General features: G+C 42.1%; 1 protein-coding gene across 3 annotated transcripts; it reads left to right on the top strand.

The window, feature by feature from the left end:
- The first annotated feature begins 53,666 nt into the window (after window positions 1-53,666).
- On the top strand, window positions 53,667-134,321 carry PKP1 (plakophilin 1). Of its 3 annotated transcripts, none has more exons than XM_021003211.2 (14): window positions 53,667-54,276; window positions 71,915-72,018; window positions 102,245-102,639; window positions 105,938-106,082; window positions 108,873-109,080; window positions 112,225-112,402; window positions 116,556-116,670; window positions 118,076-118,231; window positions 119,465-119,641; window positions 121,825-121,978; window positions 122,677-122,863; window positions 125,739-125,820; window positions 128,038-128,144; window positions 130,330-134,321. In XM_021003211.2, the coding sequence occupies exons 1-13, from the start codon at window positions 54,069-54,071 to the stop codon at window positions 128,110-128,112; spliced, it is 2,184 nt and encodes a 727-aa protein (XP_020858870.1). In that variant the 5' UTR covers window positions 53,667-54,068; the 3' UTR covers window positions 128,113-128,144; window positions 130,330-134,321. The 3 variants fall into 3 exon arrangements, with proteins under 3 accessions (XP_020858870.1, XP_078012561.1, XP_020858871.1); XM_078156435.1 differs by lacking the exon at window positions 53,667-54,276 and adding an exon at window positions 54,590-54,677; XM_021003212.2 differs by lacking the exons at window positions 53,667-54,276; window positions 71,915-72,018 and adding an exon at window positions 95,638-95,898.
- Window positions 134,322-144,179: the final 9,858 nt, after the last annotated feature.

Below are 144,179 nucleotides of genomic sequence, written 5' to 3'. Positions count from 1 at the left end.
CTCTTCTCTTCCTTCCCTGTCCTCCCAATTCTTCAGGTACAGCCCAGTGTAATCAGGCTGTTCAACTTCACAGAACAGCAGCTCCAGGTCCTAAGGCTCAGGATGGATCAAAAGAAGCAAGAGAACTGGAGTCAAACAGTGTAAGAGGCCAAGTCTTCTGCTGTCTTGGGGGCCTGGGAAGAGTGAGTGGGGGAGGTTAAAGTGGCCTCATGCATGGTAGGACATCCTTTGTAATGGGTCCCCCCTCCCAGCTGGGGGAGATTTCCCTGGAACCAAGAGGCTTTGCTATCCCAGAAGTAGCCACCAGAGGGTAATGCAGGCTTTATTGTTTGGCTGGTAATCCAGCCAATTTGCTAGAGGAAAACTTTAGGAACAGGTCTTGAAGCGATATTGCCCCATCTCTGTTGTTTTTGGCTTAGCTATGGTGGAATGGGCAACATACCTCTAAGATTGGGGCTGAATACCAGACTTTTCTTCTCATCCTCCCTGAGGGCTGATTAGCTAAGGAGAGAAGGCAAGAGAGTATTGCTGTCAAGTCTGGGGAAAGATCACATAGCTAAGTCCTGGGACCTCCCTAAGGAACAGCAGTAGCTGAGTGAGGGGCTGGTTTGGCAGAGTACTCACTGTCTCCCCTTTCCTCCCCCTATGTTTATCTGGAGCAGTGAAGGCAGGCTGTGAATAACACTGCCTCTGGTCAGTAGTGGTCTCCTTCACCTGTCAGCTTCTTGCCCCTCCCTTGGTGACCTTGGGCTTGATGGGGAATCAAGGTCAGAAACCTCTGCTTGTTAGGGTCCAGGCAGTAGATATCACTCAATCAGGCTTCAAGCTCAAGATCAGTGGGTAGAGTGAGGTCGTGCCTTCTGAGGTTATGGTCTCCTGGAAGGTATATGTGTAAAGGGTGCTGGGAAGTGGGACAATGGCTTGAAGATGCTCTGGGAAGAGTAGGAAGGGCTGGGGGTGGTTCAGGAAGGAGGAGACTGATCAATATTGCTGGAGAAAACCAGAAAGAATAGGATAAATGTCTAGAGGCATTTTATCTGCATCTCTATTAGTCAGGACTTATCTTAAAGGAACAGGCCCCCTTCCTCCAAAATACTGAGGCTTGATGCCACTTCTCTCTCTCTCTCTCTCTCTCTCTCTTCTCTCTCTCTCTCTCTCTCTCTCTCTCTCTTTCTCTCTCTCTCTCTGTATATGTCTCTCTTTCTCTGTCTCTTTCTAATTACATATGAAGACAAATTTTAACATTCATTTAAAAATTTCGAGTTCCAAATTTTCTCCCTCCTTCTCTCATCCTCCTCCCTAAAACAGTAAGCAATTTGATATAGGTTATATATGTGCAATTATGTAACACATACTTCCATATTAGTCATGTTATTAAAGAAGAAACTGACCCAAAGGGAAAAAACATTTAAAAATACAGTGAAAATAGCAATCTGCATTCAGACTGTGTCAGAACAGCATTTTTCTTCATGAGTCCTTCCGAATTGTCTCTGATTGTTGTGTTGCTGGGAATAGCTAAGTCATAATTGATCATCATTCAATGCTGCTGTTACTATGCACAATGTTCTCCTGGCTGTGCTCACTTCACTTTTGCATGAGTTTATGTAAGTCTTTCCAGATTTTTCAGAAATCTGCCTGCTTCTCATTTCTTATAGCATAGTAGTGTTCTATCACAATCATATACCACAACTTGTTCAACCATTCCCCAATTGATGGACATCCCCTCAATGTATTTTTGTATAAGTAGGTCCTTTTCCCTTTTTAAAAAAAGTCTCTTTAGGATATAGACCTAGTAGTGGTATTGCTAGATCAAAGTGTGCACACAGTCTGATTGCCCTTTGGGCATAGTTCCAAATTACTCTCCATAATGATTGGATCAGTTCACAATTCTACCAGCAGTATATTAGTGTCCCAATTTCCTCACATCTCCTCCAACATGTACCATTTTCCTTTTCTGTCATATTAGCCAATCTGATAGGTGTGAGGTGGTAACTCAGAGTTGTTTTAATTTTTCATTTCTCTAATCAATAGTGATATAGAACATTTTTTATAGGACTATAGATAGCTTTGATTTCTTTGTCTGAAAACTGCCTGTTCATATCCTTTGACCATTTATCAGTTGGGGAATGACTTGTATTCTTATAAATTTGACTCAGTTCTCTATATATTTGAGAATGATGCCTTTTCCAGGGACATTTACTTTAAAAATTGTTCCCTAGCTTTCTGCTTTCCTTCTAATCTTGGTTCTATTAGTTTTGTTTGTACAAAAACTTTTAAAGTTGATGTAATCAAAAATATTCATTTCACATTTTATAATGTTCCTTATCTTTTCTTTGGTCATAAATTCTTTCCTTCTCCATAGATCTGACAGGTAGACCATTCCTTGCTCTCCTAATTTGCTTATGGTATCACCTTTTATGTCTAAATCCCACATATTTCTTGGCCTGACTTATCAAGGAAGGAACAGAATACCTGGAGCTGGAGCCCTTGTTTCTGCACCAATCTTTCCCTTATCTCTCTTGTCCTAAGTTTCTGCCATGCCTTTCCTCTACTTCCAAGAGTGTCAGGTTTAGATGCTCCCTTCTCCCAAAGGCCTATAAGCTGTGTCTCTTGCTGTCCCCTGAAGAAGAGGCATCAAACCTAGGATATTGGATGGAGCAAATTTATGAGCTCAACTCTCCACAGGATGGCAACCTTACTCAGGTCCTGGGCTCAGAGCAGCTTGATCTGAAAATAAAAAGACTACTGGCCAAGTCAAAGACTTGGACATCAGGGTTTTGAAGCACTCTGGGCCTAAGGATGTGATGTCAGGACAGCTAAGTCAATGAAAATTCCATGATGGGAAATGGGAGATGGGAGGGCATGAGGAAGGAGGCTTTTTAGCTCTCAGCCATCATGGGGTCAAAGTCAGGGAACAGTTGGGGAATGAGAGAGAAAAGGACCAGTCTACCTGCACATTTTAAGGATCAACCCAAGGAGCAGGGAAGCTGAGGCAAAAACTCCTTCTAAGTCGCTCATGCCTAGCACCTGCCCGCCTTTGCCCAGGAGTGGGAAATGTAGTCATGAGGCTCTGGTGGCCTCGACATCAGAGGCTTAGCTTGGCACTTGTGGCTTTTGTCCTCTACTAAGAGTTGCCAGGAGTTCTTTACCCATGCCAGTGGTTGTCAGCTGCTTTCTGTGTCAGGTTAGGAAAGCAGTGCAAGAGACAGGTGGGGGAAAGGGTGGCCCCATCCTGGGACACTTTGTCCTGGGTGAGGCTGGGATGCAGAGTATGAGAAGGGTGGAAACTCAGGAAAGGGTGGGGCCCCTCTTTGGGAAGTGGCAGGCAAGCAGGCCCATGGCAGTGGAGGGGGAAAGGAGGAGGTGATAGAGCTGGATTTGCTTCAGTTTCACACACCTCCCCTCCCACAATTTTCCTCTTATGGTTACCTCTGTTCTGCTCCATGGGAAATTTCTTCCCAGGCTGTAAAAGGAATGGCTTCCTGGTACTTTGGGACAACCTGCTTGACAGGCAGATCCTCAGTCTCCACCACCTGGGCCTGGCACTGAGTGAGCCTCAAAAACCCGTAATGGGCTCTTCCCCCTCTCCATCTCCCCCCTCACCTTCCTCCCCTTTCCCTTCTCTAGCTTTCTTGCAGAGGCTGCAGGCTGCTCTATCTACCAAGATGCTAGGGAGCAAAATAGGTGGATGCCATGGAGGCATCTGAGTTTCTGGGGAAGTGCAAAGTTAAGCCTCTGGCAATTGTCCAGGTATGTCCCACCCCTTCCTAGGAGGGATGAGAAGCCTAGGACTGATGAAGTATGACCCACTACCCCCACCATTCCCTCTCAGCCCCTATCAAAGACTTTGGATGACAGGGCATGAATTGAGAATACATCTTGCTATTCAGAACAGGTCATCTCGGTGTGGCATGATTTCTCTCCCATTCTCCATTTCCTCCCCTATCTCTAAAGCAAGTCTACCTCTAAAACTTACTACTACCCCTTACGACCTTTTTGTCACACCCCAGGTTCCCACCCTCCAGGCAATCAATCCAGGCTATTTCGATACATGGAATAGAATTGGAATTTTAGGGGTGTGTGTGTGTGTGTGTGTGTGTGTGTGTGTGTGTGTGTTGATCTCTTGGTGATATGAGAGAAGGCCAGGACAGGGTACATGTGGCTATCAACTGAGGTTGATGACTGAGATGACCTTTGGTGAGCCAATCTTGGGAGTCCCAGAGGTGCTAGACCTCAGAACCCTAGGTAGGCAGCTCCCAACTTGTAGCTCTTCCCAGGAATGAACAAGTAAAGAGGCAGGTCCCCTGCTTCTGCTGAGCTCACACTTTTCAAACCTTTATCCTGGAGAGTTGCTAACAAGCGGCTTTCCAGGGAGTTGTCTCTACCGACTAATCCTGCCCTCCACAAGTGGCTTTTTAGCCTGGAGGGCCTCAGACTACAGCAAAAATCCCTTCTTTAGCACAGTGCCTGGTACATAGTAGTAGCTTAATAAATGTTTATCGATTAATTGATTAATTCTATTGGGATGGGCGGAATGGAACTGGCAGCCAAGAAAATGAAGCTCTGGGTATTGATGCCAATGGTGAAAGTGAAGCTCGCCTCCTTGGTACAGCTAGAAAAAAGCAAAGTTAGTTAGAAGGACAACTAAACACTAGGACCTTATTCTATTTAACTTTTAATAGCTGGGTAGGCCATGGCTTTTTCTCCCACTATACACTCTCTGCCCCTTTCCTACCAGCCCCTACCAATGTTACTGAGAAGAGGATTGGTGAAGGAAAGGGAAGATTCCAGACTCTCTGCCATGCACATGACTACTTCCAAGGTTCATCTCAGACCCCCTTTCCTTGCTCCTCTTCTAGGTCTTATCTTTGGGAAGGTCCACAAATATAAACAATCATACAATTAAGAGGTAGCATAGTGTAGTGGCTAACCTCATCCCCCCACCTTCCTTGGAGTCCAAAAGAGCCAGGTTTGAGTTCTGTGTCATTCTAGCCTGGGTCACCCATGGCAAGTGTTTTAACCCATCAAGGCTCCAGGCAATTCTCTGAGACTGTAAATTGCTGAGGAGTAGCTGATCTGCATTGATGCAACTCTGGGAGTTGTAGATTATATGTAATATAGATGAATGGAATCAATAAATAAAAAAAACCTGCCTCCATTTTTATTGCCTTTTAAAGTTTACAAAGCACTTAGGATGGGAGTTCTAGAGCCAGAAGGCACCTCAGAGGTTGTCTGGTCCAACCTCCTTTGACAGATGAGAAAGAGAGGCCCAAGGTGGTTAAGACAACTTGCCTGAGCTGGTTAGGGTAGCAAGTGTCCAAACAGGGTCTGGTACACAGTAGGTACTTAATAAATGTTCATCGATTGATTAAAAGGTAGGATTTGAACCCAGGTCTCCTGGCTCCAGAGCTACTTTCTTCCTAACACTTCTACATGAGGTAGGTATTATTATCCCCATCATGCATATATTAGGAAAGGGGCACTGGGAAATAAAGTAACAGGACCACCCAAGGTCCCAGTATCCTTATAGGCACCTTTCAAAGGAGGTAGTTACAGATATTATCCTCATTTTATGACTGAGGAATTTGAGGCACAGAGACTTAGCAAAGCCCCACCAAAACTGGGTTCTTACAACTAGTACATTGAAGCAAGCATCCGATGTCCCCCTCCCCCATCCCCTTCTCCCCCCCCCCCGAGGGATTCTCATCCTGGGTGGGGGCTGGTTTGGGAGCCATGCTCTTCCAAGCCCAAGGAGCCCTGCGGTTGCTCTGGCAGCACCCTCCCAGCCTGCGTCAAGGGGAGCTGTCTGTGCTTGTGCCCAGCTTCCCAAGCGATGAGACACAGCTCCCAGCCTCCCTCCCCAAGCCAGTTGTTGGCTCACGCCCTGTCATCAGGAGCAGTTTCAGCTCTTTTCTGGCGTCTGTTCCAAGAGACCCCAGTTTCAGATGCTCCTCCCCTTCCCCCCCCCACAGTCTTACCCTATCCCCCCCAGGCTTGGTGCTTGGATATAAGGGGCTCGTTCCTTTTCCAGGAGCCTGTCTCCTTGGTTTGTAAAGTTTCTACCTGAGATGGAAATAAGCCCCTAGAAGAAGGAAAATTATTAACCAATGGATTAAAGGGAAACAAAGTGGTGATGATTGGGAACAGATTCTCTGTGTCCTCTCACCTGCACCAGGGCTTAGAGTCCCCTAAACACAGATTAGTTAGTGACCCCGGTGAAGTTTAGTGACCCCTTGGTATCTGTCTCAGACTAACAATGCCCTATGTAGAAAAGGGATTTCTCTAGAAATAAGCACATTCTCACCAGTGTGTGCTGGGAGGGCGTCTCCTGGATTAGGTTCCAGGCTGAGAATACATGTATAGTCACTGCAGTGTTTCCCACCATAGACTAAAAACCCACACCGACATGTCTCTCCTGTCCTCTCTGCTCATCATACGTTTGTGTATGTGGCACATACCATTCTCCTGACCCCAGTTCCTGGCCCTCACTTCCTTTTTTCCTTACCTCGATATTCCCTCTCTCTTTATCTCCTCTGAGTCTGTTATGCCTTCTCCACTAGACCCTTCCCATACTATCCTATGCAAGGGGATGGGGAGAGGGGAATCAATTCCCCCAACTTACATCAGGAACAGATTCCTTGGACACCCTCCCCTAGCTCTGGCTATCATGAGGTCAGTGACACTAAGTTTTGGGGAGAGGGCTTCATTTCAGTTTAGACCTTGAGTTCTGCCTCTCTCTCACCCCGAGTGTGGTAACATAAGGAATCACCAATCATCCCCAGAAGCTCCCTTTGGCAAGCATGGTGGTGTGGTGGAAAGACTACTAGAGTTTGGAGCCAAGAGATCAGGGTTTTCAATCTCTGTACCTCAGTTTCCTCATCTGTAAAATAATGACATTAGATCAGATAATCTCTAAGATCACTTTCAGCCTTAAAGTCTAATAGCTCATAAGGTTTAGGGGCTGGACTTAGGCTTTCATTGGTTTAAGGAGCTCCCAGTGAGGAACTTTCTTTACCTAAGCTTTCTGGCACTTTTTCTGTAACCTGCAGTTTTAGAGAGCTGCCTGCACAGCTCTGAGAGAGTTTAAGTGACTTGCCCAAGGTCACAAGACTGTTCTGTGTCAGAAGCAGGACCTGAACCCAGATCTTTCTGTTCACGAGGCAGGCTGGCTCTTTCTCTCTATTACACTTCATTGTGTCTCATAACTAAGAGCTAACATTTAATTTATTATCTCATTCAACTCTGTAAGAGCTAAAATATCATAAGCAGCCTAGAACCTTGGAGGATTGCCCAAGGGCTGGATGGGGCTATCTTCCTTCACCCCTTTTACTATGAGCGATGAAGGGAGGCCAGCCTAAGGCACTTATATAGCAGTAATTACGAGACAGATGAAGGCAGCAGAGAAAATTTACACAGTTGATAATTTTTAGGGGGAAAATGAGGGGAAGAAGCAGTGTCCTGATTCTCTATGTGCTTCTCATGGAGGAAGTGGGCTTATCCTACTCTGACAGTGGAATACTTGAACTAAGAAAAACTTTGAACCCAATATCTTCGTAGTTGTCTATCCTAGAAATGGAAACTGTCGTGCAGAAGTCTGGGAGTCAGAAGATTTGAGTTCTAGTCTCTGCTGACTTTGGGGAAGAGTCTTCTACTCTTTGGGACTCAGTTTCCTCATCTGCACAAGGCAGGATAGTTGGATTAGATCATCCCTAATATCCCTTCCAGATCTGACATCCCTGGAGTCTGTGAAAGAGTAGAGGCATAGGAGGTTGGCTTTCCAGACCTCGATGCACTTCGATAAGCAAAAGGTGCCACACATGGTGGGGGCGGGGGGGGGGACGGCAGTGTGGGGACCGAAGTCTTGGTGGTATGGGACCACCAGGATGGCAGAGAGGACTTCAACCTATGTGCTTGAGAGAATTCTCATCAGAAAGGATCTGCAACGAGGAAACTTGGGTCACCAGGAGAAGTCTCAGCTGCCTTGGAGATATTCTATCAGGATAGGAGGTTCCTGTGACTGGGAATTTATGTCATGTTGGGAAATCACTGATAGAAGATTGAGGTGCTAACTCTTGCCTGGAGACTTAAGTTATCCCAGGAGAGTTATGATCTTCTTAATTAGCCCCTCCTCAATGTTTGACATCCCTCATTCCCAGCCCTTGCCTTTTTTTAAAAAAATTTATTATTGTTCAGCACTTTATCCACTCCCTTAAAAAGGGTACCTGTTGTATCTCACAGATAGGAATGGACTCTCCTGGAATCACATGACATGATGGACAGACCACTGCACTTAGAGTCAAATTCTACCTCAGACACTTACCTAGCTATGTTACCCTGGACAAGTCACTTAACCTCTCTTTGCCTCAGTTTCCTTATATGTGAAATGGAGTTAATAGAAGCACCTACCTCACAGGAGCAAATGAGATAATGTATGTAAAATACTTTGCAAATCTTAAAGTGCTAAATGAATGTGTTATTATTATTATTATTATTATTAATGCAGATTATATACAAACACAATGTTTTCATTAATAAGCTCTGGCAATTATTATGTCTACTTACAATTTGCAGAAGCTGTGGAAGCTATGAATACCTCTATAAGGGCCTTTGGAGAAAAGTGTTAATTCAGATGATGGCCAATGCTTTCATTAAGTATTGACCATTTGATGAGGAGCCTTTACTCCCATCAATGATGTTTCATCAATATGACGGTCACCCTCCACTGGTGCAAGTTACAATCCACCTACACCTTCTCATCCTGGGCAATTCTTGTCCATATCTTTTAAAAAACCCATCATCCCTTCTTTAACATCGTGCAGTAACTTGGTTTCCAGACTCCCTTCCAGTCTCCTAAGAAGAAAGCATTTTGATGAATTGATATTAAAGAATTCTATCTATAAGAGGAGTGGAAGGGAGGAGAACAAAGGAAGAGGGGGAGGGGAAGAGAGGATCACAGACAGGCAGCTAGAAATGACTTAGAGACCATTTAGTACAACCTCTTCATTTTACAGATAAAAAACTGAGGGAGAGAAGAGAGAGTACTATTAGATTTCATTATTCCTTCAGAAGAGGAATTGTATTTTCGTAAAACTAGACTGAGATCCGAAGTACATACATTTGGAAGTTTTCCTTCTCTTCTATCCCAGCTTCCTGGCTCCCCCAAGGCAAAGTAAGATTGCACAAGGGAAGAATTTTCCTTCCTCAGCCTTTTAGGAATCCTGAAACAGTGGAGTCATCCACCCTCCAGCCCTGTCATGGGGAGAGCCTGGGAGGCCTTGTTCTTTGACTCAAGATGCTTCCAGGGTGGGGCAGGTATGAGGGCAAAGGGATTCCAGGACTGGGGTACCGGGTGGGTTGGATTATGGGTTTCTGTATGCTACAAGGGACTGCCCTCGGGGACATAGCGAGAGCATAATCACTGGGCATAAGAAAAGCCCAGAAATAATAGGGAGGGTATGGGTTTATGGACGGGGAATAGTCTTTTCCTCTTTATTATTTTTCTGAAATCCCTGCCTTCTTCCTGGTCCTAAATACTGGTCACATCTCTTCTTCCTCTTTGCTTTTTGAAGTAAGAGAGAAGGTTACCTATGATCTGATTTGAGGGTCCTTGGACCCTTGTACCCAAATATTTACATCCCCATTTGTTCATTTGCTTGATTCCTCACAATTAGAGTTTCATTCCTCAGTTTCCTTAAAGACTCTCCCCTCTGTGTTTAGGCCTTTTAACTCCCAAGGAGAAATGTGACAGAAGGAGAGAATGGGGGCAGTCCTGTGGCCAGAGACAAACTTCATCATTGGGTCCAGGGCCATCCCTAAGACTGAGGAAAACCCAATGGGAAGGGCTGAGGGAAAGTCTGAAAGAAGAGTGTGGGGTGTTGGAGGGTCTACTGTGGAGGCACAGGAAAATGAACAAGGAAGGGAGACGGGCAGCATTGGGTAGGGAAAGAATCCCCATTTTCCAGTTCCTCTATAGGCTCCCAGGCCTTCCAGATGCTTTAATGCCGCAATTTTTCTCACTTTCCACCCTTCCCCGCCCCCCCCAAACTACAGCATGCTTGGCTTCTACTCTTTGCTGGTCAGACCAGATGGACATAGTTCATCTCTCCTTACTCCATCCTCCATTGACTTCCCTACATGCTAGAGTCTTGGGAGTTTCTTCCTAAGTCCAAGCCTCATCCTGACTCCTATAACCTCATAGAATACAGGGTCATTGTGACCAGGGAGCCTGGGACTGAGATCCACCACAGAAGAACAGGGAGGTTAATCGATTTAAAGTCATCTATTTTTAGAGAAGAAGGGGGTCACAGAAATTTTTCAGCCAAATGTCTTCTTTTTACAGAGGAGGAAACTGAGGCCCAGAGAAGTGATTTGCTCAAGACCACACAGTTAACTAACAATGGGCAGCAGTGTCTGCTTGACATAGAGCTTGGGGTCACTGAGTTTGAATAATGTCTCTGCCCCTTATTAACCTGTGTAATAGGAAAATCACATTACCTCCCTGGGACAGTTTCCTCATCTGTAAAATGGGGAAGTTGGGCTATATGACCTCTGAGGTCCTTTTCATAGACCAAGGTCTCTCTAGATTGATAATCCTCTATTCTTATATGAATAAGGAAGCTGATACTGGAATCCAAGTCATCTAAAGCGTCATATAATAACTCCCAGTGGGGGCAGGCCAGGAATTCAAGAGTCCTGACTCCCACTGAGGTGGCAATGATAAAGTAGCTGTCATGATATGTGTGTCTGGGGGTGGAGGGTAGAGCCTCTGAGTCTGTTGGCTTCAGGAAGAGACCTGGGTTCTTTGAGACCCGAAAAGTTAGATGGCTGAGTCAGAGAGTTAGTTAACAGAAAAGCTGGGTCTAGAACAAAGGTCTTCTGAGACATTGTCCTCCTAAAACTAGACCAATGATTTCTCTTTCAAGGACACCATTACTGTTTTTTAGCCACTTTCTATTTTCAACCTGCATTTCTGGGCCTTGGCAGGACAAGATGACAGATGGCATTGGACATGGTTATTGGAAGGTGGGCCTGGTCTCCCAGACCCAAGGGAAGCTCAGGAAAAACAGACTATTTTATTACCACTTCCCTACATGAATTTATTTTATTACCGCTTCCCTATATAATGCAATCCCTATATAATGCAACTAATTAGTGCAACAGTGACTTAATGACCTTTGGGTGACAGATAGAGCAGGCAGGACCATTTATAATCTTTAAGCAGTTGATCCCAATTGAGGTTCAAGTCTCTTTGCCCTCAGGGCTGGGAAAAGAGGATACCACCCTAGGATCTGAACTTAACAGCCAAAGACCCAGGTTTAAATCCCCACCTTGTCACTAATCAACCCTAGACAGGTCACTCAAGCTCCTTGGGCCTCAGTTTTCTCATCTGGGGTGGTTGGATAGACTAATCTCAGAAGCAGGTAGGTAACACAATGGAGAGAACACTGGGCCTGGAGTCAGAAAGACCTGAGTTCAAATCCTACCTCAGACACTTACTAGGTGACCCTGGACAAGACACTTAACCTCTGCCTACCTCAGTTTCCTCATCTGTAAACTGGAGATAATAATAACACTTACCTCCTAGGGTGATTGTGAGAATTAAATGAGATGATAATTTGTAGAGCATTTATCACAGTGCCTGGCACATAGTCGGTGCCATACAAACACGGATTTCCTTCCTCATCTCTAAGGTCCCTTTCAGCTCTAAAGTTTATAATTTTTTTCACCTATTCTTCTTTCAGGGTACATAGAGACTCCCAGAATTCCTCAAATTTGTCCTCATTGAGTTAAGCTATTGGTTCTTCAGTTTGCCTTCCTTCTTCCCTTCCTTCTTCCCTTCCTTCCAGGAATTGGCAAATTACTCTTGTGAGGATCAAAGGATATAATTAAGTATTGTGGTATGATAGAAAGAGAAAGCTCTTAAGTCATAGGACCAAGGTTCAAATCTTGCCTTCGACACCTACTACTGGTATGATCTTGGCCAAGTCATCTGAAGATTTAGGGTTAGAAAGCACTTTAGAGGTCAGTAAGTCCAACCTCATCATTTAAAGATGAAGAAACTGAGGTCCAGAAACTGGCCAGTCCAGGGTCACACAACTAAGAGGTTTCTGAGTCAGAGTTTGAACCCAAGTCTTTATGACTCCAAGGCCAGTGCTCTATCCACTATACCACACTACCACTAGAAACAAAAAAAATGCCAATAGCTCCCAGGCACTCTCCCATTCAGGTATTATCCAGGGCCTCACCTACTTAGCTTGCAAGACGAGATTAAATTGGGCAGCCAGTTCAGGGTGGTACAGCCAGAGATCTAACCCCTTTGGACCTCAGTCTCCTCATCTCGAAAATGAGGGGGTTGGATTAGATGCCCTCTAAAGACCTTTCTAGCACTGAATCTGTGACCCTATGTGTATGAAACACACCATTTCCAATGTGGTGTGTGTATGCATGCATGCATGCATGTATGTATGTATGTATGTGTATATATATGTATGTATGATACATAGAAGGCACTTATAAATTTTTTTGAATTGTTGAATCTACTGAGCAGTGCCAACCATTGCCTGGTCTCACTAATCATCACCCCACATCTCTCTGTGCTTTAGCCTAGCAAAAATGTTCCTTGTTTTCTTCCCAACACTTTGAAATCTTTTAGTCTACACGCAGAGCTTCCTTCCTAGGTCAGTCTTCCAACATTTTCTTGACTAATTCCTGTCCTTCTTATCCTAATTTAGTCAAAGATTCACCTTGTCCATGAAACTCACTCCCCTTAATGCCAGAGATAGCTAGGTGTCACAATGGATAGAGCCCTGGGCCTGGAGTTAGGAAGATCTGAGTTCAAATCCAGCCTTGACCTCTTAATAGTTGTGTGACCCTGGGCAAATCACTTAACCTCTGCTTACCTCAGTGTCTTTATCTGTAAAATGGGGATAATAATAGCACTTTCCTTCTAGGACTGTAAGGATCAAATGAGATACTTGTAAAGTTCTTTGTAAACCTTAAAGAGCTATATAAATACTAGTTATTATGATTCTGCTGCTATTGTTGAACCTTACCCTGCTCCCTGAGCACATTAGCAGTCATCATCAGAAGCCACTTCCAAAGCTAATAGCTTTCTGCTGAAAACATTTGGTACTGGAATAATGTACACATATAGACCTTGAGTTTCTTTTTTATTGTTTTGTCAATATTTGGGCTAAGATGGTGCTTATCCCCGATCTTGGATGTAGGGCATGGTTCTCATGCTCAGCTGTGTTCCCACAGCTCAAGCCTCCCTAATAAGGAAAGACTTCCCGGAAAAATGATAATACTTTACAGTCCTCTAGCAGGTAATAAAGCACTTTCACATGTATTACCTCATTTAATCCTTACAACAAGCCCAAGTAGGCAGGCAGGTATTATGACCTTCAGTTTTGGACAAGTATCAGAGAGGTTGAGTGATATGTCTTCTGTCTCACATAACTAGTGAGTAGCAGATCTCAGATACCAACTGAGATCATCAGAGACCAAGTTTCATTCTCCTCCATAGTGCTGCACTTAGGAAACCAGGTCTTCACAGCACTGCTCATCTGCTTCTTTTTTTTTTTTTTCAAGAAAACACTATTTTTTTATTCTAAATTTAAAAAAAATATTTATTTTTAGTTTTCAACATTTACTTCCACAAGATTTTGAGTTCCGAATTTTCACCCCATCTTGCCCTCCCCCACCCCAAGATGGCATGCATTCCGAATATCCCTTCCCTTAGTCTGCTCTCCCTTTTGTCTCTCCCCCCTTCTCTTATCCCCTTTCCCTTCTATTTTCCCATAGAGCAGAATAGATTTCTGTACCCCATTTCCTGTATTTCTTATTTCCCAGTTGCATTGAAAACAACTTTTTTAAACATGTATTTTTAAAACTTTGGGTTCCAAATTTTCTCCCTTTCTCCCTCCTCACCCACCTTCATTGAAAAGGCAAGCAACTCAATATAGGTTATACATGTGCAGTCATGCAAAACACTTCCGTAGTCGTCATGTTGTGAAAAACTAACTCTATTTCCCTTAATTCTATCCTGCCTCCCCATTTATTCTATTCTTCTTTTTGACACTGTCCCTTCTCAGAAGTGTTTTCTTCTGATTACCCCTTTCCCAATCTGCCCTCCTCTCTATCATCCCTGCTCTCTTGTCCCCTTCTCCCCCTATTTTCCTGTAGGGTAAGACAGATTTCCATACGCAATTGAGTATTTATGTTATTCCCTCCTTAAGACAAATCCTATGAGAATAAGAAGCACTCATTCCCTCTCACCTTCCCCTGTTTCCTCTCCACTGTAAGAGCCTTTTCTTTTCTGTTTTTTTTGTGAGATAATTTACCCCATTCTACCTCTCCCATTTTCCTTCTCCAGTATAATCCTCTCTCACCCCTTAATTTTATTCTCCAGATATGACTCCTTCATCTTCAACTCACCCTGTGCCCTCTCTCTATCTATATCTATCTATCTATATCTATATCTATGTCTATATCTATAGCTATATACACATACATATAATTTTTTCCCTCCAACTACCCTAATACTGACAAAGGTCTCATGAGTTATAAATATCATCTTTCCATGCAGGAATGTAAACAGTTCAACCTTAATAAGTCTCTTATGATTCTATTTCCTGTTTACCTCTTCATGTTCCACTTGAGTCTTGTATTTGAAAGTCAAATTTTCTATTCAGCTCTGGTCTTTTCATCAAGAATGCTTGAAAGTCCTCTATTTCACTGAATGACCATTTTTTCCCCTGAAGGATTATACTCAGTTTTGCTGGGTAGGTGATTCTTGGTTGTAATCCTATCTCCTTTGCCCTCCAGAATATTATATTCCATGCCTTCTGGTCCCTTAATGTAGAAGCTGCTAAATTTTGTTTTATCCTGATTGTGTTTCCACAATACTTGAATTGTTTCTTTCTGGCAGCTTGTAATATTTTCTCCTTGACCTGGGAACTCTGGAATTTGGCTACAATATTCCTAGGAGTTTTCCTTTGGGGATCTCTTTCAGGAGGAGATCGTGGATTCTTTCAATTTCTATTTTGTCCTCTGGTTCTAAAATATCAGGGCAGTTTTCCTTGATAATTTCTTGAAAGATGATGTCTAGGCTCTTTTTTTGATCATGGCTTTCAGATAGTCCAATAATTTTTAAATTCTCTCTCCTGGATCTATTTTCCAGGTCAGTTGTTTTTCCAATGAGATATTTCACATTGTCTTTCTTTTTTTCATTCTTTTGGATTTGTTTTACAGTGTCTTGATATCTCATAAAGTCACTAGCTTTCAATTGCTCTATTCTAATTTTTAAGGAAGTATTTTCTTCAGTAATCTTTTGGACTTCCTTTTCCATTTGGCCAATTTTTCTTTTTAGGGAATTCTTCTCCTCATTGGCTTTTTGGACCTCTTTTGCCATTTGGGTTAGTCTATTTTTTAAGGTGTTATTTTCTTTAGTATTTTTTGGGTCTCCTTTAGCAAGCTGTTGACTTGTTTTTCATGATTTTCTTGCATTACTCTCATTTCTCTTCCCAGTTTTTTCTCTACTTCTCTTACTTGCTTCTCAAAATCCTTTTTGAGCTCTTCCAAGGCCTGGGACTGATTCATATTTTTCTTGGAGGCTTTGGATGTAGGAGCTTTGACTTTGTTGCCTTCTGGTTGTATGTTTTGATCTTCTTTGTTATCAAAAGAAGATTCTATGGTCTGACACTTCTTGTGAGGTTTGCTCATGATCCCAGCCGATTACTTTAGTTATAATCTCTTTATTAAGGTAGAGGTCAGCTTCCAATGTGGAGAATGTACTTTCCCAAGCTTCGAGGGTTTGTAAAGCTGTTTTCAGAGATACTTGCAGTGACCCCGTAAATTTTCAGTTCTTGCAAGTGGTATGATAAGGGGCAAGGTGTTTACTCCTTTCCTGCCTTGTGCTCTGGTCTATAAGTGACTACAAGCACTCTTTTCTGTCTTGGAGCTGTGAGGAGGATTCTCTCTTCATCACCACTACAAGTTCCACCACACCAGCGCTCTTCCTCACCCCAGGACTGCCACCCGAAACTGTGACCCAGATCCAAGCACAGGCAAAGCAAGAGAATCCTGCCTCAGCAAAGAGATCCCTGCAATCCCCTTCTGATCAGCCACTGGATTCCCCCTCAGTCTGTGGGCCAAGCTCTGGAAGCAGCCGAGGCTGGGGCTGTGCCACAGCTGGAGCTGGGATCTAGCTTCTCTCTCACCACAGTCACAGACTTTTACTACTGACCTTCTAAGTTGTCTTTGGCATTTGTGGGTTGAAAAGTCAGGAATCTGCCACAGCTGCCCGTGATTCAGTCCTCTGAGGCCTGCTCCAGGTTTGCTGTGGCCTGCACGCCCACACCAAACTGTGTTCCTCTACCAGCCTGGTGCAATATACCTTTCTGATCAACCATTCAGGTTGTCTTGGGCTGGAAATTTGTTTCACTCTTTTTGTGGGTTCTTCTGCTTTAGAATTTGTTTACAGCCATTTTTATAGGTATTTGGAGGGGTTGGGGGGGAGAGCTCAAGCAAGTCACTGCTTTCACTCCGCCATCTTTGCTCTGACCCCCCTGCTCATCTACTTCTAAACCATGCTGCCTACCTGTTCTTTGGTCATCCTCCTCATCCCCTTTCCACCCTTTTCCAACTCTCCTTTTTTTGTGTTGTCTGTTCTCATTAGAATGTAAACTGATGAGAGTGAACGACTTCCCCTTTCCCTCCTTTAGGCCTCATGCTCCTGAGAAAGAAGCCTGGGGTTTCTGTTCTTTTTCATTCATCTTTCTGAGCTTCAGGTGCAGGAGCTAAGTAGTTGGGGTAGAAGTATGATATAAGGTGAAGAAGTTATAGTACCAGCTGGTGGAAGGCCTTGAATGCTAGATTGAGCAATTTGGATTTTATTTGGTAGACAACAGGGAACCAATGAAGGGTTTTGAACAGAGGAGGGATAAGTGATAAGATACCCAAGGGAGATTAATCTGCATTGGTGTGAAGGGTGGACTGGAGGCAGGATGAAGAGACTGGAGGCAGGAGACAAGTTATAGACTGAATGAATGGAGGCATGTTAACAGAAATAGGAAAATCAGAAAGGAGAAGAAACAGATTTTGAAGGAAGGATGATAAGCTCAGTTTGGGGATGCTAAAGAAATTCTGACGCCGACACTTCAGTAACCATTTGTGGAGATGTTGGAGGAGACAGCCAGTTGTTTTTTACTCTTCCTCCTCTGCCATCAGAGTTTCCCCAACTCCCACTTAAACTCACTGAATCCAAGAACCTTAGAGATAGAAACCCCTCAAGCCATGGACACGTTGAGAGTGAGGTGCAGATAGTACATTCAGAGGGAGGTATCTAATAATCAGTCTAATAATCAATAATCAAGCTACTATTCAGATAGAGGTATCTAATCTTTAATAACCAATCTAATATTTAGATAGAGGTATTTAATAATCAATATTAATCTGGAATTTGGAAGATAGATGAGGGCTAGATAAACAGACATGGCAGTCATACGTAAAGGAAAATTGGAGCCATGGAAGTAGATGAGGGCCTTAAGGTAGTGTAGAGAAGGAAAAGGATGAAGGACAGTATCTCAGGAATGCCTACATTGTAGATATGAAAATAGAAGGACAGTATCTCAGGAATGCCTACATTGTAGATATGAAAATAAGAAAAGAAATCAGAGAAGAAGATGAGATGAGCAGTTAGGCAGGAAAACAAAAAGGGTGTGGTGTCATAAGAGCTATGGAAGGAGTGGTTACCAGAGTAAAGGAGGATGAGGAATGAGAAAAGGCCGTGGGGTTGGCAATTAAGTCACTGTTGACCTTGGAGAGAGATGGTTCAGTGGAATAATGGAGATGGAAACTAGAATCTAGGGAATGGGGGAATGATGGTGGTGAGGAAGTGAAGGCATTGGTATACACTCCAGCATATATTCCTCTGTTTGGAAGTTTGGCAATGAAAAGAAAAAGAAGCTTGTAACTTGAGAGGCATAAAGAATAGAGGGAAGTTCTTCTCTTTTCTCTTTCTTTCTCTCCTTTTCCTTTCCCTTCCCTTCCCTTCATCCTTCTTTTCCTTTCCCTTCATCCTTCCTTTTCTTTTCCTTTCTTTTCATTTTCTTCCCTTACTCCTTCCCTTCCTTTAATCCTTCCCTTCCCTTCATCCTTCTCTTCCTTTCCCTTCATCCTTCCTTTTCTTTTCCTTTCTTTTCATTCTCTTCCCTTACTCCTTCCCTTCCTTTAATCCTTCCCTTCCCTTCTTTTCCCTTAATCCTCCCCTTTCTTTGCATTCCCTTCCATGTTTGTAGGCAGATGGGAAGGAACTAGTGGAAAGGGAGACAATGGGCATGTTAAAGAGAATCTGATACTGACACATTAGCAGCCATTGGTAGAAATGTCAGAGGAAATGGCCAGGTGTTTTTTATTTTTATTTTTTTTAAATTCTGCCTTGTCTGCCATCAAAATCCCACTTACAATCATAGATCAAAGTACCTTAGAGAGGGAAGGAACCTTCAAATAAAACCAAGTCAAATTGACAATCATTTATTAAATGCCTACAATGTTCTAGACACTATGCTAAGTGCTAGGGATACAAAGAAAGGCAAAAGACAGACCCTGACCTTGAGGATGCAAAACAAATATGTCCAAACAAGTCGCATACACCATAAATTGTAGATATATTTATGTGGGAATCATCATCAACAAGCAGTTATTAAGTGGCCACCACGTGCCAGGCACTGTGCTAAGCACTCAGGATACAAAGAAAGTTGAAAACATGGTCTCTGACCTCAGTGAGCTCATATTTTAATGGCAAGAGGCAATATGCAAACAAATATGTAATTTGTATATGCATATACATATATAAATAAAACATACATATATATCACAAATATCCAAAAATTTTGGGCATTATTTCACACTCCCCAGTTTGGAAAATAATTTGGGCCACTTGATCTCCTAGGTGCCTTCCAACTGCAAACATCATGTGATTCTATGACTGAGTCTGCCTAGAAGAGATGTCTACAGCAAAAAGTGACCTTTGACAGCCAGACCCCCAAGGACAGTGGGACTTTTAAGCAGGCTTTGTCTTTGGCTACAACCAAACCTTGCTCTACAACTATCTCTCCTACCTCCATCTCTAATCCTTAGGGAAAAAATAACCCAGTATCTGAACTGTTCAGGCCAGCAGGATCCCATATAAGCAGCTGGTTTCTGAGATCTCCATGGAAAATTCCTACAATTTTTGCCCCGGTTTGAAAAACACTGCTCCTTCTACTGTTTTGGCCTTCTAAACATAAAATGAGAAGGCTCTCACAGTGTGGCCAGAAAACCCCAGGGCTCCCCAGTCTCATGGTGATAGTCTTGCCCTTAACCAGAGAGATGGGATCCAATGGGGCTGGGTTTGGGGAATGTTCAGACCCTATGTCTCCTGGAGCCTCATCACTCTCCCCCCTCCCCATTCTCTCCAATTGGTTCCTGCCTCGTTCAGCCGTAATCTAGCCAGCTCTGGTGAGTAATGCTCATCAGTCACTGCTGTTGGACTAGTGATGATGGTATGATGAACACAAACAACAAATTAATGTATTGTTGTGTTTAGACATAACCAGATCTCACTGCCATGGGTTTGAGAGAGAGAGAAAAGCCAGAGCCCAACTCAAGAGGTCAACTTGGACACACCCTGTCTCTCTTGTCATCTGACTACTCTCTGGTTCATGTTATGGCACCTAGGTGGGGATGGGGGTTGAGGTGGGAAGGGAGATGAACCAGGTTTCAGTTGTTTCATTTGTTCATAGTTTGGGTTAGAAGATGGTACACAATCCTCCCGTTTGATCCTAAAGTGTCAGCACTCTCTTTCAAGTGCTAACAACCCCCCTCCCCAACTCAATCTCTATGGAGAATGAGTGCCCCTCCCTTGCTCTGGAACATCATTCACGCTTTCCAAAGACAAAGCATGAAGTTTTGAACACAGACCCCTTAAAATGAGTTCATTTCTCTCCCCCTAGCACAGTTGATTTAGCTTAATTGTTAGTGTTTGCAGTAAGCCAGTGTTCACCAAATGCCAGCTGGACCTCTCCCTCTGGGATGTCTTGTGGGCATTTCAAACTCAACATGTCCCAGATAGAATTTATGGTCTTCCTTTAGCTGTCTACCTCTACTAGCTTCTCTATTTCTGCTGAGGCCATGGCCATTCTTCCAGTCATCCACATTTATAACACTGGAGTTATCCCTCATTCTTCAATCTCTTTTACTCACCCTATCTAGTCACTTTCCACAACTTGTCAATTCTACTTCTACAACCTCTCCTGCATCCAGCACTTAGCACAGTGCTTGGCACATAGTAGGCACTTAGAAAATATTCATTGAATTGAATCTGGTATCTCCTTTCCACTCACACAGCCCCTGCCTTAAGACCAAGCCCTCATCATCTGCCTCCTGGACTATTGGAACAACCTCCTGATTAGTCTCCCTGCTCCCAATCTATCTCTTTTCTCTTTCTCCATCTTTCTTCTATCTCCTTTCTTCTTTTTCCATCTCCCCCATGGCTGCCAAAATAATCTTTCTGAAGCACAGATCTAATCACAGCACTTGCCTGCTTCAGAAGCTTCCATGACTCTGTTCCCTCTAGCTCAACTGACGAGCTCCTCATCTGGCTGCTTGGAGCTTTTCACAATCTGGTTCCAGCTTACCTTTCCAGATTTACTTCACATATTCTCTTCACACAGTCTACATTGCAGGTAAACTGACCTACCAACTGTTTCCCAATCTTGGGATCCCATCTCTTGTCTCCATTCCTTTACAATTGCTACCTTCATCACCAGGTGTGTCCTCTATCCTCACCTCCATTCCTTAGACTCTCTAACTTCCTTTGAGGCTCCACTCAGCTGCTTTTCCTGATCTTACTTCATTGCTAGCACGTTTCCCTCCTCAGACTAGCTCGCATTTGTTTGTCTCTGTAAAGATCCTGCTCTCTTCTCTCTTCCAAGTGATTCCTTCTTAGCTGGAAGGCTTCCACCCCTAGCTTTCACACCCTTGGATCTCCTGGGTTCTGGGTTGGAATGGTATCTTATAGAAGATGCACAGGCAGGACCAAATTTCCCAAACTAACTTTATATTAGTTCACCCAATAAGTTGATCAAAGACTTTCCACACTTAGTCTGAAGTTTTTGAGACTGTGTTCCCACTGGATTAAGGGGTCAGGGTTTAGCATCTTATCAATTACTTTAAGTGAGGTGAGGTAATTGATTGACCTATTTAGTGAACTTATAATTAATTACTCAATGATCCCCTTATAACAGGATATCCCTCTCGGTAGAATGCAAGCTCCTTGAAGGCTGGAACATTTTTCACCTTATCATTGTATTTCCATCGCTTAGCACTGCACCCCACACATAGTAAGGGTTTAATAAATGCTTATTGAATATAATTGACTTTACACTGGTTGGCAAAAAAACCTGAATATATATAGAAGAGGCTTCATGGATAGTGGAGGGGGAAAATGATGGTATCTCTGGAAAAAAGTAGAGGGTGCATAATAATGGTTAGCATTTATATATTGCTTTAAGGATTGCAAGGAATTTTACACATATCATCTCAATCTTTACAATAGCCTTGGGAGGTAAGTGCCATTATTATCATCCCCATTTTACAGATGAGGAGACTGAGGCAGGATAATAGACTTGCCCAGGGTCACACATTTAGTAAATGTTTAAGACTGAGGTTTTCCTGACTCAGAGGCCAGCATTCTATCCACTGTGGGCACATGGCCATCCATAGCACTTAGATCCAGTGGATTTTATATTATGACTGAGTCAACATGATGTGAAAAGAACATAGGATTTGTAGTCTAAGGACCTGGGCTAAAATCTTGGATAATCCACTTCACTTTCTTTGAGTGTCTGTTTTTTTCTTTTATAAGCTGAAGAATTTGAACTAGATAACCATGAAGACCCCTTTCCGCTCTAAGCCCTACAACCTCTTATGACTGTGCAGTAGTGGTCACGTTCTGAGTTGGCAGGCCCAGGTGGATCCAAGCCTGGGGAGGAGAACTGGGAGAATAGAGGTAATTTTAGATTTCCCTTGCCAGGGGAAGAGAAGGACCACTAATCCAGTAAGCTAAGGGAGAACTTGGTTCCCAGAGAATCATACCCAGATGGTTGTAACTGGAGGACCTGAGAGATCATCTTGTGGCTTCCAGAATGGTTGGTCTTTTCTTGACCAGACAAAAAGTCCTTCTGCTAGAAATAAGGTTGATTTTTATAGAAGAGGAAACTGAGGGAAAACCACTTGCCAATGGGACCCAGATTTCCCCACTTCAGATTTAGGTCTCTTCCTATTATGCCAGTCTATCTGCTACCTTTCTCCTCCATTTGGATGCTTCATCTGTTATCTGCCCTAACTTGGTAGATGTGCATAGAGAACCCCATTATGGACTCCTTTGAGGGATGAAAGCTTCTCTGGGAAAGGGCAAATACCAAGAGGGACCAGGCCTTTTATAGAAGGGATACGGACTCCTTTTGGAGCCTAAGGGACTTATAACACACTGAGGACAGGTTTAGACTTCTGGAATAGAATTTTTGGTCCTAGCCTTGATATGTTCTATATTTCTTCCCCCCTTTCAATGCCTCAGTTTGCCTATCTATAAAATGACTAGAGGCCTCCTGAGCCTCATAAATCCACCCAAACTCTGGAATGAAAGGCCCCATAGAAAGACAAAGTCCCATTATGTTTGCTTGTTGTTATATCTAATTGCGGCTACATTTCCTTTGACTGCCTAAAGACATCACATTAAGTGGGGAAGTATGAAAATGATGACGTGCCTACCAAGGGATGGGAGGCTGGGGTGTTATTAGAGGCTAGGCCTCTCTGACTTCCTTGCAGGGGCGTAACTAGTTCTATAAATTCCTCATCTTGGAGAAGTCACACAACCCAGGGCCTACCTCACTTTTCCCAGAGTCAATCTAGACTTCATTCTTTACTCAGAGTGGAGTAGGTCACAGTAGCAAACCCTGGAGGCAAAACAAGGGGATGGGAAGGCCCCGGCCCTTGTTTGGCTGTTAATGATAACAAAAAGTTTAGGGAGCCCCCTTGGTCTGAATGGCCTTTAGGTTACCTGATACAAAGTCCTTTCTGCCCAACTACTTACTGCTAATAGTCTGTGTGGGAAAGGAGATGTCTCTTGACCTCTCTGATCCAAAGAGAAGTGGACATGGGAAATTGCCACTTGTCCCACACCTCCACTAAGCCAAACACTCTGAGTAGGTTTGGTATGAAAAGCTGATGCCTCATGATAGTTAGGTAACTGACAAAGATTCGGGGTTAGAGTTCCTCTAGAGGAATATGGGAGTTGGTGACTTCTCATTCTCAAAATATTCTCCTGGCAACCTAGGCTGATGCAGGGGAGCAGAGGCATGGGTCATATCCAATGCAGGGAATCTCTAAGATTCCTCTCAACTCTAATTCCTATAATCTTAATAACCTTAGAGCCATTTCTTTTTTTACTTTAGGATGCATCAAACGATTTTATTTATGAATTTTTTGAACAATGCTGAAGAGGAAAGAGTGCTGGATTTGGAGTCAGAAGACATGAGTCTGAATCCTAGCACTGCCGTGACTTCTCGGCAACCTTGGACAGGTCACCTCATCTCTTTAGGCTTCTGTTTCCTCATCCACCCCTGAGGTCCCTTCTCTAAGTCTATGGTTCTGTGATCCTTATTCCCAATTCTTTGCCCTGTCTCTTTTGATTTAGCTTGGACTAGTTGAGAGTGTTAGCATGGAAGCAAGAGAAAGCGAAGTAGAAGGGAGAAGCTAGTCCAAAGATTCAAACTTTGCTACAGAGAATGAGAAGTGGTGAATTCCACATGGACAATGAAGAGTTAACTCTCTGTGTTCACCTCTGGAGGAGGATGGAAGCAGGTGAGGTGCACTAATACCCTTCTCCTCTGTCCTTGCAATCTAGATCATTAGACTAAGAGCTGAGCCTTATGACCTCCTCTTTCTCTTGAACAGACCTCAGCCCTGAAAATATATAAAAGAAGCCATGTGATTTAAACATTCCTAAGAACCAGAGTAGAGAATGACATCACCCCAAGCCATGGCCTTGGGCAGAGGTGCCTTATTTTCAGACTTAGGAGGAAGAACAGGGCCTCTTGTTTGTGACATTCTAAGAAAATAATGACTTTGGACACAGCAATGAGTCTTAGACTCTACCAGGCCCCTTCACACTCATGATCTGCTCCCACTCGACAACATCCTTTGTCAATGAGACTTCACACGGCCCAGGAATAGATTCTTGTTCCTCTATGTTAGAGGATCATTCTTCCCATTTAATAAGGAACAAAATTGGGGATTAGACAAGTGAAGACAACCCAGTCATCTAGCAGGAAGAACTGATGTGTTTGGACTAGTTTCTTTATCTTGAAATATCTAGCCCCTCATCTCCATTTTCTGATCTATTTCCTTGGGCCCTGTTGCCCTTTATCTCTGGTCTCTAATGCAAATAATCCCTTGGAACTGCCAACCCAGGAACCCAAATGTATAGATTTTCAAGCTGGAAGGAAACTTAGAGATATCTATTCCAACACTATTATTTTACATATTGGGAAATTGAGGTCCAAAGAGGTGGTGTGAATAGCCAGAGTTCATACAGATAGCTAGATGAATCTAGAACCTGGGCATTTTGCCATTCAGCTCAATGTTCTTACTATTGTACCATACTCTCTTTTGTAAAGGGGTATTGTATTATATTAAGCATGGAGTGACAGAACATGAGTCAACATACCAACATATTCAACTCAAGGTATTTTAAAGATGGCAGAAAAATGGATGAGCCATTTGCATGAATCCCCAGGCTGTTGCCCCCATCTGTCTCCTACCCTGCATACCATCAATTTGATCCAAGGTAGAATGTTCAAGACATAAAAGGTAATATGGCTGCCACTCAACTCAATGAGGCAATGAGAATGGGTATGGGATAGAAGGAAGAGAGGAACTACCCAGGCACCTAGGTCTTTAAGATGGACACAGATGGACAGAACTTCAACCAATGAGTGGAAATTGCAAAGAAGTAAATTTAGCCTTGGTGTAAGGAAGAAATTTCTTAATAATCAGAGCCATCCAAAATTAGAATGGGTTGCTTCATTGTACTATCACATTGGAAAGAGTACTAGAATTGGTGTCAGAGGGCCTGGGTTCAAATTCTGACTTATAACTTACATGACATTGGGAAAATCACTTAATGATTGGATCTCAGTTTTTCTCATCCGGAAAAAAGAAGGTGAGAGTCACAGGATCATAGATTTAGAGCTGAGGTCAGTCGACAAATTTCTATTAAAATGAAACAGTCCCTAAAAAAGATGCTGGAAGGCATTTAGTCTAACCTCACAATTTTTGAGGGAAGACAATGAGACCCAGAGGCAGAAATGATTTGCCCAGGGACACAGAGGTTGTAAGTGTGAGAGCTGGGTTTTGAACCCAGGCCTTCTGACACTATAGCTAATGTTCTTCCTATTCATCATCCTTGGTAGATTAGATGGCTACTGACATTTAGATCCCTTCATCTCTAAATTATTATCCTTATGAATACCTCATTGTGAGTCTTCAAGTCAAGGCTAGAAAGCTGTTTTCTGGGTTTGATATAGAGAGGATCCTTGTTTGAGTATGAGCTGGACTTGGAGGGTCTTTTGGTGGTCCCTTCTAATTCTTAGATTCTATGATTTCATAATCCGATGTCAAATTTTCAGTAAGTGGAACAGTTTCCCCAAACGGGCTGGGAAAATTGCTGGGGTCTCAGACTTGCAGGCAATGTTTACAGACATCTTTTCTGGAAAGGTGTAAGCAGGCTAAGTTCTCCCACAAAGCTGGTGGGCACATAACCCAGAGCACCCTGGGCATCTAGAAGTGGAGGGGGAGGAGAATCCAACCCTGATTTCCATGTAGATCTCTTCTTACCAATTTGAGGGAGCTCTGCATAGACTCCCACTCCACCCTTCCAGGCAGGGAGAATCATAGACTGCAAGGGCCAATGCTAACTTCATTGATCATGTGATCTAACATTCTCATTTTACAGATGGGGAAATTGAGGCTCAGAGATAGGAGGTGACTAGTCTAAAGTTGTAAAACTAGGTCTTAAACTGAGGTCTCAGGTCCCAGTCCAGAGTTCTATCCACTAGAATACTCTGTCTCTAGGAGAGATGCCCCTTGGCGCCAGAGTTTAACCAGTTCTTTTCCAGGCTGGGCTATCTCAGAGAAGGGTGGGGTAGGTGGACCATTGAGGGGAATGGGCATGAATGTGGATGTCTGCTGCATGTAGTCTGCTGGAGTCAGAATGGGAAAGAGGCCCTTCCTCTCACAGTCTAGTAAGTCTACTTGCTTACTGTTGCTGATATTAATAAGAAGCCCCTGAGCTGGGGCTTTGTGAAGAGGCTGAGTTTGGTGACAGGGCAATGCATTGAGCAGCCTTTGCCACTCACAGGTTTTTAGCCCAGTCCTGGGGCCCCAGAACATCTTGGCTAAGCATCAATACCCTGCTGTGGCCTGGCGGACAGCCCAGCACCTCAGAACAGAAATTCTGTCAAGACTGCCAGTTGCCCTGGGCGTGGCTGCCCTGTCTACAGGGTGCGGGTGGGTGAGTCATTAAATAACCATCAAGGCAGCTTAAGCTGGGGAGTAAGGGTGTGTAAGAACACCAGCAGGGCCCGTTCAGTGTCTTGGGCTGCCGTTCTATGGGTCTGCCCCTCTGTATCCCTCCTGAGCCCCATTAACTAAGTGGACACATCCACCATCCAGACTGCACTTCTGTCAATAGGCGTCTCTTGTTGGCCCATCAGTCTGCCACCCCTCCCCCAGAAGAATCCTGTCCTGAGACTCAGAGAAAGGAGACACAGCCAAGGCCCTTGGGCAGCTGTTAATTGACTGGAAGGCACAGGACAGATAGATGGATATACATAAGACACAGATATGGCAAAATAAATATTGATGAGTACAGTACCAATTGCAGAGGCACAGAAAGTTATACACATTAATGGTAGGAACTGGAAAAGAAGGAATTGTGGGAGTGATTGGATGTGATGAAGAGTACTAAAATCATGGAATACTTCTTCAAAGCTAGGCAAGCCACTTAACTTCTATTTGCCTTAGTTTCCTCATCTGTAAAATAATATAGTAATAATAGCACCTACCTTACTGGGTTGTTGTGAAAGTCAAATGAGATAACAACTGGAAAACACCTAGCACAGTGCCTGACACATAGTAAGCACTATATAAATGTTGGTCATGATGATGATGATGATGATGATGATAAAGGTTTTGAGAATAGGTGGGAAAGAGGTAAGGGAAGAAAGGACAGGAAAATGTTCAAACCTTGAGAAGTGAAAGCTGAGGAGTTCTTTGGAGGGAATGGAGGATGATGTACAGTTTTGTGTGTCTGAAGTGAGACTCTGACCTGGGGAGTCTCAGAAGATGGAGGCTAGGAAAGGAAAGGCATTTGTGGAGGTAACTGGAAGACCTTTCTGGATTTGTATGTAATTTGTACCTAATTCTCCTCCAAAGAGGAGTACACTTCTGGGTTGATGGTCTGGGTTGTTGGGGAGAGCAATTGAAAAGGTGAGAGATGGATTGTGCCAATATCGGGAGGGTGGCATTTTGAGTTGGCAGAGCAACCAGGGTAGAAGGGAGCAGAGCGGATCTCATGTTGACAGCTGCCTGTTAGCACAGGGCAGGATCAGCAGCCCACATTCTTCATCATCTCTCCTCCCCTCCCTAGTAAGACCAGAATCACTGGCTGTCTATGCTCCTGAGCCAGGATGAGGGAGAGGCAATTCCTAGGCCCCAGCCAACCTCCCATGCTCAATGTTCATCTTTCTGCTTTGTCAGGACAAAAAGCACAATTGGCTTTGGTGTTCTCCACCTTCCCTCTCTTTACCTTTCTCCTCTGTCCATGCATACCCTTCCAATCAGTCACCTATTGCCCTCTGTTCTTTTTATCCCCTCACCCCCCCCCATCAAATTCTGTTCTTAGGTAAAAATCTGCCATAAGTCTTCACACAGCATGGTCTAGAGAAACGAGTTTGGGATTAGAATTTGCATTTAGAAGGTCTGAATTTGCACCCCAGCTCTGCTACCATTACTCATGTGATTTGGGGACATCCACTCTCCAGACCTCAGTTTTCTCATCTCTAAAATAGCTTCTCAAGTGATCTCCCTAATCCCCTTGGAATCCCATTGCTCTCTTAGCTCAGTCTTTCCTCCTAGTCTCCATTACCTATCTCTGTCTCCAGGAGGATAGGATGAATGGTTCCACCTGGATGTGGACAGAGAGTCTGGAGGAGGAACCCATGAGCTCAGATCCTGCAACACATCTCAAACTGAAGTGAATGAAGAATGATCACATTTACTATTATTGCTAGTTTCCCATGAACTCACACCTTACCCCCCATATTTGATAGTGGTTGCAGCCTAATCCAGAAGTCTGTCTGAGGCCCCCCTATCCCCCATAGACCATATATGGCTTAGGCACCCGTGTCTGAGTCATGAGATCATGGAATGATCAGATTTAGGGTTGGAGGGGCCTTACAAGATCATCTGGCATAGGGGTTCTTCTTTTGTTTTGATTTTTGGTGAGACAATTGGGGTTAAGTGACTTGCCCAGGGTCACATAGGTAGTAAGTGTTAAGAGTCTGAGGCTGGATTTGAACTCAGGTCCTCCTGACTCCAAAGCCAGAGCTCTATTCATTGAACCACCTACATGCCCCTGGTATAGGGGTTCTTAACCTGGGATCTGTGAACTTATTTAAAAAAAAAAACTTAGATAACTTTTTTTTTTACTACAATTGGTTTCCATTCAAATCCTATGTATTTTATTTTAAAGTCAAGTGAACAACTATTTATTAAGTACAGTTATCCCTTCCACGTGATGACTTTCCTCATGGTGGTTTTGATATATTATGGGTCAGTAAAAGAAATTAAATGGGAATTTTTTAGGAGTTTCGTGGAAGCCACAGATGACACACAAACACCAGCAGATGACACAGAAAAAGTTTAGAAACTCAGAAATGCATAATATATATATGCGTGTGTATATATATATATATATATATATATATATATATATATACATATACACATATATATACATATATATGTATGTATAATATTGCATAATATCAAAATATTTTATCTTTTAATGCCATAATAATTCAAACTTCTTCTCTGGTATAAAGGGAGGGCCAAAAAATGTTATGTGGATTTTCCAGATCATAGAATGGGGTAGGGGTGAGGCTGCCCTCCCCCAAGCCCATGCCCCTAACTACCCCCTCTCCTTCCCCCCCATGAGGAAAGGATAATTCTACTTACTCTGTACCATACCCTGTGCTAAGCACTGGGGATACAAATACAAGCAGAAAGACAGTTCCTGCCCTCAAGGAGCTCACATTCTAATGTCAGGAGACAACACATATAAAGAAGCTGAAGGGGGGTTGGAGTGGTATTAGAAGGAGGAATGAAGACTTGTCTGGCCTGGACACTATCCTTAAAATAGACATTCTGGGAGGATCAAAGGAAGGGGCCTCAGGGATGGAATGTACTCCCAGTGTATGAAGGCCAAAGGGTAGAGTGAATTCCAAGGCTGAAGAGGCTGCAGAGGAGTAAGAGTGAGTTTGCAGAGTAAGAGTGAGTTTGCAGTGTAAGAAGGCTGGTATAGAGAAAAGTCCAGAGTCAGGAGGTAGAGCATTTAAAAACATTATTCCAAGAAGGGTTTCATCACAGTGTCAGAGGTGTCCATAGCACGAAAAGGTTAAGAATCTCTGATTTAGTCTGTCACTCATTTTACCAAACTGAGGCCAAAAGGAATAAAATGACTCTCCCACGACCTAAGCTCTAGGGCTCCAACTTTTTCTAGTGTTCAAGGGTTAGTAGTAGGCAGAGTCAGAACTAGGTGAGGGCAAGTAGGACTTTGTCTCAGTCATCAAAATTTAGAGGGGGCTCCATTTCCTCCCACAACAGGCAATCATAGATGATTAAGCAACCAGCATCAAATGGAAAAACGGACTCCCAACAAGAGATTTAGGAAACATCTGGAGAGGAACCTCCTTTTGCAAATATAGATTAAGACCGGCCCTGCCCCAGTATATGTTGGGGGGCATGATGGGATTAAGTAACTTGGCCAGAGTCACTAAGCCAATATCAGAGGGTCAGAACAAGATCTTCGGGGCTGGCTCTCTAGGCACCAAATCGGTCATTCCCATTTAGGGACTTGAGAATTCCTTGGGTGTTTATACTAAAAATTATTTTATCTAGTGGAACTAAAAATCATAGCTTTGATATAGTGCTTTAAAATTTGCAAAGTGCTTTACATATATTACTCATTTTATCCTCATGACAACCCTGGAAAGTGCCATTATTATGCCCATGAAGATAAGGAAACTGAGGCAGAGTTCAGTCAGTAAAAATATATTCTCCTGTTATGTGCCAGGCACTGGGCTAACTCTGGGGAGGCAAAAGATAGTTTCTGCCCTTGAGGAGTTCACAATGTCAGTGACTTGCCCAGGGTTAGTTAGTGACTGAAGATGAATTTGAACTCAGGTCTTCTATTCTTTGTACCACCTACCTGCCTCTGTAGCACACACACACACACACACACACACACACACATACACACTCCAAACAAAACATGAAGACGAAAGATGAGGAGGAGGAGGAGGAGGAAGAGGAGAAGAAGGAGAATTTAATTTGTGCTGAGCTGAATATTGTCCTGATTTTGGAAACAGGGACAGGTCTTCCCAACATTTCAGGGGTATAAATCATAGTAGTAAAAAACTATTTTCAGTAAATTACATGCTTGAGCAGGGAAAACAAAGACCCCTCAGGAGTTTTCTTCTCTCTCTAACTTGTTCTTCCATTGCCAAGGAGAATAGCCCCCAATTTTGCCCTGAGGGGAGAACAAGAAAGCCTTTAGAGTTTATGAATCTAGAGTCAAAAGAGTTTCCAACTGTCCCTTGGGATTCTATTTATAGATGTTGACCTATGGGGGAAAAGGCTTCAGTTTACTGACATGCCTAAGTATAAATGTAGATGCATGTACACATTCTCTAGTAAGCAATATTAATCCAGTCACATCCATAGAGGAAAGCTGGTACTTGCAGTCACAAAATACAATATTGTCAATACATCCTTGTGTACATTATGATGGGTGGTACAGACCTACAGAGACCCAAGGGTATGGAATGCATTGGAGTTTGGCCCCTGAAGACTAGATGAGCTCCTTTCCCATCTAGCCATGCCCTTCTCTATTCCTAGAAAGGGTCTTTCTTCCTGTGGTCTTTGCTTTGTCCTAAGTGCCAGGATTCCTAGTGGTTTCAAACTTTTGGGGTTCTGTTTGAAATCTGATTTAGACAATAGTTTTCAACCTGATGGGATTGTGGTAGCTTAAGGGATAGAGAGAGTATTTGTAGAGGCTATCAAGGTGTATCCACACTAGGTTGGTTTCTTTAATTTCCAACTCTCTGCTCTTGCTTAGGGAGGAGTCAGTCAGTCAAGTCAAAAAGCATTTATTAAGTACTTACTATGTGTCAGGCACAATTTCTAATCACTGAGGATACAAAGAAAGGCAAAAGCAATGTCAAAGAGTTTGCCTTCTAATGGGAGAGACCAACATGAAAATAACTAGGTACATAATAAAATCTATACAGAGGAGATGGAAGGTAATCTCAGAGGGGAAAGCCCTAGTCACTCAGGACACTGGGAAAAGTGTCTTGTAGAAGAAAGGATTTGGGGAAACAAAATCTGAGAAAGGAGACAGGAGTAAAACCTCTGGTCCTCAAACATATAAGCACAGATGCACAAATTATAGATAACAAACAACAGAAACTAGCAGGTTGGTCTTGATGCGAGGAAGCCACTTGACTCTAAGGGTAGCATTTAGATAAGTATACCTTATTCAAAAAAAAAAAAAACCCCAGACAAACAGAAGTATGAGAAGAGTGAACTTCCAGGATGAAGCATCCTGGTAGAAAAAGTCTAGAGAGTCAGGAGTGGACACTTTCAAAGCCCAGGGTGATCTCTATACCACAGTGAGGAATTAGGGTAGGTTTAACCAATACAATGATCCAAGACAATTCTGAAAGACTTATGATGAAAAATGTTATCCATTTCTGGAGAAATAATTGATGAACTCTGAGTGTAGACTGAAGTCTAATATTTTTACTTTATTTTTCTTGCTTTTTTGCAATATGGGTAACATGAAAATGTTTTGCATGATTTCACATGTATAATTGATATCATATTGCTTGCCTTCTCAATGGGTGAGGGAGGGACTAGAGAGAGAGAGAGAGAATTTGGAAGCCAAAATGCAACCCAAAAAATGAATGCTAAAAATAAATAAATAATAACTAAAAACATTTTTAAAGAGTAGATCTTTGTGGTGGTCAGTCTAGTGAATTAGCTTGGCACAACCAGTTTTGATTCAGCTATGTCCTTAGTGATCACCATTTTCCTTTCTAAATGTTCACAAGGCATCACCTTAATAATATATGATAGAATTATACCAAAGTCAAATTTACTGACAGAGATTTAAGACTATGCCACCGGATTGGCCTCTGGAGGCAATATCAGTAGGAAAGCAAAGTCTAGAAGGGGATGCCGACAGACATCATCAAGATTACAGAGCCCAAAAGAGGGAACAACAGAATCTAGGTATGATTAGGAATTTTGACTCAAATTAATTAATGGCCAGAAAATAATTGGAGAAACAAGATGTGCTGATGAGATGTTTGGTAGAACTCAATATATTTTAACCCCTAAGCTGGAACACGAGTAACTCCAGACAACAGCAATTTTGATCTGAAACCAAGGCAGTGACCATGAAAGCCTAGCAAGGAAGTCACCGTAGAGTTGGGGTTAAAGACTAGCCTGGGAATGAAAGTTAGATTACTAGCCTGATTAATGATTTACACTGTATCATATATTATGTAACTTGAATTCTCAGCACAGAATACTGAAATGGTTTTGTTCTTCAAATAATTGGCTGAGCATGTATTATAATAGACATTTGTAAGGGAAGAATCATTACTGAAAAGTAAGGAAAATCAGTGGTTTCAAGGAGAGACTCTTTAGAGGAAATACCTCCCCACTTCCCGTTTCCCAGGTGGGTGAGGTAGCCTTGAAATCAGGGTGTTGGTGGCAATAGAAAGTTTTCTGGGACCGTCATTGAAGTAGACATTATGAACAGAAAATCTGTGTTCAAAGATGTTCTCTACCTCCTCAAAGTATCTTGTATTTATTTATCTACTTACATGTTGAATTCCCACAGTAGACTGCAAGATTCTTGAAGGCAAGGAATGACTTTGGGTAAGTCACTTAATATTCCTAGGCCTCAGTTTCCTCACCCGTAAAATGGAGAGTTTGAACTTGATGGCCTGTGAGGTCCCTTTCCAGCTGGCTATGACTTTTCATTTTTATCTTCGTATCCCTATTAACCAGCACAATAACTGCACATATTAGGTGTTTAATAAAAACTGCTTGTTGAATTGAATCAGAGAGATACTCACCCTGAGGAGGGGGATATTGTTCAATGATGATTTTCAAAGGCTTAAGTCATTCATATGGGCCATTTCTCTGACTTGAAACACAATTGCTTCTCTGTCCACGAATCCTTTCTCTATAGTCCTAGTTATCACTTGGACAAAAAGTCTGCTGATGCCTTAAGGTGTGGATGTGACCCTGGGTTTAGAAAAGCTGTTCTAGCAAACTACTAACTCTGGTTTCAAGGTCCTTATGACAGGCACTTGGTTGTGCCAGAACTAGTCTTTCTAAGTTTAGACAAGATCATCATCAGAAGAATGACAATTATGTGGTCAGTTTTTTGGCCTTCTTGACCCATGAAACAGATAAAAATATAAAAGGCCTTCCATCCTGGGTAGCCTCTTTCTGCTTTTTCAGTAATTATTATGCAATCCTGGAAAAGGAAACAGAGGTATCTAAGAATCAAACCATTTTTAGCCTACCTACAAACATAGATTTAATTGTTGGTATAGGTAGTACAGTAGCTAGAGCATTGAGCCTTGAGTCAGGGAGATCTGAGTTCATATGTAGCCTCTGAGACTTATTAGCTGTGTAACCCTGGGCAAGCCGCTTACCCCTCTCTGCCTCAGTTTTCTTATCTGTAAAATGAGCTGGAGAAGGAAATGGTAAACTGCTTCAGTACCTTTGCTAAGAAAACCCCAAATGCCAAACAAGAGATAATGTTATGAAATGCAAAATGGATGATTTTTATTGCATTAAATTGAAAAGTTTTTGCACAAAGCCAATGCAACCAAGATTAGAAGGGAAGCAGAAAGCTGGAAAACTATTTTTATAGCCAGTGTCTCTGATAAAGGCCTCATTTCTAAAATGTATAGGGAACTGACTCGAATTTGTAAGACTATATGTCATTCCCCAACTGATAAATGGTCAAAGGATCTGAAGCAGCAGTTTTCAGATAAAGAAATCAAAGGCATCTATAGTCATATGAAAAAATATTCTAAATAACTATTAATTAGAGAAACACAAATCAAAATGACTTTGAGGTACCACAGCATACCTATCAGATTGGCTAACATGACAAAACAGGAAAATGATAAATGTTGGAGAAGATGTGGGAAAATTGGAACACTAATGCATTGTTGGTAGTTGTGAACTGATCTAGTCATTCTGGAGAACAATTTGGAACTATGCCCAAAGGGCTATAAAATTGTGCATACCATTTGACCCAGCAATACCACTTCTAGAGCTGTATCCCAAAGAAATTATAAAAACAGCAAAAGGACCCACATGTACAAAAATATTTATAGCAGCTCTTTTTGTGATAGTAAAGAATTGGAAATTTAGGGGATGTCCATCAACTGGGGAATGGCTGAAAAAGTTGTGGTATATGAATGCAATGGAAAGCTATTGTGCTATAAGAAATGATGAGCAAGCAGACTTCAGAAAAACCTAGAAAGACTTGTATGGCCTGATGCTGAGTGAAATGAGCAGAACCAGGAGAACATTGTACACAGTAACAGCCGTTTTGTACCATGACTAACTTTGATAGACTTAATTCTTCTCAGCAATGCAAGGATCTAAGACAACTCCAAAAGACTCATGATGGAAAATGCTATCCCCATCCAGAGAAAGAACTATGGAGTTTGAATGGAGATTGAAGCATACTGTTTGCCCTTTTTTTCTTCTGTTTTGTTTTGTTTCCTCTTTCTTGCCTGTTGGTTCTAATTCTTCTTTACAGCATGAATAATGTGAAAATATGTTTAATATGAATGTGTATGTAGAGCCTATATCAGATTGCACGCAGAAAGAGGGGGAGAAAATTTAAAACTCAAAATCTTATGGAAGTGAATGTTGAAAACTAAAAATAAATAAATAAATAATATTAAAAAAAGGAAAATCCCAAATGGGGTCACAGAGAATTGGACATGATTGAATAATAACAACAATTTTCAAATATGTAATGCCCCCCACAATCACTAAGTAGACACCTACTAGACAAACTGAACCACTTCTATATTGACATTCTCATTATAAGTGAAATAGGAAGGCATAAGGAAGTTACAGTTGAGTGGAAGGCTGGCTCACAGGTTTTCTTTGCAGAAATGAGTAAAGGAGTTGAAGGAATTGCTTCCATCATGTGATCAAAGGCAAAAAGCAACATCATTTTCATGGAGTGCTTGTCATTTTGCTTTGCATTGTTCATAATGGGCATAAGCAAATAACTAACCGTGAAGGTAATGGAAGCTTATGTGTCAATAATTTCTGCTGCAAACATTGGAGAACTGATATGTAAAACTCTGACAATAACTTCCCAACTGTCAACATGTACCTTGGCTTAATTCATTAAATCAGCATTTTTTTATTATGTACCAACCATATGTCAGGCACTGTGATAGATACTGGGGATACAAAGGCAAATATGAATCATTCCCTACCATCAAAAAGCTTATGTTCTATTAGGGGAAATAGCATGTACATAAAAAAACTAAAAAAAAATACAGAGAAAGTAACTTCCATGGGGAGGGCACTAGCAAAGGAGCTGGAGAGAATCAGGATAGGTTTCTTGTAGGAGGTGGCACTTGAGCTGAGTTTTGAAGAAAGCTAGTGAAATGGAAGTGAGGAAGGAGGGCACTCTAGGCATGAGGAAATAACCTTGGAAAGAGCATGGACAGGGGGCAGATAGGTGGCGCAGTGGATAGAGCACCAGCCCTGAATACAGAAGGACCTGAGTTCAAATCCGGCCTCAGACACACTTACTAGCTGTGTGACCCTGGGCAAGTCACTTAACCCCATTGCCTAGCCAAAAAACCAAAAAAAAAAAAGCATGAACGTAGTATATGAAAATTTAGGTACAAAGAACAACAAGCAAGTCAATTTGAGTAGAATGTGGAGTGTGTGAGGGCTGATAATACACAATGAGCCTGAAAGATAGGCTGAAACTAGGTGATGATAAAATCCAAATGGAGAGGTTTGTATTTTATTCTAGAGCAAAGAGGAAGTCAAGGGAGCTTCTGAAACAAAGAGATTATGTGGTTAGGCCTGTGTTTGGAAATATCGTTTTGTCAGCTGTCTAGAGGATGGCTGGTAGTGGGGAGAGCTTTTGAAGTAGAGAGCCCAACTATGAGCATATTGCTATACTCCAAGTGAAGACCCAAACGGGTGCAAGTTTTGTAAGTGGAGAGAAGGTAATGGATGTAAGCTAAAATGTGGAGGTAGCATTTGGATGTGAGCAGTGAAGGACTGGGAAGGGTGGAGGGTGACTCCAAGGTCGAAAAACTTCATGATTGGAAGGATGGTGTTGCCCTTAATAGAAATTGGGAGAGAGATGAGTTTGAGAAGGAATAAAATATGTTCAAGTTTGGACACGATGAGTTTAAGATACTTACGAAATATTCAATTGGAGCAATTGATGTGGAACTGAGAGAGAGATTAGGATCAAAATATGAAATAGGCCAAAGGTTTGTAGACTACTCTGAAGACTTAGCCCAGTATATCATAGATATTTTCTTCCAGGAGAGTCAGAAGGTACTAACTCTGGTGAATACTGATCATCACAAAAAAAAAAAAGAAAGAAAGAAATTGACTACATCTTAGGAGACAGGAAATGACAAGTCGCCAATATAGAAATTATTTCAAAAATCAGATGTTTCTATGCATCTCATCAATCAATCAATTAATCAATAAACATTTGTTAAGTACCTGTTATGTGCCAGTCAGTGTTCCAAGTCCTGTAATAATCAACTTGTTAAACATCAACACTGATTGGAATAACATTCAAAATCAATAGCCAGTTAGACAGAAAGATAAAAGTGAGAAGACTGTGTATAATAAAGTCAGAATAATCTAACCTATTTAAACATGTGTGGCCTCTGAAAAATGGAAAAAAAAATAAAAATGAAGATATTGGTTCTATCACATTTTCTTAGAGAAGTTGATAGTTACTACAGTGAAGACTGAGAAGGAGCCTCAATCACCACAGCCAGAAAACATTTGATCATTGCTAAGTAGAGAGACAAAGCTACCAAAGACATCAAGTGATGGTATTTTCCCTTCCCTTCTTAACATAGTTGCCTTGATTTTGTTCATGCAAAAGCTTTTAAATGTAATTGAAATGATTTTTTTTAATCATTTGTAATCGCCTCTATCACTCATTCATTTTCAAAACATTATAGATGAATAATATTGCCTTACAAAACAGTAAGCTAGCATTTCTAGGGCTATTTATTCTCATCTCAACCCAACAACTCCCAAGAGTATTCTTACTTTGACTGATATGGATATCTGCTGACAAGAAGTTAGTGAACTATGGACAAATGTTGACAGGTTCTTAAGATCAGAGAGAAACCACTATATTTGGACCCTACCATCTCAATGACGACTATATCAAGGGAGGAAGTAATGATGATGTTTAAGAAGATGACGCTGGAAAGAGGAGCTGGACCTGACCAAGTACACAGAAAAAGTACACATCCACATTGAAGGGGTAAAGGAAAAATATGGATAGCCCAAGTGTTGCACTAGTACACATAGAAAACATTAAAAGAACCAGAGGAAGGTCTCTAGTGACTTAGGTAAATCTTTTATGTAGGATTTACAAAAAGACAAGGGTAAATATTAGACAGGATAAGAAATTGTGGATGGAGTTTGACCTCTACCAGTGGAGAAAGTACCCACATCCAGAGATCACAGATGCATGGAAGGCTATTTCTTTGCATGGTACCAGGAACTAACATAAATATATAGACAAGCTCCAATGGATAAATTGTCACAGCATGACTGAGTTCCCCAAAAAAGAATTGCAAACCATTAACAATCATATGAAAGATTTGTTCAAAGTACTAATAATAAACTAAAACCACTCCAAGGTTTCATCTCACACCCAGCAAATTTTCAAAGATGATAAAAAAAAATAGAAATAGTCACTGTCATAATAGTTGCAGAAAGACAGAAATACTAACTGTCCTGGTGGAGCTGTGAATTGGTTCAATCATTTTGAAAAACAATTTGGAATTATACTAAGACAATGTCTAAAATGTCCATGACTTTTAATCCAGAGATCCCACCACTTGGCATATAACTCAAGTAAATCAAAGAAAGAAAGTTCCCATAGACACTAAAATATTTATAAAAGCACTTTTTGGGGGGAGCAATAGTAAATAACTGGAAACAAAGCAGATACCTATTGCTTAACAAATTGTGGTACATTAATGTAATGGACTCTTACTATGTTATAAGAAATGATGAATATGGAAAACATAGGCAGGCATAGGAAGACTTATATGATCTGATGCAAAACAAAGTAAACAGAAGCAGAAAAATAATATACAAAATATGCAACAATGTAGATGGAAAGAACTGTGGGGGGAAATGGGAAGAAACCAAATGCTGATCAATTAGAATACTAAAATGACTTTTTAGAGAAGCTATATTAGAATATATCTCCTTCCCTTTTTGCAGAGGTGGGAGGCTGTGGGTGCAGAACTCTGCAGATAGTGCCAGAATTATTTGTTTGATGTATCGGTTCCTTTTCCTTGACTACTTTCTTTTCTTTCTTTCTTTTTTTTTTATTCTTTGTTGTAAGTCATGGCTTTTAGTGTGGAGGAGAGGAGGGGCAAATTGAGAAATCAAGGTAATATAAAAATATATGAATAAAACAAAAAAAAAGTTTGTTTACTGGTCACTTTCTGCAGGATGCTTTTCTAGATTATATTCCTAACTTTCATCTACCTACTCCCAATATGCTGCAATCATTATACTTACTTCATCATCCTTAGTCCCTAAACTGAAGAGTCTGCAGAGATTCCCATCTCAAGTCTTTCCATTTAGCATCTACTTTTCACTTCTCAACCTTTCTACTATTGGTCAGTTTCCACAGAAGGGCCCTAGTAGGCAGTAATTTAGGAAGAAAGCAGGAGGGAGGTTGGTCAAAGAGGTGCTTAATTGAAGCTGAAAGGCCCTGAGGCTTAGATCCTCTGAGATTAAGGAGTGATTCTCTCCCCTGCCCTTCCCCCAACCTTTGTCCAAGCCCAACCTTGCCCTTGGGCATTTCTTTTACGACTTCTTTTCCACTTCTAGACTTTCCTGGCTGCTTCTGCTGTGTAGGAATGGGGATAAGCATAACTAAGAGATGAACCAGAGCACCTGATGGTAGAAACGTCTGCTATTCAATCCCTTTCCCCAACTAAAATCAGAACCCTAGAGAGGATCAGCGTCTAGGATAGCAGAATGGAGTGCCCTGTTTTCTACTTCAGAACATGTTCAGCATATGATGATTGCTTTCCCTCCTCTCCTTTTTCTTTTGTCTCTCTTTAATCTCTCTCTCTCTCTCCCTGTCTCTCTCTCACATCTCATAATTTTATAACAACAATGATAAATGGGAAAACTGAAATAGAGGGCCTCCCAAGATCACACAACTGATAAATTGCTATGGCAGAATTTGAACCCAGGTCTTCCTGACTTCAGGTCCACTGCCCTATCTATTATACCCATAATTGTTTGTTTTCAAAGCAGGTGAGGAAACTGAGATCCAAAAGATTGAAATGACATGTCCAAGTTCACACAATGAGTTAGAGTCAGGGCTCCAGCCAGGGGTCAGGTCTGCTGACTTATAGGCCACAATTCTTTCCATTCATGAAGCTAGGTGGCTGTATAAAAAACCAAAATGAAACAAACAAAAAAGATGGAATGATCAGTGGAATGCTTTAGGTAATTCTACTACAGGAAAATTTGTTCAGAGAAACCAAAGGTACTAATTCAGACTTCCATAGAAGCTTTTGTAAACTTCAAATCATCCCCTGATACTTTCTCCAAATTCTAATGAGGTAAGCAATCAATCAATCAACAAGCATTTATTAAGCACCTTCTGTATGCCAGACACTGCTGCTAGAATGTAAATGCAAAGAGCTTATATTCTAACAAAGTAAGAAGAATTATGAAGTCCAGAAGGACAGGAATTTAAGGATACCTGGAAGAACCAAGTTGCTGTCAATTCTTGCCGTTTTTCCCCACAATAAAAATATGCCTGGCACATAGTGGGTGCTTAATAAATGTTTACTGATTGAAAAAGAAAATAGAGATAGTAAGATAAAAATTTTTATTTCAAAATAAAAATATTTATGTGCCTAGTCTGTTTAGTGTAAATTAAATGCCTAATTAATGTTCATTAGAGCCAACCATTCTAGATTGTGTACATTTACAAAACAGTAGAATTGTATTTTTAATTTATGTTTCATAGTACATTGAGGCCCTTCACATAATCAATGTGCATGAGTCATTGATGTCGAATTTGTAAGAATTTCATAAAGGAAGCAATTTAATGTAATGGAAAGAAAAGACACTGGACTGAGTTACTCTGAGTCTTTGGTCTACCACCAACTCACTTTGATTGTGGTTGAATCACTTCCTTCTTCTGGAATTGGACTAGGTCATCTCTAAAGTTCCTTCTAGTTTTATGATTCTATCACTTGCAGAAAAATGTCTTAAATGGTTATAGAGGATTATGGTGTTTGTATCGTAGCTTTTATGACATGTTGGTTATACGTGAGGTTTATTTGATGCCGAATCCTTGGTCAGGAACATGACCTTCGGTAATAACATTCTATTATAAAGTATTATATGCTTTACAATGACTTACTGAAATACAGGATTTAGCCTTTTATTGTTCAGTCATGTCTGACTCTTTGTGACCCATTTGGGATTTTCATGGCAAAGATACTGGAGTGGTTTGCCTTTTCCTTTTCCAGCTTATTTTACAGATAAGGCAAACCAGGTGAAGTGACTTGCCCAAGGTCACCCAGTTAGTAAGTGTCTGAGGCTAGATTTGAACTCAGGAAGGTGAGTTTTATGACTCCAGGCCCAGAACTCCATCCATTGTGCCACTTAGCTGCCCGGAATTAGCCTATGCTAGTGTAAAAAAGAAAAATAAAGGGGAAAAAAGAAACACTTCATCAAAATAATCAACATTTTGACAAGGTCTTGCATCATAGATAGTATCAAACATCCATCATCCCCAACCACTACAAAGAAGGGAAGGAAGTAGCTTTTTTTCCATTTATGCTCTTGTCAAATTATACAAAACAAAACAATGACTTACTGGAGGAGGTAGCTTCCAGGTTGTATTGTGGCAGAAGGCATTGGACTGCCAGTATGCATCACCCACATCTTAAGTTTAGCTCCCAAACCCATTCCTCCTCCTGACTTCTTTTAGATTGTAAGCCACTTACAAGTATGGGTTGTTAGCTGTGGTATGTGATTGTGATGGAATGTGATTGTGCTATAAAAAACGTGTAGGGGGGCAGAGCCAAGATGGAGGAGTGAAAGCAGTGACTTGCTTGAGCTCTCCCCCAAAGCCCTCCAAATACCTGCTAAAATGGCTCTAAACAAATTCTAGAGCAGCAGAACCCACAAAAAGACAGAGTGGAACAAATTTCCAGCCTAAGACAACATGGATGGTTGATTGGAAAGGTCTATTGTGCTGGTCTGGGAGAGGAATGCAGTTCAGGGTGGGTGCGCAGGCAAAGACCAGGCCTCGGTGTACGTGGAGCAGCCCTCAGAGGACTGAATCACAGGCAGCTGTGGTGGTTTCCAGACTTCTCAACCCACAAATGCCAAAGACAACTTAGAAGGTCAGTAGTAAAAGTCTGTGACTGTGGTGAGAGAGAAGCTAGATCCCAGCTCCAGTCCTGGCACAGCCCCAGCCTTGGCTGCTTCCAGAGCTTGGCCCACAGACTGAGGGGGAATCCAGTGGCTGATCAAAGGGGGATTGCAGGGATCTCTTTGCTGAGGCAGGATTCCCACTGAAGAAAATACTTCCTTAAAAATTAGAGTGGAGCAAATGGAAGCTAGTGACCTTATGAGAAATCAAGGCATTGTAAAACAAAACCATAACAATGAAAAAATAGAAGAGAATGTGAAATATCTCATTGGAAAAGCAACTGACCTGGAAAATAGATCCAGGAGAGATAATTTTAAAATTATTGGACTACCTGAAAGCCATGATCAAAGAAAAGAGCCTAGACATCATCTTTCAAGAAATTATCAAGGAAAATTGCTGTGATATTCTAGAACCAGAGGGTAAAATTGAAATCAAAAAAATCCACCAATCACCTCTTGAAAGAGATCCCCAAAGGAAAACTCCTGGGAATATTGTAGACAAATTCTGGAGTTCCCAGGTCAAGGAGAAAATATTGCAAGCAGCCAGAAATAAACAATTCCAGTATTGTGGAGCCACATTCAGGATTATACAAGATTTAGCAACCTCTACATTAAGGAACCAGAGGGCTTGGAATATAATATTCTGGAGGTCAAAGGAGATAGGATTACAGCCAAGAATCACCTACCCAGCAAAACTGTGTATAATCCTTCAGGGGAAAAAAATGGAAATTCAGTGAAATAGGGGACTTTCAAGCATTCTTGATTAAAAGAGCAGAGTTGAATAGAAAATTAGACTTTCAAATAAAAGCCTCAAGAAAAGCATGAAGAGGCAAACAAGAAAAAGAAATCATAAGGGACTTATTAAGGTTGAACTGTTTATATTCTTACATGGAAAGATGATATTTGAAATTAATGAGACCTCTGTCAGGATTAGGGTAGTTGGAGGGAAAAAAATTATATGGATAGATGGATAGATAGATAGATTGATTGATTGATGGATGGATGGATGGATGGAGAGTGAGCACATATCTGGAGAATAAAATTAAGGGATGAGAGAGGATTATACTGGGAGAATGAGAAAAGGAGAGGTAGGATGGTATAAATTGTCTCACATAAAATAGACAAGAAAAGGCTTTTACAGTGGGGGAGAAGTAGGGGAAGGTGAGAGGGAATGAGTGAATCTTATTTTCATCAGAGTTGGCTTAAGGAAGGAATAACATACACACTCAATTGGGTATGGAAATCTATCTTGCCCTACAAGAAAATAGGGGGAAAGGGGATAAGATAGAGGGAGAATGATAGAGGGGAGGACAGATTGGGGGAGGGGGTAATCAGAAGCAAACACTTCTGAGGAGAAACAGGGTCAAAAGAGAGAATAGAATAAATGGTGGACGGGATAGGATGAAGGGAAATGTAGTTAGTTTTCCACAACATGAAAGTTGGAAGTGTTTTGGATGACTATGCGTGCATAACCTGTATGAAGTTGCTTGCCTTTTCAATGGGGAGAGAGGAAGGGAGAAAATTTGGAACCTAAAGTTTTAAAAGCAAATGTAAAAAATTGTTTTCACATGCAACTGGAAAATAAGATATACAGGCAGTGGGGTATATAAATCTATCCTGCCCTACAGGAAAATAGAAGGGGAAGGGGATAAGAGAAGAGGGGGAGGAAATAGAAGGGAGAGCAGATTAGGGGAAGGAGTATTCAGAATGCATATCGTCTTGGGGTGGGGGAGAGAGATGAGATGGGGAGAAAATTTAGAACTCAAAATCTTGTGGAAGTGAATGTTGAAAACTAAAAATAAATAAATTTTTTAAAAAAGAAATGTAGAGTAAGATGATGCCAGAAGAAACCTGGAACGACTTACATGAGCTGATGCAAAGTGAAATGAGCAGAACCAGGAGAACACTGTACACAATAACAGCAATATTGATGATCAGTTGTGAATGACTTAGCTATTTGCAGCAATACAATGATCCAAGACAATCTCAAAGGACTCATGTTGAGGCATGCTATCTTTCTCTAGAGAAAGAATCGATATTGTTTGAGTACAGACTGAAGCATGCTATTTTTCTACTTTCTTTCATTCTTTTTCTTTTATTTGAGTCTTTTTGTACAAAATGACTAATATGGAAATGTTTTACATGATTGCACATGTATAACCTATATTTGATTGCTTACTCTCTCAGGGAAGGGGTGGGAGGGTGGAGGGAGGGAAGGATAGAATTTGGAACTCAAAACTTAAAAAAAACCCCAAATGTTAAAAAGTTGTTTTAACATGTAATTAAAGAAAAAAAATTATATATGTACATACTCACATATGTACGTACCTAGGTGTCTCCCTTTTCATCCTTACCTCCCAGATCCAATCAGTGTCCAAATCCTGCCAATTCTACCTCCACAAAATCATTCACATACATCCCTTTCTTTCCATCCAACTAGGCTATCACCTTAGATTCAATGCTTTCAGCCCCTTTGCAATAGCTGCCTTATTGGCTTTCCTGTCCCCACTGTCTATTCTTTCTTTGATCTGTCCTCCACACAGGTGCAGTGCCATCGTTCTGAGGCATTGGATTGACCATGCTATTCACCTTGTTTTAAAACTTTCAAAGATTCCCTATCACCTCTGGAATAAAATATAAATGTCTTACCTTGGCATTCAAAGCTCTCTATAGCTGGTTCTAATCTATCCTCCCAACTTTATTTTATATTACTCCCTTTTGTGAATTTTCCGTTCTAGCCAACCTGAATTATTAAATAATTGAGATTCCATTTCCTGCCAGATGACTTTCCTTGAATTTACCATTCCCTTGTCCTTTTCTGTGTGTTTGCATCAAGTTGTTAATGCAATCTTGCCTCATTTCCCTGTCAGAATCTTTCTTTCTTCCAGGTTTTGCTCATGAGCCCCCTTCATGATGAAGAGTGACAACATGAGTGTGCTGGATATGAAGTCAGAGCCCTGGCTTCAAATCTTGATTCTCCAAGTCACTTCCATGATTTTGAACGTATCTCTTAACCCTCTAGATCTGAAAAAGGAGGCAATTGGATTAGACAATCTCTAAGGTCCCTTCCAGGTCTTAAGTCTGTAAACTCTTCTGCCCAGTTACCCTAGTAGAATCCCTAGTTTCATTCAAAGCCCAGTTTAGGTGCCACCCCACTATAGGAGGTCTTTAAAGACCTAGTTGTTATGATTTCCTCCACCCCCCCATTTTGATTTTTGCATTATTTTTCATACTATGTAATTTGCATATTACATAAGCAACTAGGTAGCCCAGTGAGTAGAACACTGAGCCTGAAGTCAGGAAGAACTAAGTTCAATTCAACCTTAGACATTTAGTACTGTGTGACCCAGACTTAAGTCATTTAACCACTTTCTGCCTCAGTTTTCTCATCTGTAAAATGGAGACAAAATAATACCTACCTCCCAGGATTGTTTAAAGGATCAAATGAAATATTTATAAAGTGCTTTGCCAACCTTAATGCTATATGTAAATGCTAGTTCTTATGAACCTGTGCAAGACCATGGAGATGATAGATTTAATTTCCCATATAGGGAACAGAAATCAGGCCAGTTTAACTGGAATACTGAGTGTGTGAAGGCACATTAAGTACTGTACCACAGTAGTAGGTGGAATGGATGAGTCATAGACAATATCACTGGAGGGAATACCTATAATGAAAATACTGGTACATGGATATAACAGGTACTGTGACTGCAAAAATGACAGTTGGCAACCTGATGAGAAAAATCATAATAGCAGAGAAATACGCTACTAAACAACCTAGTGACATAGATTTATAATGATTAACCTGAGTCATCAAGAAAAGCTTTATGCTTAGTAAGTAACCTCTGTTGAATAAAGACAGCAAGGTATAGTAGGGAAAGTGCCATACCAAGAAAAAGGAGATGCAGGTTCTGTCCTTTACAAACTAGGTGACCTTGGGTAGATCACCTAAACTCTCTGGCCCTTGATTTCCTCATCTATTAAATAAAGAGGGTCTCTAAGATCCCTTCCAGCTCCAAGGCCTATGATCAATCCTATGAACCTCTCTGAGCCTCAGTTTCCTCATCTGTAAAAAAAAGGGACATTAACACTTGTCATACTTTATATGGTAGTTATGAGGCCAAATGAAATACACTTGTGAAAGGAATTCATTTAAATTCCATTAACCAAATGTTTATTTTTACTAATTAATTACTGTTGAGAAATGCTTTTGGAATTGAACCACCTTGTAAACTATAAAGTGCTATACAAATATACAGCATGATTTTAGCAAAATTACTTAAATTTTTTTTAAAAGTTTCGATATTTTAAGGGACAAGCTAAATTTGTCAGGAAAATTAACTCATGTAGAATAGCTAATTTTTAGAGAATATTAGATGCAGAAGATCCTAGATTATGTCAATCAGCATTTATTGAGTGCCTATTATGTGCTAGGCAGCATATAAGATGTGGAGAAACAAAGACAGAAGCAAAAGTCCTTCTCCTCCAAAAGTTTACTTTTTTTTTTTAGCTAGGCAATGGGGTTAAGTGATTTGCCCAGGGTCACACAGCTAGTGAGTGTTATGTTTCTAAGGTCAGATTTGAACTCAGGTCCTCCTGATTCCAGAGCCGGTGCTCCATCCACTGTGCCACCTAGCTGCCCCTAAGAGCTTACATTCTTTTGGGGGAGGCAGGGAACCCAGCTCATACAGCAATAATAGTTGGTACAGAACATTCCTTCCTCCTCCTTCTTCCAAGTCTACGCCTCCTCCTTGTGCATTCATAGTCCAGGAGAAAACAGGCTTAAGCTTTAAGAATATATATGACCAAGGGGGTAGTTACAGGTCCTGGTTGCCAGAAGTCCTTTTCTTCCATTTGTGGGGTGCTCAGGATGTTACACTTAGGCATGGTGTAATGCTTTGGCTCCTTAGAGATCCATGAGTCAAGTCTTTCCCTGGCTCCCAATGAAGCTGACATTGCTACCAACTAGTTCAGAGAGGCCATTTAGGACGCTGAAGCCATGGTGGGTAAGCCAATGTCCTTTGACACCTTCAAAGGTGTCAAAGTCTTTTTCTGGTCAAAGGAGGATGGGGCAAGAGAACTGTCAAGGCTGAGGTGTCTCTTTTTCCTCAGAACATTCCTTCTCAAGGATGGGTTGGAAAACCACATGCTCCAATTTCTGTAATATTAATAGACAAGGTATTATATTGTTTATTAATATATAATGTTTACTTATCTATTGATCGATTAATATAACTTTATAATTAATATATAATAGAAATATATATGTATATATATTTCTTTCTATTCTATGTTTTGCATGACTGCATATATACAATTGATATCATATTCTTACCTTCTCAATGGGCTGTGAGGGGGGAGCAGAAGGGAGGGAGAGAATCTAAAACTTAAAATTTTGAAAAAATAAATGTTAAAAATAAGTTAAAAACTATTTAAAAAATTAAAGCTTCCTATTTTAGTTAACATAATACTTTTATATAGGACTCAAAGGGTAGAACAAAATTCTACATCAATTGGAACAGACTTTTTGTCTTTTAACTTCATTAAATGGGTTTGAGGTTTTTTTAAACTTAGTCTAAGATATTTTCGTTGATTGACTGATTGAGATGTATTCTCACCAAGTTAGAGTATCAGACTAAAATGGCAAAGTGGTTTCAACCCTACCCTTACAAATACAAAGCAGTTTTTTGGAGGGATACACTCACAGTTGGAATATCAGAAATACGGCAGGTAGGAGCTAATGTTTGAGTTGAACTTTGAAGGAATTTGCTCAACTTAGTTTTTAAAACTGCACTAAGACCTTTGGGATGCAGTCTATGTAAAAAAGATTTATAGTTGCTCTTTTCATGGCAACCTAAAATTTGAAACTGAGGTGTCTTCCCATTGGGAAATGGCTAAATAAATTGTAGTATATGAAGATAATAAGGTATTATTGCTCTATGAGAAATGATGGAATGGACAATTTTAAAGGAAACTGAGAAGATCTATATGAACCAATAAAGGGCAAAATGAGCAGAAGCAGAACAGCTTATACAATGATAACAACACTAGAGAGAAAAAACAACTTTGAAAGCTTTTAGAGCTCTGATCAATGCAATGCTAAACCAAGAGTCCAAAAGAATGAGGATGAAACTCTGTGCTCGCCTCCTGTCAGAGAGCTAATGAACATGTTTTCAGAGGTGGCTAACCTAGAAGTTTGACTTTATGGGCTACACAATTATACCTTCAGACTTTGTTTTTTAGGTATTTTTTAAAAAATTACTCAATGGGGAGGAAAGAAGTAGGAAGGAGAGTTTAATAAAAATGTATGTTCATTAAAAAATTAAGAAATAAATGAAATAAATGCAAAGTAATATTGTTTTTGGGGGGAGGGTGGATATGGTTGAAGGGATCAGTCAAAAAACAGTATGCTATGCTTTTAAAAGAAAAAGACTTGCTTGTCCCTAGAGTCAGGAGGACCTGAGTTTATATCTAGCCTCAGATGTTTACTAGCTGTGTGATCCCTGACAAATCACTTAATCCCAATTGCCTCCAAAAAAATAAAAAAGATATGTTTAGTCTATGTCTTTAAAACATTTAGCAATTATATCTAGTAATCCATGAGTGCAAAAAAAAAACCCTACTACATTAAAACATTTGTTGGAATGCTTTACACTTTTCACAGAAACTAAAATAACCTGTTATACAATTAGTCACAAATGTAGTTCTGGGTTTGGTTTTTGGTTTGGTTTTTGCCCATACACAAAAAGTATTATCTAAAACACGTCTTCTTGGGCAGCTAGGCTGTGCTACCACTGTGTTTGGCTGAGTTCACAAATCTGTTGTAGCCTGTAGCTTCCCAGTCACTTCTCTGACTCTTCTCTCCTGCTAAATTTTGTTTCCTAATAGTAATTAAAGTTTTCTGCCACTGCCAGAACCACTGCCACACTGGAGCTGCCACAGACACCTTGGCTTCATGGTTTGGCAAAATATTGGCTCTCACCATAAGGACCACAGAGCCTGCTGCCGAACTTTCCTCCTTTTGTGGGACCAAATTATGAAGACACATTTCTGTGATTCCCAAGTCTTTGTAACTCCTAGAAATCTACAAAATAGCTTGTACTACTAATGCTGCCTCTGCCTCCTTCAGTATTATAGCTTCCACTCCCATTCTAGCCACTGTTCTGGTTTCCACAACTTTGTTCACCATTTCCATAACCTTTGTTTTCTCCATAGTAAGGAGGACCATCTCCTCCAGAGCCACTGTCATTGCCAAATCTATTGTAACTTCTCCCCTTCTGACAAAACCACCATAAACACTGAAGTTTATACCATTGTTGGAGTTATCATTTCTACAGAAACTGCTATGGCCGCCACTGAAGTTCCCAGAACCAGTTTGGCCTCTTTGACTAGATGAAACACTAAACATTACCTGCTTAGGAAAGGCTTTCTTTTTTTTTTAAATTTAATTAGGTTATTTTGATTTATCAACAATCACTTCCATGTGCTTTTGAGTAGAAAATTTTTCTCCCCCTTCCTCCCCACCACCCTCCCCAAGATGGTGCACAATCTGATATAGGCTATACATTTACATTCCTATTAAACATATTTTCACATTAGTGAAGTTGTAAGTAAAAATTAAAACCAATAGGAGGAACCATCAGAAAGAGGAAACAAAACTCAACAGAAGAGAAAAAAATGATAGCGATTCAACTTCCATAGTTCTTTCTTTGGATGTGGATAGCATTTTCCATCACGAGGCCTCTGGAGATGTCTTAGATCCTTGTAATGCTGAGAAGGGTTAAGTTTATCAATATTAGTCATCTCACAACGTGGCTGTTATTGTGTACAAAGTCCTCTTGCTTCTGCTCACTTCACTCAGCATCAGACCATGCAAGTCTTTCCAGGTTTTTCTGAAGTCAACCTGTTCATCATTTCTTATAGCACAATAGTATTCCATTACATTCATATACCACAGCTTGCTCAGACATTCCTCAATTGATGGGCATCCTCTCAATTTCCAATTCTTTGCCACCACAAAAAGAGCTGCCATGAATATTTTAGTATATGTGGGTCCCTTTCCCATCTGTATGATCACTTTGGGATATAGCCCTAGAAGTGCTATTGCTGGATGAAAGGGTATGCACATTTTTATAGTAGGAAAGGCTTTCTTTAATTTACTATTGTAGCCACTTACAGTAGAGTATCTTTGAATGACAGTCATGGTCATTGAAAGTCACAAAAGCAAATCCCCTCTTTCTTGCCACTGACTTGGTCCATCACTTCAATCTTTCCATATCGTTCAAAGTTGTTCTTCAAGTAGTGTTCCTCAAAATGCCACCCACAAAGATCTTTTCACAGTTAAATGGGCACCTGATCTTTGAGAATCCTCTCTGGAAGCAGTGCTCTTTGGTTTAACAACTCTGCTGTCCACCTTGTGAGGTCTTCTATGTGTGTCTAGCAATAGATAACAGAACCAAAACCCCTGGAACCTTGATATTTGGATGCCTCATTTTCACACAATCTGTGAGTGTGCCCCATCTGCAAAATGGCTCCCTAGACTCCACCTATCATTTCAAAGCTCAAGATTCCAATGAAGAACTTCCATGGCTATTTAGGTTCCTTGGGGAACTATGCTTTCAACAAGGCTAGAGTGGTGGTAGACACTTTGTTAACCCTTCCTTAATGGCTTATGTTGTGTTTAGTTTGAACTCAAAAGCACCACCCAGAAGTGGTAATAATTCTCTGTATCTCACCATTTCCTTTTTGTGCCCAGCTAGCAGAGAAATGTTTTCATGTAACATGTAATCAGGAAATCTAGAAACAGGAAAAGTGGTCCTCCATAATCTTTGGTCTACTGACCATCCTCATCTTGCGCCTTACAGGAAAATTTCAGCCCATTCAAAGCACCATCACATGTTATATGTGTTTTGGGCAATTCCTGGAAGAACTAACCCTATCTAGGCCTAAAGAATAGGTTTCCTGTCCACTCTGCTATTCTAGCACGGTCATCTTACTACATATATGTCCACCTCTGACTGTCATTTGCATTAGTGATGTTAGGATCTGGTTTGGTCTTTGAGGACCTGAATGTGCCCTCCATCATGACACCCCTACTCTCTGTCTGTCATTTGTTAACTGGTTAGAGTATAGAGATAGAATCCACTCTGTCTTGTCCTGTATACACTAGAGTGGACTTGATCAGCACTGATCTCCACAGATGAAAATCTATGGTCCTCACCGGGGAAATTGCATCTAGAGGAGGAGGTGACTACATACAGTTATCTCTCTATATAGTATGAATCTTGTTTTAATGCTATTTGTGCTATGGGACAGTACTAAAAACGAGGTAATTTCAGTACAACAATGATGCTATTTAATAAGTGTATTGTATTAGACTGTGGATCGATTTCAGACCTGCCTACACCAGATTTTCTGTTAGATGTTCCCCTGCCCATGCAAGCATTTTTCACTCCAATTTTTATATAGTTATGGCATATAGCTTTTGTAATATTTTTATGTTCAAATGTAGAAAGGAGATAGGCTTGTGGAATGGAGAGTGGCCTGGATTTGGGTTCAGACTGCTTCTGATACTAAGTAAGTTTTCTTGCCCCCTGCCTTCTTTCCTGCTGTCTTCACACATGGCCAGATTCCTTTAAAAAAATCTTCAATTGGGCCTATCATCCCCTCAAGCTATCACCCTTTACCTCTCCTCTCATGTGTTTATCTGTGAACATCCTGTCTCTCTCTGGTAGAATGTGAGCTGTTCCAGGGCAGGGGTCTGTCTCACTGATATTTATATCTTCAGTATCCATCATCCTGCCTGGCACATAGCAGTCAACAGATGTCTGTTGGTTTAACGACTTTTCTGAGAGCCTCAAGCAACTCTCTAAGACTATAAATAGTTTGCAACCTGCATACTTGGTAAAGTGTTTCTCTCATCAGACTGGAAGCTCCCCTTTACAACTGCAACTCATTGAAGATTAGCTAGGAGAGATCGGAGCTAGACTTTCTCATTCCTAACCTAGTACTTTGTTTTGTGCCTCTCTAATACACTGATCATGTAATATTGTATGTGAATTATCCATATTTTTGTCTTACCACTCTGCTGCCTGGTAAGCTCCGAGGGACCAGGATCTTATTATTCTCATTAATTCAGCAAGTATTTATTAAGACCCTACCTCCCCCCCCCCAACAGTTCCTGCCATCAAGGACCTTACATTTCACTGTGAGGCAAAGATAGAAAATTAAATATAAGACATGTACAAAGATATTTTTTAAGGGAAGGAGAGGTATAGCAGTGGGAGTGTATGGGAAACAGGTTTTCTGTGAGAGGTGATTCTTGATCAGAACTTGAAAGTTAGGGATTGTTTGAGGCAGGGTAAAAGAGGAAACTCATTCCAGGATAGGGAACAGCCACTGCAAAGGAAAGAATTAGAGTGCTGTGTGTGAAGACAAGCAGGCAGTCCAGGATGGCAAGAAGGCTGAGAACCGAGGGAAGTAATGTACAGTAAGCCTGGGAAAATAGGCTAGAGTCAGACTGTGAATGGTTTTAAAGGCCAAGCAGAAGAGTTTGTATTTATCCTAATTTTGATTTTCTGTCCCCACCTTTTACAGGGTTTTGTACACAGTAGGTATTTAATAAATGTTTATTTCCTGTAATTTAATTATGTCCCTTTCCTTCTTCCCAGCAGATGGACTGATTGGCAGCTAGCTCCCAAAGAATAGAGATTGAGTGTTCTTCCTCAGACCCCAAGCGCTGGGAAAACAGGCTTCCTACAATCAGTCATCTAACTAGCATTTAGTAATTCTTTGCTGTGGGTCAGTCACTGTGCTAAACTCGGGGAACACAAAGAAAGACTGCTGCAATCTCTCCCCATCTCCATTGTTGAGAATCAATTTCTTAGGACTCAGTTCGACAGCCATTTCCCTTGTAAACCTTGCCTTTATCATCCCGGAGGAAAGCAATCTGGAGCTCTTAGCGCCCACCACACTCTACCTAGTTTTATCCTCAGCCATGTGTTCTTCCTATCATCCTGTGTACACCATAACCTCCTGGAGGACAGGGATTGTGTCTTTTTCATCTTTGAATTTCCAGGCCTAGTAGTGCCTTGCACAGAGCAGGCACTTAAGTGGTTGCTGAATTAATGTGTCCCATAACAGACTGGGTGCCCTTGGGGGTGGGAGCTCCTCAATCCATTTTCTCCAAGGGGATAGACTTGATTTCCCCCATCTGTGATTTCTCGGACCAGGAGACTTTGGAGAGAGAAGCTGGACTTTGCTCAAAGTGAGCACTCAGTTTGGGGGCTTATTGCTTGTGTCTCCTTAGAGGACAAAGCCAGGAGAGAGGAAAGCGAAATGCTTCCGAATGTCCCAAGCGCACATTTATGCACATATTTTCCTGGTGAGCAGGCGGGGGTTTGGCCCCAGGGGCGTTTCCCCTCGATCCCTTTTAGCTTTTCGGGTGAACATGCGCTGTCTCCCAGCCACCTTCTCCACCCTCTCTGCCCGCGTTAAATTTCCTGCAAGTTAGGAGAAGGAAGGAGACACAGAAGAGAGAGGGTTAAAAGAAATCACAAGCAGGACACCCAGCCCTGCCCCTGGGAGGGCTCCCCAAGCCGGTGGTGCCCTGCAGCACCTGAGCATAGAGAGCCGAGCAGGAGCCAGACAGTGGAGGGGAGTGGGTGGTGCAGGGCAGACGGCGGTATATCCAGTCTGACAGAGGGCGGGTCTCCTCAGAGCCAGGCGAGGGAGGAGGCAGCAAGTAGCAGCTGCCCGAAGCAGGTACGTCGTCGGGATCCTCTATGGACATAGAGAGCCGCTGAGAGAGATACGAAGCACCAGCTCGCGCCCTCCGCTGCCACTTCACCTCCTGCGCAGCACCTTCTTGCCGGTCTCTCCCCACGCCCAGACCCGCGCCTCCAGCCACCATGACCCTGAACCACTCTCCGCTCAAGACCGCCCTGGCCTATGAGTGCTTCCAGGACCAGGACAACTCCACGCTGGCTTTGCCGTCGGATCAGAAGATGAAGACCGGCACATCGGGCAACCAGCGGGTGCAGGAGCAGGTGATGATGACGGTCAAGCGGCAGAAGCCCAAGTCCTCTCAGTCCTCCACCTTGACCCACTCCAACCGAGGTAAGAATCCAACACATCCACCCCGGAGGCTAGAGGTGCACCCTGGCGGCCCCAGCTCCGGCGCTGCGGGCGGACAGCTGGACAGCAGCGGGGCTGCGTTGCAGCGTGAGCGCGCCGGACCGCGCTGGGACTCCTTCGGGTTGGGAGGTGGCGGGAGGAGCCGAAAAGGAGGCATAGACTGGATTGGTTTTTTTTTGGGGGGGGGAGGGAAGACGTGGAGGTCAGGCGCCCAGCGCCGGATTGGGGTTTGGATGGGGTAGTTCGGAATAGGCTGGGCAGGACTGGGCGGAAGCCGGCAGCTGTGGCTCCACAGCTCGGTGTCCTCTCTAGAGGCTAGCCTCGATGGCTGCAAAGAACAGCGGAACACAGTCTTATTCGAGTTCGAATCTTGACTGAGCCTGGTGAGTTTGTGCTAGATGAGGGCGTTGGATCAGGTGGTGTGAAGGACGAAACAAAGGTCCTTCCCGGTCCTAAATCCTTTGGATCCTGGGAAATATAGCCGAGACTGGAGCTCGGCTTTGTCAGTCTATGTGAATGTGGAGAAAAGCAGCATCGCTTCCTGGGGCTTGGTGACATAGGGAGGTAGCCAGTTCCCAAGTGTTAGTTGTTGGGGAACACTCGAAGATGCAAACCCGAGCGAAGCTCTTCCCCACCTCGCGCGCTTAGATTAGAGCACTGAAGGGGACCTTTTATTCTCCTTTCTACTGGCTAGATTCTCCGTTCTTGGGACAAATAGGGACTTCCCATTTGTCCTAGGAAAGTGGAGAGGAAAAACAGTTTTATGCAGCAATCTGACAGCGTTTTCCTCACGAACAGCCCTGTGAGGTGGATAGTGAAAATACTGTTTCCATTTTACAGATGAGGAAACTGAGGCTTTCAGATTAAGGGACTTCTCAGTGACCATCCATCACGATAGGGTTCCCCTGACTCTTTCCAGGACACTGTGCTGTCTCAAGGAATTTCCCCTGAGGTTTCGGATTTGTCTTCAGCTGGAAAAGGGACATTGGCCACTGGGCTTCCCTAAAGACGCTAAGAGGGCTGGGGCTTAGAAGGTTAGCGATGTTTGTTGGGTGGTGTCCGGCGTGGACCCATGGCCAGAGAAGCACTTCATTTGTGGGGAGACCAGGAAGGGAAGTTGTGGGCTTTGAATGTGCTTTCTGGAGACTCTGCTGTGCTGAGGCAGGGAGGAGCGATGGTGAGGGGGATCAGATTCATGTTCTATTTATTCTCCTACCAGCTCTTCTGCTCCCTTCCTTCTGTTTCTCGGGTCCCACAGTGATCTCCTCTCAGCCCCACCCAGCCCAGCGAGTTTATGCTGAATGAGGCTTCTAGAGAACTCAAAGCATGGGAGGGGCAGGAACTTCAGGTCTGGCTCTGCAATGGAGGCCATAGGGACAAGTCGTTTTCCTAGGCTACCTAAGGAGCCCTTCATCTAGATGGGGTGTAACCACTGTAGTGTCTCCAAGCCGAAGGGAGACGTAAATGAAGGGACTAAATTGGCAATTTGCAGGAGTTGGGCTGTATTTTCTATTGAATTTTGACATTAAATACACAGAAATAGAAAGACTACCTCGTATTTAAAATGCAAGTAAATTAACATAAATTTTTTAAAACTGTATTATTGAATTTAAATCCACTGAAGATCTGATTAGGGTGCTTTATAGAATGACCCAGAAGTTTACGTCAGTCAGCCAACAATGGAACCCAGGTAGCCATCTTCTACCAAGGCCAAACCAAGGACACAGAGATGAGGAAGAAACAGTTGGTCTCAGAGAGCTTATGCTTTCATGTGTCTTAGGTTCCTTTAGAGACAAAATCCAAGCAGCTTATGCTTTCATGCTTCTTCCCAGGTTCCTTTAGAGGCAAAGGCCAAGCATCCAGGATGTGAAGGGAAGGAAGGAAAAAAAATAGATGTTTGGGCCTCATTACTACCAGAACCTGCGGGTCTCTATTTGCTCTTTAGGCTTTGCAATTCTACTCTCAAACCTCTCTCTGTTCAGTAAAGCTTGTCCCTAAAATAGCATTGAGCCATTTGCAAATGGAATGGATTCCTTCTGGGGCTACAGCCTCAATGATTACATCTTTACAATTCTCCAAGAAACTTGGAAGACTGGTGCTGCCTTCTTACCTCAAACTGAAATTCTCCACCACAGTATGGAGATTTTGCACCATGCACTTCTCTTTCTTTTACCTTGTTTGTTCTCCCCTCAGATCAAGGTTTTTTTTGGCTTTGTTTTGTTTTGCCACAGTCAATCCAATCTGCTCTTACTGGATATGGTGCTTTGCTTCCCTTTTCCTTTTCTAAGGCTCTTTCAAGGCTACATAAACCCCTCTTCCTTGGAAGTTTTCCCTTCTCTGCTAAACTCTTCTGTTTTTAAAGGGCTTTCCTCTAGGGGACTTTCCCACTCTAGCTTAGCTTACTCCATTGAGATCTATGTGGCCCCAACCCTCTCACCACTCCAAATATTGATTCCAATTACACATGTAGGTTGCTATATGCCTGAAACTACTTGTTGCTTGCTTGTGTGTGGGTTTTATTGCTGGTGCTTGTATTTATATGTAAATACATGTGTATTCTTCCACCTCCACCACACTGGGAGATTCCTAAATAGAGGGACTGGGTTTCTTCCTTCCTCGGGTTCTACCAGCTGCCTCATACCAGAAGTTCCGGGGAGTTCGATGCATAGTGCTAACAGACTACTAGTGCTAGTTTCCTCTCTTGAAAGTCGACTCCCCAGGATTTGTGGCTTTCCACTCCTGAGAAAAGTTTCCCAAATGAAAGACCAATTTCCCCGGTGGTATCTAGGTTGGAAAACGTGGTTGGGTTAATTGAAGCTGGTGTTTCTGGTTTATCTGGCTCCTGTCAACTGATTTTTTGAACTACTGTTGTCAAAAAGCAAACCCAAAGGTCCCAACCATGCAAGTATCAGAGATCTGGAGGTGAAAGGAGACTGAGAGGCCACAGTCCAACCAGAGAAATTTAATGACTTGCCCAAACTCACAGTGGTAGCAAGAAGCAGTTAGGATTTGAACTCAGGTCTCATGACTCCAAGTTAAATGCTTTCCTCACTGAATCAACTCTTTTGGGTCCATCTGTTATTCTTTCTAATTCCTTGTTCCTCTGGATGTTCCCAGAGCCTAGTATCCAGTATCTGTCCTAGGTCCCATCCTTTTGTTCCTAGGAGGTAAGGGAGGAAGCAAGCCGTGGTTCTACTGCCTTGACTGTTCAGAGAGAGTGGAAGGATTCCATTTTTTCTTTAGAGGAGACATTAGCCACCTCCCAGAAGTGTCTGAGTCATTTGCTTCCAGGAATTAGATGAACCTGGGTCCTATTTGGAGGGAATATAGCTGGTATGCAAGCTTTGCCCAACTTGCTCGTCATTAATCAATTTACTTTATTCCTCCCCAGGGATGAATTGATTGGCATAATTCTCTTAGGAACCCCAAACAGCAACTGGTTTTTTTTTGAAAGGCAATAGGGTGGGTCCATCTGTTTGGGGAACTGGACACTCCCAGGATGCCAGGCCACTTATATCTTTCTCCCTCTGCTCCAGGGAAAAAGGGAAGCAATGAAAGATGCTGTAAAAATAGTCCATTGACTGCCTTGCTAGTCCTTTTATCAAAGAGCTCTCTAACTCCCTATTTCCTGACTCCAAGGTATCTTTATGTTATTGAAACTGAGTTGGAGAGGCTAGGAAGGAGAAGGGAAAAGGGGGCTCCGTGAAATGATTTAGGCAATACATGTTTCTCTTCGGTACTGGGTGGGGCCAGGCACCTAACTCTTCCTCCCTCCCAGTCCTTTATCCCTGACCCTCCTTCACCCTCACGGGGTCATCGATGCAGACAAGGGGCTTATGATTCAGGTCTGTTTAGGCTGAGATTGCCTCCCTGGAGGCTTAGAGGACTGACTCAAACTCACTTCAAAGAACTTGCTTGCTTTTCCCCCCTATGAACTCAGGGTTCTGAGTGGGGAGTGGCTATGGGGAGTTGATCATTTGGGTGAACCAGACAGAAATGGCAGCTGGGATCACATTAACCAGTAGGGACACTCATTAATGGCTCATGAGTAGTCTGGAGACCCTCACCCCACCCCCTATCCCTCTAGTCCACATTCTGCTTCCTTTCCCTGACTGTGTGTTTAGTTGTTGATCTCTGATCTTCTCTGAAAGTGAGAGCTGTGTCTTCCAAGACCCATTGGTGTATTTGGAACAACTTCTGCCTTCCTCCAAGCACAGGTCAGTCTGTATGTGAAGCAATAATGCAAGAAGATGGGCAATGTGGCTGGCCCTTGGGAGATACTCCATAAGGAGAGCTGTTTATTAAGGAATTGTGCTCAAGGACCCAGGAGAAGCCCAACCTGGGAAGAATTACTGTAGTATGTATGCATGCATGTATGTAAATATCTCTATCTAAATATCTATCATCTATCTAAATATCTCTATATCTATCTACCTATTTATCTACCTGTCTGCCTATTTGGAGTTCCAGTGTAGGTCAGCAGGGGCTCTGCACTTATTTTATTAGAGAATTTCCTAGGAAAAGGTTAAGTGACTTGCCCAGGGTCACACAGCCAGTGTGTGTCAGAGGAAAGCTTTGGACACTGTTCTTTTTGGGGCATTCTCTCCAGCATCTTTATATCTTCCTTCACCATCCCGCTACCACACACTGCCAACTTTCAGACACAGTAGAATTTGTGAGGTCTTAGAATATTAGACTTCAAAGCTAAAAGACATCTTAGAAATCATCTAGCCTAACTTGCTTCATTTTACAAATGATGAAACTGAGACCCACAAAGGTTAGATGATTTGCTCAAAGTCCACAGCTAAAGCTAGGATCCAAACCTTGGTAGCCTGTCCCGAGGTCTGGTGCTTTTCCGGATTACACTACCTTTATCACACTACCTTTATCATGCTTGCTGCAAATGAAGACATCCCACATTACTTCCAGGAGGCTTAATTGGATGAACTTCCCATTTCATATTTCATGATCCTGGCTTTATTAAATGAGTTGCTTAAAGTAATCCTTTTGAGTCTGTAGACTGAGTCTTTCCCAATCCTTCCTTTTCAGGAACACTATTTCCCAAGGAATAAACAGCTTCATTTGACTCCAGAGTCGAATCTCCAAACATAAGTGTCTCAATTGACTTCTCTCTGTGGCTGGGGGTGGGGGTGGAGTTTCTGCCTCTTTGGATGCTTTTCACCTAATCCGTGTGCCTGTTAAAAATGCCTGTGTGTCGTGCCTCAGTCTATACTGAGTACAGACGTCAGCACATTGAGCGCTCCCAAAAGTTGTCTATTTTTGTGGAAACTCCCAAGTGCAATCCAGCTGATAATAAACTTAAAACTGACCCTTTGCTTTCTCTCCTTTGGGGGGAAGTATTTTGGGGAGACTAGGTCTGGGATGGGAAATAGCCAAAGGGGTGGTCCTCAAGTGTCTTCCTCCAGCATCTTTATTTTAGCAATGGAACTCACTCCAAAAGAACTCGATTCTCTTCAGAAAGAAACTTGTCTTAAAGTTAAGGTTTTAGCCAGAATTTCCCCTGGCCTGTTTCAACGCATGCAAAAATGCAGGGCATTCAAGGGTATCTCACAGTAGATGACTTTTCTGTGTATGTTGCTCTCCTGCTAAATCAGCTGGGCACTGACTAAAGTACCCGTTTGCCCCACCAATTATGAAAATCAGTGGGCAATTGTTCTGGACTTAAAGTAATCTTGTGATGCCATTCTGGGGAAAGGCATTTAGATGTGTTAGATCAATAGGAGAAAGTGGAAGTCATTTTAAACTCAAAAATGTAGAGTCCTTCACACTCCATTCATAGTAATAACAGGCATGTATAGAGTATCCTAATGCTTGCATAGTACTTTGTATACATTGTCTCCTTTGACCCTCATAACAACCCTGTGAGATAAGTATTACAGATATCATTAGCTCCTTTTTACAGATGAGGAAATTGAGGTCAAGAGAGGTAAATCAGCACTGTTTTTTTTTAATTCAGTGATCTAGATGAGAGGTGAGTACTGTCTCCCATTCTACCCATGCAGACCTCTTTGGCACGGAAAACCAGACACTGCCCTGTCCCTACAAGGCCCCTCCACCATCCTCAGCCCCTCAGACCCACCACTGAAGAATGGGTGAACAGGAAAGAGAAACAAGGCAACAGCAGCTATGGGAAAGTACAAGGCCTAGCAAAGCCCAACCGAGTTACGTGACATGAATGAAGGAATGTAGGCTGCAATGGGCCAATTTGTTTCCATCTTTTTATTTCATATATGTGCCCTCAAAAAGAAAGGAGGGAAAAAAGAGAGGGAAAACTATGGCAAGAACCATACCAAAGCACCTGGTAAGCTTGTACCGAACTCCTCGACCTCTTCTAGAGTTCCCAGAAGCTAACTGAATGGGGAGGCCATTTAAATTGAGATTCCCCAGACTCCTGGGCTTGAAGAGAACATGTAAGGTTGTCTGGTTCATTGCCCTCCCTCCAAGTGCCTAAATCATCCCCCACAGATGTCTGCTTCCCCAATTCCAAAACTTCAGAGGGAGAATTTTTATTTGCCTTTGGGGTATGTTTATTGTCAAGTTTCGTAGGTTCTTTGTGCTATCTGACCTGAATCCCTCTCACTGTAACACTTGCCTCCTCTTTTTGGCCCTGACTTCACTACATACATGGACTGCTGTTCCCCATTCCCTGTGAATGACATCATCATTGACATCATCATGGTAAAGGAGCTGACAATTTCAGACCCAAGAGAGAGATTGCTTCTCTGATCGAGAGAAGAACTCCTAATGTCTTAATTTGAGCTCTAGGAATTTTTAAAAAAATATTTTGACAGATGTATTTCAACATAGTTGGTTTCTTTTTCCAACCAAAGCAAGATAATTGATTTTCCTTTGTAATCCTATGTATTTCATTTTATTAATTTAGAAATATCATTATGAGAAATGGTGCATAGGCTTCACCAGATTGCCAAAGGGCCCATGAAACACAAAAAGATTAAGAATTCCTTTTTTAGAGGGAACAGACATACCTTAGTTCCATGAAATAGAATTTCAAAGCAAGTAGAAGAATTGGGTTTAGCTACAGTTTAAAAAAATCTGGAAGAGTCAGGCCTTAGGAGTCAAGATATTCATTTGTGAAATCTCTGTTTCCAACTTGAGCTGTTTCTTTGAGAACTGCACAGGGATCTTGGACACCAGGCTTTTCTTTATCAGTTACACCTCTGCCCTGAATACTTTCAGTGTGTAAAGTCCAATCCTGGAGGATCCAGATAGATCAAGCTTCCATCTTTGGGGAGTTCCCAGCCTGATGGGGAAGATTAAGAAAAAGTTCCTAACAATTAGAATGATTTAAGAGTGGAATGGGCTGCCTTTGAAGGCAGAAGGTAACTCCTCATTCAGGGACTTTGGGCAAAGGGTGAGTGAGCAGTTAGTGGGGATATTTGGCCAGTTAGTTTTGAGGCCCTTTTCAGCTTTGGCGTGGGTAGTTTTTTGATTCTGTAATCTTTACCTTCAAAGGACCACCAATCTGGTGAACTGGAGGGTTGCAGAGCTGGCTAGGATGTTCAATGTGATCCTAAAACAAAGCCCAGAGAGATGAAGTCCAAGGTCACACAGCTAGTGAGTGGCACAGCCAAGAGTCTCCTGACTCCAAGGCTAAGCGCTCTTTCTACTGCATCGTATTGGAAGGCTTTATCTCTGATAATTTTCTGATTATCTCTGATAATTAACATCCAATAACTTTTTTTAAAGTATCTTCTATATGTCAGGTATTGTGCTATGTACTGGCAATATAAAGACAAAAATTAAATAGTTCCTACCTTCTAAGAGCTTGTGTTCTATTGAGGGGGACAACACACACACACACACAGACACGCATGCATGCACACACGTACATATATAATATATTGTGTATACACATTCATGTATACACATATGTATATACATACATATGTATATATGCACACACATACATACACACATGCATATACACATACACACATATACATACATATCTATATCTATCTGTCTATGTGGGAGAGAGAGAGAGAGAGAGAAAAGCTCTGTCTTTGGGAGGTTTCAATCAATAGAGAACACAGGGTCTCTGCCCTTAGGGAGTTTCTCATCTAATTGAGGAAGCAGGTCCCTGCTTGTAGCTATATGCTTGCATACAAAATATATACAAGACATGCCAAGAAATACATAAACAAATATATGATGCAGCAGCTGGGCTAAGCTCTAGTGTTTACTGGAAAGAAGATGATGACTTGAGATTGATAGAGTTTGTATGAAAACTTTCTGAGTAGGTATTTATTTGAAAGATGAGAGTGACAAGTTTTAGTTGAGAGGAATGAATGAATTCTTGAGAAATGCTTGAATGCATGAGAAATGATTTATTTTTAAGGTTAGAGGCAGGAGAGGATGAGTCATAGGGTAATGCATATATGTCCCAATTTCTCCATCATCCTACAGACAATTTCATCTATCTTCATATGAGAAGAAATACCACCAATTTCATAGGAGCTGAGAAAATTCTGCCTACACCTAGAACATGGGATAATCTCCCTTGAATGCACCAAGGGGATGTAGCTTATGGGTAATGATGTTTCATACTGTGACTATACAATAATCCTACTGGTTTGTTAGTCTTTGAGTCAGTTTTACTGTTTGTATAATTTCAAGTTCTGAAAAAAATAGTAGATTGAATGAAGATATCTTAAAGGATAAAAAGGTTCCTAGGGCATTATGAAGAATTCCAGAGGAGAGCAGCAGGGTGGAAAATTATGATGTGGTTGCCCTGAGTAGCTTCCTGAAGTAGAGATTTGGGGAGTAGCTCTCCACCACCATTCAGAGGGAGAAGCCCCAGAGGCAGAGGGTGCTGATGAGGTGTGAGTTCCAGGGCTGAAGTCATCCTGCTGGATGAAAAAGTTCCTGATGGGGAAGTCTAGAGCAGTGGGTGGACCCTGCACTGATAGAAAGATCCAGAGGAAAGAAGAAAACATGGTCCTTGCTCTCAGGGACCTCTCCACGAAATGAGAGATGTATTGCAAAATACATAGGCAAAGGACAGAGCTACAAAGTACATGTCTAGTTGTTGTTTAGCCATTTTCAGTCATGTCCAGCTCTCCCTGACCCCTTTTGGGGAAGGTACTGGAGTGGTTTGCCATTTTCTTCTCCAGTTCATTTTATGAGGAAACTGAGGCAAACAGGGTTAAGTGACTTGCCCAGGGTCACAGAGCTAGTGAGTGTCTGAGGCTGGATTTGAATTAGTCTAGTACAAACTAGAAGAGTGAGTTCTAAGGAGAGATGGAATCACACAGAGATTTTTAACTAGTGAAGTTAATCAGAGATTGCTTTATTGAGGAGATAAGTTTTGAAAGAGGTTGCTGTGGGGGGCAGCTAGGTGGTGCAGTGGATAGAGCACTGGCGCTGAAATCAGAAGGACCTGAGTTCAAATCCAGCCTCAGACCAAACACTTGACACTTACTAGATGTGTGACCTTGGGCAAGTCACTTAGCCCCAATTGCCTAAAAATAAAAAAATTTAAATTAAAAAAAAAAGAAAGAGGTTGCTGTATAGAGTTCATAGAATAGCAAGTAGATTTAGGACTAGAAGAGATGTTAGAATCCAACCCCTTCATTTTACAAATGAGTGAACCCGAGTCCCAGAGAAGTTAAATGACTTGCCCATACTCAGATCTGAGATTTGAACACAAGTCCTCTGACTCCAACTCTGCTCTTCATTCCACTGTACCAATTTCATTTCTATGTTATTCTCAGATATGACATCTAAGGACAATATTCTTTTTAAAAATGTGATTACTTATTTTTAATTTTGATAATTTTGGTTTTAACCCAACAGAAAATTCCCAGTCAATATTTAAACAACTCTTTGCCCCTGAGAAAAAGGGTCTTCCCTGAAAACATTGAAGCAAAACCACTTAACAGTATAATTGAAGCTAATAATACATATTCATTAATTTATCTTCTAGTCATTTTAGGGAGAAGAAGGCAACTTTTGTTTCAGAAATAAGCTGTATCACTAGAGAGATCTGGACCTGCATTCAACACCAATCCCTCCTCTCCCAAGTTATCTTTGGTACTCAAAGATGGGGTTGATGTTCAAGTCACATACAAATAGTATACTTTTCCCCTTTTCATCTCCAGGAAAAGCTGAGATTCTAAGTGAATTATAGTTGTAGTACATGTCCATCCTGGCCCCCACCACCTAAAGGCCAATTGCGTTACCATTTTACCCCTCAGTTTCTGGGGAAGAGAAAGAGATTAGTTTCATGGTTCAGCTGGGTTCCATAGAGCGCTGTCCCAGTTCCAAGTCTGAAACTTCCCTTGGGGCTTGAGTCTCAGGCAACTTGGCTTCCTGGGGTTTCCATGCTGGGTTGACTGGCTACCCCACCCTGCCTGCAATCCAGGTTCCAAGGTGGCTCAAACTCCCAGTTACATGGGGGATCACTTCTAGTACCCGAAGGTGAGGATAAAGGACATAACAAAAAGAAACACTGCCAAGCCTATTCTCTGAGTCAGAGTGAAAGAGAGGGAGCAGGGGAAGGACAATCCTTCCCCTCTCACTAGCTCAGTTCATGGCATCTTCATTGTGGATGAAGTCCTCATCGTCTGGATGCAGCAGATGAAAATAGCAGCAAGAGCGCAGCTGAAGGAGAGAAAGAGAAAAGAGAATTACTGGCAGTTGGAGAGTACCCCCACCCATGTGTAAAGAAACACAGCAAGGCCTCCATGTTAGGCAAACTGGACATACTCAAAAGGCTCCCCACCAGCACCTCCTGAACTGGGTGTGCCCAGAGAAGCCCAAGTTACATAGTAATGACTGGTGTTTCACTGTCCACTGGGGAGAGCCTAGAAAAATAGCTATTGGATACTAGCTACACATGAGGATCGTGGGTCAGAAACTAATAGATTTAGAGGTGAAAAAGATGTTGCAAGTCCAACACTATTTTACGAATGAGGAATCTGAGGTCCAGAAGACTTTCTAAGGTCAAATAGTAGGCCATTACTCTTCTGACTCAAAATACAGGGTGCACAGGGTTTATTTTTCCCACTCTATATTACATATTACTAGGGGATGAGCTAAGTGTGTTCTTAGCTTAGGAGCTGGGAAGGGAAGCCTCTGTGTCTGTGATGGTTTAGGAGCTTGCTTATAGGCAGTGCAGAATAGGATAGATGGAAAGCTAGAGGGGACATCACAGGTCATGTTGTCCTACCTCATTATTTTCCAGATGAGTAACTTCAGAACAGGAGAAATGAGGTGAGCTATTCAGCTAGTAAATAGCTGGGACAGAATTCAAACCCATGTTCTCTGACTCTAAATCCATTTTAATACTATAACTAGATATTCTATGGAAGATTATTCTAGGACAAATAATCTTTCTGGATTGAAAACAAGATTGAGTTCCCTAAATCTGCCCTCTGAATTAGCTGAGATAGAATGTTCAATGTCTGATAGAATGGTTTAGATCCCATGTTGCTGTTGTTTGTTTTTTGTTCTCAAAGAGATCCAATTACATCACAAGACTGATGTCTTGAGTTGAAAGGTGAATTGGATATGAATGGGGCAGAGCTTCAAAAAGTCGCCTCCACCCTCTCTCCTCCAGAGTCATCAGAGTCCAGTGGAAAGACAAAGGTCAAGATGACTGGTAATGGCCCAGGATGCAGTGGGTGACCTTGGCCTTTCTAAATTAAGGTCTTTCCCAGGTCTCAGTTTGTCTGAAGCCACACCCATTCAATGACTAAGGCAGGACTGTCACATAAATGAGGATAAATGGGGAGTATGGTGGTAACCAGGGAGTTGAAAAGAGATCCAAATGTCCCTAACTATAGGTATAGTCTCTTGTCAAGATTTGCCATTTTATTATTAGGGCTTTGAACAATTTTTTTTGAAAAATCATAATGTATTTCTTTTTTTTTCTATTTATTTTTTCTTCTATTTTCTTTACATTTATTTGGTCAATACTGCAGGCCACTTGCAAAAATGAATTCATTTACTCCCCAAACAGAGCTCATATTTTGCCCATTATTTCATCCAGGTTTTTTTGTTTGTTTGCCAGAGTCAACAAAATTCATTCCAGTTTCCTTGCTTTAGAGACATTGAAGGATTCAATTACAAAGCACTCTAGTACAACTATCATGACCTGAATGTTTGAAATATTATTTTCTTAATTAGCAAGTATTTATTTTCTCTGCTTCCCTTTTCTCCCCCTCTCAACTAAAAATCAAAACAAAACAAAAAGAAAGTCAAGCAAAGCAAATTCTCATATTGGCCATGTCCCAAAATATCTGTCTCATTCTGCCTTTTAGCCCGAATTTTACAGATGAAGCCACTGAGGTAAAAGAGGCAAAAGGGCTCCCCCAAGATGACATAGCTAATAAATAGTAGCATTGCATGATAACTTGAACTTGGGTGTCCCAAATCTAGGTTTAGTGTTTTTCCTACTACATAAAACATCAGCATGTCTGTGCTCCTTCTGGATGTCTTGGGGCTTTCTCTTAAGGAAGAGGACTGACAGATAATGTGGCTGAGGCTCCCTAAAGATGTGTGGCTATGAGGAAGGGTTGGGCTGGGGGAAAGAGAGTCTTTGTTCTGTACCTGTAAGACCAGCTTGTTTTTCAGCCAACCATGTAGTGATTGATCAGGAAACATCCCAAAGGCCACGCCACCTCTGGGAGCCCACCAGCTAGCAGGTCTTGATGCTGCAAAGTAAAGAGTACAGCCAGGTCTTGTGAGGCTGAGGGGAAAAGTTGGGGGATAAAGACATAGCCAGTAAAGGAACTGAAAGCTCAGGCTCAATCAGCTTGCATCCTTCCCCTTCTCCCAGCTGCCAGGCATGTGTCATGGGCTTGTGGAGAAACTTACATTCTGGGCTCTTAAATTGGAAGGAGAGATCAGTTTGGGCTGGGGGTGGTGGGTGTTCTTTTGTGGACTTCTAGGTAAGGGGATGCCATCACCAACTTCTAATGACAGATTCCTTTCTGAGAGCAAGACCTTTAATGGAGTCATCCCTCCCCAAGAGCCTTGGACTGCTGGATTCTCTTGGCCTGAAGAGAGTACCTGTGGGATACAGTGGAGATGCAAATCTGTTGACACTCAAAATTTTCCATCCAAAGAGTGGCTGGCTGACCCACGCCTGCCCCTTGGCAAAGAACTGACTACACAGTGTATGAGCCAAGCCAAATGTTTAGCCTGCCAAGCCTTGGTGGGTATCATGGAAGCTGCCAGAAGGACAAAGTGGAGGCAACTGAAGACCTGCCTCTGTTATGCCTCAGGAGGCTTCATCAAATAAAAGCCCAGAATCTAACAGGAGTCAACACTGGGATTCATTTCCTCTTACCCTTTCCAAGGGATATTCCAATGGGAGACAGGGAGATCTAGGAGTCATAGGGCCTGGATTTAGACTTGAGTCTAAATCACAGAAGTTGGGTAGGCCAATCAAGTCTCATGATGCCTACCGTCATGGGTACACTCTCCATAGGAGAAGAGTTTATTAGAGTTAAGGGGCTCCTAAAAGGGGGAGTTTCCAGGAATTGATGGCAATTTTTGTGACATTACTGAATGCAGGAGAAAGAAGACAGAAGCACAGGTTCTACAACTCTGCACCTCTTTCTCTATTTCCTTGCCATCCTAATGACCACGTTAAGGCATCCCTGAATATCATTGGCCTAAAGTGAGAGGTAGAAGAGACTTCAAAGGTCATCTAATCAAACTCCTTCATTTTGCCAAGGAAGATGCTGATGCTCACTTACTGGGTGTTAGTCACCTAAGGACACGTGACTGATTAATGTGACAATAGGAAGAGCAGTGAACTAGAAGGCAAAATGACCTTGGGCAAGTCACTTCTCCTCTAAGAATTTATACAACTGTAAAGAGGGCTGGGCTAAATAATCTGCAAGGTCCCTTCTCGCTTATTAAGTTTATAAATAATAATAATAGTTAAGGTTTATATAATACTTACCATATATATGTATGTATGTATCTGTGTGTGTGTGTGTGTGTGTGTGTGTGTATGCCAGGCACTGTGCTGAGAGCTTTACAATTATCTCATTTGATCTTCACAACACCCCTAGGAGGTAAGTGCTATTAGTATTCCCATTTTACAGATAAGGAAACTGAGGTAAATAGAGGTTAAATAACTTCCCCTACATCACCCAGCTAGCAAACGTCTGAGATCAGATTTGAGCTCAGGTCTTCCTGAATCCAGGGCCGGTGCTGTATGCACTGTGCCACCTATCTGCCCACCACCTATCTGCCCAATATGCTTTCTTTTTTTTGGGGGGGGGAGGGTTAGGCAATGGGGTTAAGTGACTTGCCCAGAGTCACACAGCTAGTAAATCTTATGTGTCTGAGGTCAGATTTGAACTCAGGTCCTCCTGAATCCACGGCTGCTGCTCTACCCACTGTGCCACCTACCTGCCCCACAATATGCTTTCTAAACCACATAACTGGAGTAGAAACTATTGTCCAATGATCAATCAGTCAGTGAGCTTTCATTGAGCACCTACTATGCCAGGCATTGTGTTCTAAAGCCACCATTCAGTAAGGGGAGCTAATGTATAGATCTATAAATATATGCAAAATAAATTTAGGTAATTTTGGAGTAAGGAGGCACAAGCATCTGGGAGATTAGGAAAGGTCTCATGTAAAAGGTAAGGCTTGAGCTGAACTTGGAAGAAAATTAAAGATTCTAAAAAGGGAGGAGTGAGGAGAGAGTGCATTCCAAGTATAGGAGGGTCATGTCAGGCTGAACAAAAGCATGGAAACAGGAGCTAGTATATTGTGCGTGAGGAATAGTAAGAAGACCCATTGGGTTGGGCCATAGAATGAGAAAAGGGAAGTAATGAATATGAGGATGTCTCCTAATGCCTGCAAAGGCTGACCTGAGCTGGAGGCTAGATCTTTCTCTTCTAAGCTGATTGACCATCTCCTTTAATTTGAATAGGTGAGGGGTAGGGATTCCTGACCGGAATATCCAGATGTGCAACTCTCTCTTTACAAACCAACTCTTCTGTTCTTGTGCTCACTTGAACGTTGTTCTACAAAGACTAGAAAAGAAATAGTGCCTGCCCTTAATGGGCTTACATTCAGGAGGGGAGCTAACATGTACATTTATAAATATGTGCAAAATAAATCCTAGGTAATTTTGGAATGGCTAGGTACCAACAGTTGGTGGGGTATTAGGAAAAGTCAGAGAGATGTTGTCTGTTCCTTGGGGTAGAAGGATGCTCTGAGGTCATATGGTTCTTCCAGGCCATCTCTTTATGGAGGGCAACTGAGTCACCCAAGGTTTTGTTATTTCTTTGGAATGTTGAAATTATTCTCTACATTTGAGATCTTTTAGGCCCCCCTGGAAGGAGCTAAGAAGGCAAGGGATATAGATGGGCTGATTTCACTGAATGGAAATAGGATCCTCCTTTAATACTAGATGGGAAAGGGATGGGTTTCAGATCCCAGAGTCTCCTTTAGAGAGAAATGGTGCTTGCATCTCCTTGAGGGGACATGTTGGCTCCCCCTATTGAATGTAAGCTCATTGAGGGCAGGGAGTGATTACATTTTTGTCATTGTAACCCCGACACCCAGAGCACAATGTCTGGCACAATAGGTAACTGTTCCTCTCTCTAGTCTGAGTTTCAATCAACAAATCAGATATTTACTAACCATCTACTATGTGCAAAACTTTGTGAGGGATACAAGGAATTATAAGACATGATCCTTGCCTGCAATGAGATTATAATTTAATTGAAAGAAAGGACAGCAGAGAAGTATCATTGTCCAGTGGAAAGAGCAGTGAATGTGGAGTCAAAGAACTTGGGTTCAAATCCTGCCACTGACCCTCAAATCCCTTTACTTCCTTGGGCCTCTTAAATGAGGGGTTTAGACTAGAGTTCTCAATGGAAAAATCTAAATCAATAATCTGTATTTATGCCAATTTAACAATACAAAGTAGTATGTAAAACTCACTTGCTACAGACAATACAGAAGAGGGAGAGATGCTTTGGGTAGGGATGGTCCCAGGTAGGGAGGAGATGAGTGAGTTGATGTCACCAAGTTGGTAGGTTTTAGCTCTGCTTTCTATGATTCAGGGCTGCCCAGAAATAACCCTAATGAGACTCTACCCTTCTAAAGAGCTATTCATCTGTAGATCTCCAAGCACCCTGAAAACATTCATTAATCCTCAGCAGAGCCCTTTGAGGTAGACATTGTACTTAATTTACCAGCTAGAGGACCTGAGAGATGAAGGGATTGGCAGCTCACCCAGTGACATAAGGGGGTGACTCTGAGATTAGAAACCAGGAGTCCAGCCTCCTGGTCCTTGATTCTAATGAGCCAGAAATGCTTTTGTAGATCTGATCTTGGGGAACTTCCTTCAAAGGCAGCAGGAGAATTTTATTTTTTACCTTCTGTATTAACTCCATTGCTTTGTATGACCTCTACCTCTCAGTCTACAGACTTTGGTTCAGTCTCTCTTTCAGAGTCTGTGAACTACATTTCCAGCCAACAGAAGAACTGAAACAGATACTATCTGTGCTGCTGGGAGCATCAGGAATGACATGGGGAGGCAGACTCAGGAGTCCTGGCTCCAGCTAATGGCTACTCCCCCCCCCCATCAGCCACGCCACGCCCTACCTCCAGTATTAGGCTGAGTTCTGATTCAAGCAAACTCATAGAATGTCAGAGGAACAGCTAAGATCTGAAATCCTTGTACAAGAACATAACAATGGGAGTCCTATACCTGTGAAATTTTTTTCTTAACCTTGCTGGGACCAGTGGGAGCACACACTTGGTTTACGGGTGTTCCACAGTGCTCAGGGAACATTTAGAAAGGAGAGGAGAGATGCTACCAGCTCAGTACGGGAGACTCAGTCTTGCAAAGTGATGTCTGTTCCTTAGGCTAGAAGGACCTTTGGTTGTTATACACTCCCTCCAGGCCAGTTCTTTTATTGGAGGGGTGGGGAGTTTGAGGGATTTTTCTAAGTTTCTACTACTTCTTTGGAGTGTTGAAACAATCCTTCTGGTCAGGAATTTTTTTCTTGTCTCACTTGCATTTCTCCACAGTCTTGGCTCCAGAGCTCTCTTTTTTAGTGCCCTGTACATAGTGGGTCCTTAGGAAATATTTACTGAAGATGATGATAGAGGAGCAGTGGATAGATCACTGGACTTGGATTTAGGAAAACTTGAGATTAAATCTGGCCCCTTTCTTTCTAGCTGTGTGACTCTGGGCAAGATACTTAGCCACTGCTTGCCTCAGTTTACTCATCTACAAAATGGAGTTAAGAATAACACTTACCTCCCAGGGTTGTTGTGAGGGTAAAATGAGATGTTTGTAAAACTCTTAGCATAGCACCTGGCACATATAGGTGCTTGATGAATGCTGGTCAAATCTGAAAAGAAATAGAATAACAGAGCTATTAATTTATAATCTCTTCTTTATCCTTCTCTTTGAGGATGCCAAACGCATCACTTCTACTGCTTCTTTATTTGGGGCTTTGTGGTACATAAAGTAAAGATGACCTTAGAGGAGACAGTCCATGAGTCCATAACGGAGTGACTGATGTAAGTGGCCTTCAACAACACATAAGGGAATTGTTCTTCTTCCTAACCTTGTACCTCTGTCTTCCAGGTTCCATGTATGATGGTTTGACTGACAATTACAACTATGGGACCACCAGCCGCAGTTCCTATTACTCCAAATTCCAGGCAGGCAATGGCTCCTGGGGATATCCGGTAAGGAGCTCGCTTTGGTTTTGAAAAATCTAGAGTTTTTGAGGTGCTCAGCCTGCACATATGGAGGCTTGATGTGGGATGGGGATCTGGTTGTCACAATTATTCAGGTGAGGCTCAATGGCCATGTCAAGGGCAGGAGTACCCAGAAGGTAATAAAACTCCACTAGTGACCTGCTAATAGTTTCATAGCTCTTCTTATTGGACTCTCTTGTTTCTGTGTTAGTCTGATATATCTGAATGTCTTATATGGTTTGATTTCTTCCTTCCTGAACTCCTGTTGGGGGTGATTGTAGAGAGGATCTTATTTTGGGTGACTTAGAAACAAGGCTGAGGAGTAGAACAAAATTCGGTGGCATACTCATTTCTTTGTCCCACTGATTATGCAGCCTGTTTCTCACCTCTCACTTCTCCGTGAATACTGCTGGCTACAGTATCCTTCATGGCTGAGATCTGGCTCAGGCTGACCTGGGCAAGGGTGGCCAGTTGTCATTCATCTTCAATGAGGAAGGATGGTCAATGGTTCTTCATCTTCGCTGAGGATAGAACAAGATAAAATTGGTTGATGGTGCACTGTGAGGGATATAGGTTCACACAAAGAGGCACAACTTACTGACAATGTAGATTGTTGAGGAACAGGTGACAAGAGGGAGGCTTCAGAATTCTTGAGAAATCTTTAAAAAAAAAACAAGACAAATTCCATTTATGGTGGGCTAGTTATAATCCTGGAGGTAAGGAGACAAGCTAAATAATTTTTTTTTTTTGGGAAGGATTCTCTGGTTTGAAACTTGTATTTGTCAGAGTATGATAACGATTCAGGATGAAAAAGGAGGAGGAATAGCTATTGATAAAGGTTTGCTATAGTAAGTCAGATTTTACAAACAAGATCACTTAGAATGCACCAGTCCTAAATATCGGTGCCTCTCCAGGTCATCTGTGCCCTACGTGCTAACCAGGGTGCCTAGTCTTCTTGGGGGGCTAGGATTTTCCATTCACCAAACCTTCTCAACCCAGCTTCAGTCACACAAGGCTATGCCTGAAGAGAGCCAGTATTGAGTGGATTAAAGAGGTGTTGAGGATTGTGGCAGAGGCTCTTTGAGGTTGGTTTTGGCTATCTCTGGGTCACTCACTTTGTTAATTGGTTAGGTCCAAGAACTGATTTTACTCAGGGAGCCTTGCAGTCGCAGATTTCTATAGGAACATCCACTGTTGATTCTGCAAATATGCCCTCAGGGTTGTGTCACTTTGAATAGACAGGAGAGACTCTGCTAGTATTTTTGTAGGAAGAAACACTGGGGGCATTGTCTTATCTTTTTTTCCCGGTCTTCAAATGTGTTCCCTGCCAGGTCTATTCCTCCTTTTATGACAAACCAAAATCTCTTCCCCACCCACTGCCATCCCAAACCCCATCCCTTCTCTTTTTCTTCTTAGCTGGCGGGACTTCAGACATTACTCACCAGGACTGCTGCTGGGGCATGTCCCATCTCTGCTCCGTCCAGGAGAGGCTATGGGAATGAAGAGGAGCTAGGTACACATACAACCCTGGGTGGGGGGTGGGGTGGGGAAGAGCTAGAGAACAGGAAGTGGAATAACTGATAGTGGAGCCAGACATATAATCAGTCAGGGGCTGGGAGAAACAAAACAAAACAAAATCCAGGCTTAGACAGAAGGTGAACTGGAAAAGAGGTAACACATTTGTGGTGGTGAGATAATCATGTTCTTGTGGGATTTTCCCATGGATCATGTATCTGGCTCAGAAGAAGAATTTTCCTTCCAATCTCCCAACCACTGGCTGAAATAAAATGGTGGTGCTGGGAGGAAGGCGGTGTGATTCACCTGCTTGTCAGGCAGCCAATATGAGAGACTTGTTCCCAGCAGTTTCACTATGGCCCATGTAGGCTAGGATGTTATAAAATTCCATGCCTACGGACACACAGATTTCTGAACAGAGTGGGATTCATAGATACACACACACACACACACACACACACACACACACACACACACACACGTAGTACAATAGAATAGAAAGATAAATGATCTGGATTGAAGTCCCAACTCCCATGCTTATTAGCTATGTGACTTACTATTAGTCTCTGAATCTCTTTAAACCTCAGTTTTCTAATATTGGACTTTTTGAAGCTTTCTATGGATTGCTCTAATAATAACATTTTGACCTCTTGCTCTATTGGTTTCAAGCAGAGTCCTGTTTGGCATTCAAAGCTTTTCATTACTCACACCCTGTCCCCACCTTTCCAGTCTTCTTACCCCTTCCATCCCACAGTGCACTTTGTGATCCAGTAACTTTGCCCTCCTTGCTGTTCCTCAAACAAGACACTCATCTACTTCTCTGGGCGTTTTCACAGGCTTATCCCCCATGCCTGGAATACTCTCACTCATCTCTGCTTCTTGGCTTCCCTGACTTCCTTCAACTTCCAGCTAAAATCTCACCTTCTGCAAGAAGAATTGGCTTTCCCAATCCTCCTTGACCCTAATGCCTTCTCTCTGTTAATTATTTCCTATTTATCCTATATATAGTTTGCTCCCTGAGTACAGCAACCTAACCAGGTGAAAGAACCCAAGAATAACGTGCGAGAATCCTACCTTTTCCCTGGGTTCACACTATCTGCCAACTCTACTGCTCTATTTTAACCTAGGTCTGGTTCATCTCCCTCCAATCCACTCTATCTCCCTCCCCCAACCAGGTATTATAAAAAGTCCACCATGACATGGTTCTCTGGATAGCCAGTTATTGCCCTTTCCTTTGGGGAGAACAAATGTCTTTCCTCCCTGCCCATCTTCCCACCTCTGTCACCATCTGAAGGCTTCTTCTTTTACAGATGAAGAAACTGAGGCTGTATCACAGATGCCAAAGCTGACCATATAATTCTGAGTTGGGGATTTTCCCAATAGTATAGGGATCATGGAACCAATGAATGCTAGAGCTAGTCACAGCAATCTTCTCCTGTCTCCCTTCCTCTCCCCACCATTTTACAATGAACAGCATTGAGTATCCACTATGTACAGATTCTTGTAGTAGACCCTACACAAGATTCAAGGGACATTCGCGTTGCCTGCCATTGGAGAGCTTATGGTCTAGTTAGGAGAAGAACATGCAGGTGAGAAAGAAACATTTTAGAGCTCAAGTCAACAATTACATATTGAGGGGGCAGCTAGGTGGCACAGTGGATAGAGCAGCAGCCCTGGATTCAGGAGGACCTGAGTTCAAATATGGCCTCAGAAACGTAACACTTACTAGCTGTGTGACCCTGGGCAAGTCACTTAACCCTCATTGCCCAACCAAACCAAACCAAAACAAAACAAAAACAATTATTGAGGGCTTTCTGTGTACAAGTTCTTATGCTAATCTTCCATGGAGGTTATAAAGAGACAGTGCCTACCCTCAGTGGGCTTCTTATCTAGTAAGATGAAGAAGACTGAGGCAAAGGCTGTCCACTGTTTTCAATAATCTAGAATAAGAGGTTGAGAGAATAATGTCCAAATTAACATAGCACTGAGTTCCTGAACTCATATATGGATATCTGGGAACTAGGGGAGTAAAGAGGACAGAATCATAGATTAGAAACCTCAGAGGAAATCAAATCCAACCCCCTTGTTTTACAGATGAAGAAAGTGAGACCTCAGAAGGCTAAGTGACTAGGTTACTCTAGTAAGTGACGGAGGCAGGATTGAAATGCAGGTCTTCAAGATGCTTAGACTAGCTTTCTTTGCACTCTACTGTGCTAACTATATGATAGGGATGGGGGAGGTGAATCAGGTGAGGTGAACAGTGCCCAAGCAGGTTGTCCTTGTGCCTGAAAATGGGGAGCTAGTCTCATTACATGGTTATGGTTGTTAAAATAAGGTGGCTCTTATTTTTATTATTGTATTCCTCTTAGGAAATGGGAATGCTGGGGATAGAAGAGCTAAATGTTTTGAAAGTGGAGTAAACATTGGTATGGGCAGATGGGTGGCACATTGGGTAGAGAGCAGGGCCTGGGAGACCTGAGTTCAAATCTGGTCTCAGACACATACTAGCTGTGTAAATGGATAAGTCATTTAATCATGTTTGCCTAGGTTTCCTCATCTATTAAATGAGCTGGAAAAGGAAATTGCAATTCACTCCAGTATCTTTGCCAAGAAAATCCCAAATGGGTCCAAAAAGAGTCAGGCCCAAATGAAAGAACAGAACAACAACAACACACATTGGGATGGTCAACTGAGATCTGGTTTTGTTTTTTTTGTTTTTTCAAAGAAAGTTCTTATCCTCTCTGTCAGCCTAGGAATGGTTTTGATGCAATCTAGCTGAGAAGCAGGGAAATGGATGAGCTGACTTCTAACTAATCAGGAAGCTCCCTGGGCATTCTGTGCCATCCATACCTGTTTTCCTCAGAGTTGTTATATCATTAGAGTTTTCAATCACATTAATAAATCATTGAAAAGTGGCAGAGTGAAATAGAATAGACCTGGGTTCTAGTGACTCTACAATGTTACTAAATCTCTATGATCTTGGATAAGTCATTTGACTAATTTATCAAATCCTTTTGTTTCTTCATCTTCAAAATATGGCAACCAATGAACATGATCTTGAAGGCTCTTTATAGCTCCAAAATTGTGGAATTCTATTTGGTTTAAGGATTGTTTTTAATCATTTCTACAGTAAGGAGTGTAATGTTGATATCCTAGACCCAGTCCTAGACCATCATAGGATTAAGTTGGACTGTACTGAGGCTTCTGCCCCAGTCTTCATATCAGATAATAACCTTCCACACTGTCCTCACTACTTTCATCTGAGGATCTCCAGGCACTTGGAAAATAGGAGATAATTAGCTCTTGCAACACCATGGGAGGTGGCTTGGCCTCATTACCCCCATTTTACAGATGGGGAGACAGAGGCACAGCACAAAGACCTGGATGATGGGTACTTAGCTGTAGAAATGGGACCCAGGAATCTTAGCCTCCATTTAAGGCTGTTTCCTGAAGCTCTAAAACTCAACACCTCTTCCCTGAATCTGTGCAGCCTCAGAGAACTCAGCATTTTCTTGAAAAGCCCAGGTGTGGAGAAGGCAGAAGGAGTGGTATCCGCTCCTGAACAGGAGTTTGGCTTTAGCTGGGAGGAGTGATTGATGTGCTTGCCAAAATGGTGTCCCTGCTGCCAGCCAATGACTCATTCCCCACCCAACCCTTTGAGATAGGAGCTTTCTGTGAGGAGCTCTTTTCGAGGAGCCAGGTCCTGAGGCTTTTACCCGACAAGAAAAGGCAAGAAGATTTGCTCAGGGACAGAGAGTGAGCTACCAGAGGTGATGGGGGAGAATGAATGGGCCAGGGACATGCTGTGGGCCTGAGACATCCCCTTCCTTCCTGGGGCTGCCTAAACTAGTAGGCCATGTTTTTTCATGTCAAAGGCCCCATTTGCCTACAGGACACTTCTCAGATTTAAGGCACTGGATAAAAGAATGTAGCAAACCACACCATTTTTAAAAAAACTCTTCTTCATTTTAGAGGGGTGGGGCGAAAGGGGAGGGATTCTATGTGCAACTGCTTTCTACTTTGTCTTCTCAAGGAGAAATTATGGTCATTTTTTTCAAGTTGAGGCAGGAATTGAGGAGCTATATTCCTATGTATTTCTTTTCTTCCTTTCTCTTGCAAATCTAATTGTAGCCTCATAGAGTTACTTAATTCTGGACCCTAACCAATAAAATGAGGGAGGGGTTCCTCAAAGACATCTCTTCAGAGATATACCACAGTACTGTAATCAAGCAATCAGTTGATAAGTATTTATTAAGCACTTACTATATGGGGGGGGGGCAAAGGGGAGCAGCCAGATGGCACAGTAGATAAAGTGCCAGGCCTGGAGTCAGAAAGACCTGGTTTCAGTTCTAGCCTCAGGTTAGCTGTGTGACAATGGGTAAGTCACTTAACTCTGTTTGCCTCAGTTTCCTTAACTGTAAATTGAGCTGGAGAAGGAAATGATACTTCAGTATCTTTGTTAAGAAAACCCCAAATGGGGTCACAAAGAGTCGGGCCTGACTGAAACAACAGCAACAAAAACAACTATATGCCATGCACTGGAAATGGGAAGATAAAGACAATCATTGCTTAGAAGAAACTCACATTCTAGTGCTGCGTGGTATTAGAAGACACTGGACATAAAGAAGCAGGTGAGAGGAAGGGAAGAGGATTAAATCCATCCAGGGAGCTCCCCTTGTAGGGATGCTGTCCTGGCTCTCAGGGAATTTCATTATCAATTCCAACATTAATCAACATTTATTAAGGACCTCCAATGTACAGATCACACAGCAGGGCACTCAAACTTCCCAGTCTAGTGAAGGACATGGGACGAAGTAATTGAAGCCAAGTGGATTTAATCAGTGATGTTTTCTGGTGGAGATGAGTTTGGGGCTAGTTTTGGAAGAAGGGGAGGGGAAAGCCATGGCTCAGCAAAGGAAAGAGAAGGAGAGGTGTCGCCAAGAGAGGGAATGGTCTGTTTGGAATATCAGCAGTGGGAGCTGTCCAAGTACAGCCATTATATTGGGAGAATGAGCTGGGGCACGTGATGTTGAGAATAAGCCTTCTTCACCAGGTGGTGTGCTCCCTGGGATGGCTTTTTGCTACACTTATGCCTGCATCCATCCACTCCTTTGCATGCTTGCTTCCTTTGTCCTAGGAAGGCCCTCGTTACCACCTGACTAACTTGTTATAATAGCTTCCAAATAGCATTCCTGATTTGACTTTCTAAATAGTACATCCTTTAAAGGTTGCCAGATTAAACCTTTTAACTCTTTTGCTCAAAACTGAAGAACTGAAGCATTTCCCTCTTGCTGATTCTCCCACTTACTAGCTGTGTGACGTTGGGCAAATCACTTCACCTCTTTGGCTTCAATTTTCTCATCTGTAAAATGAATTAAATACCCCTAACATAAAATGAGTTATACTCATAACTTGGACTAGGTAGCCTATAAGTTCTCTTCCAGCTCTAAAACGATGATCCTATGACCCTAGCAAGTTCAAGCTGTTTGCCCATCATTCAAGACCCTTCACAGTCTGATAACTATCTTGTAATCGAAGCTTTATCTCCTACTGTTTCCCGTTCTGTTCTAATCTTCACCCTCTACACTTGTTCCATGTTTCCCTTCTCTGTACCTTTGTTCATGGAATTTGTTCCCCATGCCTGGGAATCCCCACTTGCCACCACCCCTCCATGAACCTTTTAAAGCCCCACAAAAATGCCTCCTCCCCCATGGGGAGGGCAGTTACTTTCTCTGTAAAATGGAGATGCAGATGTTTCACAGCTGGAAAGGACCTTGGAGACCATCTAATCCAAGCCCCCTCCCTTCACCCTGGAGGTGAAGCCCTGCTAACACTGACTATGACTAGAAGGAAATCACACAGGTAATAACTTTTGGAGCCAGGATGTGAAGCCAGGCCTGCTGGGCCCAAACCAGTGTGTTTGCCACTGCAGGGACCAGTGCTGTCCTACAGACTCATGGAATGTCACAGTTGCAAGAGGCCTCAGAAGCCGGCTGGCCCAAGCACCTCAGCTTATAGATGCGGAAATGGGAACCCAGAGAGAGGAAGTGACTTCTTACAGGGACATGGGGAGCAAAGGAGATAATAAAAATGGGAAAAGAGTTTGAAAAAGTTAAAAGAGCTTTACCATTATTTAAAAAAACTATTACAATAATTATTGGTGATAAGAATTTATATAGGTAACATTTACATAGTGTTTTTAAGGTTTTCATTTCCATCATCTCCCTTGCTCCTCACAATAACCCTGGGAGGTAGGTGTTGCTATTTTCCCCATTGTACAGATGAGGAAACTGAGGCTGAGAGAGATTGGTCACACAGCTAAGAGGTGCCTGAGACAGTATTTGAACTTGAAATTGACTCCAAGACCACTATTATCACCTCACTGCAAAACTAAGGTCTGTCCTAGGCTCTGATACTGCCTTATTCCTCTCAGTTAATAATGATCTCATCATCCTCAGCTTTAGTATTAAAAGTGCAGCTGTCTTGTGCATGAAATGTGTATTATAGTTATTTTCATGTATGTGTCATATGCCTGATGAGCTCCATGGCATCAGGAAGCAGCTTGTAGTTCAATTTTGTAACTTACCTAATCTGTATTTATCCTCTACTACCTTCCCTGGTGCTCTGCACCTCATGAGTACTGACATCCATACAATCTTTGGGTCATTGATTTAGATCTATAAAGGACCCTAGAAGTAATTTAAATCTCATTTTACAGATAAGGAAATTGAGGTCCACAGAGCTTATGACTTGCCCAAGATCCCACAGGTGATAAATAGTAAAGAAAGACCTTAGTTCAAATCTAGCCTCAAACACTTCAAAGATGTGTGACCCTGGGCAAGTCACTGAACACTCTGCCTCAGTTTCTTTATCTGTAAAATGGGGATAATAATAGCATCCATCTCCCAGGGCTGTTGTGAGGATCAGATGAGATGATATTTATAAAGCACTTTGCAAACCTTAAAGCACTATATAAATGCTAGCTCCTCTCCTTCTCCTCTCTTCCTTCTCTTTCTCCTCCTCTGCTTCCTTCTTCTTCTTCTTCTTCTTCTTCTTATTATTATTATTATTATTATTATTATTATTATTATTATTATTCTCCTCCTCCTCCTCCTCCTCCTCCTCCTCCTCTTCCTTCCTTCCTTCCTTCCTTCCTTCCTTCCTTCCTTCTTTCCTTCCTATATTTGGAACCCAGATCCTCTGAGCCCAAATCTAATGCTCTTTTCTACTGTACCCTTCTGCATCAAAGAATTAAGTTAAACCTTCAGGCTTTCCTGGTTTCCTTTTAAGTTTTCTAGTCAGCTTTCTCCTAAATGGATCCAATTGGATTTGATTCATCAAATGAGATGGCAGGGGTAGAAATTCCCTTTCCTTACTCTCCTTAACTAGTCTTGTGTCAATTTGAAATCTTGTTTTAGTCTTACCTCCTTCATAATTTTTGAGCCTAACTCTGTGTTGTAATATTTCCTTAACAATGGCAATTTTTAAAAAACTTTTTCATTGCCTCCTCTGTTTTCTATGTCACTGTGAGGAGCTCGTTCTTCTCTCTGGGCTCCAACGTCCACATCTGCAAACTGAGGGGTTTGGACAAGATGATCCCTAAGGTCCATTCCAACTCTGACATTCCATGAGTCTATAAGGCAGCAGGGATCCCTTTAGTGGCAAATACACTGGTTTGGGGTCAATGGGCCTGGATTCACATCCTGGCTCTGATACTTACTATTTATATGACCTTGGTCTAGTTACAATTTTTGTTGGACTTAACTTCTCTAGAGTTTGCCAGGTAACTAGATAGTGCAGTGGATAGAGCACTGGTCTGGGAATCAGGAAGACCTGAGTTCAAATTCGGCCTTAGACGCTTTCTAGCTGTGTGACCCAAGGCAAATCATTTTACCCTGTTTGCTTCAGTTCCCTCACCTGTAAAATGAGCTGGAGAAGGAAATGGCAGCCAAAAAAAAGAAAAACCAAATGGAGTCACAAAGAGTCAGACACAACTGAAATGACAGAACAATAACAATTTTCTGGAAGAGGTCAGACCAGTCTCTAAAGTACTTTCCAGTTGTGAAACTTATCCATTCCCATTTTACAGATGAGGTAATTGAGTCCCATTGAGGAACAGTGACTTATCCAAAGTCACATAGAAAATCAATGGCAGAACCATGGCTGGACCACAGGTTTCCTGACATCTAGCCTTGTAGTTTTTTTTTGCCCGGTAGATTTCTTTTACCTCCTATCTTTGTTTGCCACCCCCCAACGTTCCCCAAAAAAACTTTGTGTAAGGGAGCTGGGGAGAAGGCAAGTACTTAGGAATGTTCAGGGCAATCACCCTGCAGGGGCAAAGTCAGGGATATCTTAGGAAAATGTATCAGGAGTAAAAGAGAGAGAAGGAAAAGTGAAGAAGAGAGAAAGGAGGTGAGGGGGAAAAAGCCCTTGGTTTTCCTGTATTTTTTTCTGCTGGTTTGCAAGTTTTCCTTTTGTCACTGGGCTTGGTGGAGACAAAAGCGGTGCCATTTCGTAAGCCTGTTATAGGGTGTTCCCCACCCCGCAGCCTGGGTGGGAACTGGGGCACCTTCCCTGGGGGCCTGGGAGAGGCCCTGCTCTGGCTTGTCTGCACTAAAGTCTTCCTGCCCGAGTCGACATCAGATTTGAGACAAAGTGATGAGATCAGGCAGGAAGAGAAGTAAGTGTGCCAGGGAACCTGTGGTAAGCGTGCCCCCCTATCTCCATCCTCCTTAACCTTCTTACCCACCCAGAAGGGGAAGGAGGGACCAGGGCTTCTAGCTTCCCTTTGGAAACTGTGGATGGGTTGGGATCAAGGATTCATGGGATCTTGAGACCTTGAATTGAAAGGGCACTCAGAGACCTGGTCCAACCCTCTCCTTTTACAGGTGAGGAAATTAGGGTTCAAGGATGTGACATATAGTTAATAGAGAGGCAACCCAGAATTCAAATGTGTACCTGCTGATTCCAAAGTCAGTCCACTTCCATTGAGATTTGGATGGGTTGACCTACCTGAAGAAGGCCGGGAAAATCCCCAGGATGGCAGGTCTCTGAAACTTTCCTCCACTCAGATTTCCACATTTCCAAACCAGATACATATTTGGTTAGTTTAACTAAATAATATATAACTAAATAATTAACTAAATAATTATTCATCACTGGCTGAATATCATTGTGCTACCCCTTCCCTTCCCCACCCCAACTTTTGGGGCAGATCCACAGAGATGTTACAGGGCAGGGTTTCTCAGAGTAATTTGATCACAAAACACTGGAGAACTTGAAATATATTGACAGTACCTATAAAAATTGGTCTGGAAGAGCAGAAGGCTCGTTAGATAATGCAGGATCAGAGAAATTTTGGAACAAAATAGAAGCAATTAGGTCTATTTTCATATTAAAAGTTTACCACATGTAGAAAACATTTTCAATGATACACAATTTTCATATTTAATGCATTAGAGTGGAAATAATTTAAGCATTAGTTTTTTTTTCCAGGGAATCACTATTAACATGGCAAAGGACCCAGAGTTCTGTAAAACACAGGGAACCTCCAAGGTTTCTTCTCCACCCTTCTGGTCCCAATCTTAAAAGTCTTCTGCATTTAGGGAGGGGGGCCTCAGATTCCATCAGTCTGCCTGCTCTAAGCTGAGACCTAGGACCTAGGAACACTTCCCCTATTAGATAAACTCCATGGGGGGAGGGATCACATCTGTGAAAAAATTTTTTTCAATCTTTCCAAATGCCCAGCCCAGTGCTGTATGTCCAAGAAGGGTTTAATCATTGCTGGTTGAATATAATTGAATTCATCCACAGAGAGCTCTGCCAGGGTGTTTCCCCTGTCCTCTTGCTGTTGGAAAGGCTTGGTGTGGGGTCGATGGGTGTGCGCCCGATGCAGAGCTCAGCAAGACTTGATGAATGCCAAGTGAGTCATACCTCTCAGCCTCAATTACCATTCTAAGGTGTGACTCCTCAGTTTTCTCTGTCTGGTCTGGCCTGTGCTCAGATGTGGCTGGGTGGGGTAGAGGTGAGGGGTTGGGAAAGGCAGCCAGCCAGTCCTCTTGGGATGTTCTCCACTCTTTTCTCTATTGGCCTGACCCCATCTAACTCAAGGGATGTAACTTCTTGGGCCAGATGAGTTTCCTCAGAGGTTGCTGTCTCTGAGCAGGACTGAAATGAAATCATTCCTGATGGTTGTTTTACTGCTATTCTAAATGCCACCATGGAAAGGTCCTTCAGTAGTAGCCAGGAATGGAAAGGGCAAGTAGCTTTTGGTGATTCCTCCCTCTTCTGCAGAGGCAACTTGGTATGGGAGTGTAGTAAAGTTTAAAAAAAATAGCCTTGGCTCTGGAATCAGGAGGCCCGGGTTCAAATCCACTTCTACTACTTGGTTCTCAGTTTCCTTGTCTGTAGAATGAAGATTAGATGGTCTCTGAGGACCCTCATAGCTCTATGATCTTATAATCAGAGCACTGGCCTTGGAGTCAGGAAGGTCTATGTTCAAATTCTATCTCAGATACCCACTATGTTACCAGGGCAAGTCACTTAATTTCTCTGAGCCTCAGTTTCCTCATCTATAAAATAGGGATAATAATAGCACCTACTTCATTTGTTGTGACCTTCAAATGGGATAGTGTATTTAAAGCACTTTGTAGACTATGTGATGTGAGTTATTATTATCTACCCTCCTTCAGGGTCCTCCTAGGAGCCAGAATACAGTGTAGTGTTTTTAGACCCTGACATTTTCACTACAGAAATCTCTAGTATTGTTGCAAAGATGCCAATGGAGAGCCCCCTAGAGCAGCCCAGACCCAAAATATCTCCTCTACAAAATCAGTTTGGTGATAGATTTATTAGGTACGGGGAAAGCTTTTAAAGATCTATAGTCACTTGGCCTGTTTCAGACTAAACACCTATAACAGTGTGTGTGTGTGTGTGTGTGTGTGTGTATGTATGTATATAGCATTAAGTGTATGTTTATAAGTCTGTGTGGGGTGTGTATGTGTGTCTATGTATATGCATATGCTCCATTCAGAAGAGGAGTCTTACACAAGATGGCGGAGCACCCAGACAACAGCTCCTCCCTTCATGGTGAAACACTCAATTGTCTAATCATCAGACCAGTTTCTTTCCCCGGGTGTCTCCCTCTGGAGAGGCCTTCGGGTTGAATGAGACTCTGGCCTCCTGATCTTCACAGTCACTGTGTACCCCTCAGCAGAGGCTCCTTTCCATGTGTTGGTGAGTGCTCTGAGAGGAGGGAGATTCCCTGGACTTTCAGACCGAAGTTATTGTCCTGGCTGTGAGATGGAGCCAGACTGGGAACATGGGGGAAATCGTCAGCATTTAGGTAGTGCTTTCAGGTTTGCGAATATTTCATACACATTATCTCATCTGATCCTCACAACAATCCTGTAAAGATAAATAATTTGCCCAGAGCCACATGTCTGCTATGTGTCTGAGGTGAGATCTGGACGTATGTCTTTCTTCTTGGATCTTGGTTCAGTCCACCACGCTGCTTCCCAGAATGAAGCAACTTCTGTCAGGGGAAAGGAACTGAACCGACTAGAGCCCAGTCCCTAGGGAGCAGCATGAACAAGAGATTCCTGGAAAGCGGGGTGTATTTCTGAAGACTCACAGGATTACTTAATGTCAGAAGCCTCGTCTTCTCCTTCTCTCTCTTCTCCAAGTAGGATAGCTCATAAACCAGTGGACTTGGGGGTGGTTTCCAAAGAAGGCAATTCCATGGCTTCCCTCAATCAAGTATCTGCTCCGACATCACCAGACCCATGGATTTGGGAACTTTTGGGTCATATTGAGTCCACAGGTCCTCCTCTTGCCCCTGTCCTGTCCTGACCCTCTGCACAGTCTAGAAACTTACCCTGAGAAATTTTGAAAATGTCAGGAAGGGGGCAACTAGGTAGTGCAGTGGATAGAGCTCCGACCTTGGAGGCTCCAGCTCAGGAGGACCTGAGTTCAAATCTGACACTTGATGCTTACTAGCTGTGTGATGCTGGGCAAGTCACTTAACCCTGATTGCTTCACGAAAAGGTGAAAAAAAAAGTCAGGAAGGTGACTCTGGAATTAGAGAGCGGTGTTCACAAGCAACCAGTGAAAACTGTGATGGTATTGGAGGATGTGGACAAGAATGATTATTTTTAGGTTCCTGAGAGGGGGAGGCCTGGACTCTGCCTCTATTTTTTTCAATCAGATCATGAAGTTTATTTGTCTGAAGTGGCCCATATTGGGTTGGGCTTTTCTTTCCAAAATCAAGCAAGAGAACTTTGGTGGTCTTGTTTGTCTGCTCTTTGCCCTTCAGCCTTCTGTGACCCTCAGAATTCTTTCTAGCGGGCAGAGAGGCTGCCCACTGATGTGCCACCAGGAGCCACACAGGCTCTACTTCCCAGATTGGGGTTAAGAGAAGAAGAGAGGAGATCCTCTTAGGGGACACAACCTCTGCATTCTGTCATGGTTTGGGGCATTGTCCAGAATAGAGGAGGGGAGCCTGTGGTCTCAAGACCACATGTAGCCCTCTAGGTCCTCAAGTGCGTCCCTTTGACTGAGTCCAAACTTCACAGAACAAATCCCTCTAATAAAAGGATTTGTTCTGTAAAACTTGGACTCAGTTAAAAGGTTGCACTTGAGGACCTAGAAGGCCACATGTGGAAAAGTCTGGGTTTAGTTGCTTGGGCTAGCTCAGTCACTCAAGAATATAATCTTTGAGTGGTAGGTCCGTTGGCCAGACTTTGAGCCCAGTATCCCAGAGAAAAAAAGTGAAATACTTCCCAAGGTGAAGGTAACATGGCTGGGAGTCATGATCTTCCAGGTGAAGGCAATACTTTCTCGTAAGCTCCATCAATTGCGAAGAGAATTTATGAGTGAGCCTATACTTTGGTTTCAGAACTTCAGGCCAATATGAATTTTTTTAAATTGAATTGTCTAGCTAAACTTGCTAGTGAAAAACTGTCCCATTTCTATGCTCCATGTATTTCATGGAAATAGCTGTGATAAATATCATTAGGCTGTTTTTTTGTTTTTTGAGAGGTTGGTTGAGTACCATGTTTTTTCTACGTGGGCTTGATTCAAAGTTTTAAATTTTTTTAAAGTTTTTTTTGTAATATTTCACATGATCATAGATTTGTAGCTGGAAGGAACCTTAGAAGCCATGGAGTCCAACTCCCTCATGTTGCAGATGAGGAAACTGAGGCGTGGAGAGTTAAGTGACTTGCTCAGGGATCCATAACTAGTAAAAGTCTTAGGTATGATTTGAACCCAGCTCTTCTTGACCTTAAGCCTGGCACCCAATCTAGTATGCCTTACTCAGTCTCATTCAGTATTATAACTTGTCTGATTTACCCTGTGCCACCTAAATGCAGAATTCTCATTTATTGATGTCTTTTGGGGGGAAATGATACCACTACTGAATACTCTGGTGATGCTGGTAAGAGAAACAGATGGAAAAGATGACATGGTCCCAAGACATGCTTGAAGAGAACAGCCTAGGAGCAAGACAGCACACACACACACCCCACACACACACACCCACACACACACATACATACACACACATACACACGTATACACATGCACACACACATGCACATACATACATGCAAGCTTCCTTTGAAGTCTGACTCTTTTCTCATCACCTGTAAACAGGCCTCCAGAGCAAGGATACACCTCCATCTGACAGAAGCTACCACTGAAGCACTGTCATAGGGCACTGATCTTGGAAGCACAGGACTTGAGTTCAAATCCCAGCTTTGCTGCTTACCACCTTGTGCTGTGTGACCTTGGGCAAGTCACTATCTCTCTGGGTCTGAGTTTCCTCATCTGCAAAATGAGGGGTTGGACTAGATGTCCTCCAAGATTCCTTCCATCTCTAGATCTTTGATCCTGTGAGCTCTGATTCCAAGAGGTGGCATTTAGAGCAGGAATGAGGGGTGTAATTATCTCTTTGGGGGCACTTGGTTGTGCCTTTGAGGAGATGGACATCTCTCTCTGGAGGCTGACTGTCCCTCAGCTGTGGTGTCACTTCGGTTGTGACTCAGGCCATCAAATTAACCCCCAACTGTATCAGGGTGTTGAGTCAGCAATGGCTGGCTCACTGATGCTGATTTTCTTTCCTACCAGCTACTGTCCTTTCCTGGGGCCTCTACTCTTTCAGCAAGGGCTTGGGCATCACCCGAAGAATAGGCTTGCCATATTATACATGTGGTAAACCTTAAAGCACCATCTATGTTGGTTATTATTATTAATGATAATAATGCTTAAGCTGTGGCAGCAGGTAATGGGCTTGAAGGTTTGCAAAGCAATTTTTCATGCATTAATCTCCTTTAATCTTCAAAACCATCCTCTGAGGTAGGTTGCCCAAGGATCATTAGCTCCATTTTACATGAGATGCAGAGAAATTATGTGATCTGCTCATATCACACAGGCAGTAGATGTCAAGGTCAGGATTCGAATTCAGGTCTCTCTTGACTCCAAGTTCAGAGCTCTTTCCATTACACTGCATTACCTCTCCAAGACTCCCCAGACTTATTTGCATGTCATTTGCATAGCAAGCTAAGATTTCTACCTCACATTCACACAGCCCTTTCTATTTCACAAAGTCCCTTCCTCACAATACCGCCAGAGGAAGATATTATAAGTATTACCCCCAATTTATAAACAAGAAAACAGTTTCATAAAGATTAAGTGATTTGTCCCAGGTTACTTTTGTAGTAAGTAGTTGAGACAGATGTTCTTAATCTTAATCTAATGTCCTGCCCATTATGTGGCCTGCCATCGTCTTTTCTGTATTTTTAATTTTAGTGACAAAATATGTGGTTATACTTTTACTCCAGTCTCATTTCTTCTCTTTTGCTCGGTCATTCTCTTCCTAAGTCAGTTTGGGCTGAATCAGTGCGGAGAAAGAGCTGGTTAGACCTTATCTGCTTGCCCCTCCTCCCCCTACCTCCTCTGTCTGAAGTCCTAATAAAGAGGTGTAGGAGGAAATGTTGGGCTTAAGCAACAATCAGCCAACCTTTGTTGAGTATCTACTGTGTGCCGAGCCTCATAAAGTTATAACCTACCTTGTGCCATTAATTGTACAGAGAAAATGTTAGACAAAGCAACGCAAGAGGTAGTTATCGCCACAGGAGCAATCTTATAGAAATAGACATTTGGTGAATGGGATTATGGTAGTTTCACAGCTGCAGAAGGGGGTGTTAATAATATTACTGGGAAACACAATCAGTCTCATTAACCTTTTTTTTTTAATCTGAAAAATCTGAAAAAGATATGGAGGTTTTAGTGGATGTCAAGCTCCACGTGAGTCACCATTATTTGGAAGTAAAAAAAAGAAGGGATCTTAGGCTGGACAAAAATGGTGATAACCTCTTCCTCTCTGCCTCTGTGAGACCTCACTAAAAAATATGTGTTCAGTTTCTCAGTGTCACATTTTAGAAATGATGTAGAAAAGCTGGAGAGTGTCCAGAAGGGGACAGCCATGTTGATGAAAGGCCTTGTAATCATACTGTATGAGGACCAGTGGAAGTAACTGGGGATATTTAGCCTAGAGAAAAGACCTTGCCCTAAGTGGTACAGTGGATAGAGCATGGAACCTGCAGACGAGGAGACTTGAGTTCAAGTCTGCCCTCAGATACTTAGTAGCTGAGTGACTGTGGGTAAGTCACTTAACTTTTGTCTGCCTCAATTTCCTCATTGGCAAAATGAGGAGAAAAAAAAATAGCACCTACCTCCCAGGATTGTTATATGGGGACTGAATGAGAGAATACATGTAAAATGCTTTGCAGACCTTAAAGCCACTATATAAATGCCAACTATGATTGTAAGACTCCATTTATTTGACCCTAAAGGAGAGAATGAGGTCTTGAAGTTGAAGCAAGACAGTTAGGATGGTCATTTATTTATGTGTTATTGAGTGGATTCTTGTGCTGCTTTCTATCAACCTGTCAACAAGGTGCTCCTATGTACCAGGCACTGGGTGTACAAAGACAGAAATACTAGAGTCCCTGCCCTCAGGGAGTTTATCTTAGAGAACAAACCCTTTGAGGGCAGGCGTTTTTTTTCCCCCTCTTGTGTCCACAATGCTTAGCATAGTGTTGGGCACATGGTAAGTGCTTAATAAACATTTGTTGATTGATTGGCTATAGGTGGAGATGATGTGAGCTGAGTAAGTAAACTCAAGGTATGGGTTAGATTGGATGGTCTCTGAGATTGCTTCTAAATGTGATTCTGTGAACCTCATACTGAGAAGCAACCTCAGAGGCCATCCAACCTAGACAATTAGGCCAGCAAAGTGGTGCAGTGGTTAGAGCGCTGGGCTTGGAATCAGGAAGATTCATCTTCCTGAGTTCAAATCTGGCCTTAGACATTTACTAGCTGTGTGACCCTGGGCAAATCACTTAACTATTTGCCTCAGTTTCCTCATCTGTAAAATGAGCTGGAGAAGGAAATGGTAAGCCACTTAGTATCTTTGTCAAGAAAACCCCAATGGAGTCACAAAGAGTCAGACATAACCAAACAATAACCGAGCTGAATAGAGCTGAACCCTATATAGTATATGCCTGTGCTGGAAACCTTGAAGGGAAGGTCTAGGGGGCAGAGTCATTGAGATAGAAACCTTCTCAGTCTTCAAGGCACAACTAATTCTGTCCTTTTTCTTTCGGGGGGAAAAGGAGAGTGATGAGAGAATCTTGTGAAAAAGGTTTATGAATCTCACACTTAACTTCTATGGAATAGACGCTGTATGTGTATGCCTGCACTTTGGAAGACTTAGGCTCCTGAAAATGTCCACGTTGAGTGCTTTGCTGGGGTGTGTGACTCTGTAGGGAAGAGCAGGGTGTGCCCTGCTTCAGGCCACACCTTGCTAGCAAAAGCTTCTTTTCAAATGGCAGCACACACACACACACACACACACACACACACACACACACACATTCTTTTCATCTGGGCCTGCCAATAGGCATATAGGCTGCTGCTGGTTGCGTAACCAGAGACCTGGGGTGGAATATGGCCAAGAGTCTCTGAAGTGTTGGCCAACACAGGGTCATGTTTTACTTAAATTATTCCAATTGGAGGGGTCAGAGGGCAAAAGAGAGAGGAGTATCTGGTTCATTGCAGAGGGAAGGAAAGGGTCTGATCCGTTTCAAGAGCCAGTTGATAATATCCTTGTAAACTTGCCAAGTCAACAGGGCCACCCCTATTTCCATCAGTGTGCCAAATTTGTATTGGAGCTACCTATGCCACTAAGACTGGAAGACCCTAAGTTCTGCCTGCAGTCCACACAAAGCCTCTACCCATGACACACACGTTTTCAAGACAAGTCAAGCCAACGAGTATTATGGAGCATCAGCACTGTAGTAGGCCCTGTAAGAGATGTGGCAAAAGTGTCTTTGCCTATGGGGAGTTTAGAATCTAATTGGGAAGATGGGGTATACCCGCATGAAACAGAGAACAATACAAGGCTATTTACCACTGAGTTTTTATTTATGTCATACAGACTCTATTTGTAGGGATTCTGAGGAAGGAATGATCAGTCAAGTTCTTAGGGTTAGCTGGAAGAAGCTTTCTGGAGGAAAGGATGGGCTGTGAGATTGGATGAGCAGAGGGGAATGAGAAGGTATTCATCAGGACTGATGAACAGCATGAGCAGTGACGGAGTTAGGAGTATGAATGGTTAATGAATGGTGAGAAGAAAGAATAGGAAGTCTGAAGAATGGGAGTCAGGAAGGTTCAAATTCTGTCTCAGACACTAGCTGTGTTACTATGGGCAAATCATTTAACCATTCTTGGTTCCATTTTCCTTATTAGTAAAAATTGGACTGAGATACTACTATTTTGGGGAGAGTGGCTTTGTAAAGCAAAATACATTATGAACCATTCTGGTTCATCTCTCCACTCCTAGAAGAAACAGAGGGAGGGAAAAAGAGAGAGTTAAGAAGGCATACATTGATAGGGATAGAATCAGTTGCCCATGAGGAACTAGGCAAACTAAGTAGAAGGCTAGAGCTAAGAGAAGGACAAAAAAGACAGCTGAAGGAGAACTCTGTGTTAATCAGTGACTCAGAAAGGCACCAAGCTTCGCCATGCTGGGCTCCATGCCTCCTTGAAGACTGCTCTGATACTCTGGGTTGAATAAACATGTGTCCATGAACATAGTGTTGGGCTCCCTCAAGGGTCCTCCAAACCATTCCACCTCCAGTTAGAACTGGACCCTCTCTGAGTGGGCCGACTTTATTCCCAACAAGGTGAAATTCTCTGGCTAAGCTCACCAGCCATCCAGCCATGCTACTTCTAGGACATCCTGATCCTTGGCTTTCCCCGAGGCTACTGTGTCACATGAGCATATACAAGAACCAGACGGGTGTGTATGTTTCGTTGTCTTTTGTATTCAAAAGTGACGCTACAGAGAATGATCGATATCTGTGCGTGGGAGTGGGACTGGAAAACCAAGACCTAGCCAACAGGTCTTTTCCCCAGATGAATGTTGAACACTGACATATGCTAGCTTTTGATTTCTAGCTTGAGCTACTGTTTTCTGAGCTTCAGTCTGTCCAGGACTCAGGCATGGGCAGAGGTCTTTACTCACAAAAGCCCCTGTATCTCTGGATGCTAAAGGCTGTTCAGAGCTACTGTGGTTTCATGACTATGCAGAATGATCCACAATGGAAAAGAAGAATAAGGGGTAGACTCTTGGACTTTGGACATGGGAAGGCCTGTGTTCAAATTCTGAATCTGATATGTGTTAGCTAAATGACTTTGGGCAAGTTTACATCTTCTCTGAGTCTCAGCTTGCTCCTTAATTTAATGGGAATAACAAAACTAATAGGATCTGCCTCAAAGGTAGCATGGTGGAGGGGCGAGAGGTCCATCTGGGTTTGAGGTCAAGGAGTCCATGTTCTGCCTTTGACATATATTAGCTGTGGGACCTTGGGAAAGTTACTTAGCCTTTCTGTGCCCACAGAAATCCTCCGAGGCTCTAAGTAAAAGATAATTTGCATCAGTAGAAGGAGTTTCTACATCAGTAGTTTCCTGTTGTTGTTCAGTTATTCAGTTCAGTCATTCTGTCATGTCTATACAGAGATAAATAAGAAACAAAACAATACAGAGCTATCTAACAAATGAATACAACGTGTTTATTTATGCAACACAGACTCTACTTGTAGAAATGATCCTGGGACAAGTCTATATGTTGCAATTGTCTTTTGTGTTGAACTGTCGAACATCATTATGAGTTTTATTTTTGGTGGTGCCATTTTGCTTGAAGTTCCACCTTCTGTTTCTTCTTTCCCCTTCCTCACAGTTTCCTCTTATTTCAACTCCCTGTGGGGTAGCTGCCCAAGCCTCCTGTTCCTCTTTGTCCAGTCTCTGTAGATACCCTTGCCTAAGGAGATTCGTGACAATGGATGTCAGGGTTGGGGATCCCATCCTGCCGATCAATGTTGCTGGGAGGAATGTTGGTAAAGCTGTCTGAGGAACCATTAGGTGTCAAAGCAAAATACCATCTAAAAAACTCCATAAAGAATGAATATATTTGCGTGAGGAATGAGGAAAGGGAGAGCTGAGCTCTGGAGAGGTAATCCCAGGTTGTTCAGCTCTAATGGAGCCTGAAAACAATCTTCCTTTTCCCATGATCCCCATCTCCAGATTCTTAGGCCACATTTGCCCACTGAAGTACAAAGTTATTCATAATCTTTCAGTCAAACCAGTCAGCCTGGTTCATCTCCTGGGGGTTGCAGTTATAAAAGCTGACACTGCCATGTCTTTACTATCATAGCCTACATAACTACCCTGTATTTATTGCTTTCAGGGAAGTGGAGATAGATGGGACTGTTATACATGCACATGCTTAATATAGCCCCCAGCCTGGCATGGCAATGACATCATATCCTGTCTGCCAGCCTCACAGAGAAGAAGGGAAAAAGGGAAACAATCATTTATGATGTGCCTACTCTGTGCCAGGTTTTACAAATATTATCTAATTTGATCCTTACAATAACCCTGAGAAATAGGTGCTATTGTTATCCTCATTTTACAGTTCAGGAAACTGAGGCAAACAGAAGCTGAGTGACTTGCCTAGGATCACACAGCTAGTAAATGTCAGAAGTGAGATTCAAACTCAGCTCTTCTTGACTTTAGGCCTAGTACTCTCTATCCACTGCACCGTCTAGCTGCCTCTCTCAAAAGCAAACATGTCATACCACTATGTACCTCTTAGGATACTGCTGATGTGATTTCAGAGTCACAGTCACAGACATAGTCAATACATATTTATTAAGTACCTACTATGAGCTAGTCAGTGTGTTAAACTCTGGGGATAAAAATAAGAAAAAGAAAGCTAATCCTGGTTCTTGAGGAGCTTCCAGTCTAACGGGGGAAGACAATACACAGGGAAGCTGAAAAACCTTCCAGAAAGTCCCATTGGTTTGAGATTAAGGCAGCATGAGAAGATGTTGTCTTCACCCCGACTCACGTGAGCCTTTTCTCCAAATATTGAGCTCTGAGGAAGTGGAAATCCTTAGATTTCCAAGATGCCACCATCATTACAGCCTTTGAGAAGAAAGCTGGGAAAGTTGAATGTGGCAATTATCACAGATTTCAGATGGATTAGATAGCTGTCTGAGCTAGGAAAGGCCTGGTTAGAAACCTCTCAGCCTTGGTTGTGAACCTAAGGTTCATCATGTCTCTGTATGAGCACTGGGCCTGTCTGAACAGATCTCCTGGGTCCCTTCAGGCTAGAGCATTGAGAGACATGAGGTTAAAGAAAAGGAGAATTTTTCTTCTAACATTTATGATTTTTATTCCAATATACGCCTGAGCAAAACTGGTGAACTCCTGTTCTCAGGGATGGATGACCAGTTCCCATGACTCAAAATAACTCAGAGCGATTATTAAACAGCTACTATGTATAAGGCACTATACGATGTGCTAGGGAAACAAAAAACCAAAATGGTCCCTGCCCTCAAAGAGCTTCAGATACCAGTGCTCATGATGTTCCAAGCCGCTCAACTTCTCTTCTTGGGGATTGGTGACATCATCTGTGTCACTAGGTTGTGGCTGTGTTGGGTGGAAGTGTGGCTTCACAGCTGGCTGTCTACTTCTCTATTCCTAATCACCCAGGTCCTCTGACTCATTGGCCGCCAGAATAGTGCCCAATCAATTAGCAGGTATTTAAGAAGGCAATCCCAAATCTCAAGGAGTTTATATTCTAGTAGTCCAGATTCCTTGTATGTAGTCCACATATGCTGTGACCTAGATGGGTGTTTAGCTACTTCTCTTATCACTCAGAAGACCAAAGTTGGAATGAGAGGCTTTCTCAGAGAGGATGAGCACATGGAGTTCTCAATGGGTTGTCAGAAATGATATTCCCCAGGTGCCACTGACTGAGAACAATGGGATTCCCTGTTGCATTTCCATTAAAAGCTTGTAACACCCAACGCAGGAGCTGTTGGCTTTCCTTCCAGCCACCTGCTCCCAGGAGAGGAATGGAGGAGGAGGGTGTGGCTGCTGGCTGGTGCTACTCTCACAGACCTGGAGGAGGACTAACTGTATATATTTTTTGCTTACCATTTGCAGAGCAGTCACTCAGAATCCTAGAATGCTAGAGCTGGTCCAATCCTCTCACTTCATAGAAGAGGAAACTGAGGCCCAGATGAGTGAAGTGGCTTACAAAGGGTTACAGTTAGTGGCAAAGCTTGGACTAGAAGCCAAGGCTTCAGATGGCCCTGGCCCTGGCTCCCTCCCAGCAGACTATATCACACTTCCACTCAATGTCCAAACACTCTGGAAATCCCCAGGCCCTGATTGCTGCTTCCCTGGCTCTTGTTTCTTCTCCTTTATTATCTCTAGTGACATGATGGTGATAGGTGGTGTAGATCCAGCCTGGGAAAGAAAACTGGACACTGCCTGGGTGTATTCAACCCTGGCTGCAGCCTTGTGCCTGAAAGCTTTAGAGCTGGGAAGGACATTCAAGGTCAATTAGTGTTAACTCTCTCATTTTACAGATAAGAAAACGGAGGACTAGGGAAGTTGTGACTTGCCCAAGATCAGACAGATAATATATCTTAGAGGAAGGATTGGAACCCAGATCCTCTGATTCTAGAATCAGCATGCGTTCTACTGTACAACAAAGAGAGACGAGAGGCCTTCAATTACAAGTAAGGCTAACAGTTTGTGGCTTCTGAATTTTGGATTCAGCTTCTGGTTTTGGAACCCATCATCCAGTCCTCCAGGCTGCTGATGCCTGGGAGTTGAAGCCACAGCTTCGGTCTCGTGTTTTTCTAAGCAGATAGCTAGAGATAAGACTCTCCCACAGGAGATCAAAGGGGAGGAGGATGAATGAGAGAGCCACAGGTGAGTTGGTCTGGAAGGGGGAATTACCTGGTGATTACCTAACCCCGGCACATATGCTGGGTGGGAGGGCTGCTGGACTTGGCTACAGCTCATCTTCAGCAAGGTGAATCCTAAGTCACCACCTGTGTGGAGAAGTTTTCTCAGGCAGGATGTTGATGCTTCAGTCTGAGAGCAAGTCAGAGCAGATCTGATCCAGAAAAGCCTTGAAAGCTCATGGGAAAAAAAGTGGTGGACAGTTCAGTTCCCAAAGCTGCCAGCATTGTAAGGCTCCTCCTCGTGGAACTTGGCTTCTGGGTGTTAAAATGGAATCTGTTCTGTGCCTCATTGTCCTTTGTTCTCTGAGATGACGGGATTATTTCTCATACCAAGCTTCCCACAGCAGTCATCTGTGTCATCAAGAGTGAGGAACGCTTGAATTGCCTCATTCACACACCCTACAAGCCCACCTCATTGTGGCCAGGATGCCCAAACAAGGAGAGGCTATGGTTAGCCTCCCTCAGTGAGTGTCCTTCAAGGTGGCCAGTCCAATGGCTAAGCTATCTTCCTCTGGGAGGTCTCCCCAAGGATCTGCCTTGCAGCCCTACGTGTCCTTTAAGTAAAGATGTATATCCTTGAAATAGGAAGGGGCAGAATATCTGAAGGGAGACCCTGTCTTACTATTACCTCTTTTCCTCAGCTATCTACCTTAGCTTTCTCACCAGAATCATTGTAAATCTCTCCAGGGCTCTGATAGCAAAACCCATCTGTTCCTGCCAAATGCCAGGGTTGGGGTGGGTAATAGTGATGGGGATAACAGCAATTTGGTGGGTCTGATTCCCACAGGCTTCACCAAAGGAAGGGATCTTGAGAGGACCTTTCTCCACTACATCCTTGTTAGACTTTGAGAATCAGTATAAGTAGGACTCACTGAAATTACTCTGGATGGATTGATTCTGCCATGATGAATCAATGTAGGCTCACCTCTGCTCAAATCAACCCAATCAACAAACACTTATTAAGCACCTACTGTGGCAGGTGTTGGGAATAAAATGACAGACAGTCCTTGCCCACATGGAGCTAATATTTCACTAGGGAATTCAACATGTAAATAGACAAATAAATGCAAGATAATTTGAAGGGAAAAAGAACACTGATGAGTAGAGGGATCAGGAAAGATTTCCCACCGGAACTGAACTTGGAGGAAGCTGGCGATCCTAAGAGCCAGAGAAAAGGGAGTATGGATTATACTGGGGATCAGAGTCCATGGTATAAGAGGAGATATCCTTACCTTCAAGGACTCTGCCTTCTTAGTAGGGACAGAGGAAATAAATGCTTCCCCATCCCCCAGAAGTAGCACTGAGGAACAACTTTTGATAATAAGAGGAACAAGGAAAAATTAAAAATGTTTATTATTAAATATTCAAAATCCAGAGCAGCTAGGTGGAACAATGGATAGAGCACTGGCCCTAGAGTCAGGAGGACTTGAGTTCAAATCCAACCTCAGACACTAGCTGTGTGACCTTGGATAAGTCACTTAACCCTGATTGCCACCCTCCCAAATCCGCTGGAAGCCTTAAGGCCTGGTCCACTCTGAGGCAGTTTGGCCATGGTAATATTGGGGTTCTTTCATTATAGAAGATGCTAGAAGAGCTAGGGAAAGGGGAACACAGGCCTTCAGGGATGCCTCCTCTGCCACTCAAGAAGGCTGGGCAGGGCTGTACCTGGTTCCTATCTGTTCTTGTACATTGATCACTGGCTCATCCTAAATTCGGGGGGGGGGGGTCATTTTCCATTATCTAATTGGTCTCCCCCTTTGAAAGTAAAAATTCTTTCACCTTCTACTTCATGTGGTTGTTGTGAGGGGAATGCTTTGCAAATGCTTTTTTTTTTTGCTCTTTGGTGAGGCAATCGGGGTTAAGTGACTTGCTAAGGGCCACACAGCTAGTAAGCGTCATGTGAGTAAACTCTTTTGTAAACTTTATAAAGTGTAACATCAGTGAGTTGCTGTTATTATTAGCCACATTTCCCCCCCCCCTTAAAGTCCTACTCTGATGCCTCATCACTTTACCTTTCTGGCCTCAGTTGCCTCATCTACAAAATAGGTGTAAAGCTACTTGTAGAAGAGTTACCACAACAGTTGTATATGCAAAGTGCTCTGTAAACTGTAAAGCACTTTATGAAGGCTGGTGGTAGCTGCTATTGTTATGTGATTATTCATCTTTTCCTTATCTTTTTCTTTTTTTCTTTTGAAGGAGGATGAAATGACTTTTAATAAGGATAAGCAGGATGTTTTCGAATTACCATCACAACCCAACATTTCTGTTTGTAAACAATTTGTGGCAAGGAAAGGGAAAGACTGCATCACCTGGAGGAGCCAGACACGAATGGGGGGAGCTCTCACTAGGGAGAAGCCGGATAGGATTGCTTTTAGAAGGATGACACAGACATATTGAAGAGGGGAAATGAAACACTTTGGGCTAGTCTATAGCTTCATCACCTTTTGTGAGATTTCCGGAAAAGTCCTGGGTCAAGTCACTATCCTGCTATTATTCTTTTATGTTTAACACTCTTCAGACTCTCAGGCAGGCTATTAAGACTATTAGTACCACTGAGTAGGTGGCATAGTGGGTGAAGTGCTGGACTTGGAATCAGAAAGATCTGAGTTCAAAACTTGACTCAAATATGTGCTGTGTTAGCCTGAGTAGCTTCAATTTTCTCATCTATAAAATGGGGATAATAATAGCACCAGAACCCCAGGCGGCATGGATAGAGTGCCAGGCCTTGAGTTAGGAACACTCATCTTCCAGAGTTCAAATTCAGCCTTAGACACTTACTAGCTGTGTGACCTTGGTCAAGTCACTTAACCCTGTTTGCCTCAGTTTCCTTATCCGTAAAATGAGCTGGAGAAGGAAATGGCAAGCCACTCCAGTATCTCTGCCAAGAAAACCCAAAATAGGGTCATGAATTCAGACACAACTGAACAACAACAAAATAGCACCTACCTCCCAGAGTTGTGAGACTCAGATAAGATAGTATATGGGAAGTGTTTTGTAAAACCTTAAGGTTGCACATACATGCTAGCTATGGCTCAAGCAGATGAAATAACTGGTCTTTGTCGTGCAATAATGTTTTTAGGATATAAGATCCTTTCTCCATAGGTTCTACAAGCATCCTCAATAAAACTCTAGTAGTGGGCAGGACAATAGGGATGTGAGCTCATCCTTACTTCATTGTGTTACTAGTGGCCTGAAAGAGTGAAAATAATCTGCAAAAATATTTAACTTGTTCCCAGCTCACATGCTGTAGGAATTGCTAGAAGGTTAACGTTATCCCTCTCATTTTCAACTTTCAACTCTATGGGGGACTTACTACGTAGAAGCCTGAGGGCCTGGTCTGCTCTGAGGCAGTTTGGCCATGGTAGTATTGGCTAGCTTCGTTTACAAACAAGGGTTCACTTGCCTGTGGTTTATCATGTACCCCATCCTATTCCCACAAGATTTTAATTTCTTCCACGAGGGACAGGAATCAAAGACTGAACCTGTGATTTCTTTAGTAAAGGTAACACTAATTTAGTAGCGAGAACTCCAAGTGAGGAAACTTCATTTCACAAGGCAGGTCAGAACTCTCTCTGTAATCCCTAACTTTAAAGAGTTGCCTAGACCAGGTCTTAAACATGCAACCAGAGGGCTACATGTAGCCCACAGCACCCCCAAATGTGGCCTGAACCAGACTAAACTGTCATTCCTTGCTGATTTTATGGTTGATGTGTTAAGATAGATAGATAGATAGATAGATAGATAGATAGATAGATAGATAGATAGATGATAGATAGATAGATAGATAGATGATAGAGGGATGGATGGATAGATGGATGGATAGATGAATAGATAATAGATGATAGATGGATGGATGAATGGATGGATGGATGGATGGATGGATGGATGGATAGATAGATCAACAGACAAATAAACATGTGGTTTTCTAAGTCAATGTATAACACACAGGATGGTATTATGGATGGTTTAGTGGCCTGTTTCTGTTTGAGTGTGACTCCACTGAGAGATTAAGGGAGTGGTTCAGGGTCACTCAGACAATGACAGGACTCAAGTCCTCCTGGCTTCAAGGACTATACCTCATTGCCTCTTGTCTTCTACCAGATCTCTGTATTTTAAAGCTGTTCATTTCATGAAGATTGGAGAGTAAAAGTGCTCGGTTCTGGCAGCATGTTATGATGCTGCTCTTAGAGTTTTATGGCAACATGTCCAGTTAGGGTGATTGTAGATAACAGTCTGTTATCTACAATCTGTGATTATCTGCAACATCTGTGATAATGCTCTGCATTTTGTACGCTTCCTTTGCTAAATTCTCAAGAATATTTTGAGGTCTCTATTTGTAGTATGGGGATTTGCCATTGGTTAGTTTATGGAAGGTAGTGAGCTAACAATGTGTAATTCTAGCCACCAGGTTATGGATTGCTAAAGTTATTGTTATAGTTGCTGTTATTATTATTGGTAGTAGGACTACTACAGAATGGGACCTTGTGTTTATGACCATGGGGCACAAACTCCATCAGGTCCTAGAAAGCCAGAAAGGCTTCCATTCTGGACCTGGCAATGACCAGCCTAGCAAAGCTTAGAAAGGCCCTGCTCTAAAAAGTTGGCCGTGAGGGGATGGTTTTTTTTTTTTGTGGGGAAGGAAGGAATTAGAGATGGGGAGCATCACAACTTACGAAGGCCACGCCCAAGTTTTCCATTGGCATCAATGGAAGGAAGACCCATATTGACAAGGGACACTCATATTAATGATGAGGTACCTGTGCTGATAAGGAGGTATTCACACTTTTCCTTGAGATATTGAAGTTTTGTCATCATGATTGTGGGTGGTCCACTGCCTGAGGTGCCCTACATTCAGGGTGGGGTTAACTTTAGACAGCAGACTGGGAAATCCCCCCCCCCCCCCATTCCTTATCTGGGCATCAGAGACTTTCTATGTGATGTCATTGGGGAGGTGTGATTAGCAGTACCAAATGCTCTGCCCCTCCCCGCCCCCCCATCTAATCAGAGAGAGCCTGAACTTTACCATTGGCAAGGTAAATACTCCTGGGTAACATGAGGTTGCATAGACCACTTTTTGACCTAGGGAAGTGATCAATCTCTTTTTTTCGCATTGCTATCTGTCCTGAGCCTGTGTCTTCCCTGTAAAATGAGGATATCAATGATTTGTATTACTTATCTCATAGAGTTGGTAGGAAGATGAAATGAGAAGTAAAGTGCTTTGCAAACCTTTAAACTCTATAGCAATGTCACCTATGACAACCTTTGATTGTCAGTTCTAATGATAGGGATATAGAAACATGGATAATCTCCAAATCCTTTTTATTCCACTTTGCCATATATCATTAGATCGTTTTGTAAAAATTTTATTTTCCTAATTCTGTTTGATTCAGGATGGCATAAAGTAGGCTTCCATTCCTCAAGCAGGGAGGAGCAGGAGACCCGGGTTTGAATCTCATCTCCAACCCTGAATTAGCTCTGTAACTGGGTAAATCCCCAGATTACTTCCCCAGGCCCCAAATAGATACCTTATTGGTAAAGTAGGAAAGATAATACATACACTAATTGAATTATAGGTTTGCTGTAGTAAAAGTGCTTTGTAAACCTTGAAGTGCTCCAGGAATGGAAACTATTATTATTCTAAGGGGAGGTCGTCTAAATGCTTGATGGATATTAAGGGAAACTAAGATTGGGATTAGCCATAAGAACTCTAAGATTTGGAGGGTCCTTAGAGATCATCTAATCCAGGGGTGGGGAACCTGGGGCCTTGAGGCCACATGTGGCCCTCTAGATCCTCAACAGAAGACAGTCAAAGGGCTGCACTTGAGGACCTAGAGGGCCACATGTGGCCTCAGGGCCCCAGGTTCCCCACCCCTGATCTATTCCAACGCTTTTATTTTATATGTAAAGAAACTGGGTGGAGAGGGCACTGGATTTGGAATGGGAGGTACTGGATTGTCTTGATTTTGCCATTTATCAGCTTTGTGACCCTCCGGGCTCCTTTCCTTATCTGTGAAATGCTAAGACCTTTGAAATTCCTTCCAGCTCTCACTCCCTGTTCCTACTTGACTCATCCTATTGTCCCGGTGACCTATTCTTATCACAGCACTCAGCACAGTGCCTGGCACATACTAGGTGTTTAACAAATGTTTATTGACTGATTGACTTATTCTGGTCCATGATCTCCGCAGACCATGGGTTAGGTTAGCATGCCTGTGGGATATGAAGAGCTGAGTATACTTTATAGTTTGACTCTGGGTGTCTTTGGGCAAAGGAAGTTGAATATGCTGTTTTTCCCCCCTTTCCCTGATCAGATCTACAATGGGACCCTCAAGAGAGACACAGATAATAGGCGCTTCAGCTCCTACAGCCAGATGGAGAACTGGAACCGTCAGTACAACCGAGGCAACTGTAACACCATTGGCCCCGGCAGCGACATCTACTTCCAGCAGAACATCAAGGCCAGTCGGAGTGAGCCAGACCTGTACTGCGACCCCCGGGGGACCCTGCGGAAAGGCTACTCGGGCAACAAGAGCCACAAAACCATCCAGAATCGCTACAGCTTTTACAGCACCTGCAGCGGCCAGAAGCCTGTGAAGAAGTGCCCGGTGCGCCCTCCTTCCTGCACGTCCAAGCAGGATCCCATCTACATTCCACCTATCTCCTGCAATAAGGACCTCTCCTTCGGCCACTCGAGGGCCAGCTCCAAGTAAGTGCTAGGGACTCAGCCGTAAACTGGTTCACACACACTCAGATGTTCCGAGCTCTTTCAGCATGCAGAGTTTTATACTGGGCACTGGGGTGGGGCTAGTCAGAGGAGCGGAAGGCATCCTGTCATTGGAGATCCCAGACTGATGGAGGGAACTCTTAGTCTGATGGGGGAGACATCTGCCCTCAGGGAGATCCCAGTCTCTTGGAGGTGCATAGAATATGCACCTCATGAATTCTCAATTTGACGTGGGCAATATAGAATCAGACCTTAGAAATTCTCAATCTGATGAAGGAGACACAGGTCCTGGCCTCAGGGAGCCTCCAGTCTGACAGTCTGATGAGAGGGAGAGAGAGAAGGAGAGAAGGAGAAAGAGAGACAGAGACACACACACACACAGACACACAGAGACACAGACACAGATGGACAGACAGAGAGAGGGAGAGAGAGAGACAAAGAGAGGGAAGGAGGGAGGGAGAGAGAAACAGAGAGAGATAGAAAGAGAGAAAGAGAGAGGGAAGGAGAGACAAAGAGAGAAAGAGAGAGAGAGAGATACAGAGAGACAGAGACAGAGAACACTCACCCAGGACTCAGACACAGGACATAGGCACAGCAAATAGAACAAGGCCCAGCAAGTGAAAAGTCAAATTTTCAAATGCTGTTAACTAGAGGCAGTGTTGAGGACAGCTGGATTTCACAGTTTTTAGTGTTTTGCACCAACAAAATAGAGGGAACACAGATTAATGGGACTGAGTATCCCCTGAAGTTTTGAAAAGAACATGTTTTTGTGGAGACTGTTGGGGAAAACACATACAAAGGGATGGAGACAATTCGGGCAGTGAGGCAGGCAAACATGCCTGGGTCCTGAGAAGGTGGAGAGGGAAGGAGAGACTGGAGCCAGGATTTGTTTAGGAAAGACAGGGCAACGGAGGGTGCACCTCTCTGGCCCAGGACGGGATCTCCCTGAAGTCTTTTTGAATAGCAGTTGTTTCATTCATTGTATACATGACCTCAGCACCTAGCACAAGGCCTGTAGCATGGCAGGGGCTTAACAGGCAGCAGTAGATTGTCTATGTGGTCTCGATTCTTCTGAGCTCATCTGCTGTTCTCACAATCAGAATGTCCCTACATGGTGAAGCTGGCACTGCCAACATCCTGAAAGTCAGTTGATCAATTAGCATGCATTTATTAGGCACTTACTGTGTCCCAGACACAGTGATAATAATAATAGCTAGCATTTATATAGTTACATACTTATATAAATAAATGTATCTATATAAATACATATTTATATGTCTGTAAGTATATAGAGATATCTACATGTCTATAGATATATACTTATATGGAGGCAGCTAGGTGGCTCAGGGGATAGAGCAGTGAACCTGGAGTCTAGCCCCAGATACTTATTAGCTATATGACCCTGGGCAAGTCACTTACCTCTTTTTGCCTCAATCCACTGGAGAAGGAAATGGCAAACCACTCCAATATCTTTGCCAAGAAAATCCCATGGACAGTATTGGCATGCTATGGCCCATGGGCTCACAAAGAGATGGACATAACTGAATAACAAGCATTTATATAGTGCTTTTAGATATACAAAGCACTTTATATGTATTGTTTAATTTTATTCTAACAACAATCCTAGGGCGGGGTAGGTGCTGTTATCATTATTATTATTTCCATTTTGCAGTGAGGAAATTGAGGTAGACAGGGGTGATTTACTCAGGGTCACACATTTAGAAGTGCCTGAGGCTGGACTTGATCTCAGGTCTCCCTGACTCTAGGCTCAGCCATTCTTTAACTTTAAACCATTGCCCCCAGCGTCTCTGCTCTAGTGCTAGAATGTAACAGCAAGATTTCAAAATGATTTAGGGTAGAAAATAATGGGGAGATACCTCTTCATTGTTGTATTCTCCTTTGGTGACTACAAGATGGCAGCCCCAGGCCTTGATTCATTATCTCAAGTCAAAGGCATTTGCAAAAAAAGAAAAAGAAAAGAAAAGAAAAAGTGAAGATTTGAGTTTCTTAATAGACTTTCAGTAGGGTAGGACTTAAAGGATGGTAGGATTCAGATGGGGAGAAGGGAAAAAAGGACCTAATCCAATAGAAATACAATTCACTAAGGGAAGGTGGGAATGCATAGGGAGTATTTGGGAAACATGAGGACACCTATTTAGCTGGAGTGGGAGGTTGGTATAGTGGAATAATTGGGGATAAGGGAAGAAAGCTAAGTTAGAGTCAGATTGTGGAGGACATTAGAAACCAGGTAGGAATCTGGACTTTTTTGCTGTAGGCATTAGAGAGCTATTGAGGATAATTTAGTCAGGCAGGGAGAGATTTGATGAAGCAATGTGCTAGATTGACAGGACTGAGGAAAAACAATGGGAAGAGATTAATAAGGAGGCATTAGTTCACACACAAGATGATAAGGATGGAGCTATGGGGCAGACTGGGGAATGGGAAAGAATGAGGGACTTGAACAATGAAGACTTGCTGCACTTGGTGACTGATGGGTCCACCCCTATCCACTTTCCCCTGGTCACTTCATGATGAGTGGTACCTATATTTCAGATGCCTGATTGGAATCCGGGGTGTGATCTGTGGTGAGGAATGAAGCTCCATGAGGTCATGTTTATCTTTGTGTCTCTAGCCTAGCACAGGACCTTGAATGCAAGAGGTGCTTAACAAATGCTTATTAAATTGAATGGAAGCTAGCTGGTGCATAGGGAGACCAAAGACAGAATCTCAGTCTCATTACAACCATTATGTTACCAACTCTGAATTAACGTCATCCTTTCCTGGAAGAGGGTGGATCAGCTATGTGTTCTTGGGTGGAGACATTCCAGTCAATGAGTCCATTCCCATCACAGATAGGTTCATATTAGAGGAACTGTTTCCATGAGGGAGGGACAGGTAGCTGGCAAAGTGAATAAAGCAATTGGCCTGGAATCAGGAAGACATATCTTCTTGAGTTCAAATCTGGCTATGTAACCCTGGGTAAGTCACTTAATCCTGCTTGCCTCAGTTTCCTCAACTGTAAAATGAGCTGGAGAAGGAAGTGGCAAACCACTCTAATATCTTCGCCAAAAAAAACCCCAAATGGAGTCATGAATGACTGAACAAACGAAAGGTGTAAATGCTGGTTCAGCAGCTCTCACTGCTTCCATCTTGATTCTTTAGAGTAGTGATGAGGTTCTGGAAGATATGTCGGAGCTGGCCTCAAGGGCCTGGAGAACCTGAGGCAGGATGTCCTGTGCTAGGCCAGGGTAACCCATGTACTGCTCCTTCTCTTGCTCAGGATCTGCAGTGAAGACATAGAGTGCAGTGGCTTGACTATCCCCAAGGCTGTGCAGTTCCTGAGCTCTCAGGATGAGAAGTACCAAGCTATTGGGGCCTATTACATCCAGCACACCTGTTTCCAGGATGAATCTGCCAAGCAACAGGTAACCAACTGCATACTTTCCCCTTGAATCTGCACAAGCAAGACCTAGATGTTGGTCTGGTCCTATGTTTAAGTTGAGTAGAGGCTTTCTCTCTGCTGGCTCTTTGTCATTCTGCCCAGCCCCCTGGAGTAGGTTATGGTGCTTGGTATGGCGCATAAATAGGACTAGGCTGAATGATCATCAACATTGAAATTTCTCCTCTGTCCAGTCCTTTTTTCTGCCTTTTCCCCTCCCCTCAACCACCACTTACCAACTTCTCATCATTCCAACTAGCCTGACTTAACTTTCCTGCTTTTTAATTGGTTGTCCATAACCCTAATCAAATGAGATACCATATGTAAAGCATTTTGTAAACCTTTAAGCACTATATAAATGGTAGTTATTATTACTAGCTATTATTATAACTTAATACTACCAAGCTAAATGTCACCTAGTGATAGGAAGGAAGTATGGTATAGTGGAAAAGAGGGCTGCATGTGGAACCAGAAGACTTTGAAGTTAGGGGTTCAAACCTCAACTTTGCTACTTATTAATTGCGTCTTTTAGGTAAGCCATTTAACCTGTCTCTAGGCTTTGTTTTCTGCATAGGTAAAATGCAGGGGTTGGATTAGATGACCTCTTCTGTCTCTTTGAGACCCAATGTTCTCTAATCGCATTGGTGACTTGTCCAAGGTCACACAGATAGGTAGTGATAGAGCTGTCCACCACACTCCTCATTCAATACTCTTCCCATTCCATCATGCTGCTTTAGACAGGTGCACAGGTAATTCAGAGATTCATATTACATTAAAAAATTCTCACTGATTCAGAAATCAGGGGATTTCTCTTCCAAGAAATTTGAACCCAAATTCTATATTTGTTTTTCTTTATTTTGATTTTTTTTTTAGCTTTATGGTGAGGCAATCAGGGTTAAGTATTCCATTGAGAAGCAACACGATTTCCATTTTAAATTGCTAGTACTTTGTATTATATAAGAGACTAATTTCTTTTTTTGTTTAGTTTTTTTCTTTTTTAGACAATTGGGGTTAAGTGACTTGCCCAGGGTCTTACAACTAGTAAGTGTCAAGTGTCTGGTCTGAGGCCAGGTTTGAACTCAGGTGCTCCTGACTCCAGGGCTGGTGCACTATCCACTGTGCCACCTAGCTGCCCCTATTCTGATTTCTTTAAAGAATAAAATCAAACCCTCCCTGCAGGAGGACAGGGCTCTTCAGGAGCCTGTAGACTTAGGACCTGTGCGTGGTGCTGACTGTTTATCTAAAGTGGGAAGGGGGCCATAGAAACCTCAATACCTGTCTCTGCCTGACTTTAAGCACTTTGTGCAGATCCTCTGAAATTAATAGATACTTGTGTGAAATTAACACAGCATTGGGATTGATGGTGAATGTAGAGCTAGAAGAATCCAAAGACGCCATCAAACCCAGACCCTTCATTTTTATGGATGGGGAAAATGAGGTATGGGGCCATTAAAGGACTTGTCCAAAGACACACAGATAGTGAGAGATGGTACTTGAATCTCTGGTTTCAGAGCCACTGTTCTTTCTACTGTATTTCACTGCTTCTTTTGGCTTGATTTACATTTGAAATACTGCCATTTTTTTATGAACCATATATATATATATGTATATAGCTACATATGTGTATTATATATTCAAACATGTCTTATATGTGAGTGTTTACTGATTCATTTTGAACATTCGTTACCAACATCCCTCCCCACCCATATTGTATTCTTCCTTGAAATGAGGGCAAGTATTAAATAAGATTGATGGAAACCATTCTAAACCCCAAGCCTGTCACCTCACTATGAAGGAGGAAATATGTAATTGTTTATTTTAATGGCAACAATTGGTCTGATTTCTGAATTGATCCTATTTGGACAGCTGAAGAATCATGCTTGCCTTGCATTAGGAGTCATAAGAGCAAAGACTGTGGAATTTAGAACCTAAAGGGACTTTAGATATTGGTCATCCAGCCCCACTTATTCACAAACACATGCACACACACAATTTAAGGGTGAGTGTACTTAAGTCCAGAGGAGGAAATCATGCCCAGAATCACATAGGTGGGTGGGAAGAAGCAAAGGTAGAATTTGAACCCCTCCTGTATTCCTTACACTTCATCATAATTTCATACTTTGTTTTGAAATTACAAATATTTTAAAATACATTTTTAAAAATTATATTCCTCTACCTAGATAATTTATACCAGATACCTGGGCATATTTCAGAACTTGTTTCATTGGGAAATTGATCTGAGATGATATGAGTGTCACTAGTATGTTCATACCTTTTGTTGAATATTTGTACTTTCTTGGGCCAGTTTAGACAATCAAATAAATCCCTCTAAATCCTTAAGGACTTTTCATGTACAGACTGCCTGATAAAATAAAGGCTGTTCCATTCCTGATTTGCATTTACTACCTTCAATATGGGAGCTGGAGAATCTGTTTCCCACATTTGGGGTAACTTAGACATGAGCTACCCTGAAGTTCTATTGGAAGCTTTTCTTTGAGTAATCCCATGTAGTGGCAATAGCCTAGAGAGAAATGGACCCTTTAGGGAGCAGTCCCATAGGATCAAACCCAGGTCCCTGGAAGACTGTAGTCTTGGGAACTTTAAACCACAGGTTATACTTTTTATATATTTTGCATTTATTTTTCTTTCTATACATTCTTTTCCTGGAATTGCATATGAATTTCTTGATGACAGAGAGGGATTGTTTAATTTTTATTCTTTTATCCCCAACAAATGAGTTTCTGACTGTATGTCCGTTGCTTCCCTGCTACTCTAGGTATACCAGTTGGGAGGAATTTGCAAACTGGTGGCTCTCCTCCGGAGCCCCAATCAAAACGTCCAGCAAGCTGCAGCTGGAGCCCTCCGCAACCTGGTCTTCAGGAGCTCCACTAACAAGCTGGAGACCAGGAGACAGAATGGGATCCCAGAGGCTGTGAACCTCCTGAGGAGGACCGGGAGCACTGAGATCCAGAAGCAGCTCACTGGTGAGTTCCTTCCCCTTCCCAAGCTTCTCTCTCCTCTCTCTCTGCCCTTCCAGCCTCTAACTTCCCTCCTCCCTTCTGCCTTCCATGAAAAGCTAAGGGGACAGAAATAGGGGGACAGGACACCTCTTGGGCAACTAGGGATTAGTTTGTAGGGTCGCGCAGGGTAAGTGACTAGTGTGGATGGAGGCCACAGTCTCCATCTCCTGGGGAGCCCTGTGTCATTAGCTTGGGGAGTCATGTGAGGCAGGAAGAGAACAAAGCCAAAGGAATTTGGGGCGAGTGATAGAATTCTAGAGCTAAATGAGCCTTCTAGATCACTTAGTCCAATGTTTTCAGAGGAAGAATCTAAAACTGCAAGAAATTAAGTAATTTACAAATTTTTCCAGGAACTGGTTCATACTTCTTTCACTTTACCCATGATCCAAGCCGGGGAATCAAATATGATCAAAGATGTCAGAGGCCAGTGGATATTTCAGAAGAAGGGGAAATAGGTTGACTGCGTGCCACATCTGACAGTCATCTTAGCAAAGTGGACTTACTTTTTATGGAGAGGGCATAAACATTTGGGAGCTATTCTTTGAATTCCCCAAAAAGTAAATATGAGCATATTGGTGGACATGACAAGGAGGAATGGAACCCCCCCCAACAAATGGAACTGCTGAGGTTACCCTAGAGATACCCAATGGTGATGTTCAGCTCATCATCATCAAAACTTTTCTTAAGTGTCTAATTGGATAGGGCGCCATATTGGGTGTGGTATAGAGCAAGTTTTTAGTCATTTTTGAGTCATGTCTGACGCTTCATGACCCCACTTAGGGTTTTCTTGGCAAAGACGTTGGAATGGTTTGCCATTTTGTTCTCCAGCTTATTTTCCAGATGAGAAATCTGAGACAAACAGGGTCAAGTGACTTGCCTAGGGTTGCACAGCTAGTAAGTGTCTGAGGCCAGATTTGAACTCAGGTCTTTCTGACTCCAGGTTCAGTGCTCTATCCATTGTGCCACCTACCTACCCATAGAGGAGGTGTATATATGTAATATATACATAGATATATTATCTACCTTCTAGGAGCTGACAGCCTAAGACCTTACGGGAGATGAGCATGTAGAGACAGATCAGCTTTAATATTGATATTGTATGCAGATCAAGGGTAAATGCATTTTGGAATATAGAGAGTGAGAGGGTGAGGCATAGTGAGTGACTAGTATGATGTGGCACCCAGGTCTTACACGTGGATTCCAAAAAAATTCCTCATAAGTATGATATGAGAGGGGAGACTAGACAGCAGTTAATATGAAAAGGAGTTTTTAGTGGACTGCAAGCTTGATGTGAAACAACAGTGTGTTACAGCAACCCACAAAGCTAGTGAGATCTTAGGATGCACTGAGAGAGATTCAGCTTCCAGAAAGAAGGCTAGTTGCACTGTACCTGCTCAGATGACATGGAGTTTTGTGTTCAGTTCAGGATGCCACATTTTAAAAAGGCGTTAGTTAAGGTAGAGAGCATCCATCTGGAAAAGGCATGCTTGATGGCGAAGGACCTCAAAATCACACAGTACAAAGATGTGTTGAAGGCACTGAGGATGCTTAACTTGGAGAAAAAAAGACTTCGGGGAGACATGAATTAAGAGACTGTGATATGGAAAAGAGATTAGAGTTGGCCCCAAAGGAAAAATGAGGAGTAATGAGTAGAAATTAAAAAGAAACAGATTTAGTCTCAATATCTGCTTCACTTGTGTTTGGATTAGTGGCTGATGGGACACACTTGGCTTAGGTCTTAAGGCACAGTTTGATTTGTATTGCCAAGATGTAACACTATAGATTGGGTTGTGGAAGCAGGGAACTTATTTTAGGTGTATGGGGGCCACCCAAACAAAAGGGGGGCAGAGCTAGGCAGATGGTGAAAAGGTATGTCTGGGGGAGCAGCTAAGTGGTGCAATAGATAACGCTCTGGCCTTGGAATCAAGAGGACCTGAGTTCAAATCCAGCCTCAGACACTTGAAATTTACTAGCTGTGTGACCCTGGGTAAGTCACTTAACCCCGATTGTCTCATCAAAAAACAAAAACAAAAAAAAGAAAGAAAGAAAGAAAAAGAAGAAGAAATGTGTCTGATGGGAGTAATTTAATTCAAGAAATATTACCAGAACACTATTACATTCACACAATTTGCTGCGGATACCATGTGCCTCAGTTTCCTCATTTGTAAAATAAGAAAAATAATACTTGCATTATTTGAGGGGGTAGGTAAAAATTGGCCCTCTCAGGCTTGCTGTAGCACTTTGCAAACCTTAAAAATGTAAACAAACAATAAGAGCTGTTATTATGTTATTAATCACATTATTTTATTTCACTATTAACATTACTTAACGACAATAGTAATTTTTAAAAAAGTGTCTCTGCCTCTGAGGCACTTAAAATCCAGCTGGACACCAATCTTACAGACAGGAAATAACTGAAGAACAGTATCAGATTGGATATAATTAAGTGCCAAAATATGTGTCAACACTTCTTTTGAGTTCGTACTATGTGCCTTGCACTAACTCTAACTTACATTTATATTAAAGTTTGCAGAGTGCTTTCCTCACAATTCTGAAAGGAAATTCTTATGCCCATTTTACAGATGAGGAAAAGGAAACTCTGAGAGGTTGTGCCATGCTCATGGTCATGTAACTAATACACGGCTGAATTTGAACCCAGGCCTCCTGACTCAAAGCCCCAAACTCTATTCACTGAGCAGCACTTCTTCCCATGCTGTATAAGATAAAGAAGCCTAAAATAAAAACTATATTCTCCAGGAACATGTAGTCTAGTTAGGGAGGGAAGGTGTATACCCAAGGGCCAATGAGACAATAAGTTCCTTGGGAAGTGATCTGTTAATTTGTCTGGGAACAGCTGAGAGTTAATGTGTTTAGATGAGAACTTTCCTTACAGTTAGAATGATCTGAAAGTAGAATGGGACACTTTGTGAGGTAGTGAGTCCCCTATCACTGGAAGTTTTAAAGCAAAGGTTAGATGACCACTTGTTGTATGTTGTAGAGAGTATATTATAGAAAAGGGTAGGGATAGGCAGGAGGACAGACTGGTGAATTCTCCTTGAAGCTTGGCCCCAAGGGGCTGTGGCTAAAATGAGACCCTTCTTTCTTCAGGACTGCTCTGGAACCTGTCTTCCACTGATGAGCTGAAGCAAGAACTCATTAATGAAGCCCTCCCTGTTCTGACTGATCGGGTTATCATCCCCTTCTCTGGCTGGTGTGATGGTAACAGCAACATGTCCAGGGAAACAGTGGACCCAGAAGTTTTCTTCAATGCAACTGGCTGTTTGAGGTGAGAGTATTCGGCTCTTCCCTTCTACCTGTGCTTGGAACAACGTAGAACAACCCAGTGTTGACACCTCCATCAATGGTGTCCTTCTCATCCCAGATCCTGTCTGAGACAGAGAAACCAAGTACTATTTTATTTTTATAAATTTATTTTTATTGGTGTCTTCTGTTTTTATATCACCTAAATATAATGAAGTCTAAAAAAAAAGAAAGAAAGGAAAAACAGTTTTAAAAAATTAACCAGCACATAATCTTTGTCTGACAGTATATAGAATACACACGTTTGCAGAGTCCCCTAATTCTGCAGAGAAGGGAGAAGCTGCAGTGTCTTATCTCTTCTTTGGGGCCAACTTTGTTCCCTACAAGTAGTGTCTGATTTCATTTTGTTTTTATTTCTTCCATTTGTATCATTGGAGTCATTATTCATACACAATTCCCCATAAGAAAAATGTGTGTGTGTTTATAGTCTCATAATTTCCCTCAGCATCAATTCATGGAATCTTCTGACACTTTTCTGAATTCTTTATACTCATCATTTCTTATGTATAATATGTTCCTTTACATTCATTATTTCCTGCATGTGTTGCATGTTCATCTATAGTCATCATTTAGTAATAGGTTACATGTTCATCCCATTCCATATTCATCCTTTCTTACATGTTCATTTATATTAGTTTCTTACATGTCTTACATGTTCATTTATATTCATCATTCAGTACATATGTTACATGTTCATTATATTCTATATTCATCATTTCTTACAGTTCAGCATGTGCATGCACGTGTATGTTTCCATGCACAATAACCGATATTTGTCCAGGAACCAAATACCTATGTCTTAATGTTCTAACTAATTCAATTCTTGTTTCTCCTTTTTTTTTTGCTCTTTTATTCACTGAAATGCGTTCTCTGTGCTAGTTGAAGAGAATTTCCCCACACAAAGGCTTCAGCTAATAAGTCACTCTCAGCCTTAGGCCACTGCATCATATAGATTGGCACAAAGACCATGTCTATGCCCAAAGTGTTCCAAGCTCCAAACCAGGCAGAGTGTGGTTAGGGTAGAAGGTGGTTTCAGCAAGAGCTGTTGGGTGCTGGAATCTGGGTGTGATCATTATGTAACAGCAAATATCATGCCACTCAATGGAGTACTCAGAGAAGGGTAAGGCCCCCCTTGACATCTCTACCTTGTTTCAATGATTTTAATCTTTTCCATTAGGAGACTTGCTTCTTAAAGGAAAAAAAAGGATTTATGGCTACCCTTTATTTTTCCCATAGTCACTTTGCAGAAACCTCTTTCTCCACAGAATCTTTCCTCTAAAATAAATCAAAACAGTTAAAGCAAAATCAACCAATGCAGAGATTTCATCTAACACTACTTGTAACATTCTGCAACCATAGTCATCCTCCTCTCTACTAAGAGTTTTCTGTTGAAAGGAGGGAGATATGTCTCATCATCTGTTCTCTGGAACCAAAATTGGTCATTTCATTTCATACGCGTTCTGCCTTTTAGAGATGTTATTTGTGTCATCTTACTCATTATGTATATTGATCTATTGATTTCACTACCTTCATTCGGTATCAGTTTATGCAAGTCTTTCCATGTTACTCTGAATTCTTCGTGGTTATTACTTCTTATGTTGCAATAAAATTCCTTTGCATTTATATACTAACGATTATTTCAGCCATTTTCCAAACCACAGACACCCACTCTACTTCCAATGTGTTTTGTTTTTTAATTTTTTGGTACAACAAAAAGTACTGCTATGAATATTTTAATATATTTGGGCACTTCCAGTCTTTGACCTTTTCAAATATCTATGCTGAGAGCAATAAGGACCAATGGGGTCAAAGGAGATGAACACTTTTAGTTGTTGTTGCTGACTCATTTTTCAGTCGTGTCTGACTCTTCATGACCCCGTTTGGGGTTTTCTTGGCAAAGAACCTGGAGTGGTTTGCCATTTCTTCCTCCAGCTCATTTTGCAGATGAGGGAACTGAGGTCAACAGAATTAAGTGACTTGCCCAGGGTCACACAGCTTAGTAAGTGTTTGAGGTTGGATTTGAACTCAGGTCTTCCTGGCTTCAAGCTCAGCACTCTATCCACTGAGCCACCTAGTTTTAGTAATATCACATAATTCTAAATAATTTCCACTGAGGGAACTTATAGAATTCTTGGGGAGTCCAGAGAAAGTTTCTTGGCATGTGCTTCTTAGTTTAAACTTGTTGCTTCTCCTTATAACCTCTCCAATAGACCACCTGCCCCATAGCCTGCTGAGGCATAGGAGGCTTGGAGATGAAAAAGCCATGTAATTAAGGCCTTTATGGAGTTGCTGGAGGGGTAGAAGAGCAGCCCCACCCACCTCGGGCAGATGGGCCCAGATTGCTTGGGAACCTGCCTAATGTGGCAGCTGGGAAAACACATTTGCTGCTTGAAAGTATTGGGTGGGGAGGTGGATCAGGTCCCTGGCCAACTGCCACTTAATCTGTGTCCTCCGGCACTAGAGGAAGGTGCCCCCAACAGAAGAAACATTGAGAAACAGGGGGCTTCTAGACCTCTATGAAGGGAGTGTCCCTACTTGCAGGGAGGTCGTGATATGTGTTGCCAGGGGCTTGTGTGAGGTGCCAACCATAACAGTCATAGTGGGAAAGTTGTAAAATCATGGGCATGAGGAGTGAGTGGGCAGAAAATGGGTCAGAGAAGATGGCACTGAGACAAAGTTCAAATGAGGCCGTATCTCAGCCTCTTTCAGCATTAGCATTTAGCCATCCTGTTGTTTGTTCTTTCCTATTTCTTTATCCTTTCTTTTTCTTCTTCTATTTTCCCCATTCTCTCTCCTCCAACACACTCTTTCCCCTCATTCCTCACCCTGCTTTCATTTCTTTATTCCTTTGTTTCTTTTCTTCATTCCCTCTCATCCTCCATTGGTCTCCATTGGCTTCCTACCCACTCACCCTCTTTCCCCTCCCATTTTCCATTCGTGCATTCACTACCCTAGTTCAGCCTGGACTGTGGCAATGGTCTCTTAACTGATCTCTCTGCTTCCAGCTTCTCCCTTCTCCAATCCATCCTCCATACAGCTGCCAAACTGATATTCCTAAAGAACAGATCTGAACCCGTCATCTTCCTGCTCGAGAAACATCTATGGCTTTGTATTTACTTATGTGTGTACGTGTTATTGTCCTCCCAAGAGAAGATAAGCTCTGTAAGGGCAGGGACTTTTGTTTTTGACTTTATATTCCAGGCTTCTGGCACACAGTAGACACTTAATATATTTGCTTATTAAATGAATAAATGAAAGAATGGCTCTCTATTGCCTCTAGGATAAAGTAAATACAAACTCCTCTATAGGTATTTAAAACTTTTAACAGTCTGATTCCAGTCTCTTTCCTGCCCAATCTCCCATTATTCCACTTCATTCACTCTGTGCTCTAGCCATACTGACCTACTTTTTGTTCCTTATACGTAGGGACATGCTGGAAATGTTTAACAATTAATTCTCCAAATAGAAGTATGTATGACACACTTTTAAGTTTAATCTGCATCATTAACATTTTATCTGTCACTTTCTAAAGGCTCGGTGCAGTCAAGCTCTGATTTGTAGCATTTGCTGGCTTGCAGCATGTAAATGCTCATGCTGAAAATTTGGCAATTGGTTCTTGAAAGCTGCCACAAGCTGGCTCCAGCACACCTCTGCCTGTACATGACATTCCATCTGTATCTACGATAAAACATAAGGCTGTCCCTGCCTGGTTTTCCTCCTCACTTCTCTCTCTCTCTCTCTTGGAATTCCTTGTTCTTTTCAAGGCTTAGCTAAGGTGTCATTTCCTATGAGACCTTTCCTGATCCCTCTAGCTGTGGAGCTCTCTCGATTGAAATCACTATGTATTTACTTTGAATGTGCTGTATACATATATATATATATATTTGGCAATGTGTACACTGTATCTCCTCCTTAGAACGTAAGCTCCTTCAGGGGAAGTAATTTTTTTTGTCTTTGTGCCCTGAGCCTAAGTACAGTACCTTGCATATAGTAAGGACTTAATAAATAAATACTTCAGAATGAATAAATTCTTTCCTCCATTTCCATCTCCATTCCCTCCTGTCTTCTCCATTCTCTCCCCTTCTATGCCTCTCCTTAATGCTCTTCTTTTCTTTCAGGAACCTGAGCTCAGCTGATGCTGGACGCCAGACTATGCGTAATTACCCGGGGCTGATTGATTCCCTTATAACTTACGTCCAGAACTGTGTGGCAGCCAGTCGCTGTGATGACAAGGTAAGAGCCCTGTTCTTTTAGACTCTAGTCTTGATCTCCTCCTTCCCAGAGCTCCCTACATACCCAGAGGTTGGACTTCTTCTCAACAAACTTGGCCTCAGAGTCAAGTCATAGAGCCCAAGAAGGGGAGTGTCAGCCTTGGTGCCTACATTTGAACAGTTCCCATTTCAAAAGCCAAGTCAACCAGGAAGCTTGTTCATGGCCTTCTAAGAATGTGAGCTAAGCTAATGGAAGCCCTTAGATAAGACAGTGTGTGGTTCTGAAGACTAGTGGAAAGTGGTGGCCAAGAGAATGTGTAGACTATAGACTAGTAGAAAGTGATGGCCAAGTCTGGGCTAATGGATTCCATTGCTTCTTTCCATCTCAATGGCATTTTGGCACATAGAAACAAAATGTAGAGGATCTGGGCTTTGGAAGTCACTTAGGTGACAGGAGAAGCCCTGTAGCACTTGCGAGATGAGATCTGACCTTTTTGGATTTCTGAATAGCAGTGACAAGCCACAGAGAGAGATTTCCTTTTGGAGAAGTTCTGCCACCAAAGTAGACTGTCAAAGTAGACAGTGAAGATCCAGCTTTAGGAAGAAAGGTATTCCCATGGTTATTTGTGGCCATCTCTGTTTTACACATGATATTTCTCCTCTTCGAGATATATTCCCTTCAAATATGTAATCCCAGCTCAACGGTACAGCCTAATTCTAACATCAGCCTGGACCAGGCATGATTAAGTAAATTTGCTGCCATTCTCCTGCCCCCTGCCGCTTTTCCCCCACCTCCAAACAAATAAATAAAATTGCCTGTGGAATGAACACTGGGTTCTTGAGGATCTGGATTCAAATCCTACCTTTGATACATAGGCTCTTTGTTGTTTTGAGCAAGTGACTTAGTTTCCCTGAACATTGGTTTCTTCATATGCAAAATAAGAGGGCTGGATTAGATAGCCTCTGTGATTCTTTACAGCTCTGGAGTTATGAACCTGTCATATTATAAGCCTATACTTTGCAACTTTCTAACCATGCAGAAGGGCAAATTTCTTCACTCTTCTGAATTTTGGTTTCCTCAACTGCAGAATGGATATAATGGTGTTCACATCTGCTATCTGCCTCACAGGGTTTTTTGAGGAAAGTATTTTACAAGCTGTAAAGTACTACACAAATGAGAACTATTACAATGCATTCCAAAGCTAGAAGGCATGGTCCTTGGATCCTTGGATAATGGAGATTATCAGAGCACCAGAGCTGGTGCAGGGATAGAGAATAATTGTGATGACCCACTAGCCCCCCTCCCGGGCACTGCCTGGGGCAGCTATTGTCTTACTTTCAGTCTCTTGATCTGGCTGGGTGGAAGCATGAAGCCTGCCCAGGCTGGGCAGAGAAGTCAGGCCTCTGTGCTCTTGCTTACCTTTCAGTCTGTGGAGAACTGCATGTGTATCCTGCATAATCTGTCTTACCGATTGGACGCCGAAGTGCCCACCCGCTATAGCCAGCTGGAGTATAACACCCGCAATACCTTTACTGACAAGTCCTCCACAGGCTGCTTCAGCAACAGGAATGAAAAGATGATGGTGAGGAACCCTTCTTCCTGCCCGGGCAGCCCAGGAGAGCCAAGTGGAGCAAACCCTCAGGGATGGACTTAGATGATGGGAAAGTGGGAGGTCAAGCGCCAGGATTGCACTGGGACACACTGCTGACATGGCATTCAGTGCTCAATTCATAAAATAGAATTTCAGACTTTGTTACAATCAATTCAATCTCCCCACTTCCTTCCCGAAGGCTTTACTTGCCTCCAGGGGAGAATGCCCATCTGAGAGCCCACCTACTTCATGTGTTTTTTTGTTTTTGTTTTTTTCTGCATTGCTTTGAGAATAAGAAATTACAATGGGCACTTTGAGGTCATCATTTCACTCTTTCCTAGCCCCAGTTTTCCCCTGAGTCATCTTTTTTTGTTATCATAAACAATCTGGTAAAGCCTATGGACCCCTTCTCAGAATAATATTCTTAATGCATAAAATAAAATGCTTATAAAGAAAACCAATGGCATTAAAATATAATTACCAAATACTTTTTCAAATGTTAAAAAAGAAAACAAGCTTGTAGATCCTAGGTTAAGAACCACTCCGGTCAGAAGGAGGGATATAAGATTGAGATATGAATGGGGATGGACTTCCCAAAAGAGGATTGAGTATGGCAGTCACCTATCTATGGCATTGGGACCTTGAGCCAGCTTATATGCCCTGCCACTCAAGGGAGACCTGAGTTTAATGGGCCTGCCTTGGGAAGTAAAGTAATTATCAGGAGTTGGGGCCAGAGGCAGCCTATGCCTTTAGTTCCTTGGACTGAAGACTTAAGCCAAGCAGCTAGTGACAGACCATGCTTTTCAAAGCACACTAATTGATCTCAGTGCCTGTTGTCAGAATATGCATGAGTATGTTTAATTTTATGAGGTTTGAAACAATCCACTCTTCCCTACTGTTGTCAGGATCATTAAGTCAAATTCTAGCCCTTTTCAGTTGGATTTGCTCCACTTTAGCAGAAACTGAAAAAAACCAAGGGACATGTCAGTCTCCTAAACTTTGAGGACATAGCCCAGTAGGCCTGTCTCTGCCTGCCAGGTCAACTTCCATTGTTTCTCTCTCTCCCTCTCTCCTACCATAGTAGTCCAACCCTAGTCCAATTAGGTATAGGGTCAGAAATAAATGGGTGAGAGATATACTCAGATCAGTTGGAAAGATCCAGCAGAAGTTGGGTTCAGGGCTCCTTAGTTGAGTCTTCCTAATGATCTGCCATTTGTCCTTTAGAATAACAATTATGACCTCCCTTTGCCTGAGGAGGAGACCAAACCCAAAGGAAGTAACTGGCTGTACCATTCTGATGCCATTCGCACTTACCTGAACCTCATGGGCAAGAGCAAGAAAGATGCCACCCTGGAGGCTTGTGCTGGTGCCCTGCAGAACCTCACTGCTAGCAAAGGACTGGTGAGAGGAATGGCCACTTCCAACTTCCCTGTCTCCACCAACATCTCCTCTACACTCTCTCTCTCTCTCTCTCTCTCTCTCTCTCTCTCTCTCTCTCTCTCTCCCCCCCTCCCTCCCTCCCTTTCTCTCTTTCTCTCAACTCCTATTTTCCTCTCTTCTTTCTCTTTCTTCCATTTCCTTGTACAATGTAAATTCTCTGATTCCTTCAGTCACAGTGTATACACTTCTGAGAGTGGGATAGGGGGCAATTTTGTTATCTAAGGGGGCCCACTTCAATGGAGTTTTCCTACTGGAAGATTGAGGTTCCTTTTCTGAGATTTAAATATGTTTAATTTCATGAAGGTTTGGAAGAATACACTGTTCCCTATTGTATTATGTCTGCTGCCTGCCCACTTACCAATGGTGTCATGAGTACCAAGGATTGTTTTGATGATTCTACAGGATAAACATTCCGGATTCTGGAGCTAAGTCCAATATGACCTAAACTGGTTCAATCCAACAAGTACTCACTGAATATTTGCTGTCCTTAATTCCCCTTTAGAAGCTTTGAAATGACAATAATCTTTTATGCTGGGATACATGCTTATTCTTTTTAAAGTTCTTTCTTATCCAACAGCTCTAATGTTCAAGAATGCATCTCTGGTAAAAATCCAAATTGATCATAACAAATAATTTTTCAGATACATTGCTATAATCTTGTTGCTAGGATTTTGTTCTAAATATTGAAATGATGTTCATTACTGATGCTCTCTAGTTCTCTTTCCTTACTTTATCCTTCCCTGGTTTGTGTATTAGGACTATGTTGGTCTCTTAAAAGAAATTTAACAGAGTGTGTTCTTTCTAATTTTTTTGGAGAGCAATTTGTATAGTACAGACTTTAGTTGTTTTTTTATAAAGTTTGTTAGAATTCTTCCTGGATTCCTATACAATATCTCATTTGGTTCTCATAGCAAACCTTAGAGGTGAGACATTTGTGTTTTACATATACGTATACTAAGGCAGAGAGAAGAGTTGGGAAATGTCCAAAGGAGGGCAATCAGGAGCCTCAAGTTCATGCTATCTGGGGAGTGGTCATTGACAGTGCAGATATTTAGCCTAGAGAAGAGAAGATGTGGGTGGGAGGTAAGGATGCTTTCAAGTATTTGAATGGCTGTCATATGAATGAGAGATTAGATTTGGTTTACTTAGCCCCAAAAGGAGGAAGTGGGGACTATGGGTGGAAGTTATCCAGACTCATTTTTAGACTTGATGTAAGGAAAAATTCCTAACACTTACAGCTATGCAAAAGTGGAACGAGTTGTCTTAGAGAAACCATCCTCCCTAGAGGTCATCAAGGAACAGGCTGGGGCTTTAGGCAAAGGCTGGAAGACTACTTCTCTGGTATATTGTAGATGGAATTCGTGTTCTGGTATGGTTTGACTAAATGGCTTCGGGGTCCCTTCCTACCCTGAGAATCTTCAGTTCTGGGCAAATGTCTTATTCAAGGTCACATAACTCATCAGTGGCAGAGCTGGGACTAGAACCTGACTCTCTTGACAATCAGACTGGTATTCTTTTCCCTACTATGATAATTCCTGTTACATAAAGTGTTTGGGATGTGCCTATGTGGCTTCAGAATGTCTGCATGATTATACTTCCTTGGTGGTTGGTCCAACATGTGAGGTCACCCTGTGGATTTCAATCAATCAATCAATCAATCAATATTTATTAAGCATCTACTATGTATTAGGCATTGTGCTAAGTGCTAGGGCTACAAAAAGAGGCAAAAGACAACCTCTGTGCTCAAGGAGCTTACACTCTAATGGATTTCACCTGGAATGCCTCATTATGGTGTAGAGATAATCCTAGGTTCTTGAAGGCTATACTATTATTGCAAAAGATTTAACTGGAAAGGTTGTGAATTTGAGTCTAGTGATAGATGATTTGTCTGTTGTTGGAGGACCAAGGTTAAAGAATCCAAAAAGTTGACCACTAGGTGCTGAAAGTTTTCAGTCATAGGAAATCATGAAGATAATTTACTAAGGAACTGAGGGTTTGTAATCTGTGTTTGTGGATAGAGAAAACACCTACTCTCATGAGATCATGATTCTTTAAAGTGCTCTAGTACTTAGTAACATAGATGATCAGGAGCAATGTTGTCTTTCCTGGAGTCCAGGAGTGATTGCTCTACATGTCTTTGCTAGATGTCCAGTGGCATGAGTCAATTGATTGGGCTGAAGGAAAAAGGTTTGCCTCAAATTGCTCGCCTTCTGCAATCAAGCAACTCCGATGTGGTCAGGTCTGGAGCCTCCCTCCTGAGTAACATGTCTCGACATCCTGTGCTGCACAAAGCGATGGGTAAGAGATGTTCTCCATGGGACTTCCCCCCTGAATCATCTCCCTAATCTCTTTTAAGTGTATGGCTCTCCAAAAATCCTGCTAATAGGATAGCTAGCCATCAGTTCCATGGGGCAGGAATCTCAGGAGTCTATATTGGTTTAGGTAAATATTTAGGGATAGAAATTCATTCCAGCAATCATTTATTAAGCACCTTCTATGCATGTGTATCATGGAATGAAATGACAAGGGGAATGTAAGACTAAGGGGAAAGTCCTCAGAATGTGGTGATAAGAGAATATTGGGTAGAGCAGTGAGTCCAAGCTAGGAAGTCAGTGTGGAGTAGCCAAGGATTCTGGCTGGAATGGTATGGGGCTTTAGTGATGAATATGGGGTTTAATGGATTGCAGTAGAGTCCAGGGGGAGCTGGAAGGGCTCAAAGGCTTTCTAGTCCAACCCTCTCCCTCTACAGATGAGAATATGAAGGCCCACAGAGGTTGAATGACCTGCCAAGGGTCACACGAGTCTGAAGGGGCACAGCTAGGATTCAAATACAGTCTTTGAGCTTCAAGTTAACATTTTCCACTAGAAGCCCCATGCTTCCTGATCCCCAGGTGATAGAAGGCCAGGGCCATAATGTTGAAGTTAAAGACCGTGTCCTATCACTTAACTGATTTTCCTGGGTCCTGAACATGTCCTCCCACCACTTTCTCTTAAAGGGAACCAAATTTTCCCAGAGATGACTCGTCTCCTTTCTAGCCAGACGGGCAACACCAGCAACTCAGGGGACATCATGTCATCTGCTTGCTACACCATGAGGAACCTGATGACCTCGTTGCCCCAAATGGCAAAGCAGCACTTCACCAGCAGCATGCTGAACAATGTGGTCAACATGTGCCGGAGCGGGTAAGAGGGCGTGGGCAGGAAGAGGGGGACATCTGTCTCAAGGAGTGGGAGGCAGGGCACTCTAAATGTGGAGATCTCATGCCTTTCTCCAAAGAAAAACAGATAGACTCACCAATCAGTGATAGGAGAGAAGACATGGCGGTTCAACTCCTCTGCCCTATATTCCACTCCCCTCTTCCTGTGGGATCTTGCCACCAAAGGGGAATAATTCTGGATCAGGTTTTATCAGGGAATTTAAGAATGAGCATAGACTAGAAAAAGGCAGCTATATGGCAAAGTGGATAGAGCACCAAGCCTGGAGTTAGGAAGTCCTTTGTTGAAATCTAACCTCAAACACTTGCTGTATGACCCTGGTCAAGTTGCTTAACTGCTGACTGCCTTAGTTTCTTCATCTGTAAAATGAGGATAATATTAGCACCTACCTCCCCAGGTTGTGAAGATCAAGCAAGATAATATTTGTGAAGTATTTTGCAAACCTCAGAGTGCTGTATAAATAGCAGCTGGTTTTAGAAGGCATTTTTTTTTTGGTAAAGAGGTTTGGATGGGAGAAAAGTAAAGACTGATCTTTCTCTTCATGTATTAAGGAAAGCCTGTGTTCGGCTTTTCTATGTTTTAGAGGCTACATAGGGTCTGTGTGAACCCCTAAAGGAGTGGCAGGCACATAGCATTGTACCCCAAATTAAAGTTCAAAAAGTGAAGTCAACAAGCAGTTATTAAGTTCCTACTGTATGTCAGGCTCTGTGCTAAGCACTGGGGTTACAAAGAAAAGGAAGACAATCCCTGCCCTTAGGAGCTTACTATCTAATGGGAGGAGACAACAAGCAAGTAGCTATGAACAAACAAGGTCTATTCAGGGGAAATAAGAAGTAATCCCAGAGGGAAGGCAGCAGACTCTCCCCAAATCCTGCTAACATGCATAGATATCTATCAGTTCCCAGGGGCAGGAATCTCAGGAGTCTGCAATGGCTTAGGCAAAAGTTTAGGGATAGAAATTCATTTCGGCATTTATATAATGTCTACTGTGTGCCATGCACTGTGCTAAGTGCTTTGACAAATATTCCCTCAGTCTATCACTAACATTAAACAGGATGGGGAGGGCCTCTTGCAGAAGGTAGGATCTGAGTTGAGACCTCAGGGAAGCCAGAGGGCAGAAATAAGAGGAGAGCATGACAGGCATGAGGGACAGCCTATAAAAATGCCCAGAATAAGGAGATGGAGTATCTTGTTTGAGGAAGAGCCCAGAGGCCACCATTGCTGGATTGCATAATACTCGGAGGGAAGGAAAGGAAAAGATTGGAAAGATGGAGAGGGGGTCAGGCTGTGAAGAACCTTCAAAGGCAAGCAGAGGATTCTATATTTGATCCTAGAGGTCATAGAGAGGCATTGGAGTTTGATGAGAGGAGGAGTGACAAGGTCAGAACTTCACTTTAGGAAGATGACTTCGGTGGCTGAGTGGAGGGTGGCTGGGAGTGGGGAAAGACTTGAGGCAGGACACTAACCAGAAAACTATAGCAGTAGTTCAGGAGTGAGGTGATGATGGCCTCCACTCAGGTGGCATCTGTGTCTGAGGAAGGATGGGGACGTATATAAGAGATATTGTGAAGGCAGAAATATCAGTACTTGACATCAGATTGGACATATGGTGAGAGAGAGAGAGTGCGAAGTCTAGGATGACAGCTAGGTTGTCAGCCTGGATTACTATGAAGTCATTTCTGTAGTAATAGGAAAGTTAGAACAAGAGAGTGGGATGGGAGATAATGAGTTTGGGGTATGTCAAGCTAACATCTCTATGGGACATCCAGTTCAAGATGTCCAGTAGGCCATAAGAGATGTGAGACTTGGAGGTCTGCAGAGAGGTTAGGGCTGAATAAATGGAAATGAAAATCATCCACATAGAGGAGATTATTGACTTTATGGCAGATGATGAGATCACCAAGAAAATTAGTATAGAGAAGAAAGAAGAAGAGGGACAAGCACAGACCCCTGAGAGATAACCACAGTTAGTGGGCATGACTTAGATAAAGCTCCAGCAAAGGAGACTGAGAAGGATCAATCATACAGGTAGGAGAAAAACCAGGAAAATAAAAAAACCAACATGGGAGGAGTCATGGACTGCCTCCCAGAGGCTAAATTCAGTTTGAAGTTTGAGTACTTCACAGAGATGTAAGAACATTGTCCACTGTAAAAGCAGTTGGTAAGAAGGAAACAATAATATCTGATATTTATACAACACTGTAAGGTTTGCAGAGCCTTTATATACACTCTTATCTGATCCTAGCAGCCTTGGAGGTAGCAACTAAAGGCATTATATTATATGAATATTTTACAGATGAGAACATTGAGGCTCAGTGCAATTAAATGACTTGCCTAAGGTCACACAGCTAATAAGTATTAGATGTGTATACAAACCTAGGTCTCTCTTGATGCTAATCCCAGCAGCTTTCTACTACAACCCAATGCCTTTCACAGAGAAAGAGTTTAGGGAAATGTTTGGTTCTTTGGGCTCTCAAGCCTAGGAAGTGGGAGCCTGCTGAGGTAACATGGAACATGAATATAAGGAGTGGGGAAAATGCTTCCACCACCTGAGGGTGGGCATGTATGGAGCCAAAAGGCTGGATTAAGGCATACAGGGATTCAGTGAAATTGACTGACTCTCATTAGTGGAGCAGAGAATGTCCTGGTGACTCTCATTACCAAGGCTTACTCTTCCTGCAGACCTAGGAAACTATACAGGTTTCCCAAGCCCAGAAGCTGGGCTGTTTATGTGTATTGGGATTATTTGGTGAAAAGTAAGGGAGGAAGGATAAATGCTCCATCCCATGACTCAGTGGTTCTGTTCCTTCATGAATCACTTCTTTTCCCCTTTGCCCAATAGTTCACCAAAAGCTGCAGAAGCTGCCCGACTCCTTCTCGCTGACATGTGGTCAAACAAGGAGCTCCAGGGTGTCCTCAGACAGGTAAGGACAAGGTCATCAATCTCCTCTGGGCTAAGCACCTCATGTGGAATGCCCCTCCAGTAATGGCCATAGCCATAGCCTCTCTTGATCTCAGTAAGGTATTTGACAAAGTCTCTTGTGATACTTCTGTGAACAAGATGGGGGATAGACAGATTAAGGGTATGCACAAAATTATTCATAATACCCTGGGTAGTCAAAGTAAGGATTAATAGGCACACAGGTTAATAGGTCTTAAGCTGTATGCTGCATGGGTCTCTCCTTGAGACTTTAATAATGTGCACTAATAACTCCAGTAAAGACATAAATGCTGTGGGATGGATAGCTGATATAATGGGTGAAAGAATTCACAGGATTACAACAGCAAACATTAACCAAAATAAATGCAAAGTGCTCTGTACTTGGGATCAAGAAATCATCTGTACATTTCCAATCTTGTCATTTCCTCTTTCACCCAGAATGCTTTGGGACAGTCCCTCCCACAGCTGCCATTATTAATCTATCTCTGCAAGGCAGGAAGGTCTACTTAAATAATAAGTTGTTTTCAGAAGGAAGTCAATAAATCTACTGAAGAGAGGAAGAATACAATAATTCTAAAATGAAATTGGAATTTTTTAAAATGCAATTTATTGGTTATCTGTGTAAGCACCTCCCTTACATTATGTGGATAATTGAAAGTGACATTATGCATAATGCATGCTAAGTCAGATGTGACAACTGAAGGCATGAAAGGAAAATAATTAATACTGAAATTTATAAAGAGTATTAAAATTTGTAAGACACCTTACCTTTATTTTCTTAATCACTCCTTGTAATAGCCCTATAAAATAGATATGAATGTATTATCATTCCCATTATGTCGATAAGGAAGTTGAGGTTCAAAAGACTTAAAAGTGACTCGAGAAGCAGTGTGGTAAAGTGGAAAGAGCACTATTTCCAGGGTCCTAGGGCCTATATTCCAATCCCACCTCTGTCACTTATGTGTGACCCTGGGCAAGTCACTTAACCGATCTGGACTTCAGTTGCTTCATCTATAAAATGAAGGAAGTTGGATGAAATGCTTTCTAAGGTCTCCCCTAGCTCTAAATCTATCATCCTGTGACCTGCCCATGGTCTCCTAGCTAGTGAATGTCAGGGACGGGATTAGGTTACAGTTCTGTCTAACTCCAAGTTTCTCAAAGATAGCCCAGATTCAGGAGAAGTAAGGGCTGGCTGCCACTGTCCCTGATGCTTTGGAGACTGACAGCAGCCAGGCTGTTTACTTTTGTTGGAAAAGGTTGTACAATTATTTGCTAGCCTAGGGTCCTAGGCTTGTTTTGATGCTATATTTTAGTATGCATATATGAAATCCAAGCTTACCTGTGGAAATTAAATTTATCTTCATTTACATGTATGTATAAATGTATACACATGTATGTAAATGTACACACACACGTATATATATTAACATATATTATATTTGTATATAAATGTGTGTATCATCCCTGGCATATATATGCATGCTAAAACCCTGATTAGTGAGCTTTCTCTCTCCCTTTTCTTACTCTCTCTGTACACACACACACACACACACACACACACACACACACTCACACAAAAATATATAAATACACACACATACATAGTCATCCTTGGCACATATATGCATGCTAAAATTAATGTATACTGTCCTCTCTCTCTCTCTCTCTCTCTCTCTCTCTCTCTCTCTCACTCTCTCTCTCTCCTCTCTCTCCCTTCTCTTCCTCTCTCTGTACACACACACACATACACACACATACACATACATATGTACACACATACACACATACACACACATATAGTCATTCCTGGCACATATATGCATGCTAAAACCTCAATTAATTCTCTCTCTCTACATATATATATATACACACACACACACACACACACACACACACACATATGTACACATATATACACGCACACATACACATATACACATACATATAGCATTAACCAGGGTCAATCATCTTAAAGCAAATGGATCACACATGTGATAACTCCCATTTAAGTAGTGCGTTTGCAGATGTGTTTGGTGCGAGGACCAGATAGGGTGGGTTATGCGTTACAAAACCAAGACTTGGCTCCCTGAGAAAAGTGAGACCTGTGGCATGACAGCTTGTCACGCTAGTAGAAAGTCATTGATCATCCACTCTCTGTGTTCCATTATGGTTGACATTATTGATGCTTCTCTCCCTGCAGCAAGGTTTCGATAGGAATATGCTGGGATCCTTAACTGGAACCAATGTCCTAAGGAACTTCAGCTCCCGGTTCTAAGAAGGGGACATCATCACATGTTCAACTTGCAGGTGAGAATCCTCTGATCCCAGGGTAAGAGGGACCCTCCCCAGGTTATTACAGCCATGCCCCTTGTTTCTTTAGGACACTGCAAAGTTGAAAGGGTGCTATTAACCATGTCAAGTCAGGGTCTCACAATGTCCCTTTTGACTGTTATACAGCATGGCACTGAGCTCCAGAAGGGGAACCCAGCTGGACCATCCTGGAGGGGCTTTGAACTGCCTAACCTCAGGTTAAAGAATGAGGAGAGACAGTCATCCCTGGCAATGCCAAATGCCATAAGTGTTGGCACTGCCAACTCACTCTCTTATGCATAATTATGCACTTTTCTAGTATATGGCATGTCTTTAATGTCACCAAGGTTGTGGGATTCCTGACACAGATTTCTTTAGGGCCCAGAGTATGTGCTGGGACACTCAAGTCAGGTTCGAATTAGATGTGGGGCTCCAATTATCTCCTGCATTCAGATGCACTGACAGTAAATCTACAGGTTGAATTGAGCACCTATTGCTTTGAGTGGGGTTTAGGGACTTGAGAATAGAAAGTGGAGAAAGGGATGAAGACACAAGAAATAAGACATTTTAAAATGTAGCCTGCTACATTTTAAAAAAATGTATAGTATAGTAAGGAACATAGGACCGATAGAGGAAAAAAGTCTTAAGAACACTTGCAAAATGAGACTTTACTTGAGAAAAGGCATTGAGTATTTGGAACCTGAGAGCAGAAGAGCTGCTTGCCATACAGAGCAAAGGAGCCCCCAGTCAAATCGGGGGTGATCAGGGAAGGCTGCCCAGAGAAAGTGACTGTCAAGCTGAGATGGGAAGATGGGGAAAGATATGAACTGTCAGACAGAGGGGGAGTGACTGTTCAAGGACTACTTGGATCCAAATTGAGCTCGCTTTGGATTCAGTTAGACTTCAAACACTCCTTGCTCTTAGCTTAGATTCAACAGAGAGAAGAAGGAAAAGGATGAGAATGCAATTAAGTTCAGCTCAACATGCAGACCTTTTGAGTATCCACCATATGCCCAGAATTGCCCTATACAATAGAAAGGATGTCAAGGAGGTATGCAACATATGGCCCTGTCCTCAGGGAGCTTACTTAGTGTCTTGTTGGGGAAGCAAAGAAACACACATCGAACAGTGAAAGAGTGTGTGTGTGTGTGTGTGTGTGTGTGTGTGTGCATATGTGGAGACAGAAAGATACAGAGACAAAGACAGAGAGAGCCAGAGAAATAGAGACAGAGACAGAGGAAGGGAAGGATTGGGAGAGAAAAGGGGGAGAGGGAGAGAGAAAGTGAAAGAAAAAGAGAAAAAGAAAAGGAGAAAAAAGAGAGGAGAAGAGAGAGACAAAGGAACAGAGACAGAGAGAAAGGAAGGAGGGGGAGAGAAAAAGGGGAGAGAGAAAGGGAAAGAGAAAGAGAAAGAAAAGAAAAGAGAAGAAAGAGGAGAGAGGAGAGAAAGGAAGAGAAAGACAGAGGAACAGAGAGAAGGGAAGGAGGAGGAGAGAAAAAGGGGAGGGAGAGAGAGAAGGAGAAAAAGAGAGAGAGAAAAGGGGAGAGAGAAAAAGGAGAGAAAAGAGACAGAGGAACATAGAGAGAGAGGAAGGGAAGGAGGAAGAGAAAAAAGGGGGAGGGAGAGAGAGGGAGAAAGAGAAAGAAAGAGAAAAAGAGAGAGAAAGAAAGGGAGAGAGAAAAAAAGGAGAGAGAGAGAGAGAAGAGAGAGAGAGAGAGAGAGAGAGAGAGAGAGAGAGAGAGAGAGAGAGAGAGAGAGAAAGTCAACAAGTCAAATGCATTAATGGGATCAGTAAAGGCTTCCTGTAGAACATTAGACTTTAGCTGGGTCTTAAACAAAGCTAGGGAAGCCAGGAGGCAGAGATGAGGAGAGAGAATTCCAGGCATGGGAGACAGTCAGTGAAAATGACTAGAGTTGGGAAGTAGAATGTTTTGTGTGAGGAATAGGAAATGTCACTGGATCACAGAGTATATGTATTATAGTAAAGTGTTGGGGGGGAGTGATATGTGTGCGTGATCAAGTAAATATGTATGCTAAAATGAAAAAAACCTAAGGAACCAAACAGATGATGCTACTAGAATGTGCTATGATGGTCAGGAAGGGAAGAGATCAGGTTTGGGGCGAGGGGGAGGGAATTATAACTTTATAAATGCTTACTTGTGGATTTCTCTTTATCTTCTAGAAATGCATTGACCCAACCAAGAAGACTGTAGGTCTTTCCATATGGGTTGGTCTGTTCACCCTTTGCAGTATTTGGAAAAGTTAAAACTGATTGAGAACAAAATCTGAAAACTGTGGACAATGGAGCTATTTTTAAACAACCTTTTTTTCCCACCTTGGGGTTATAGGCAAGGGATTTGGGGGGTGGGATGGGGTAGAAGTGGGAGGGAGCTTTCCTGAGTTAAAGGGGCTTTTATCTGATGTCAATAATTCTTTCTTCAAAAAATGGTATATATATATAAATATAAATATATATGTAATGTATGATTGTATGTGTGTGCATGCATGTTCGTGTGTGTATGTATGTATGCCTGAAAGTGTGAGCAGAAAGAGAAGATAAGTACCCATTTTTACTACTGTGTGTAAAAGATGGTGAAAAGGATGCTTTTCTGTCTCACCTATACACAGATATAAAATGTAATACTTTTGTGTTAGCTATCTATTAGCTTCTAAAAAGCATTAATATTGGGCAGAAAATTTGTTCCGCTTTTCCCTGCCTCCATCATAATCAGATCTGCAAGCTTCTGAAGACAGCCATGGGAGGAGGGGGCCCAGATCAGAGCTCCATGTCTGGCCAGGCAGTCCATCGCTTGACTTTGTCCCAGATAGCTGAGGGAAGCCACTCACCACCTCAAGAGGAGGCTTTGGATGGAGGGAGGTTAACTTCAGCCTTTATCACTGAAAGACCAGACAATGAACTATTTCCTGAAATTATCTGTATCTGACACCTCCATGCCCTGTGTATTATTCTGTTCTCTTCTGTTTTGTTCTATTCTGTTCTACAAGGGCCAGGTTTCTGCAGTCTGTGGGACTCTCAACAATCACGAAGGGGGATTGTTTTGGTTCGTGTTGTCTGATGTCAGTGCAGGGGGTAATGGGAGCTGAAGAGGTAGTTATTACCATCATCATATGTTTAGGGCTGGGTTAGGTTGAGTGTCATACAGAGAGTGAGGCCAGTGGATACGGTCCCTGCCTTTGGGAAGTTTTCAATCTATGTGTTGCAAGATGCAGATGGGGAAAATACTACTCAAAAGTCACACAAGATGCTAATCAGACCACAGCAGTTTCAGCCTGGATCTGACAGTCATGCTTGGATGCAGCCTTCCAAATAGAATGGGTGGGAGAAGATGGGGGTGGCTCTCAACGGACGCTGCAGCCATCTAGATAAGTCGAGCTGGAGGGATGTTTGGGGTGATGACTTCAAGTGAAGGGCATTACTGACTCCCAAGATCCAAGGACCCCTGAGATGGGATTCCAGAAAGGAGAAAAGGAGCCTGGCCACACTAGAAGAAGGGAACAATGCAACCAGGGCAGCAAAGAATCACAGCCCCATTCAGAGGCCATTTCATCCACTCCTTTACTTCCAGTTAGCATTGAGCTTCCATACAAACTGACATCTCACAAATTCTGAAAGATAGCTCACCTTCTCCACCTGCCAAGGATGGCTAGCTGCCTCTGGTACCTTTGCCAAACACTTCTCTTTGCTGGCCAGCCCTTGCATCCCATCCAAAAATGGAATGGGCTGCTTTGGCATGTAGTGGCTTCCCCATCGCTGTTGGTCTTCAAGCAGAAGCTTCCCATTCATTTGGGGATATGCTTCAAATTGGGGGTGGGGAGAAGTGGAATAGAACTCTGAAGTCCATTCTGTATTCCTATATTTCTATGTCATAGCCTTGCCAGGTGAACAAATGCCTTTGATTGGACTGTAGTCCACTTGAAAAGCAGTAAAGTAGAAGAGCACTGGATTTGGAGTCAGAGCTAAGCTCAAACCCTAGCTTTTCCACTCACTAGTTGCATGACCTTGGTCAAATTACCTAACTTCTCTGGGCCTCAGTTTCCTCATCTGTAAAATGAAGGGGTTGAATTTAGATGACCTCACAGGTTTCTTTCAACTCTAAATCTGTGATCCTACAATCCATATTTAGTTGAATGAGTTATAGCTTGTTCTGCCATATGAGATAGATGGAAAAGGGAAGCTCGATGCTCACTCATTACTCCGTAAGGATCAGCACTAGGTGGGATTTCACCAGCTCCCCTCAGCTCTAGTCTTTCCCGGTCTGGCCTGGAGGACTATGGTTCTGATTAGGCAGGCCCATCAGGAATAGAAAGAGAAGGGAAAGGGAAAGGGATGAAGCATTTCTACGGCACCTACTGTGTGCCAGGCACTGTGCTGAGCACTTTACAAATGTTATCTCATTTGATCAACAGCCAAGTCACCAAACTCACACGCATTTTAGATATTAGGCAGCTGAGTGACCCACCTAGAGCCTCAAGCAGAAAACCATTCTATGTGTGTATATACTGTAAGATAAAGCCAGTGATGGGTATTAGATATTAAAACCTCCCTCATGGCTCCAATCTTTTATTAAGAAAGGCTAAGTTGTCCCTCCACTTTCCCCTTCTCTGAGACCTTCTATATAGGCTTAGCTATGCATACTCCCCCCGCCTAAGCAGCCAGGGCCAAACACTGGTCCACGTGTATTGAATATTTGGGATGATCATAACAATCATTCATTTTAAATTGATGAGATATTGGGAAAAGGGTGGGGAAGGATAAAATCAGAGACTTCGCCAATAAAATTTGACATTGAATTTTCACACTGAGTTGGTAGCCTTTAGCAATCCCCTGCCAACCTGCAGGTCAATTCTGCATCACTACCCTCCTGCCCCCCTTCCTTCCTGGTGTAATTCTTGAAAATCTGATCTTAGACTGGATTTGACATAGGTTTCAAGATGACACCTCTTCCAAGCATTCAAGACAAAATGCAAAACCTTGTGCTGGGCAGTGGTGGAAGATCAAGAGGAAAGCAAAGACATTGTTCTTGCCCTCAGGAAGCTCCCCAGTTGTTGAGATAACACACACACACACACACACACACACACACACACACACACACACCCTAAAAACACAGATGCAGAGATTGAGAAATATGGAAACAATTTTGAGTAAACCTAAGGCAGACATATCCATCCCCTGGCTGTATTCTTGAAATTCCCTTTTTACATCACTGCCCTGGGAAAGATAGTAACCACAAAGGTCCATTTAGCTTCTCCCTGAGCAGAGGTCTGGTTCCTGGCTCCCCCTCCCTTTGCCCTGTTTAATAGCGCTTAGTAAAATACAGAAAACAGAGAGGGCAAAAGAAAAAAATGCTAGCCATAGGAGGCCTGTCTGTGTGATGGCTGCTGCTTTGGTTGAGGACATTCCTGGGGAAGGGGTTAAGGTTCATAGTGGGCAGATCACTTTCCTTCTATGGGCTTTACTTTCTTCTTCTCTAAAATAGAAGGTGTAGAGGAGTAGAGTGGGGAAGCAAATGGTGGGAATGGCGCAATTCTAAATCACATGAATCCAGGGGTTCCCGGAATTGCTTTCTGAGAAGGAAGGTACCTACCCTTCCATTCTGGGTCTTTATTTGGCATTTTGTGGTAAAATTATCACCATATCGACAACATTCTCACTAAGCAAGACCCTCTTGGCATTGCTCTTCTTTGAGACAAGCTCTAGGATAGAGACCTTCACTAACCTCTTCTTCCCCACCTCTATACCTTCTGCCAGACTTTCACCTTGACAGCCCTTGGGAATTTAAATTGTCCCTGCGTGGAGGACTGATTCCAAGCTTAGGTTTCCCACTGGGGAAGCAGAGAGATTGTGTACACTTCCATTTTTCCCTTAAAGACTTGATAGGCTAGCAACACACTTCCTACTTTAGTTGTGTGTTGTGAGATGAAGAAGGGATGTAGGTGACCTGGGGTGTCTCTGGATGTTCTGTGGAAAATTTTGAGGCAGCTTTTGTTCTACTGCTCCTGGACACAGCTGGCTGTGGCAATACCCTGTTCCCAAACTAAGCCATGTGAATTTCTTGTGTGAGGACCATGTGGTTTCTCTGTATGACGCTCTATGTATTTGCTTTTTTAAAAAAAAATAGGAAATCAATAAACTTCTGGAGTTTCTTTGAACTCTTTTTTGGAGAGGTGGATTATTTGGAGGGGGATGAATTTAAGAAGCATCATCAAAGGGCCTATGGTCACATTCTGCTAAGGTTACCACTTATCAGCCACTAGTCGGTAGGTAGGCACTGGTAGACAGGGCAAACCCTGCCCAAAGGAATGGAAGGCTCTAGATTTGGGAGGTAGGATATCAGTAAAGGGGTACTGGGAATAAAGCTCACCTTCACAGTTTTACCTGTCTTGACCTGCAGTCAATCTACCACTGGAAATATACAGATGTTTGAAGAATCCATGAAATCTGCAGTGGCTTTATCCACCTTAACTCTACAGTGTCCATTTTAGATTCATGGGGCTACTTCCAAGAGTTGTAGAGGGATTTAAGCTATCCAGTCCATTCCCTCAAATGATTTTTCTCCTGCTCTTCGACTTACCTAAGGAACCATGAGCTTGCAGCAAATACTAAATCCTCACTTCTTGTACCAAGACAGAGATTCCCATGGGAATCCAATTCCAAGGCGAATGGAAAGGAATGGTAGAATTTAACAGACATTGTTTCACACACACCCCCACTCCGCTCCGCTCAATTTATTTCATGAATTCAACCAACATTTCTTGAGGGAAGGCACTGGTAGATACAAAGATGCACAAGGCATTGTCTGTGACCACAGGAAGCTTACAGTCAAGTTGAGGAGGCAAGGCACACAGGGAATTATTACAGGCTGTGTATGCTAAGTGATGTATACAGTGAAGTCAAGCACTCATGTCTTCAGAAGAAGCCACATTAGCATTAATAGGAATATGGTTTCTTGCCAGCCAATTGGATGGCAGGAAATTTTTGATTGATGGGAACTCAAGTTCCTTTAGGGCAGAGTGTGGGAAGGGTTTGGACACCATTGGTGTGCTACATGGACCCAAGAAGGGAGAATGGGGAAATGTTGGATTTCTAACTGATGTGAAGGAAAGAGTGAGGTGTGAAGGAGTCAGGTCCTGGAAGGAAAGCCCTGCACAGGTGTGTGAAGTCTCTTGGGCTCCAGGCCTCCAGATCAGTCTTTGATTCTTCCTTCTTCCTCGATCTCACACTTCAGTTAGTCACCAAACTCTGACCACAATTCCTTTCCATAAGAGGCACAAAGAGGCATCATTATGGAGTAGAAAATGCAGGGAATTGGGAAATACAAGCTCTAGACCCAGTCTGTCTCTAGCTAGGTGACCTTGGGCAAGTCTCTGAAACCTCTCTGGGCTTTGGTTTCCTCATTTGTAAAATGAGTAGTGGGTTGGGTTGAAAGATTCTAAGATCTCATCAGTTGGTCAGTCACTCAGATGGTCAGCCAGTCAGTCAGTAAGCAAACCAATCCACTTGCACATCATGGCATCACCTCCCTGATGTCATGGTCCTCTTTGAGAATGAAGGACAAACAACAAACATTTATTAAGTGCCCATTATGTGTGTCAGGCACTGTGCTAAGTGCTGGGAGTACAAAGAAAGGCAAAAGGCAATCAATCCCTGTCCTCACGGAGCTCTTAGTCCAATGGGGGAATACAACATATTAAAAAGAAACTTAAAAGGACGTGAGGGGAGAACAGTATGATACCCAGTGGGGGAGGGGTGCATGATGAAGTCCAGAAGAGTTCAGCCAAGTGGGAAATGAAGAAATAGCTGCCCTGGGCACCCTCCTTAAATTGAGGATCTGTCCATCCTCCACTGTCTCCAACCAGAATGGAGAATGGGTCCCCAGGGCCCTAATATGCAGTGAACCTTGGCTCTTATGTCTGTCCTACTTATGAGGGCAGAGATTTATCTTATTTCTTTTTCTATACTCCACAGGACCTAGCAAGGTACCTGCTATGTGCTTTGTTTGTTGAATGCAAGAATAAATGGATCAGTTGCTTTCCATTCCCACAAAGATGACCTTAGGCTAAGCCCTTATGATCCCTCTCAGGAACCGTTTAAATAGGTACCTAATTATTCTCTGTCTCTGGACTCCTCCCCTTCCTCATTTTTCTTACCACTATCGTTAATCTTTCAAAAGCATAGCTCTGATCATACTATTTCCTGGCTCAAACCTTTTAGTATGTCCTCACTGCCTAGAGAACAGAGCTTTAATTAGGGTGGAACTACTGGGATTATGTCTTGGGGGTGGAGGCAGAGGGCTATAGGATGCTTCCTCCCCATAGTATGTCAGAGATGTCCTTTCCACACTTTAAGAAGACCCATGTTCTGGTGATTTGTAATCTTCTGCCAGCATCATTTAGTACTACTTTGATCTCTCACTTGGGCCCATCTTCAGGATCCTTACCTATAGTATATCCTAACTTCCATCCCCAAGCACCAAGGTCTCATCCCCAAGCTCTTGTCACCATGGTAGCCCTCATTCCGGGCCTTATCTCTCACCACCTCAACTCTGATGGGATACCTTTCTGAGGGGTAGGCTACCTCCTTTCTAGAAACACTTTACCTCTCTAAGGAACTGTCCTCTGTACCACTTTTACGAACTTGCCTATCTCCCATCCCCATCCCACTCTGGCAGAAGAATTTCTAGTCAGTCAATAAACATTTATTTACCACTTACATGAGCAATAAATTATTTTAATAGTTGATTTAATTTTAACGTAATTAAAATTAATCTATTAATCATAGTCAGGCACCATGATGGGGGTGCAAAGAAAGGCAAAGGACAGCCACTACTTTCAAGGAATTCACCAGATGTTGGGGAGATGACATGCAAACAATTATGCACAAACAAAATATGTACAGGACAAATTGGAAATTGTCTTAGAGGGAGGGCACTACAATTAAGGGGGAATCAGGAAAGGCTTCTTGTAAAAGGTGAGATTTTAGCAGGGACTTGAAGGAAGCCCAGGAAACTAAAGAGATGGAGATGAAAGGAGTGAGAGGATTCCAAGTGTGGGGGACAGACAGTGAAAATGCGTTAGATCAGATAATGGGGTTGTTTTTTCGAGGAGTATCAAGGAGATTTAATTATGACTCTACTACAGAATTTAGTCTAAATAGGCCTCCATGATTTGGCCCCTATATTTCCAGTGAAGGGGGATTAACATAATTAGAAAAAAGCAGCTACCAGGAGGGTCCAAATTTTGAGGGATCTCAAAGCTCTGTTTTGTATTACAAATTGAAATGTCAATCAGAGCAATGAAAAGCAAAACAACTCTGTAAATACCTCTTTTAAGCATTAAATTAGCAAAAATAGTTTAAAAGGAAAAAAAATCAGTATTGATGAGATTGTGAAGGAATAGGCACACTATGACACTTGGTAGAGCTTGTGAATAAGTGCAAACTTTTTGGAAAGTAGGACAGCAATGTGCATGCACAGCTATACAACTGTTCGTAGCCTTTGACATAGCAATCTCACTGCTAGAACTATAACCTAAAGATATTATTGGCAAGCGTAAAAGGACTCATCTTTTAAAAATATGCATTCCCCATCACTCTTCATCTTCTTGAAACCCGACAAGCTTACCTGACTCTGGTTCTATCTTTTCTTTCTGCTGACCTCAAGAAGTATTAAGACTGGGCAACAGGGATTCTGAGTGGAACTAAGAGTCCCACTCAATGGTTCAGAAGGTTCCCTTATGGTTTTTGAAGGGTTCTTTTCCCCTGCTAGATTCATGCACTAATAATTACCATCATTCAATATAATATACAGGGTATCCCTAAATTCTGAGTCCAATTTTAAGCTGTTGCTAATATGTTATTCAGTTGTTTCTAACTCTTTGTGACCCATTTTTTTGTTTTGTTTTATTTTTGGCAAAGATACTGGAGTGGTTTATTTCCTTCTCCAGCTCATTGTATGGAAAAGAAACTGAGGCAAACAAGATTAAGTAACTTGCCCACTGCTAGTAAGTGTCTGAGACCAGATTTGAACTCACAAAGATGAGTTCAAGTCCAGTGCTCTATCCACTGCACCACCTAGCTGCCCATTTTTGAGCTACTAAAGCTTAAAATCTATGGATTTATTGAATGTTTATTGCAGCTGTTGCAGTGGATGCTGGGGTAATAATTAGGCTATAATTCCCCTCAGGGGCCAATACAGAGGTAGAAGAGGAAGAATGGGAATTTGCATAAGAGTAAAAGAAGGCAGAGTGGGGAAATGTTGGAGGAAGACAAGCTCTACACCTGGCTATATTAGGAAAGGTGGGGTTTGACCTGTCTTTCCATCCTTGGTAGATTGATCACATATCTTTTGGTGTCATTGCATGACTCTACAAGGGACCCTGGTCCTTGCTTTGGAGAGAAATGCTCTATAGCAGGAGTTCTTAATGTAGAGTTTATGAATTTGATTTTTAAAATATATATTTGACAACTTTATTTCAATATAATCAGTTTCCTTTGTAATCTTGTGTATCTTATTTTATATATTTGAAAGCATTATTTTGAGAAGTGGTCCATAAACTTCATTACCATGCCAAAGGGCTCCATGGCATAAGAAAGGTTAGCCCCTACTATATGGTATTATCATTTTTATTTCAAAACAATTGCTATTAGCATCGGTATCACCCCTTCACTATCACCACCACCACCACTATCATTATATTCAGTATCACTATCCAGGCTATCATTCGTCATAATTATCAGTTCTACAGCATCTATTTTAGGGGCAGGACATGTTTCCAAGAATTGTAGAGGTGACTGGGCTCTCCTGCCCATTGCCCAATATTTTGCAGTAAACAATCACTAAATAACTAGGTGGTAAATGTTACTAGTGATATCAGTAATAAGTGAAAGCAAAAGCCAACACCGAATTCACATGTAATCGTAGGGTTTACTGATGGACACAAATTTAGGAGAGCTCAGATGAATAGTGAAAGAAGGGAGTCCGAAAGCTACTGAAGACCCCTGAGCAGGTACTTCCAAATCAAGGAGCATGTTCCTCAAGGAAGGCAGAGTTTTTGTAACTCCACCAACATTTTCCATGCCTCTATAATGCCCACTATCCCAGACAGGATCCAAAGATGACTATTCAGCACATTTAATTTTGTGGACTGGTCTTGTTTATATAAAGAAAAAGCTCTATTTATAATTAAGGTCCTCACTCTTTGCATGTTCTTGAAGATTTAAGAGTGCTAATTGCCCAGGCTACATATACCTAGCTTGTAGACAGTCTTTTCCACACTCATGATTTGTCTTGACTCTTAGCAGACTCAGATATTGTCTAGGGGTGGGGGCATGTGGAGCAGGGGAAGCAGGTTCTCTTAAATGATTTCAGGATAATAAATAGTCAGTGACATTGGGAGATGGCAATTATTTCAGAATGGCAATCTGCTCTGTTCAGATTCTAGTAAGTAACCTGAGAATGGTCTTTATAGAACCTACTATATTATCTTTGGCAAGGAGGACAGGGGGAAAACATTTTGTAAAAGTTAGAAGAAAAGAAAAAAAAAACCTGTTAAATTTTTGACAAGCAAATTTACAAGGCCACAAGAGGCTATGCTTCAAACAAAACTATTAACTCAACATGCAAATGAAAAGGATTATAACAAACTATATTTAGTATAAATGTTTCTTCTGCTTATGACAGAAGTGTCGCCCTGCTGGGCATTGTACTTGCAGTCTCATATAATAAGTAACAATAAAATAACAATAACAACAATACTATTACTGGCTTGATCCATCATTTAGCTTTCCTTTCATGGGTAGAAATTAATACATCGTCAGTACCTAGACTAGGTCACAGTACTCGAAATAAGGCCCTAGCACCATTTTTAATACCACTGTCACCACCACCGTCATCATCAGTATCATCTATCATTATCGTCAGCAACACCATTAACAATATTATTATCCTTGACATCACCATCACCATCTTTGCCATCTTCTCTGTAGAATCATCACCATCATCATGGTCATCAGTACCATCCATCATCATCACCATTGCCATCATCATCACCATCTTCAGCATCATTGCCACCATTATCAAACCATCATCACAAGAAGACTTGATTAAGCACGAAACGGCACAAAATTCCACATGGCTTAATAAGTATTGGCTGGGTGAACATATGAATGATGCAGTATTGAGTTCTATTCAGAGATAGCTCTATTTCATTTATTACATGCCCTCTGGTTACAGTCTGAGATGGACAGTTTTCCACTGTACTCTCCTAGTGTTCCACCAGTCCCATTACCCTCCAATCTCAAGCATTTGACTCTGAATCTTATCCCTCACTTGTTGAAGCCCTGGGGTGAGATCAGTCATCTAAATCTTTGACTATTTCAGTTTATGTGGGGCAAAGGAAGGAGTTTCTTTTCAGTAATTGGAGAGGAAAGGTGGGCAATTGACTGGGAAAGAGAGGAATGGAAAGGCAAATGCTCTCAGAACTATAGAAGTGTAGCAAGTAGAAGCTGGGACAGGAAAATTGATACAGTGAGCACATGGATTCTCAGAGGACACCCTACCTTATTCTACCTTACTTAGAAAACCCTATATCCAGGCACAAATGCAGCAGACTATCTTTACATGGACCACCATGGCATAAGACCTTTCCCCAATCTGATTGGATTAAAGCCTCTTAATGTCTAATTTGAGTCTATACACTACATGAAAACTTTCCTTGATGGATTTCAGAGATTTCTTAGTCTTAGGAGGGGCCGTTCTCTAAGACTCTAGGTTGTAGAGAAGGTAACAATATGCACTAAGAGGAAGAATTTTCTCATCCAGGAGTTTCCTTATACCAGTGAAATCACAGATCCAATCCCTATCTCTAAGAGGAGCTAAGGTGACAGTAATGCAAGGAAACTCTTTGGAAAAAGCAATGGATTGCTCCTCCTTCCCCATGACCTTTAGTTAGCACTGAGGCTTGGACTCTCCTAGAAGGGACTCTTTCCTCTTCCATCATTCCAGGAGCTGTCATAATATAATTGTCAAGAATAAGATTCATAGCATCATAAATCTAGAGCAAGAGGGAATTGTAAAGGCCACATGTTGCAGTCCTGTCATTGCAGATGAGGAAACTGATGAAGTGATATGGTCCAATAGAGGGAGAAGAGATGAGGATTTCTTCAGAATTCCACTGTTTTCAAAGGTCACAGATATAGTTAAGTAACAAACAAACAGTGACTGGGTGCGAGTTGTTCTGTTTTGTTGGTTTAAAGGGAAGAAGGAAAAGGGAGAGGGAAGGAATAAATACATTAGGAAAAAAAGAACAATAGAGAAGACATTATTTTGTAAAATTGGGGTTCACACAAGGAAGAGTATAAAATACAGAAGAAGAAGCATCTCATGAATGTAATTAATATATATCAAATAAAGGAGAGTTGAACACACACACATTAGCACAAAACATTCAAACACATATGCATACACAGAGTTTGATGTAGAAATACATTAAACTCAACAAGAAAATAGAAGAACAAGGTTGGGGAGAGTAGGATTTAAGAAAGAGTGCAGAGTTGGAGAGGGAATAGTCATGAACAAAACAAACAATTTTGGAGGATCGATCACCAAGGGGGAAATTTTGAAAAGAGAAAGAAAGAACAAGATCCAGGAAACAGGGTATAGGCTTAGGGAAGAGAAGAAGTGCAGAAGAATAGATCGAGACTGCTCAAATACTATATTGCTAGGGTTTTTTTTTCAATCAGATTCCTTCCATTTTTTTTCCACTCTCTTCCTCTTTTGCAAAGAGAGTGACAAGGGGCAAAAAGAGGGGAAAGTATGAAAATACTATGGATATTATATAAAATGTTATATAATTAACCACCATGGCTGATACCATAAATGGGAAGAATTTGGCTACAAAATGATGGCAAGTAGCATAACAGATTAGAAAGTAGAGCCAACAATATATTATAATTAGATATAATATATTAATATACAAATTATATTTATTAATTATTTATAATATATTTATGCTTACCTATAATATTATATATTTATGATATATTTATAATTTATATATCTGTTGGTTATATAAATATAATATGCTATATATGATGTATTATAAATATCTATTATGTATATAACATATATAACATAATGAAATACCTGTGAAACAAAGATTTGCACAGAATTAAACTTATGAGTTGAAGTATGATTTGTTATGCCTTATTATGCCTTTGTTAAATTGTAAAACTTAGGAGTAGCAATCACGATCTCAGATAAGGCAGCAGTAAAATGAACATGGTTAAAAAAGATAAGCAGGGAACTATGTTATATTTGAAGGCACCATAAATCATGAAATAATTTCAATAATTTATATGCACTGCATGGCACAGCATTTAAGCATTTAAAGTAAAAATTAATTGAATTGAAGAAAAAATAGAAAAATCATAATAGTTGAAGATCTCATTTACGGTAATGAAGACAGACTTAAATAATATAAAGATATTAATTTCTCATAGTTGGTCCATGCCAATATAATAAAAATGACAATAGAACCTCAATTATTTTACTGATAAAGTGGCACACCAATCAAACCACCAGAGGAATATTTTTCTACAACTAGAAAAAATAATAACAAAATTCATCTTGAAGAGCAAAAGATTAGGAATTCCAAGTAAAAGAATGGGGGGGGGGGATGTAGAAAGGAAAACGGCCTAACACTTTAACAGCTCAATATGGCAAAGTTGATCAGTAGAAAAGATTAGGTACACAGAAGTAATCAAAACAGTAACCATTCTAGAAAGCAATTTGGAACTATATTCCAAGAACCATGAAACTAGGCATAACTTTCATTCCAATGTGTTGAATATTATGAAGATAGTCCAAAGAAATAAGTAAAGAACAAATGTGAAAAAAAAATAATGACACACTTTTACACTTTTTAAATTTAACATAGAACTGGAAACAAAATAACTTCCAATCAATTAAAGAGTGGCTGAAAAAATTATGATATATGAATGTAATGGAATATGACTGTACCATGAGTAATAACAAAAGGGATGAATTCAGCTAAATCTTCAATAACTTAGATGAACTAATTGTAGCACGAAGTGAACAGAACCGGGAGAACAATTTATATGACTTCGACATTGTAAAGGAAAACAGCTGTAAAAGGTTTGAGAACTCTGGTCATTTCAATGACCAATTATGACTTCAGAAGGTCATAAAGCTTGCCTGCCACCTCTAGGCAGAAACGTGATGGATGAGAGGTGCACAATGAGGCATACATTTTAAGACATGGACCATGTGTACATTTTTTTTGCCTGACTCTGCTTACTTTTTACAAGGGAAAAAATATGGCTTTTATTTGGGGTGGAGGGAGAAATTTTAGATGGAGTGGTGGGTGAGTGCTGATAGTGGTACCTGAAAAAAAAGAAGAAAAGAAAAAAATAAAAGAGAAGTTAGAAGTTTAGAAGAGGACACAGGCAAGCAGGAAAGTGTTAAGACTATCATGTTAAATTTAATATATACTTAAAAAAGCAAGATGAATGTAATAGAAATTCAAAGTGTCACATTTTTTTTGTTCTTTGTATAAGGAAATGGTCGTGAGTATTTATGTATGTCAAGTTAATAATAGTTTTTTAAAACTTTATGTTAAAAAGAGAATGAAGGTTTCAAGCTTAAATCTGGAGGTCACATTGAACAATAGATAAAGGCAATACATACATGCATACATACATACATACATACATATATACATACACACATATACCTACATGAAGACAGAAAGACAGGCAGACATACACATACTCACATATATCTTATTCTTTTCCAGGCAAGACATATTGAGCATAAACATATGAAATAGAGAGCTTTGGCTGAATACATTAAGAGACATAAACTTAATTCAAAGGGGAAGGGGAAGAACATATTTAAAGAAATTAACACCTTTGCAAAAATTCATCCTTAATGTACACTTTTTGAACTGGACCATAACAGATCTGGAAAATAAAATGGACCATAAAATCAA

This window comes from Phascolarctos cinereus, unplaced genomic scaffold, assembly GCF_003287225.1.
Source record: "Phascolarctos cinereus isolate Bilbo 61053 unplaced genomic scaffold, phaCin_HiC Scaffold_5;HRSCAF=322, whole genome shotgun sequence".
Lineage (NCBI taxonomy): Eukaryota > Metazoa > Chordata > Mammalia > Diprotodontia > Phascolarctidae > Phascolarctos > Phascolarctos cinereus.
Note: the sequence above shows the minus strand (reverse complement) of the source record. Positions and strands in the feature narration are given on the sequence as shown.

What these genes read in the sequence shown, in the direction of transcription:
- PKP1 (XM_021003211.2), top strand. Translation starts at nt 54,069, where the DNA reads ATGACCCTGAACCACTCTCCGCTCAAGACCGCCCTGGCCTATGAGTGC. An exon ending in ATGAATCTGCCAAGCAACAG is followed by an intron (nt 106,083 to 108,872) that starts GTAACCAACTGC and finishes CTGCTACTCTAG; the next exon opens with GTATACCAGTTGGGAGGAAT. An exon ending in CCAGTCGCTGTGATGACAAG is followed by an intron (nt 116,671 to 118,075) that starts GTAAGAGCCCTG and finishes CTTACCTTTCAG; the next exon opens with TCTGTGGAGAACTGCATGTG.